The sequence below is a fragment of the Bombina bombina genome, chromosome 4, assembly GCF_027579735.1.
Source record: "Bombina bombina isolate aBomBom1 chromosome 4, aBomBom1.pri, whole genome shotgun sequence".
In the NCBI taxonomy this organism is placed as follows: Eukaryota; Metazoa; Chordata; class Amphibia; order Anura; family Bombinatoridae; genus Bombina; species Bombina bombina.
Window position 1 is genome coordinate 404,055,222 of NC_069502.1, and position 144,179 is coordinate 404,199,400.

General features: G+C 40.1%; 1 protein-coding gene across 2 annotated transcripts; it reads right to left on the reverse strand.

Moving 5' to 3' along the window:
• Positions 1 to 12,930: 12,930 nt before the first annotated feature.
• PIGZ (phosphatidylinositol glycan anchor biosynthesis class Z) lies at positions 12,931 to 70,805 on the reverse strand. Of its 2 annotated transcripts, none has more exons than XM_053709038.1 (2): positions 70,672 to 70,805; positions 12,931 to 17,000 (listed from the first exon to the last, which is right to left on the reverse strand). In XM_053709038.1, the coding sequence occupies exons 1-2, from the start codon at positions 70,787 to 70,789 to the stop codon at positions 15,430 to 15,432; spliced, it is 1,689 nt and encodes a 562-aa protein (XP_053565013.1). In that variant the 5' UTR covers positions 70,790 to 70,805; the 3' UTR covers positions 12,931 to 15,429. The 2 variants fall into 2 exon arrangements, 1 of the variants encoding a protein (XP_053565013.1); XR_008401781.1 differs by lacking the exon at positions 70,672 to 70,805 and adding an exon at positions 54,442 to 54,548 and having other exon boundaries at positions 16,862 to 17,000.
• Between the last annotated feature and the right edge of the window lie 73,374 nt (positions 70,806 to 144,179).

Below are 144,179 nucleotides of genomic sequence, written 5' to 3' on the forward strand. Positions count from 1 at the left end.
TAATTACAATATTGTCATTCTGTGTAAGCTCCCTGAGAGCTGATTTCTCTTTATATGTTAGATTGTTACATTTTCTATTACCTTTATCTGTCACTTGTTTGTCTAGTTCACGTAATTTGATCTCTACCGTTTTTTGAAAAATATCAATCACTTTTGAACGTGTCTTAAAAGGATAGAATGTGCTTTTGTTTTTAATGTGTTTTAAAGATATGTCCCTCTCTTGTAAATTATCATCTTTAGTGTCCTCTCCTTCTTGTAAGAGAAGATCTAAATCTCTCAAGGTGTTAATTTCAGAAAAGTTAAGATCAGATATAGAACCTACATTATAAATTGCTGCATCATATTCTTTAGTTAAATCAGGTTCACTTTCTGCATTCCCATCCTTCTTGTAAAAATGCTTTTGTAATGTGATTTTTCTGGCAAATCTATTAACGTCTAAGATGGTTTCAAAAACATTGAAGTGATTGGAAGGCACAAAGTTGAGACCTTTAGACAACAAATCTATTTGTGCAGTAGTTAAATTTACAGAGGATAAATTAACAACATTTTTGTCATTTATGCATATTTCTTTCTCTCCTTTTGAGACCTGGTTGTATATACAGATCTCATTTTTTTCTTCTTCTGTGTTTCCCTTGGCTCTTTTGCCACGACCTCGACAGCCTCTGTGTGTTGTTTTTTTCTTACTTCCTGTGTGGCCAATTCCTGTCCGTTTTTTGACTGAGTAGAATTCTCACTGTAGTATTGGACATCAATTTCTTGGAAGACTGCTGCTACCTCTTCTTCTACTTCATTAACATCACCGTCAGAAGAGTCACATTCATATTCAGTGTCTGAGAATGTGACACTTTTCCCCTTTTTATTTCCTTTACCATTCATTTGTTTGTTCTTATTTTTGTTATTTCTTTTATATCCCTTTCTTAGTGTATCTTCTTGTGTCCATCTATACACTTGATTAGAGTCATAGTCCCTTTTGTCACGTATCATCTTTCTAGATTTGAATTGCCAGAGTTCTCTTTTAAACGTATTCATTTTTAATTCAAATTGTTTGTCGTATTTCTTAAAATCTGGGTCATGTTGATATTTCTTTAGTAATATCTGTGTATCCTTAATCTCTGTTATTAAAGCTGATCTTTGTTTTTCTTTATATGTCACCAGTAGCTCAATTAGGGCAAAAGAACATGAATCCAAAATGGAATTCCATTTTTCTATGAAATCAGGATCAGTTACAATAAATGAAGGAAACTTTCTGATACGTAGACCCCTGGGTATGCGCTTGTCTAATTTATATAGTTTGAAGGACTTGATGTCAAGATCTAATTTAATATCTTTTTTTCTGAGAGCGTCCATATCAAAAAATAGACTGTCCAAAGTGTGAGTGATTTCATTATATGTATCAGGTGTATCATCCTTAAAGTCACTCAACACATATGCATTTTCCATTTTGTCTGATTAAGTTCCTCTGTTTTAGGTAATCCTTACTGGTGATATATTATTGAATAAAAAATATGTATACTTTTAATCTATGTGCTTAAAGGCAGCAGATAAAGTAAATCCAACATTGACAGCTTTAAATGTGAGCAGGCCTAAATGATCTTATTGTGATGTTGTTGGCCCAATTTCTACAGAAAGCAGCAATAATATATATATATGCAGTGTTATCTGCTTTATTGAAAAAAGATTTTGGTGGCTTTGTTGCAACACAGACCCAATATATTCGAAATTGTTCTAGATACCTTGTTGGCTATAGTACGCGATTCTTTTAAGTACTATGTAAGCCTCCAAATACGTTAAAGCAAAAAACGGCAATCCTAGCCGCTTACAGACTTGTGGAAAGTGGTGAAAAAAAGTTATATAGAGTATGCTGGCTCAAGATATATAGTCAACAAGAAATGCCCGGTAGTTGAATGAAACATACAATCTGTTAAACCCACCTCGTCTTCAGCCGGTTACAAAAACATAAGAAAGTGTAGGTGGTGATATATTTGATACTATCGCATCACAGCATAAGAAATCAATTCCAAAGATCACTCACCTACTGACGCCAGTGATGGCTGCACATGTCACAGTGAAGCAGTACGGTACACAGTTCCAGGATAATCACTGTTAGGTGCGCTCCTCCTGAGCGTTCGTTGAGAAAGGATAACCCGGCACACAGGAGAGTGGGCGGGGGACACACCCCCTAAACGAATCCAAGCGCTTGGCTGCAAACTTCAGGCGTGTCTGCCACACACGCCACAGGCAAAGCCGAATACACCAATCCAAGGAGAGAAGTTGCGCTCAATCTTGAAATTTTCTTGAAGAAAAAAGGCACTCCAGGCACGTAGTAAAAAGTAAAAACAACTTTTATTCCAAAATAATTAAAAGAAGGACAAAGTAGTGTAGTCCAGCAAAGAGCCAGCAGTGACTCCAACAATCAGGTTGATGAGCTGATCCTCACGCAGACATGTTTCGTGCGTTTGCGCACTTGATCACTGCTTACCTGAGGATCAGCTCACTCACCTATTTATGACTAAGTTGATTACCAGAAATTTGCATATTTAAAACCTGATTGTGTACCTATATCCACAAGTCGGGCTACTTTAATTATAATACCGGTAGCTAGGAAAAAACATAAAAAGAGTGTACAAAGGGATAATATTGGAAATACATGACATGAGATAATCTGACCATTAATTTGAAAAGTGCGCAAACGCACGAAACATGTCTGCGTGAGGATCAGCTCATCAACCTGATTGTTGGAGTCACTGCTGGCTCTTTGCTGGACTACACTACTTTGTCCTTCTTTTAATTATTTTGGAATAAAAGTTGTTTTTACTTTTTACTACGTGCCTGGAGTGCCTTTTTTCTTCAAGAAAATTTCAAGATTGAGCGCAACTTCTCTCCTTGGATTGGTGTATTCGGCTTTGCCTGTGGCGTGTGTGGCAGACACGCCTGAAGTTTGCAGCCAAGCGCTTGGATTCGTTTAGGGGGTGTGTCCCCCGCCCACTCTCCTGTGTGCCGGGTTATCCTTTCTCAACGAACGCTCAGGAGGAGCGCACCTAACAGTGATTATCCTGGAACTGTGTACCGTACTGCTTCACTGTGACATGTGCAGCCATCACTGGCGTCAGTAGGTGAGTGATCTTTGGAATTGATTTCTTATGCTGTGATGCGATAGTATCAAATATATCACCACCTACACTTTCTTATGTTTTTGTAACCGGCTGAAGACGAGGTGGGTTTAACAGATTGTATGTTTCATTCAACTACCGGGCATTTCTTGTTGACTATATATCTTGAGCCAGCATACTCTATATAACTTTTTTTCACCACTTTCCACAAGTCTGTAAGCGGCTAGGATTGCCGTTTTTTGCTTTAACGTATTTGGAGGCTTACATAGTACTTAAAAGAATCGCGTACTATAGCCAACAAGGTATCTAGAACAATTTCGAATATATTGGGTCTGTGTTGCAACAAAGCCACCAAAATCTTTTTTCAATAAAGCAGATAACACTGCATATATATATATTATTGCTGCTTTCTGTAGAAATTGGGCCAACAACATCACAATAAGATCATTTAGGCCTGCTCACATTTAAAGCTGTCAATGTTGGATTTACTTTATCTGCTGCCTTTAAGCACATAGATTAAAAGTATACATATTTTTTATTCAATAATATATCACCAGTAAGGATTACCTAAAACAGAGGAACTTAATCAGACAAAATGGAAAATGCATATGTGTTGAGTGACTTTAAGGATGATACACCTGATACATATAATGAAATCACTCACACTTTGGACAGTCTATTTTTTGATATGGACGCTCTCAGAAAAAAAGATATTAAATTAGATCTTGACATCAAGTCCTTCAAACTATATAAATTAGACAAGCGCATACCCAGGGGTCTACGTATCAGAAAGTTTCCTTCATTTATTGTAACTGATCCTGATTTCATAGAAAAATGGAATTCCATTTTGGATTCATGTTCTTTTGCCCTAATTGAGCTACTGGTGACATATAAAGAAAAACAAAGATCAGCTTTAATAACAGAGATTAAGGATACACAGATATTACTAAAGAAATATCAACATGACCCAGATTTTAAGAAATACGACAAACAATTTGAATTAAAAATGAATACGTTTAAAAGAGAACTCTGGCAATTCAAATCTAGAAAGATGATACGTGACAAAAGGGACTATGACTCTAATCAAGTGTATAGATGGACACAAGAAGATACACTAAGAAAGGGATATAAAAGAAATAACAAAAATAAGAACAAACAAATGAATGGTAAAGGAAATAAAAAGGGGAAAAGTGTCACATTCTCAGACACTGAATATGAATGTGACTCTTCTGACGGTGATGTTAATGAAGTAGAAGAAGAGGCAGCAGCAGTCTTCCAAGAAATTGATGTCCAATACTACAGTGAGAATTCTACTCAGTCAAAAAACGGACAGGAATTGGCCACACAGGAAGTAAGAAAAAAACAACACACAGAGGCTGTCGAGGTCGTGGCAAAAGAGCCAAGGGAAACACAGAAGAAGAAAAAAATGAGATCTGTATATACAACCAGGTCTCAAAAGGAGAGAAAGAAATATGCATAAATGACAAAAATGTTGTTAATTTATCCTCTGTAAATTTAACTACTGCACAAATAGATTTGTTGTCTAAAGGTCTCAACTTTGTGCCTTCCAATCACTTCAATGTTTTTGAAACCATCTTAGACGTTAATAGATTTGCCAGAAAAATCACATTACAAAAGCATTTTTACAAGAAGGATGGGAATGCAGAAAGTGAACCTGATTTAACTAAAGAATATGATGCAGCAATTTATAATGTAGGTTCTATATCTGATCTTAACTTTTCTGAAATTAACACCTTGAGAGATTTAGATCTTCTCTTACAAGAAGGAGAGGACACTAAAGATGATAATTTACAAGAGAGGGACATATCTTTAAAACACATTAAAAACACGTTCAAAAGTGATTGATATTTTTCAAAAAACGGTAGAGATCAAATTACGTGAACTAGACAAACAAGTGACAGATAAAGGTAATAGAAAATGTAACAATCTAACATATAAAGAGAAATCAGCTCTCAGGGAGCTTACACAGAATGACAATATTGTAATTAGGCCATCTGACAAGGGCGGCAATGTAGTCGTTCTTAACAGAACTGACTACATTGCAGAGGCCAAAAGGCAGCTAAGTCAAAAAGATGTTTACCTAAAATTGACACAAGATCCTACTAACAAGTTTCAGAGGGAGATTGGGAATATTATTAAATATGCCCGTAATAATAACATTATTACTCAATCTGTGGAAGAAAAATTATTAATATCCAATCCAGTAACTCCCATTTTTCATCATTTCCCCAAATTACACAAAAATTCTTTTTCCCCTCCAGGCAGACCCATTATTGCTGGCATAGGGTCCCTGAACGAAGCATTGTCTGAACTCGTTGACACTTTCCTACAACCTCTAGTATGTCAACTTCCTAGTTATATACAAGACACCACTTCATTTATCAAAAAAATTGCTAACATTGAATGGAAACCAAACTATAGGTTAATGGTTGTTGATGTGACATCTCTTTACACGTCTATTGAGCATTCAAAGGGCCTTATGGCTATCAATTTTTTTGTTAATTCATCATATAACTTTGAAGAAGCAACTAAGGTCTTCTTGCTGAATGCAATTGAATACTTGCTTACCCACAATTTTTTCATGTTTCAAACTGATTATTATCTCCAGAGACGTGGGACTGCTATGGGGGCTAAATTTGCCCCCTCCTATGCCAACCTATTCATGGGTTGGTGGGAGCTGTCCCACGTCTTTGGAGATAGCAATCCATTCAAGGGATCGATTATCCAGTATTGTCGCTACATAGACAATCTGTTTTTCATCTTAGAATGTGACATAACTGAGGCAGATAGCTTTTGTAATTACCTCAACTGTAATCAATTAGGTATAGAATTCACAGGCACTCACAGCAATGAAAGTGTGAACTTTTTGGATCTCACTGTTCAAGGCGGTGAGACTGGATCTACTATCCAGACTAAAATGTACAGAAAGGAAACTGCAGGCAACACACTTTTAAAATTTGAATCATGTCATCCCCGGCATGTGTTAAGAGGCATACCCAAAGGGGAATATATTCGCATTAAAAGGAACTGCACCAGTGAAACAGAATATCACAAGCAGGCCAGTGAAGCCACTCAAAGATTCAAACAGCGAGGTTATCATGAGGGCCTATTATTAAAAGCTAAAGCAAGCGTCGATCAAATCCCAAGAACTGAGTTGCTTCAATATAAACACAACAAGTCAAAGACTAAAAAGAATGAAAATAATAAGATTAAATTTATAACTACCTTTAGTGTAGAATATAACAAAATATGTACAATCATTAAAGATTCTCTTCCTATTCTGTATTCAGACCCTACCATCAGAGAGATTTTAAAGTCTGGATGTGACTTCATTCCCAAAAGAGCTAAAACTCTTTCTAATCATTTATCCCCCTCTGATATCAAACCCAAGATAAACAGATGCTGGCTTAAACAAAGACAGGGATGTTTTAAATGCAGACGACACATCTGCAAAACTTGTAACTTTATACATGAGGGCGATAAATTTGTTTCAAGCACAACTAACACAGAGTATGATATCAGATATTTCATTAATTGTGCAACTACACATGTAGTCTATCTTCTCACATGTGATATTTGTAATATCCAATATACAGGAAAAACCAAGAGATCCCTCAAAGACAGATTCCTGCAACATCTTAGGTCAGTTGAGGATGAAGATAGTGATACCCCCATATCAAGACACTTTAAACTAATTCACAACTCAGATGTATCATCATTAAGAATACAGGGTATTGACCATATTACCAAGTGGAGAAGAGGTGGAAATAGAGAGTCATTACTCAATAAAAAGGAAATTTATTGGATGTTTAAATTACAGACTAGTGAACCAGAAGGATTAAACATTAGACGTGACCTAGATGTATTTATCTAATATATGTCTATCTAAAGTCTTATTAAATAACTTATATGTCACAGTAATGGCATGACACCTTTATTTTTCTTTGGCAGTGTGATTTTCCTTTTTTGTTACATAACTAACATATATACTAAGTCTAGATCTACTTGAAAAAAATGTGTTTAAATATATACAATTGTAACAGTTGGTATCCTAATAGTTTATCAGTTTGGCAATTTCAGGAAATTTAGCTCACATTATATATAGCAATTTTTCAAATTAATGGTCAGATTATCTCATGTCATGTATTTCCAATATTATCCCTTTGTACACTCTTTTTATGTTTTTTCCTAGCTACCGGTATTATAATTAAAGTAGCCCGACTTGTGGATATAGGTACACAATCAGGTTTTAAATATGCAAATTTCTGGTAATCAACTTAGTCATAAATAGGTGAGTGAGCTGATCCTCAGGTAAGCAGTGATCAAGTGCGCAAACGCACGAAACATGTCTGCGTGAGGATCAGCTCATCAACCTGATTGTTGGAGTCACTGCTGGCTCTTTGCTGGACTACACTACTTTGTCCTTCTTTTAATTATTTTGGAATAAAAGTTGTTTTTACTTTTTACTACGTGCCTGGAGTGCCTTTTTTCTTCAAGAAAATTTCAAGATTGAGCGCAACTTCTCTCCTTGGATTGGTGTATTCGGCTTTGCCTGTGGCGTGTGTGGCAGACACGCCTGAAGTTTGCAGCCAAGCGCTTGGATTCGTTTAGGGGGTGTGTCCCCCGCCCACTCTCCTGTGTGCCGGGTTATCCTTTCTCAACGAACGCTCAGGAGGAGCGCACCTAACAGTGATTATCCTGGAACTGTATATATATATATATATGTGTATATATATTTGTATATATATATATATGTGTGTGTGTGTATATATATATTTATATATATGTGTGTGTATATATATATATGTGTGTGTGTGTGTGTATGTATATATATATATATATATATATATTTTTTTATTTATATATATATATCTATATATCTATATATCTATATATATATATATATATATACATATATATATATATATATATATATATATATATACAGTATATATATACATTTATATATACACACAGTATATAGGAATATATATTTAATAATAAAAAATACTTTATTTTCTATGTGAAGAACATAGGAATAAAAAATGTGTAATGCGCATCAGGGTTTGTGATTTAGGTCTAATGGGTTAGCACATATGAAGAATTACAAATCTTACATTGCGTTATTAAAATATTACACAAAATATTTTAAAAAAATATTATTAAAAATTATTATAAATACTGTAAAAAATGCTAAATAAATCCATAGAATATATATTTTTATTTTTTTACAGTATCTATAATAATTTTTAATAATGGTAAATTTGTTATTAAATGTTTTTTTCACTATTTCCATTTAGTCTAATCCATTCTTATACATTGATACCATTGTGGTAAATCCAACTGACCGACTAAAACTTCAGCAACCTACAATTGTGTTCAAATCTTTTATTTTTGCACAAAACAGTGAGACAGCTGATACATATTTAATGATATTTATATTTTAACAGACTTAATAAACACCAGCATAAGACTATGATCATGCTACCGTGTCTATACAATGTAACCAAAATTCGTATTATTGCAATTTATAAAAGTGCATATTATTGCATATTATGGTTTTATATCTCAGTACTTATATTAAATAATGAGATAGAGAGAAGAGAGATAGATGTGTGTGTGTGTATATATATATAGTGTACAGCATTCAGGATGCATAGCAATACATTTAATACACTGTATTGGTTAAAAGGACATTAAAGGGATATAAAAAGTTTGATTAATTGTAATAAAAAGCACTAAGCAGTGGCTTATACTTAAAGGGACAGTCAGCACTAGAATTTTTGTTGTTTAAAAAGAAAGATAATCCCTTTATTACCCAATCCCCAGTTTTGCATATCCAACACTGTTATAGAAATACACTTTTTTCCTCTGTGATTACTTTGTATCTAAGCCTCTGCAGACTGTCCCCTTATTTCAGTTCTTTTGACAGACTTGCTTTTTAGCCAATCAGTGCTCACTCCTAGGCCACTTCACGCGCATGAGCTCAATGTTATCTATATGAAACACACTAACTAATGCCCTCTAGTGATCAAAATGCATTCAGATTAGAGGCAGTCTTCAAGGTCTAAGAAATTAGCATATGAACCTCCTAGAATTAGAATTCAACTAAGAATACCAAGAGAACAAAGCACAATTGGTGATAAAAGTAAATAGGAAAGTTGTTTAAAATTACATTCCCTATTTAAATCATGAAAGTTTTTTTTTTACTTGACTGTCCCTTTAATAGAAAGTATTGCTATATGTATTATTCATAATTTTAAAAGTATTTTACCTTTTTTTTCTTTTTGTTAAGGATCACTAAATACAGTAGATTAAAATAACTGACAAATACACAACTTAAACACAATTCAATAGCACTTTCTTTGAATTTGAAATGAGCAGTAGAATATGTTCTACCAAATTTCAAAGTTAATACAATTTTCCCTCCCCCTGTATCATGTGACAGCCATCATCCAATCACAAAATCCATTTTTGCACATGCTCAGTAGGAACTGAAACTTCAGAAAGTGTGCATTTAAAAATGTGCTTTTTAAATTGCATGCTTTATCAGTGCAAAATAACGTTCTGCCATGGACGGCCTGAGACGTTCATCGTGGTGAATACTGCAAACAAATAAAGGGACTTTCAACATTAAGTTTTTATATTTCATGACTGAAAGTCCCCTTTATTTGTTGCACTGGTAAATCCTAGCATTTCACAAACACTAGGATTTACTATCACTTTAAGTACTGACATTTTTATTATAGGCAGGGATACAACTGGTAAAAACACATACATTCCAGCTGCTAAAATAAATAATTTGGAACACATTAAATTAGAGGGAAAAAAATTACAATACACTGTCCTTTAATGTCAGAACTGAGCAATTCTCTCTCTTCTGATTAGTTAGTAAAATACTTTAAAGGGACAGTATACACTTATTTTCATATAACTGCATGTAATGGACACTACTATAAACAATAAGATGCACAGATACTGATATAAAAATCCAGTATAAAACTGTTTAAAAACTTACTTAGAAGCTCACAGTTTAGTTCTGTTGAAAAGGTAGCTGGAAAGCCCACTGCAAGTGGGAAATAAGACACTCCCCCCTCCCCCTTCTTTTGCATATGAAAAGACCCTTTACACAAGCAGGAGCAAGCTGGAGAAGGTAGCTGACGGTATTCTCCTAAAACTTTGGGGCTTGGTTAGGAGTCTGAAAATCAGAGCAATGTTATTTAAAAATAAGCAAAACTATACAATTTATAAAAAAAAAACTTTATGGGCTATATAAATAGATCATCTACAAAACATTTATGCAAAGAAAAAATGAGTGTATAATGTCCCTTTAAGAGGCAGATAATAACTTTTTTGTTCTGATTTAATATCAGTCACCAAATTACTTTTTGATAAGAAAGTGCTTTCTTAATCTTCAGATTAAAAAGACTAATCATTAAGGTGCACCTATACAGTACATCATTCAGTTTTAGATTGTGACTCTCATTTTGGGCAGACAACAGCTTCAAGAGTGAATACATTTCTTATGGTTTTTTAGCAAAGATCATGGCTCTAGGGCAGTGTTTCCCAACTCCAGGCCAGATATTTATTATATCTTAAACCTTTCAGTGCTGACGGCTCTGAGCCGTCACAGAGTTTCTCACTCTGGTGCTAATGACGGCTCAGAGCCGTCATGAGCACTCTCCCACCTTGAGGGAGATGTGGGGGCTCCTTACTGCTCCTACCCCGGCGATCGTGCCTGTAGAGTGACAGGCATCGCCGGGGCTTCACGTGAGGCGCGGTGACGTGGCGCGCAATTACGTGATGACATCACCGCGCAACTTTATTTATACTTAACAATGTTAAGTATAGGAGGAGGGGGCATGCTGCTTATAAGCCTGTATCTCAGGCATCTAAGCAGCTACAGACCCCCAAGACCCACTATTGTAATCGCCTAACCTTTCCAACAGTGTAAGTCTTGGGAGTCTGTAAAAAAAAATAAAAAAGTTAAAACAATTTTTTTTCAAAAAGAAAAAAAAGAAAAGATAATATTAGCACCCAGGTGGGAAATGGCTTAGCAGTTAAAGGGACACTGAACCCAAATTTTTTCTTTCGTAATTTAGATAGAGCATGCAATTTTAAGCAACTTTCTAATTTACTCCTACTATCAAATTTTCTGCATTCTCTTGATATCTTTATTTGACTTTATTTGAAAAGCAAGAATGTAAGTTTAGATGCCGGCCCATTTTTGGTGAACAACCTGGGTTGTCCTTGCTGATTGGACAGCACCAATAAACAAGTGCTCTCCAGGGTTCTGAACCAACAATTGGCTGGCTCCCTAGCTTAGATGCCCTCTTTTTCATATAAAGATAGCAAGAGAACAAAGAAAAATTGATAATAGGAATAAATTAGAAAGTTGCTTAAAATTGCATGCTCTATATGAATCACAAAAGAAAAAAAATTGGGTTCAGTGTCCCTTTACCTAAAGCACAAGTGAAAAAAATTAGCTATGGGTGAGCTGATTATTTCACCTGACTCTAGTTAAGGTATAATGAATTTCTGGCCTGTTAAGGGTTATGAGGACTGGGTTTGTGAAACACTGCCCTAAGTTTTTCAGTTACTCCCTAGTTATATGAAATTCTAGTGTAGTCTATGTCTAAAGAGCATTTTCCAGTACTTTACTGAGGAGATGGCAGATGAATATTGCAGAAAGCTGTAAATGGAGTTATTTTCTGAGCAAGATTCTAGACAGTTTTTCTACCATGAAGACAATTCCTTAAGTAGATTGACTACTTCTATAGTTGTTTCTAACACAAATAAATGTTAATTTTATTTTCCATAGTTTGACCTAGCACAGGATGATTTTCATATCTGATACTTCTGGCAAGATAGAATTATCCAATATTTTGCCACAGGTCCCATTTCTTTACCAAGTCCCACACGTTTTGGCACTGGCAGCTTCATTGAGTACTTACTCCAGAGGTTTTGTGTCATTATTTGGAGTTTTGGCAAATTGTATGTATTTTATTATCTTTTTTTGGTCCCAGTACACTTTAACAAGATTCTTAAGACTCATTGAAAAGTTCAGAAATATTCTTAAACTTCTGCAGCAAGAAGGATTTATCATGTATAGTGCATGAGTTGATTTTTTCCCCCTTTTTAGATGCATTTTGTTGCAAATATGACTTCTTCCTTAGCTCAGTATCCTGTGTCTGGTTAGCTGACTAGCTGACTGTAAGAGTTTCCTGGGTTCCTATGATATAAATTTGATTTGACTTTCATACTGATTTTCCTGCATGGATTCCTTCTAACTTAATAAATCACCTTAAACATCTTTTATTCCAGTCTGTAATACCAATTGTAGTTTTTTTCTATTGATCGATGACATTGCATTAAAAGTTACATCAATCACAATGTAAGAATCATGGGTTAAAAAAAATACATCTTTTTTTTCTGGTATTTTTATTACTATTCTCCACTGATAATTAAAATAATTATTGACATTTCCCCTGTGCTTCACTGATTGCTTTAGGTTTGTATAAATGCTTTAAATATACGTTTTTTAATAATTATTCCTCAGCAATATATTTGTAAGGTACACCAAGCAGTCAGTAGGTAACTATTTATTCTAAGCTAACACCAGATAAAGCTTTGCCTTAAAGGGACAGTCAACCCAAAAATTACTGTAACTTATTTAGATTAGTTAAATAACAATCTTTACAGTAAACTGCAGCCAAATTTCCATCTAAATAAACTTTGGCAGAAAATAAACTTACTAGATCTCATCTTGCAGTTTTGAAATGGCTGCCTGACCCCTCCTTCTCTGACGTCTTCCAAAAGCTTGCACTACTAGTACAGGATCCTTTTCTCGAGTCTAGTCTCGTCCCTGCGCGCTCCTGCAATTACAGCTAACAGCTGTTCATACCCGGCACTCACTGCCTCTCATCCATGCTGTGCTCTGTGTGTTACAGAGAATGAGAGGCAGTGAGTGCCGGGCAGGCAGCGATATGATGGTCTGTGCTTTAGTTAATACTCAGAGATTAGAGAGAAATGTTTTATTTTTATTGTATTTCCCTAACTACACAGTCCTCTCTGATCAACTTGTTTTTTTATCTGGTGGATGCTAATTATTTTTTTATACTAAACTGGAACTGCCAATTAGTGCACCATACTAGAGGAATTTATACCCTCCCATGTTGAAATGTTTTAATGTTTATATTGGTGAGAACTCAGAATGTTTTTAACGTTTACTTAATGGTTTAATTAGATATACTTCCAATGCGCAAGACACTGTGTTCTTTGCTGGCAACAGCGTGATCACTCTCCTCCCAGCCGATTTCTATGGTAACTCTTTTTCACTGCTTACTGGAGACTGGTCCAGCACATATATAGAAGAGCACATATATGTTACTTTTGTGTCTCTTATGATATGTGCCTTCCACAGCTGTCAATTATGACTCAAGTAGGAGGGGTTTTCTTTCTCTCGATCCATGTATTGTCAGGTGTTTTTAACTTTCTAATCATATAGCCATAAAAGTGTGCTGGACCGGTCTCCAGGTAAGCAGTGAACAAGTGCGCATGGGCATGAAACGCGTCTGCGTGGAGACCGGCCCTTACACCTGACTGTTGTTTCTGCTGGCTCTTATGTGTGGATGCAGCTGGCATTCGCTTTTACTGAAATAAAATTTTGTTACGTTTTTACCTTATCCTGCATGGAGTTTGCCTGGAGTCTGTTATTGGATTTACCCATTCAGAGGAGTATCTGTGATAACGGCAATAGTGCGCTTATCTTTACTGTGTGTGATTCCTACGTTTGTTTGTGGGCGTATCTGGCAGTTCCGCCCGAAGAGGCAGCCTATTGCATCACAGCAATAAGGGGGTGTGTCCCCGCCCACGCTCCATTGTGTCGGTGTCTTATTCCGTATAGGACTGACGGTGAGCGCTGCTCACGGGATCTTTCTGTGATCATGTGTATATATATATATATATATATATATATACATATATTATAGCTTTTTGTGGTCAAATACATGGCCATATACTTTTGAACCCTTACAACATATTTTTATTAATATTTATGTGAATAATTTTTATCAGATATTGTTTGAGTGTAACTGTATATTTTAATGTATTTATATTGTGTTTGGTGCAACTTTTTTTTATATCTAACCCTTTAAACAAGGTCTTCAGTCGCCCCTAAGTTTACTTTCAACTTGTAATACGCGCGCAAATTAATGTGACTACGATATTCTTTTATTGCACGACACTTGTAATCTAGCTCTGCGTTTGCAGCGTGGTAAGAACATGTAAACATTTTAAACTTTTTAGGAAATCTAAATTCACTGCAGTAATATATTTAATACTTTTATGGTAACAATGTATCTTCAAATATTTAATTACTAATTTAAAATGTTATAAAAGTACACAATTTCCATATGGTGCCGTATTTGGGTATTTTTACAGACTAAGCTTATTTGATAAAAGTTTTGATCAGATAAATAAAACAGTGTGGCCTTGGTTACAAGTGGAGCACAGAAATATTAGCACTGTTGTGTGTTAACATTGCTTGAGCGCAATCAAAAACTTCTATTTTTGCACTCATATAAACAGACTTTTTAGTGCTTGAGCAGCAGTCTAAGACCCGTTATCATCCGCATGTTACATAACACAGAATGCGCTAAATCCCTCACATAATGCACCTCTATGGGCGCACACAGTAAAATTCATGTTGGTTATTGCTTGAGCACTAAGCCTAGGGTGAGCTAAGTCAGAAGTGCTGGTGTTGTGCATGTAGTTAAGTGCTATTAATAATTACGGCTTACTTCAGGTCTTAAAAAGTACTACATTTCGCAGCTGGATTTTGGATTGCACTTTAGCTAAACAATGAACTCACCACTAGTAATACGAGCACATTGTGCTCGCTAATATCACCCCCTGAGATATCCATCAAAATGATAGGCAATGCTAAAAATGTGAGGCCACCTTAAGATGCTTTGGTTAAAATATATAACCATCCACTTGTAATACCAGATTGTGCGTTATTCTTTCTGCAAGGTTGCGCAAAAGATAACACCATGCGCTACTCCACTTCTAATCTAGACCCATATGTTTTATATGTGAAATGATTAATATTGTTGCTTAAATGTAACTATTGCAAATGACAAACAAATTGCTTTAGCACAGGGAGTGTTAAATGGGTTAAGTGCCTAACAGTATTGCTCTTAGCCATAAAAACTAATGTACTTTTAAATGATTGATTTTATAAAAAAAAAATGTTATGTCCCTTTAGATCTGTGTAATTTGCCTAACTGCTTTACCTTCACCTGTGCACATTTACATCAATTATGTATAATCCTAACTGAGTTGTCAAATTGCCACTGAGTAAATCAGATACCTCTGGAGGATCTTCCATTGATAAATGTGGAAACAATACAGTCACATTTGTATAACTTAACCCACACTTATCAATAGTTGTTACAAGGGTTCCAGGAAATATAACTAAAAAATAATGTGTTTTCTCTTCTAATAATTGCTTACTTATGTTTGATACTTTGTCCTTTGTGTCTCTTAGTTTTTGGCACAGCTGATCTTTATTAAAGCCAGCAAGATCAATAACATCAACAGAGTTTTGCTCTTTCTTTAGGCAAAGCAAATACTTAGGAGGCATGTATGTGTGTGTAAAGAGGAGTGTGTGATGAGCTAACGAGGTCCCGGGGAGGAAATGAGATCCTAGAGTTTTCTGTATGTGAAATAAACTGGGCACTAATCCAGCTTGGTGTAGGCAGCCAAAGAAAAAGGCCCCTAACATATTATATAACACAATTGCATAAATCCTATTTATTACTATATTGTAATTGGCAGCAAACAAGACAAGAGGAATTATCAGTGGAATAAGGAAGCGTGGTTCTTGATGACTGAATAGTGATAAAAGCGCTAAAGGGACAAAATAAAATAGTAACAATGATGAACTGGTTTGTCGAGAAAAAAATGCCTTTTTGGTTTCGGAGCTCCTATAATAACCTTTGAATAATAGCTGGGAAATTCTTCTTATCAATAGCTTTATGCCGGATAATACAACAGAAATATGGAGCACCCCAAAAAGCATGATGCCATTTACTACCAAATGTGTAAAAGGAAGATGTGCTCCATGTTGGGCAAGATTTTGTGGATTAAGATTGTAACGCAGGAAGTTAAGAGGTGTTAATACTATGTTTTGTCTTAAATATTCTCTGAAGGTTTTTGTACTGTTAAAAGAAAATAGGTGGTGTCCTCTATAATATAATGTGTCTGCCAATATGAAGACTAATGCAGTGGGTACTGCACAGGGCAATAGTTTTAGCACCTTTATAAAAACTGATCTGAAGGAAAATTGAGATGTACTATCATGTTGTGTCCAGTAAAGAAACGGCATGAAAGAAAAGCCAAGAAAAGTGGGCCTGTTAAAAAATCCAGCTGCCAGAATAATGCCAAGTAGATGGTTAGTTCTGGCTGTCCACAGGGTTTTGTTACGGTTAGAGCTTCCAGTAGATGTGAGAAGAAGAAACAATGCAAATAAAATACCTTCCACTGCGTTGCTAAGTGTTCTTGTGTAAAAAACAAGGGTGACATAAGATCCAGCTAGGAGCACCATAGCTTTCCATCGGTCAGACCCCCAGTTAGGTGCTATATTATAAATACTTAAGTCCAGAAGGAATGAAAACAGTGTTATTAAAAGACGTGGAAGAACTAATAAAAGGTAGCTGCAATAAGTTGTGACAATGCCCATTTGTTGTAGTACTCCAAGAATCCAGAAGATGGTGCCAGATGTCAACAAAGGAATAACCACTGTCCTGCAGGGGGAGCCAGGAAGAAATTCCCATGGGCGAGTGATGTCCAGATCTAGGATATCCCCTTTTGGAACAAGAAAAAAAAAAAGAATAATTTTATCACTATATACACAAATCATCACCCACCCCCAGGTTTACTTTCCTATAAGATGTGTTTAACTTTTATAAAACTTTCAAGTTTATCTGTATAAAAGACATTTATAAAATTCAGCTTTCGGGGCTAAATGTTTATAAAATATATTTGTATTGCATAACAGCTTCATTGTTAATCTATTTTATATGCTTAAAGAGACACTGAACCCAATTTTTTTCTTTCATGATTCAGATAGAGCATGACATTTTAAGCAACTTTCTAATTTACACCTATTATCAAATTTTCTTCATTCTCTTGGCAAGAATGTAAGTTTAGATGCCGGCCCATTTTTGGTGAACAACCTGGGTTGTCTTTGCTGATTGGTGGTTAAATTCATCCACCAATAAAAAAGTGCTGTCCAGAGGCTGAACCAAAAAAAAAACTTAGATGCCTTCTTTTTCAAATAAATATAGCAAGAAAACGAAGAAAAATTGATAATAGGAGTAAATTAGAAAGTTGCTTAAAATTGTATGCTCTATCTGAATCACGAAATGAAAATGTTGGGTTCAGTGTCCCTTTAAATTCACCATTATTTATATAGAAATATATATACTTGATTTTAGGTATGTCATTTTTGGTGCTATTGCACTCTGAATAACTCACTTTTGGTATGTGATTGTAAATTGTTAAATAAGTCCTATATCTACTGTGGTGGTATTTTTAATGTCTGGTCATTTGCTATGTGATGTTAAAGCCTTGTCATTACTTGCTATAACTCCTAAATGTATTAGTTGACTAATGGAATAACTTCATCTCCAAATCCTATTGTTTAATTATTTTAAACTTAACTTACTCTGTCCTGACCTGAATCAGACTTCCACAATTGGCCTTTTTAACTGTCTGCGATCTTGTCATTAATTTAGTGGACCCAGCTGACTGCACTGCCCTATAAAATTAACACTTGGTTGGGGAATGCATTGCAAGGGGTTTAGCACTATGATAATAGTAAAGGCTCACATTATTAAAGGGCCATAATACCCAAATGTTTAAACACTTGAAAGTGATGCAGCATAGCTGTAAAAAGCTAATTAGAAAATATCACCTGAACATCTCTATGTAAAAAAGAAAGATATTTTACCTCAAAAGTTCCTCAGTAGCCACCTCCCATTGTAAAGGATTTCTAAGCAGCATTTTAGTGTGTTTGTCCTGGGACATCTGAAGGGACTAGCATCGTGCACTCTCATATTATTTCCCCAATCAGGTAAAGGAAGCTTACTATGAAATCTCATGAGAGTTAAGTCAAATCTCATGAGATCACAGTAAGAGTTCATGACCTCAGCACTGCTGATGCTGATTGGCTGCTGTTCATTTCTTAATTTTTTTAAATTTGTTTACCTGCAGCTGGGAGCAGCTGAGTATAACTTTTTACACAGAACTTACTCTGCTGAGCTGAGGAGATTGTGAGGTAAAATATCTTCCTTTTTTACAAAGAGATGCTCAGGTGATATTTTCCTGTCAGCTTTTTACTGTTATACTGCATCAGTTTCAAGTGATTTAGCATATGAGTATTATGTCCCTTTAAGTGAGCATTTTATATGTGAGGCATAAGAATTAGTCAAAAATAATTATAAAAGAACTAAACAAGGATTGAATAAAGGACAATGTTATATATCCTAGGTTACAATATTATTTATTTCTATCTCAACAGTAACCTCCAATGTGTTATATATTTACGTAGCAATATTTTTGATTAACAGAATTATGAATATTAATAATCAATCACAAAATTATCGTCCGCAATATCTCCAATTAATATAGTTGAATTTGTCAATACACTTCAGTGAGACGTTATATAATCTCTGTAGTGTATTCCAAAATGCTGTTGAGATATCTAGAGATTATGACAATAAAATTATTATAAACATTAATATTTAATCTCAAATTAAATGAATTCATGAGTTCTGACCAGTTAATCTGTATAAACACATTGATTATATTTATGCAGAAAATGGTGTATTGATTATGACCAAATATATATATATGTCTAGTTGTTACAATATCCTATATCAAGAAGGCTATAAAAATATCTACAGTATATTCATTTTCAATCAATCGCCAGGTACCTCAATATTATGGGCACAATGTTTCTATGAATGACCTTAACTCAAAATGGATTAATCATCAAATATTACCATTAGGCTTTACAAGAACAATTTATAAATTATCCAGAAATATTAACAAATTCAATATAAAGCTTATTTAACAACGTTATATCCAAATCTCACAATAAAATCTTAGTTTAACTCCCACCATCTAATGGAATTTCCAGGGAAATATAATTCACTATTTTCAACCTAATATAATCTAATATACGTCACTTCAACCCAGAGGTTGTTATACAATTATCAATTCAACACACTAGCCAATTTATGTGCAATTCTTGAGAGTTCACCGTAAATAATAAAAAGAGTTTATAAATATGGAATACAAAACTTTTCCTCTCAACAGTAAATTGCTTAATGCTAGATATGATTATTTATAGACTACACAGGCCTATGGAACACCAACCTGTAACTACAAATTACACTTACAAATCACAGCTACACTTAAACTACTGCGATAGAGACTACTATTTTAAATATATTTAACAATCGCCATACATTACCAGCCCCAATGAGAGTTCAATCTCCCAGATAACTCTATTGTCATATATTTAAGAAAGATATTGCACAATCTGAAGGTGAATAGTAGGTCCAATTTGTTTACTCTTTCCATATAAAGAGAGTCCCAAACGTTCATCTCACAAAGACTTGTATATCCAAGGCAGCAAGTTTAACCAGGCAACGGTCAGACTTAGTGTTAGGAATTGTTAGCTTTACCGACGCCATTTTGTTTCTAGTTGCCATTTTGTCTTAAGGCATCCATCTTGTCTAAGAAACTCTTATTATAGCAGTTATTATGTAGTGAGAAATATGCTGATGCTAGTAAGAATTGTATAAGTTTTATTGGCCTTGTGAATGTTCCTGGCAATGCGCCTAGAAGTCCGTTATCTAGGTAAGATGGCCAAACGGCCTTGCTTTGGGCTGAGCTATGCGCACAGATGTATTTTTGCTACTGTTATAAGAAATACTCCTTTATACTCCTCTTTCTCTCAATTATTTCAATAAGCTTCTTTTGTTCATGAAATATGGTATGATATGATGTAGTTATGAATACGTCACTTGTTAACCCTATATGCTGTAACTGTCGCCTATATGACGTGCCTTTCATCTTTTAATAAACAGAATAGTTTTTAGACTCATTGCTGCGTGGTCTGATTTCTGTTCTCTGGGATATCCTAATCAAATAACCCCTTCATTTCCAGCTGATACGGTGTGCTCCAGGCCAAGCTCTGACTGACACTCCCCCTCTGAAAACAACACCTAACAATTCTGGTGTCAGCTCGTGGGATTCGCACTGGGTAAGTAGATGAGTGTTTTTTTTACTCTACTTTTCCCTCTGTGAATCTGAACCTAATTTTTTTTATAATAGGTGTTGGTTATATATGATAAGGGTAAAGGGGTTCCTGCAGTAAAGGAGCAGGTTTTTTTTTGCGGAGGTTCTAGACCTGCCGGCATTTGTATTAACCCCTCTAGACAGGTTAAAGTCCTGTGCTAGTTTAGACAGGTGTGCAGTCCTGTCTGGTGAAGCGCACAAGAGATAAAAAGTTAGCGTGCATTTGACGGGAGGTTTAAGTCCCCCAGGCAAGTTGGCATCGCTGTGTTATGGCGAGTTTGAGTCTCATCTGTGTTGAAGTTGTCCCTATGCATTCCTATAGTAGAGTTTTTGTTACCTATCACTGGATTTGAACTGGTATTTGGTGCTTTTTGCTTGCTTGCTTGCTTTTATTGCTATATAATTGTGCTGTGCTGTGCTTGGAAGATATTAAGTGACTGCATTTTATCATTGCTGCTCTTATTGTGTTGTTAAAATATGGGGTCTGCTCATAGCAAAATATTGATAATAATGCATAGAGAAAAGGAGAATGTTATTGCATTTTTAATCAAAGGGGTTAACAGTTTCATTTCAAGGCAGGGAGCTGTGCATGCTGAAGTTTTCTCCTGCATTCAGAAAAGTTATGAGTAGAGAAAGGGGGGGGGGGGCAGTGCTGTGTAATGAGTGTTGGTCTGTCGGTTCTCACTGTGTCTTGTATGGCGTGTAAAAGATTTACTCTAAACCAAAAGAGAATGTATTATCCTGTTTGAAATTTGTTTGTCTCAATCTGTTGGGAAAATGGCCATTCCGTGCAAATTTGGACACTTTCAGATACATTTTAAATTTGGTGGAAAGTTAATCTTATTGTAGTCTTAAATGTCTTTGGTATGTTATGAAATATATGTTTTTCTGAAAAGAAAGAGACTGTTAATGTGTTTTGTGTGTGCACTAAAAGTTTGATGTATGTTGAAATTGCTTTAGAATAAATGTTGGGAGTGAATTTATGGTATGCAAGTTGATATGAGCTTGTGTGTGTATCGCTGTAAAAATGACCTTGGTGCATTTTTCTTTCGGAATGGTAATTATTCAGGCTAGTTTCTTAGCTAAGAAATCAGACGTTGTAATGAGGTATTTTGAAGTTTTATTGTTGTAATGTTATTTTAAAGTCATATGTATGTTCTTAATTATGTGTTTTATTAATAGCAGTTTTTAGTTTTAAGTGATATTTGTTGTATGCAAATTTAAGTGATATTTGTTGTATGCAAATAAAGACTGTCCACCTGTTGCGGCATATAAATATATTGTTTTTGCAAGTGAACTAATTAAGGGATTTGTGAATGTGCGGATGATTGTGTGACTTTCGGTCACGTTCTGGTAAATGAAAAAAGATTAACAGGTTGATTCAAGTATGTTGTGGGAGTAATGTAAGATTCATGCAAGGAGTTAAAACAGGAGAATAGAAAAGACTATACGCTGTATGTTATCTAAAAGTATTTGGGTCTGTTTCTGTTTTCCTAATCATGGCTAGGGTATACATATGTAATATACATGATAAATGGTTAGTCCTTAAAGAGACAGTACACTGTAACATAGTTTTTATATTAATGTATTTTCAATGACTTGTGATACAAGCTGAATAGTATAAAATATAGGAGAAATGGCATTTGCGAGTTTATTTGTATATATTAAATTTGTATATATTAAGTAGCAGGTTTTGTGCTTTCAAAACACAGTTTATTGCAATGGGTTGAATTTCGGATAATAAGCATATCTCATTGTGTTCCTTATCTTATATTTGTCTGTAAAATCGGAGCTCAGGGCTTAGACAGAGCAATGGAAAATTGTCATTTTATTACTTAAAGGATCACTTCACACATGTGAAAGGAGTTTGTGAGCAGCAATAACACTTTATTAACAAGTAAAGGAGATAAAACATGAATGTAGTAGTTTGCAAAATATATTTTTTGAGACCTTTCCTTGTATATATTATATAAAATCTGCTGTTTAGATAGCAGACATTTACGCAGTGTAACTCAATTCTCTCTGTAGGCAAACTGAACTGATAACGGCTGCCTGCAACCTTTGTGTTGCGATCTGTGAGACTAGCCAGAGAGAAGAAAAAAAAAAAGAAGAGAAAATATTTAAAGGGGTACAGGCAAACTGATATAAAATCTGAGATTTTAAAGAAATATTTACAGAGAAAGAAGATGAGGTTTATTGTCAGCAGTTTCAATTAAAGATATTTTTAATTTGGGTAAAATGTCCCTTTAACTATCCTGCACCCCACTGTGAGTGTGTGTTTTTTTATGCTGGCTGTGTTTGCTTAGGCTATTCAATGGACGTCAGTATACATTTTTATTATAAGTGAGGACAGTGGATCATTGAGAACAAGTCAAAGGGGAAATTTGTGGACAAACTGTCTTTTTAATCTATTAGTGTACATTCTTATTATTCTTTTGTAGAAAGCTCATTATTTGTTATATACAATTGTTATATCTAGCTAGAGAGCTGCAAAATGGTGAATATCACATTATATAAAAAAAAAGTTAAATCAAATAATTGTGTATTTATTAAAATTTTGGTTATGTAAAAATATAGACTGGATTCCAGAGCTTTTCACAAATTATTTGTGCCACACATGATTTATTTAACAGTGGATTCGCACTGTGCATGCGAGCAGGGGCAATATAGAACAGTTGCTACACCATTATTATCTGATCTTTCCCAAAATATGGTACTTAGGTGTTTGTGTGTTCCTTTGTAAATTTATGGTTAGGGGTTTTATTTGTAAATATGCAACTGGAGTTTATTGATCTTCTGAAGTGATTGCATTATTAGTGTGATCTCATAGTATTGTGCATGGTAGAATTTGCCAATCTAGGGTATAGACGGTTATTATAGGATTCTAATTATTTGTAGTGTTTTGCAAGTGCTGTGTTTCAGTGAATGTGTAAGTATAGGTGTTGAATTTCAGGTTGATTCTGGTTGTTAAAAGTTTGTGTCGGCTGTTAATTGATTTTAAGTGTTTTCTAAGAGAATGTTATGTTTTTATTTTTAGTGAATGCGTGTGGAAGGGTGCGGTACGGATGGAATATTGAATATTGAGGTGTATTTGATTTTGCCTGATGTTAAGAATAGTATACTACATGCATGAGTGGAGTGCATGAATTGTCTTTTAGTTTGCTGTTATATTATGTTTGCGTGACACATGGGGTGTTACACGCAAACAAAGGGGTAAGTATTGATAAGTATCTTTATGTGATTTGGGTGATTATTTTAAGTAAGTAAATGAACCTAAAATGTTTTTATTTGTCTATTTTGTTCTTAACACAATATTTGTATTTGCAGGATGAGATCATGAAGCTGAATCCAGAGAGTAAAAACACTAACTGAATTATTTTTGAGTTTTTCATATGTAGGTAAAATCTGTACAGATAAAATTCCATAGTGCACTCTCCAAAAGATTGAAGATTGAATGCAAGTAAACCTTTTAAACAAAAGAAATGCCTGGTGCCTAGGTGAAGAAAAGAAAAATGATGATAAAAGACCTTTTGTCAAGTCTGTTTTAACCACCATACTGCAGTAAAAGTTTCTGAACTATCTTTGGATCCATTATTTGCTTTGCATGCTGGTACCAGCCCCAGAACTGGACTCTGGGCAATCTATGACTGTTTCCTATGATATGTGTCTTCAGAACATAAAGACTATCCTTCTCTGGACTGTGCCTTGCTTGTTGGAATTGAGGACCTGTTATGCTGTTACAGAGTCATCCACAGTTAAATTAGGGGAGTATTGTTTTAACTTGTTTACTTATATTGCTTGTTTTGTATTCTCTTGTATTGGTGTTATTTTTTGTTGATCATATTAGTTATAAGAAGTCATATAGCTTTGTCTGCAGAAAAGTATTAGTGCACATTGTAGTTTATGTACTTAACAAAGTAACCCTCTAGATAAGTGTAACTCTAAACCTTGCAGTATTGTAACCTACTGAATGGCCCACTGAGTATAGAAAATATGTTTGCACCTTTATAGTTTAAAGAAAATGCTGCAATATATCAGAATATGTTAGACCCTTCACCCTTGTGGAACATAGTGAGGACACATCTCAGCTAGCAATTTATATTAATTATACAGATAAATATTTATTTAGGGAGTAGCATAATTATAGTTATATTGATGGTATATTTTCTACCTACCATGGCTCTTATTGGAGCTGTGTTATGAAAGCAAATTTATTTTTCCATTTTATTAATGGTATGGTATCTGCAATTTGAATTTTGTAATTCCAGATGTTTGTCAATGAAAGGAATTATCTTACCATAAAGATGTGTTTACCTTTAAAAGATTTTGTAGTTTTAAATAATGTTATGATTGTATTCTTTCCTCATACAGGAGTGTGAGATAATTTAGGTTGCATAAAATAATTAGTAAACTAGTAGTGTTTATATCAGATGAGACTGCTGATCATAGTTGGAGAATTATAAACATTACAGATAGTAGCTTTGCAGAATAAAGCAACATTAGGTTCTTTTATTTCTTAGTAGTTCCAAGAGAAAGTGTGAAGAAATTAATTTTAAACAAAATATTGTTATTGACTGTTTTATTTTTCATTTTTGTTGCAGTGCAGGCCTTAGCATAAGTTACTTAGCATAGTCATTCAGCCTCTTGATGAAGTCTAGCAGTTTTCACTTGCTTAGTATTCATGAAGTATCCTTTAAATTGTATAGAGAAGCTGTGAGTTATTCTCTGTAAAAGTTTCAATGTATTTAGTTTGTATTATATATCCACAATGCTTTTCTGGTTTTAAATGACGTAGGATAAGTTAAGCTAAAGGAATGGTGATGCTTACAAAAAAAGGTGAAAGAAGTTTTATTTGGACATAATTGTGACTGTATCGGGGTGTGTGCTCATCTTGTGCTGTTTTGTTTCCCTCTTAGACTCCTTCTGACTCGAGTGTCTGCTTACTATGAGGATCCACTGGCTTTCCTTGTCTACCCCATGAACAAACCATCGGACTTCCAGCATCTACCTGCAGAAGAACACTGGATAAGCATCCCTATTGCAAATGGACTATGGTATTGAAGCAGAGTGTCTGAGGAAGGTGGAGCGCTCCAAGAGGACAAAGACTGTTCTTAAAGTGATCAGAGGCCACCTAGAGACACTTGTGCTGTTCCCATGTCATGCTTCAATGTGGAGAATGTACAGAGCAAGAAACTGTTGGAAATATTGGGGGGGTGCTAGCAATGCAGGTGGAGAAATAAAGATGTAGTGTTGTTTGGGGGTAGATAGGGGGCTGGTTGGGTCTTTGTGCAGATAGACCAGTAGTTTGAGGATGCTGGGAGGTGGACGGACAGTATTGGAGAGGCCGCACTTATGTGCAGTGACAAATTGTGCCCTATTGGCCTATAAAATCATAGCACTACATGTGAATACATTTCTCTACAGTATTCTAACATAGATTCATATTACCGAAGTATTAGGCTTATTGTTGTTAAAGGATTTACTAATTTTCTGTGCTTTTCTATTTTATTCAAAAAAAGTTGTTTTCCAGCCTCTAGTTAAATTTAAAAGACCTTTATTAATTTCTTACAGGGTCCATTATATCAACCAACAACGTTTCAAACCTATTCCAGGTTCTTAATCATGAGACATGATTAAGAACCTGGAATAGGTTTGAAACGTTGTTGGTTGATATAATGGACCCTGTAAGAAATTAATAAAGGTCTTTTAAATTTAACTGGAGGCTGGAAAACAACTTTTTTTGAATACTTATTGGGGTTTGGCTAACCCTTTCCTGTGCCCCAGAAAGGAAAAGAGAGGTGCTGTCTTTCACTATTTGCATATAATACTTTTCTATTTTATGTTATTCTGTTAGAACAAAAGGGTGGTATGTTAGGAATTGTTAGCTTTACCGACGCCATTTTGTTTCTAGTTGCCATTTTGTTTTAAGGCATCCAAACTCTTATTATAGCAGTTATTATGTAGTGAGAAATATGCTGATGTTAGTAAGAATTGTATACGTTTTATTGGCCTTGTGAATGTTCCTGGCAATGCGCCTGGAAGTCCGTTATCTAGGTAAGATGGCCTAACAGCCTTGCTTTGGGCTGAGCTGTGCGCACAGATGTATTTTTGCTACTGTTATAAGAAATACTCCTTCATACTCCTCTTTCTCTCAATTATTTCAATAAGCTTCTTTTGTTCATGAAATATGGTATGATATGATGTAGTTATGAATACGTCACTTGTTAACCTTATATGCTGTAGCTGTCGCCTATAAGACGTGCCTTTCATCTTTCAATAAACAGAATAGTTTTTAGACTCATTGCTGCGTGGTCTGATTTCTGTTCTCTGGGATATCCTAATCAAATAACCCCTTCATTTCCAGCTCATACGGTGTGCTCCAGGCCAAGCTCTGACTGACACTCCCCCTCTGAAAACAACACCTAACACTTCAGTCACAAGTCAAAGTAAGCAGCATTAGCCCCTGTCACCTTCTGTTCTAAAAGTTTTATCTCTGATAAACTCCTCCCCATTTCTTGAATCATTCAATAGAACTCTCATTGGCTACTGGGAAATTTAGCTCTCCTAACAGCCAAACCTTTTGGCTGTAGTACTGGATTTCACCCATTGGGGGGAGGGGGACACACAACAGGAATGGGAATGAGACATTTAATTTTTAAAATATTTTGTTTCTCAATTACAGGGATATATATATTTTTATAAAATGTATATTTAATGCACTCATAATTTCCTAGCCTTAATAAACTATTGGTTCAGCATATGTTCCATCCCCAGAGGCAGAACTTTTTTTCACTTTCTGCGATGAGATTTTTTTAGTGAAAATTTTCTGCAGGTTATTTTTAAATATAATTTAACTTTAAATTAGGCATTTACACTAAAGCTCCAGTTCAATTGCAGTGTGTTGGTCAACTGGAGAATAACGCAATTTTAAAAGTTTTATAATATATTACAGCAGTTGAATATTGGATTGCAAATTAGCTGCAGACAAACATATCAATTGTAAAATATCTCTTGAATAAATTTTGTTTCCTTTTCTCTTAGTCTAACATAGAAATGCAGTAATAAAAAAAGATGTATTGCTCATAAGAATGTCTTACATTCAGAAAAAACAGCTTTGCAAACTGGGAAAGGCTAGGGGCAGGTTTGAAAATAAATATCTGAGAACCATTCAACAATCTACTGCTATGCAGCACTACTGCATATTTGACTGTTCACTTCAAACAGCACTTTGCTGTGGATGCTTTGTGTTAAGGAAAACTTACACAGTGCAGCCAGAGCAAAGCTCTGTTTGAAGAGAACAGCCTGATGTGAAGCAGCGATGCAAAGTTAAAGCAGTAAAATTTCCTGCATGTGTCCTGTTCTTTCTGCAGAAATGCTGCATTTTCTGCGATTACATCTCCGATCACTGCATGTTCTGCCTTGGGGGTTCCATCTAATATAACTGAGGGCGTATTTTCAATACCAGATATGGGGGTATTCGGATATCTCTCAAATATATGTATATGTATAATACACGTAATAATGAATATACCTATCTCATTTATGCTTCCATACAATTCCATTCATAATATCTCAAAAGATGTGCATGTGCACTTCCACTAGGAGATTGAGGGGTCCTAATAATCAGCTAGATTATGAGTTTGGTGTTATGAGTGAAAAAGCAGCGTTATGCTTCATAACGCTGCTTTTTCCCTAACGCCGCTATTACAAATCTTATAGGTATAGGTGTACTGCACACCTTTATGGCCCTCACGCAACGTCAGTACCGCACTTTAAAAAAAGTCATTTTTTATTGGGACTTCCATAGCGCCAGTATTACAAGTTTGCCTGGGAGGCCAAAAAGTGAGCGGTACACTCTATAATCACAAGATTCGTACCACCATCTAAAGTCAGCAGTTATGAGTTTTACGTTACAAAGCTGTACCATAAAACTCATAACTAAAGTGTTAAAAAGTACACTAACACCAATAAACTACTTATTAACCCCTAAACTGAGGTCCTCCCACATCGCAAATACTAAAATAAAATTATTAACCCCTAATCTGCCGCTCCGGACATCACTGTCACTATTAAAATGTATTAACTCCTCTTCCGTCGCTCCCCGACATCGTCGCACTATACTAAACCTATCAACCCCTAAACCGCTGCCCTCCCGCATCTCAAACATGACTTAAATATTAACCCCTAATCTGCCATCCGCCCACACCGCCGCTATAATAAACCTATTAACAACTAAACCGCAAGCCCCCCCCCATAATGAAATATACTAAATTAAACTATTAACCCCTAAACCTCTGGCCTCCCACAACACTACTTAAATATATTAACCCCTAAACCTAACCCTAACCCAACCCTAAGCATAAGTCTAACCCTAGCCCTAACACCCCCTAACTTAAATATAATTAAAATAAAGCTAAATAAACCCTATTTAAAGCTAAATACAAACTTACCTGTAAAAAAACCTAAACGAGCTACAATATAACTAATAGTTATATTGTAGCTATCTTAGGTTTTATTTTTATTTCACAGGTAAGTTTGTATTTATTTTAACTAGGTAGACTAGTTAGTAAATAGTTATTAACTATTTACTAACTACCTAGTTAAAATAAATACAAATTTACCTGTAAAATAAAACCTAACCTGTCTTACAATAAAACCTAACATTTTAATCAAATCAAATAAATTAAATTAATCAAATACAATTATCTAAATTACAAAAAAACACTAAATTACACAAAATAAAAAACGAAATTATTACAAAAAAAGAAATTACTCCTAATCTAATAACCCTATCTAAATAAAAAGCCCCCCCAAATAATAAAATCCCTAGCCTACACTAAACTGCCAATAGCCCTTAAAACTGCCTTTTGCAGGGCATTGCCACAAAGATAACAGCTCTTTTACCTGGCAATAAAAATTACAAACACCCCCCCCAACAGTAAAACCCACCACCCACCCAACCAAACCCCCAAATAAAACTCTAACTAAATAAACCTAAGCTAACCATTGCCATGAAAAGGGCATTTGGATGGGCATTGCCCTTAAAAGGGCATTTAGCTCTTTTACGGTGCCCAAACCCTAAGCTAAAAATAAAACCCACCCAATAAACCCTTAAAAAAACCTCACACTATATTATATATGATTAATATCTTTACTATAGTGGCAGCGATGTTGGGGTGCAGGAGAATAGGGGTTAATAACTTTATTATAATGGCGGCGATGTCAGGAGCAGCAGATTAGGGGTTAATAAGTTTATTTCAGCATCGTCGATGTCGGGGTGGCAGATTAGGGGTTAATAACTTTATGTAGGTGTCGGCGATGTCGGGGGCAGCAGATTAGGGGTGTTAAGACTTGGCATTTATGTTAGGGTGTTAGGTTTAAACATAACTTTTTTCCCCCCATAGACATCAATGGGGTTGCGTTACGGCGATCGCCATTCCGCACTTCAGGTGTTAGTTTTTTTCTAACACTCTCTCTCCATTGATGTCTATGGAGAAAGCGTACATGAGCACGTCAAAGCAGCCCTTGGATTTTGTGCGGTATGGAGCTCATCGCCACCATATTGCCCGCACAAGGCGGCTTTTCAAAAACTTGTAATGGCAGCGCTATGGAGGGTGAAATAACGCAACTTTTGCCCTCTATAGCCCAAAACTTGTAATCTAGGTGTTTATATTTAAAGGTATTGTGCAACATGGTTGAGACATGAGAGATCCCTCAGAATCCATATATACATATTTATATATTATTGAGGTACAAATGAAATATTTGAAAATGTATCCAACAATTTATTTCAACTTTAAGATTTAAATTCTTATATGGATTCTATCTTAAACAGGGTTAAATAAACTTTCTTAAGTTTCTCCTGCTATTTTCCATACAGACGAAAGTCTGGGGGTTTGTATGTTTAACCCAGCATGCACCAATTAACTCTTACGTGCTAGATGTTCAATTTGTTGTCCATCCTTAGATCTCTCCCACACTGCAGACTTTTAGTCTGCGGTCCACATTACAAGGGGTAGCCATTTAGCTAATTTTATTACACATCTCTTTTGAATTTATACCTTCTAGTTGGGGAACAAATGTTCACTTTTGAACTCTGATATGCTAATCAGTATGGGGGGGTTGTGTCAATTTCTGACATCAGAAATGCCATACAAATGAATGTATCTTGCAATATTATCTAATGTCACTCAGCAATACCCTGTCAACAAGACACAAGGCAAGAACTGTTGTAATATATTTGTTTCATGTGTTTCACTGATTCCCTTTTTATTAAAATGCGTATTATCTTGGTGTTCTTTTTTGCCACCTCCTGTCTCCATTACAAACTATATTATTAATTTACTCTTCACCCTCAACACCTGCTACATTCATTGGCTTATTGCTTTTATCTTCAACTCACTTTTGTTCTCATGAGTTTCACAAATTCCTAAACTCTCTCTCTCCTTAACCCCATCCCAAAGACACTCAATACCTTAAATCAGTATCTCATCTTGTTATACTAGCTACTGGTGATATCTCTCCCAATCCTAGTCCCCCACAACTTCCTAATCTCAACCACCTATCTAAGCCTTTCCATAGACCAAGAAACTCAGGTAACCTTACTCCAATTTCTTGTGTATCTAAAGCCAACACCCCATACACTTGTGCACTCTGTAACTCTTGCTCTGTTTAGCTCACTTCTATCCATGACCTCTTCATTACCCATTCCCTTCTGGCTCTCACAGAAACCTGTCTCTCTCCCTCAGACACCTCCTCACCTGCTAGATAGTCACATAGGGGTCTCCACGTCAGCCACACTCCTAGGCCTGGAAATAGACAAGAATGTGGTGTATATATTTTATTTTCCTCTCATTGCACCTTTAAACAAATACAACCAATCTCTTCCCTCAAATTTCCCCTCTTTGAAATCCACAAGTCACTTATTCGCTCCCCTCTCTCTATGGGCCTGATAAAAAACTTGCCAGCAATCACAACAAATCTTTGGGGGCTTTTTTTGAGCATTATTTTGCAATGTAGGTGTCTTTCCTTCCCATCCAGATTTCTGCATAGAGTGATAAACTCTCAAGAAAAAAATTACCTTTTTTAAAAGTCTTTGATGGACCCCACCGTACAGGCGAGACATATTAGTTTATATTGCAAGAGTGGAGAGGTTTAGATCATTAGGTCCTATGCGTTGCAGATATATCCCCGCCGCCTTTGCAGATTATCCCACACTGCTTAGTGACATTGGAGAAAGTCTCAGTGTTCAACTGACTTTCTTCACTCTCTAACCCTTTACCTCTCTAAGAAGAATTACTTCTCTACTCTTATGTTTCTTCAAATCTATAGGTCTGTTTTCTACTTTCAATAACCTTCTCTACCCACCCTTACCTCTTATTATAACTTCTCTCTCAGCTCAAGATTTTGCCAGCTATTTCAACAGCAAAATTGAGTCCATTGAAACTAGGTCTTTCCCTGGATAATGTGTTTCAGGAGTTCTGCTGTCTCACACCTGATCGTCCAGGTGTGAGGAATTTGCAGCTAGCACACTATATAAGGCAACTCAGCCCAGTCTCCCGTGCTGTGACTTTGAAGTCTTTCTCTGCTACAGCCCCTGTTCCAGTTGCATTCTTATCTCTGACTTCCTGTTGCTGATTTTTGTCTATGAGTTTGGATTGAGATTTTGTGCTTCTGCAGCCCGTCTACTGCTATATTCTGCTTAAATTCGGACTACGTTTTGTGTATCCTGTTTATGCCTTTGCTTTCTCTTTTGTGGATATTGATTCCGGCCTGCCTGACCACTCTACCAGCCTGCCAGCTACAGAGGTATCTGCCTCCAGCCTGACAGCTACAGAGGTACCTGCCTCCTGCCCCTGTCCCTTTAAGCTTTAAAAAAGTAAAGAATGCAAGAAATATTTTTTAAATGTTTTAATAAATAATTAGTTACAGCAAGCAAAGGCATTATTAGCATGTATATTACAGCTGGATGGTTAATCGTTGCACAAGAGCAGTATAGGATTCAAGGCAATTTGTACTGGGTGGTTTGAAAACTCAAACCAAGTAATAGAAGCAAGGGTTATTCTGACTAGCTGATTTTGAAAAATCTGCAAATCTTTAAGGTACAGTATACTGTAAAATTGTTATCCTCTTAAAGTGAATGTAAATTTTGATGCTAAAGTGTCCGGTTTTTAAAAGTTCAATTAAAAACAGGGGCACTTTAATTCATCAAAATTTACATTTCATTCCTGTTTCTTAAAAAATGTCTCTTTGGAGAATCACAGAGTTCCAAAAAAATATATATCAGAGTGTTCCACAAAAATTGCAAAAGTGTTCCACAAAAATTGTAAAAAATTAATCCACAAATAAATATCAAAGTGTTCAAAAAATATGGTGGGTAAATGCGTTCAAAGAAATCCTAGATGATTAACTTCCAAAATAAACTCCAATAGCTGTGGTAGACGTGAAGGAGATTATAAGAATGCAGAATATAAAAAATATATAAAAAATGTAGAATATAAAAATGCAGAAGAAAAAAAAGTACAATAATGTGGCGGGTAGGTCCAAAGTCGTCCTCCTAATCTGTGGGTGAAATAAAGTGCAATAGTGTAATAACGTCTAGATGTGGTATAATAAAATCAGAAATTTGCTCACCAGTATGTCGACGCGTTTCGGCCCTCCTAGGCCTTTCTCAAGACAATTTCTGATTTTATTATACCACAACAAAGGTGAAAGAGAGAGACTGAATTTTTTTCTTTCATGATTAAGATAGAGCATGCAATTCTAAGCAACTTTCTAATTTACTTCTATTATCAATTTTTCTGCGTTCGCTTGCTATCTTTATTTAAAAAAGCAAGAATGTAAGCTTAGGAGCCGGACCAATTTTGGTTCAGAACCTGGGTAGCGCTTGCTGATTGGTGGTTAAATGTACAAATAAGTTGAATCAGCAGACACATTAGCAATAGAAATAGCTGGCCTGAGCAAATACCCTGCTTGTAAAAAGGTCCTTCTATGAAAAGACTCTAATTTTCTATCTAAAGGGTCTTTAAAAGAAGTACTGTCTTCCAAAGGAACAGTAGTACACTTAGCCAGAGTGTAATATCCATCTCTAACTCCTAAGCAATTAACCCGGGAACTGCAATAGTCCCCAGCTGCATTTACCCCTATACTGCAAGTACCTCCTTCGTCATTAACCCATAAACCCCAAAAGCATTAGCCCAAATTCTGACACAACCAATTTTGCTATTAAAGAGACAGTCTAGTCAAAATTAAACGTTGATGATTCAAATAGAGCGTGGAATTTTAAACAGCTTTTCAATTTACTTTTATTATCAAATTTTCTTTGTCCTCTTGGTATTCTTGTTGAAAGCTAAACCTAGGTAGGCTCAAACTGATTTCTAAGTTGTTGAAGGCCACCTCTTATAGTGCATTTTGACAGTTTTTTACAGTTAGACAGTTCTAGGTCATGTTTGCCATAGATAGTGCTATCCACCAATATTGGCAACCTTTGTAAATATAAGCAAAGAAGGTTGTGAACATTTTTCTTTATTGTTTCACCTTTTGATCTTTTTTCAAAAGATACACAAAACTCTGCTCTCATGTATATCAAACAATTGCAAACGCAACGCATGTTTATAAAAAAAATAAAAATCTTTGTTAAATATATGTGTGGCACAATTATTGGCACCCCTATGAACTCATATGAGAAAAATATATTTGAAGTATATTCACATTGATATTTTACATGTTTCAGTACACCTGGGTGACTAGGAACAGGAAATTGTTTAACCATGACTTCCTGTTTCACAGGGGTATAAATATGAAGTAACACATAGGCCAAATCCCATTAGTCATTCATCACAATGGGTAAGACCAAGGAATATGTGCAGCAAAAGGTTGTTGAGCTTCACAATATGGGAAGTGTCTATAAGAAAATAGCAAAAGCATTGAAAACTGAAAATGTTATAAATCAACCTGGAAGAGTAAATGAGGCCTATTTATCAAATGTCTGTCGGACCTGATCTGACAGTGCGGATCAGGTCCGAAAGACATCGCTGAATGCGGAGAGCAATACGCTCTCCGTAATCAGCATTGCACCAGCAGCTCACAAGAGCCGCCCCCTGCAGATTTGCGGCCAATCGGCCGCCAGCAGGGGGTGTCAATCAACCCGATCGTACTTGATCGGGTTAAATTGTGGCAATCTCTGTCCGCCTCATCAGAGCAGGAGGACAGGTTATGGAGCAGCGGTCTATAGACCGCTGCCCCATAACTTGTGTTTTTGACGAGTCTGAAGACTCGCCAGAAACACGGGCCCCTTAAGCTCCATTCGGAGCTTGATAAATGGGCCTCCATATGTCTTTATTGTCTCATCACACTGTGAAGAGGCTGGTTCAAGTGGTCAAAATATCTCCAAGGATCAAAGCTAGAGAATTGCAGAAGTTCGCTGCGTTTGGGGTCAGAAAGTCTCCAAAACTACAATCCAACGTCACCTACATCACCAGTTGTTTGGAAAGGTTTCAAGAAAAAAGCCACTACTACATATTCAGTTTATCAGACACTACTGTAACTTCAAATGGGATTGGGTTCTATGGTCTAGCTTGCTTAGCTAGAACAGGCTAACTGACAAACTGTTTGAGTTTGAAACCAGCTGCAGCTACTTGCATCTTATGTTGTAGGCAGAGGGAAACACACGCCTTTTACATGCTGCGTAGTTTCCTCTCTCTGCCGGTCATGTGCTTTGCTGTCGGATATTCACAGAGCAGCGTCATTGAATTTCAGTCTCAATCTACTATACAATCGTTTTAGAGACTTCTGGCAGCCAAATTGTGTTATTAAAAATTCTTAAAATGACAGTATATTTAAAAAAATTCTACAATTTGGGGAATTTTTTATTTACTATTATGGACATGGACCAATACTTTTTTTTGACAAATGCTTGTTATGCCTAGAGGCACAAATTGTTTTGCCTATGCAATTCTGTGCTGCATGCTTAGCTAGAACACTTCAATTTAAAGATAAATTGTTGCCCTCTGAGTCCAATGTCTCTCAGGGTGATGCTGTTCAGGCAATGCCACAGCTTTCTCTTCAAACGTCCCAAGCCTCTATGGCGTCACATACAGTGCCCTGCAGTTCCTCTCAGCCTTCTGGAGGAGTTTATTTGCCTGCAGATTTTGCTGCACATGTATCTTCTGCGGTATCTGTGGCATTATCTGCTTTTCCAATGCTGGGAAAACTAGACATTCAGATACTAAGGTTTCTGTTCCACCTACTGCTACACAGGTTGCCCTCCCTCATGAGTATGATGAGGAGTATAGGCCGGTAGCCTCTGAGGTTGAAATCTCAGATTCGGACAGTATTAATTTATTCCTTCATCTGATACTAAAGATGTAAACGTCAGATTAAAGCTTGAACACCTTCATGTACTGTTAAAGGAGGTATTGGCTTATTTGGATGACTCTGATACTTCTGTCGTTGTCAACCCTAAGAAGTCTAGTAAACTTAATAAATACTATGATGTACTTTCCTCTGTGGAAGTTTTTCCTGTCCCAGACCGTGTGACAGAGATTATTTCACAGGAATGGGAGAAGCCAGGGATTCCTTTCTGCCCATCTCCCATATTTAAAAAGATGTTTCCTGTTGCTGACTCCATTCTTGGTGCACGGTGCCTAAAGTAGAAGGGGCTATTTCTATGGTGGCTAAGAGAACTACGATCAATATAGAGGATATCTGCTCCTTTAAGGATCCCATGGACAAAAAGCTGGAAGCTTATTTGAAGAAGATGTATGTTCATCAAGGTCTTCAATGGCAACCTGCAGTTTGAATTGCCACAGTAGCAAGTGCGGCATCTTATTGGTGCAACGCCTTGTCTGAGATCTTGTTGTCTTTTCTACGTTCCCACGGTTGGAAAGTGAATCTGGAAAAGAGTTCCCTTGTTCCAGCTACAAGGGTGGTTTTCTCAGGGACCATAATAGATTCCCTATCTATGAAAATTTTTCTGACGGAGGTCAGAAAATCCAAAATTCTCTCCTCTTGCCTCTCTCTTCAGTCTACTGTTCAGCCATCAGTGGCTCAATATATGGAGGTAATTGAGAATTGCAGAAGTTCGCTGCGTTTGGGGTCAGAAAGTCTCCAAAACTACAATCCAACGTCACCTACATCACCAGTTGTTTGTCAGGGTTTCAAGAAAAAAGCCTCTACTACATATTCAGTTTATCAGACACTACTGTAACTTCAAATGGGATTGGGTTCTATGGTCTAGCTTGCTTAGCTAGAACAGGCTAACTGACAAACTGTTTGAGTTTGAAACCAGCTGCAGCTACTTGCATCTTATGTTGTAGGCAGAGGGAAACACACGCCTTTTACATGCTGCATAGTTTCCTCTCTCTGCCGGTCATGTGACTTTGCTGTCGGATATTCACAGAGCAGCGTCATTGAATTTCAGTCTCAATCTACTATACAATCGTTTTAGAGACTTCTGGCAGCCAAATTGTGGTATTAAAAATTCTTAAAATGACAGTATATTTAAAAAAATTCTACAATTTGGGGCATTTTTTATTTACTATTATGGACATTGACCAATACTTTTTTTTGACAAATGCTTGTTATGCCTAGAGGCACAAATTGTTTTGCTTATGCAATTCTGTGCTGCATGCTTAGCTAGAACACTTCAATTTAAAGATAAATTGTTGCCCTCTGAGTCCAATGTCTCTCAGGGTGATGCTGTTCAGGCAATGCCACAGCTTTCTCTTCAAACGTCCCAAGCCTCTATGGCGTCACATACAGTGCCCTGCAGTTCCTCTCAGCCTTCTGGAAGAGTTTATTTGCCTGCAGATTTTGCTGCACATGTATCTTCTGCGGTATCTGTGGCATTATCTGCTTTTCCAATGCTGGGAACACTAGACATTCAGATACTAAGGTTTCTGTTCCACCTACTGCTACACAGGTTGCCCTCCCTCATGAGTATGATGAGGAGTATAGGCCGGTAGCCTCTGAGGTTGAAATCTCAGATTCGGACAGTATTAATTTATTCCTTCATCTGATACTAAAGATGTAAACATCAGATTAAAGCTTGAACACCTTCGTGTACTGTTAAAGGAGGTATTGGCTTATTTGGATGACTCTGATACTTCTGTCGTTGTCAACCCTAAGAAGTCTAGTAAACTTAATAAATACTATGATGTACTTTCCTCTGTGGAAGTTTTTCCTGTCCCAGACCGTGTGACAGAGATTATTTCACAGGAATGGGAGAAGCCAGGGATTCCTTTCTGCCCATCTCCCATATTTAAAAAGATGTTTCCTGTTGCTGACTCCATTCTTGGTGCACGGTGCCTAAAGTAGAAGGGGCTATTTCTATGGTGGCTAAGAGAACTACGATCAATATAGAGGATATCTGCTCCTTTAAGGATCCCATGGACAAAAAGCTGGAAGCTTATTTGAAGAAGATGTATGTTCATCAAGGTCTTCAATGGCAACCTGCAGTTTGAATTGCCACAGTAGCAAGTGCGGCATCTTATTGGTGCAACGCCTTGTCTGAATCAATTTTAGTAGAGACTCCGTTGGAGGAGATACAAGATAGGATTAAGGCTCTCCAACTAGCAAATTCCTTTATTTCTGATGCTAACATGCAAGTTATTAGACTGGCAGCCAAGATGGCTGGCTTCACTGTCCTAGCCCGCAAGGCATTGTGGCTTAAATCTTGGTCAGCTGATGTTACCTCTAAGTCCAAGCTTCTGGCACTTCCTTACAAGGGGAAGACCTTGTTCGGACCTGGTCTGGCAGAAATAATTTCTGATATTAAGGGTGGAAAAGGGTCTTCTCTACCGCAAGACAAGAAGAACAGACTCAAAGGACGTAAAAGTCATTTTCGTTCCTTTCGTAACTTCAAAGGTCAAAAGTCTTCCTCTTCTTCTTCCAAGCAGGAGCAGTCCAAGTCTTCTTGAAAGCCCAATCAGTCTTGGAATAAGGGGAAGCAATCAAAAAACCCTCAGCTGAGTCTAAGTCAGCATGAAGCATCGACCCCCAGTCCGGGATCGGGTCAAGTGGGGGGCAGACTTTCCCTGTTTTGTCAAGCGTGGAGACGAGATGTCCCAGATCCTTGGGCTGTGGACATAGTATCTCAGGATTACAAAATAGAATTCAAAACTTTCCCTCCCTGGGATAGATTCCACCTCTCAAGATTATCTGCAGACCAGGTAAAAAGAGAGGCATTGTTGAACTGCGTTCAGGACCTTTCCTCCCAGGGAGTGATTGTTCCAGTTCCAGTAAGGGAACAGCGTCTAGGATTTTATTCAAATCTGTTTGTGGTTCCCAAAAAAGAGAGAACTTTTCAACCCATTTTAGACCTAAAGTGCCTAAACAAGTTTCTCAGGGTACCGTCCTTCATAATGGAAACCATTCGTTCCAGACAGACATTTCACCCGTGGAATGGGATCTCTATCCGGAGGTGTTCTCCAGGTTAATCCTCAAATAGGGGGTGCCAGAGTTGGATCTGATGGCGTCTCGGCAGAACGTCAAGCTTCCAAGGTACGGTTCAAGGTCAAGGGATCCTCAGGCCGCTCTGATAAATGTTCTGGCGATTCCTTGGGAATTTCGGTCTAGCATACCTGTTTTCTCTGTTTGCGCTCCTTCCACGAGTTATTGCTCGTATCAAACAAGAGAGAGCATCAGTAATTCTAATAGCTCCTGCATGATCTCTCAGGATCTGGTATGCAGACCTAGTGAAGATGTCATCTCGGCCGCCTTGGAGGTTGCCTCTGAGGAAGGACCTTCTAACTCAGGGTCCATTCCTCCATCCAAATCTTGTTTCTCTGAAGCTGACTGCTTGGAGATTGAACGCTTAGTTCTGTCTAAGCGTGGATAAGCGTTGGTTATTGAGACCATGATCCAGGCTCACAAGCCTGTTACTCAAAATATGTACCATAAGATATGGAGTAAATAGCTTTATTGGTGTGAATCTAAGGGCTACTCGTGGAGTAGGGTCAGGATTCCTATCATTTTGTCTTTTTTCCAAGAAGGTCTGGAGAAAGGGTTGTCAGTCAGTTCTCTGAAAGGTCAGACTTCTGCATTATCTATTTTGTTACACAAGCATTTGGCAGATGTGCCAGATGTTCAATCTTTGTGTCAGGCCTTGGTCAGAATCAGGCCTGTGTTTAAACCTGTTGTTCCTCCTTGGAGCCTTAATCTTGTTCTTAAAGTTTTGCAGCAGGCTCTGTTTGAGCCAATGCATTCCATAGATATTAAGTTGCTATCTTGGAAGGTTTTGTTTCTTATTGCTATCTCTTCTGCTCGGAGAGTTTCGGAACTCTCGGCTTTGCAGTGTGATTCGCCTTATCTTATCTTTCATGCGGATAAGGCGGTCCTTCATACTAATACTTAAATTATGCTTAACTGATCATTTTCTTTTCTTCTGACAGGGAGAGTCCACAGCTGCATTCATTACTTTTGGGAAATACAGAACCTGGCCACCAGGAGGAGGCAAAGACACCCCAGCCAAAGGCTTAAATACCTCCCCCCCTTCCCTCATCCCCCAGTCATTCTGCCAAGGGAACAAGGAACAGTAGGAGAAATACCAGTGTGAAAAAGGTGCCAGAAGAATGAAAAATACTGTCGCCCCATAGATAAAAACACCGGCGGGGAGCTGTGGACTCTCCACGTCAGAAGTAAAAAAAAAGGTAATCATAATTGAAGTTTTTCTTCTTAAACCGGGAGAGTCCACAGCTGCATTCATTACTTTTGGGAAAACAATACCCAAGCTATAGACGACACTGAATGCAAAACTGGTACAAGAGGCAGCCCCTTCTGAGGGTACCACAGCATGAATCACCCAAAGCCCAACAAAAAAGCTGCTTCACCAGAAGCAGAGGGACCCAACAAAAATGGAAAGGACCAAGTAACTGCCCATCAGTTAAGACCAACAAGGCCCTTGCTAGAGACCATCCAGAATCACTAGACTCCACCGCGCACAAAGGCCTCCGAGTAGACAAAGTTCTGCACTCTCCGAGCCCACACAGAAATGCACCCCCCGACCCGAGGGAAGGGGGACCTCCATTTTTCCAAAGGGAAGAAGAAGAACCCAGATACTATAGCCCAAAAGGACCACCGGACAACAACTAGGGCAATAAAGAACCCCAAACACAGGCTTCCCTCTGCAAAAGAGGTCTCAGCGGATGCGAGCCGTCAACACTAGCTAAACAAAGATAGGAATCTGCACCTGGACTCTCCCAGAGGAAAAACTCTGAAGAAGAAAATGCAGAGCAACTCCTTCCTAAGAATACAGGGAGGAAAGGATACCCAAAAACCAGCAGAGAAAGAGCTACCTGCTGAGGGAAAGAAGCACTGCGAAACCTCCCACCTAGGGAAGGCCCAAACAATCTAACGATAATACGCAATCAAGGATCACCAGGGCCATCAGATCCCTTACCCCAACTCCGAGGTAACAGACCCAGCACCAAAGCGACTGGCAAAGTCAGAAAGAACAAGGGAATGAAAAGTTCCCTGAACCACCAAGACCCTCAGGAATGAGGAGAGGATCCAGACCCCCCAAGGACGAGCTTGGGTTCCAGAACCCAGACACAGCTCCCTTCCCAATAGAGGGGACACTCCCAAAAAAAAGGAGACCCCCTACTGAAAATGGCATCCAACCCGTTACACAACATCCTGCACACAAGGCAGGGAGGACCCCCTGAACAGAGGGAAAAAAGGACCTCCGGAGCACCAGGCGGATACTGTGGTATGCTCAGTCTTCCCCCAAAAGGAGAGGAAATGCCAACATAACCGCTCACCCGCCCACAGGCATGGAGCGTAATGCTGTAGACGGATGTCAAAAGCACAATACCAATTGACAGGAACCATCCGGCCACTACAGCCGGCCCAAAAGAATTCCAATTCTCAGTTAAAAGAGGAAAACCCAGCCGAAGAGACAAGAGGACGTCCTGGAACCGGAAAACTGGGCCGTCCAGATCCATCTAAGAGATCAGGACACAGAAAAACCCAAACATGTCCAGTCAAAGACAAGGATAAGGGCCATAGAACTGGACACCTGGAACCCGGAGCCGGCATGAAACTAATAACCCCTGAGGAACCCAAGTGTTACCCCATCCGGAGAAGACCTTGCACCATAGGCGAAGCAATCACAGTCGCATCCAAGGGATTGAACAATCAAGTAAGTATCCTAGAGACAGGGAGCTTGACCCCTAAATGCTCGAGGGACAATAAGTCTAAAGACTAAGGAAAACTTACAAGAGAACAGCGCTCAGAACCTAGAAATCTAGATCGAGAAGATTAATAGTCTCCAAAAATCCTCCCAGGATCAATATCCCGGAAACCCCTACAGCTCAAGAAATTATGAATGAACGAGCATTCCAAGTACTAACCATGCCCAACCCTGCGTATCTCCCGAGATCAGTCGAGATTGGGCACATTCAGGGTGGAGAGGCCGTAGGCAACCTAAACGCCTAAAATAGTACAAAGGATCTATCTGAGAGTATAGGGGAGAGTGGTCAGCAGATTCTAAAAGGATAGTTCTCTGCAACCAATCCAAAGTAAAAGTCTAAAAAAGAGAAAGAAAATGCGCTAAAAAGCTAGACCACTACAATATGGAAATAGTATGGATATAGTTAAAGTAGTATTAATATTGAATAATAAAATGAATGCATAGCAGTAGTAATTGCAACAAATGTTACAAATTTTTATATAAAATCATGACACAGAATAGCAATTTAACTATATCCATCCATACTATTTCCATATTGTAGTGGACTAGCTTTTTAGCGCATTTTCTTTCTCTTTTTTAGATTTCAACCTAAACACCTAGCAGGGGCAACCGCAGGAAAAAGAGACAACACAATCTCCAGAGCTCCAAACATATGGAAGCAGCCGAGATATCATAGGGGGAAACAAAGGGCTAAAACCCGAGCTTACAGAAAACAGATGATCAGAAACCCAGTCCCAATGAAGGGGAAAAAGCGGCACAACAACCTCGACCCCATAAGGAATAGGTATAGTCACCTAGGATTCACAACAGACAATCTAAGAAAAAGAATACCAAAAGAGGAGACGAGAATCCCCCCCTAATCTGGTACCATGGATATCCAAAGAGTCATCTGAACTTGCAACCCCATCGGAAAGAGAATTCTAACTCCGAGGCCAAAGGAACTCAGGAACCCCCAGAGTAAGCCTCGGCAGGATCCCACCACGGTAACCTCGCCAACAATCAGGAACAGAACATTGAGGACTGAGCCCAATCCCCTCTGATGCCCCACCCAAAGGAAAAACAAGGACCAGTCTAACATCTAGGAACGAAAGGCCTCCTATAACATATAAAATAAAGAACAAAAACAACTCCTCACCAGAGTCGGCACCCCAAACGGACCAGCCAGGTATAATGGGCACCACGTGGTTGATATAGACATCCAGGAACAGAAAAACTAGTGCCCGACCAGGACCAGCCTGACATATAGGGTACCATGGAACTGTCCAAGTCCACAGAAAAGTCAAATCGCTAGTAGGGATAGACAAACGATAGACATAACAATGCACCTCACTCATAGGCCCAAATGTTGTTGCCATTTCTCTTGTTCAGGTGAGAATTGCCTGGTATTTTGGGGCTGGATTGACCTTGTTAGGCGGATCAGACTGATATACTTTAGGAAAGTTCTCTTCTGTGAAAAGTACAATTAGGCTAAAAGATGTTACTCCCAGGTGATAACAGGGCCATAGAACAAGCCGTTGTTCATTCCTGGCAGATTGCTTCTCTTTCTACATATATTTGTATTATGACCCTGGGGAAAGTCTTTCTAAGTGTGATGGGGGAAACCAGACGTGGATTCCTTGCCCAATATGCCTAGAGGGTTATGGCTGCACCTCACTGACAAGGCCCAAAGGAGGCCGGAACGATTGTCTGGGGTTGCCATTTCCCCTTGTTCAGAGGAGAATTGCCTGGTATTTCGGGGCTGGACTGACCTAGTTAGGCGGGCTCAGGTCTGTAAAAAGCACAATTGGGTAACCGGGCCATAGAACCTGCCACTGAGCTGAGCTATCAATATCTCTTTGGTGGCAGGAATGCACCGCATGCAGGTAACATAGCTGGCAATGTTGTGCCAAGCCTGGATTGTCCGGTGAGAAACCAAATGTAGCTTTTGAATTTTTTCAAGCTCAGGACCTCAAGCAGCACGGGAAATGTAGTTTCCAAACATTCTGCTTAAAGGGGCATAAAACCCCAGCTTTTTTATTTCATAATTCATAAAGAGAATGCTATTTTAAACAACTTTCTAATTTACTTCTACACTCGAAATTCCTTTGTTCTGTTAGTATCCTTTGTTGAAAAACATACCTAGGTAAGCTTAGAGGTAGCAAAGCACTACTGGGAAATAGCTGCTGATTGGTGGTTAAACATATTTTTATATATATATTTTTTATCGTTGGCCTTGTGTGCACAGTTAGCTCCTAGTAGGGCAATGCTTCTCCTCCAACAAAGGATACCAAAAGAATAAAGCAAATTTAATGACAGAAGTAAATTGGAATGTTGTTTAAAACTTTAATAAGACTGAAGTACACGGTTACAGGGCAGCAGAAAAATACTGGGGATGGCGCTAAGCTGTGCTGTACGGTTCTGTCATATGCTTGAACAGTAGGAATGTGGGGAGATGAGTTTGTGCATGTGCGTTAGGACAAGGGGCTGGTGATCTTCCCTAGGAAAACTAAAAACACAGGGGGGGTGAGATAGCATTTAAAAAAATTATTCAGATGACAAAGCTGAGAAAAGCAACTTTTACATTCATAAGCAGCATAGGTGCTCACTTGTCGATTATCTATTATAGCTCAATCTCAAGGCTACTCCATCTACGAACAGTTAAAACGTAACATCTAATAATAATTTGCTAAAAAACAAACAAATAGTAAAACACGGACAGATAAAGGGACATGAAACCCAAAAATTTTCTTTCATGATTCATATTGAGAATACAATTTGAAACAACTTTCTAATTTAATCATATAATAATCATTTGTTGAAGGAGCAGCAATGCACTACTGGTTTCTAACTGAAAACATGGGTGAGCCAATGACAATCATTTTATATATGCAGCCACCAATCAACAGCTAGAACCTAGGTTCTCTGTTGCACATGAACTTGCCTAGATAAACATTTCAGCAAAGGATAACAAGAGAAAGAAGCAAATTAAATAATAGAAGTAAATTGGAAAGTTGTTTGAAATTGTATTCTCTATCTGAATCATGAAAGAAATTTTTTGGGTTTCATGTCCCTTTAAAAACAAAGTATCAGATTCCATGAACCTCTTCCATTACACCAAGTAACACAAGTAAAACCTATACAACCATGTGTTATGCTATATCACTGTGAGTATATTAAAGGGGAGATGATCCCTACAAAATGAGGGCTGATTTAACAAATAAGGATAGACATGATCCGCTGTAGCAGATCATGTCCGCCCGTCATCGCTAAATGCTGACCGCATACGCTGTCTGCATTTAACATTGCACATGCATTTCTAGTGAAATGCTTGTGCAATGCCGCCCCCTGCATTTTTGCGGCTGCTAGTAGCGAGAATCAATTATCCCTATCTTATCTGATTGAGATAATTGCTGTCCGCCACCTCAGAGGTGGCAGATGAGTTAAGGAGCAGTGGTCTTATGACTGCTGCTTCTTAACTTATGGACACTACTTCCACAGCATGAGACACTATGGGGGGAGCCAGCCTGTCTAGAGGGGCGGTAATGGCAGGAGAGCTGAAGGTCTGATAAGACTCCTTATCAAGATGTTTTTGTGTATATAAGCAGTGTGTTTCCACAATAAAGTTGTTCTTTTTGTTTCCCTGAATTCTAGTCTGTCTAGTTATTTGGGTGGGCTCCGCTATAATTACTTTCTCTGCTACATAGCAGCATGTTCCAGGTATAGGAAGGACCCTTCGGCAGAGCTACCCTGTAGGGGTAGCCGGTATCCGTCACAATTGGTTGCATCAGTGTGATGCTTCCATCGACCTGGAACATCCAAACTACCAACTGAAGCCCTCTTTGGATGGAGCATCAGTACGCTGGGCTGAGGAAGAGTATACTAAAAGCCCGGGAGAAAGTTGCCGGCAACAAGTTCAAGGCGGCAATCATAGCTGAACTCATGGAAGGCAATCAGGCTAGCGAGCCAGCTAGTGAGGTCGGTTGCAGCCAGGACAGCGAACGGCCCAGCGAGGCATCAACCAGGGAGACCACAATGTCCGAACTCCAGAGAGAGATCCAGTGGCGGCTGGACCTCTATGGGGCTGCCCCACCAGAGGAGGTTATCACTCGGATAATCGCAGATGCCACCCGGTTCCGGATGTTGGAGAGCCAAAAGTCTATGGGGGGAGCCGTGGCGGATCCCCTGGATCCACCTCCCCAGCCAAAGAAGCTACCCCATGAGGCTTTTTGAGTCTTCAAAGACAATGAAGAGGAGACAGTGTTTGAGACCCAGTGCGAGTAGCAGGGTGTTGCCAATTCCAACCGAGACACCCACCTGCTAGAAAAGCTGTGTGGACGGGTCCTGGAGGCTTTCAACACTGTGCCCCAAGGAGACTGAAAGAACTATGATCGGGTGAAGGAGCGTATCCTTGCCCGCAATGGTCTCATGCCGGAGGCTCACCAGCTGTAGTTCCGGAAACTAAAGAGGCAAGAGGGGCAGCCGTTCACGGAGTGGACCCACCGGTTGACTCGGTCCTTGGACTCTTGGTTCACAGGCCGCCACGTAAATACCCTGGATGAAGCTACCCAGCTCATTTTGTTGGAGCACCTCTACAACCACTCCCCGGCAGAGGTACGGGACTGGGTCAAAGATAAGGGGCCCAAAACAGCCGACCAAACGGCCATCTTGGCTGATCAGTACTTGGATGCCCGGCATCAGACCATCCCTGAGCCCCGACCAATGACCCGCTCTGCTCCAACCTCTGCCTGCCCTCCGGCACCTACCCGGTACCCCCAGACCTGACCGGCACCTATCTGCCCCCCTGGGCCCAGTTCATGGGTGCGGACAGGTGGGCCACATCAGACGGGACTGTCCGTCATGAAAGCCACCGGGGTCCCCCTCCGGGTCAGTGGACAAGGGCTCCTGCTGGAGGTTACTGAGCCGCCACTGTTTGGACGCAGAGGGCCCTGCAGACTATGCCGGCTGGGCAGAAGAGGAGGTCGGGGTCCTGCACCCCCGCCAGGTCATCTGAATCAATGATTTCGAGACAGTGGAGCCACAGTTAGCCTTGTCCAGCCACACCTGGTCCCCAACTCGGACCAAAAAGGAAAATCTCTTACAGTTCGTGTGGCTGGGGGTACAGTACTTCGGATCCCTACTGCACAGGTGCATCTGGATTGGGGTGCCGGTTCCCAAGCTGTGGAAGTAGGGATCACCTCGGCCACCTTGCTTCAGCCTTTGTGTGGAATAATGCCACGTATACTTTTCCACCACCCGCCTGCAAGCCAGATGACAGGCCACGGCACACAATATGGGGACCCAGGTAAGCCACTCTGCCCCTACCCACCGACCAGATCTCATGGGCGTTCCCCATTGACTTTGCCCAGAAGACACTGAGCGACCCAACCCTAGCTCCTTACCGTGACTGGGTAAGGACCGACCCCAAGGGCCCAGGGTGGCACCGTTTTGAGTAGGAGGGCTCCTGTACAGGATTGCTGAGAGGAAGAAAGGGCCATTGCCCAAGCATCAGCTGGTGGTACTGCAGAAGTATCCGTATGACCTGCTGCGTATAGGGTATGATGTTTTCCTAGCAGGACACCTAGGGATCTCTAGGACCCATCATCGACTGACCCAGACCTTCTTTTGGCCAGGGTTACAGGAGATATTAGGCAGTATTGCAGGACCTGTGACATGTGCCAGAGAGTAGGAAAGACCAGGGACCACTCCAAAGCCTCCTTACACCCCCTCCCCATCATTGATGAACCCTTCAGCAGGGTAGCTGTAGATATTATTATTCCATTGTCCCATCCCAGCCCCTCCGGGAAAAAGTATATACTGACAGTGGTAGATTATGCCACCCGGTACATGGAGGCAATCTCTCCTAATCTCTAATATCCAGGCGGAGACAGAGGCAGATGCGCTGCTCCGGATATTTGCCAGGGTAGGTTTTCCCTGGGAAGTGATCTCCGACCAAGGAACCCAGTTCACTGCCGAGCTCACCGAGCAGCTATGGAGACTTTGCAGGATAAAACCCCTGTACAGCGCTCCATACCAACTGCAGACTAATGGGACCCTGAAACAATTGCTTAGGACGTTCTCGGCCTCTCATAATGACTGGGAGAGGTAACTGCCACACCTCCTGTTCGCCTACCAAAAGGTGCCCCAGGAATCCACTGGGTTCTCCCCCATTGAATTGGTGTATGGCCGGAGAGTGAGGGGACCCCTAGACCTATTGAGAGCCCACTGGGAAGGGTTAGCGGGGGAGCAAGGACACTCCATTAAGGGGTATGTTCTAGAATTCAGGGACCGACTGAAGGACCTCACCGAGAGGGTGTGAGAGAACCTTCAGGTCGCTCAAGGTAGGAAGAAAGGAATGCCCGTAACCGGACCCTGGCAGTAGGGCAGAAGGTTCTGGCCTTGAAGCCTGTCAAAACAGACAAGCTACAGGCCTCTTGGCATGGACCCTACTGAGTGGTAGAGCAGCTGAATGACACAACCTATCTGGTAGCCAAATGCTCAGATGACCGGGTCCACTGGACCTTTCATGTGAACATGCTGAAGGCATACCAGGAAAGGGCCAGGCACATAGTTTCCATCTGTGCTCTGGCTATGAAGGACACCAAGAGTCTTCCCATGCCAGAGCTCTCAGGGCAAGATGTAGAGGACACACAGCTAGACGAGAGACTAGGAGGAGCAAATCTGACAGGTGCTAGGGAACCGACGAGACATGTTCTCCACTACCCCTGGGTACACCACAGCGGCAGTACACCAAGTGGAGACCCCAGGGCAGGTGCCTCTGCAACAGCCGGCGTACTCGGTTCCTGGGGCAGTTAGAGAAAGTATGCAAAGCGAGCTCAGGGAAATGCTGGACCTAGGTGTCATTGAACCGTACAACAGTCCCTGGGCCTCCCCGGTGGTACTGGTACCCAAGCGGGACAGGACCACCAGATTCTGCATAGACTACCGTAGGCTCAATGACCGAACCACGACCGTTGCCTACCCCATGCCCCGGGTCGATGACCTGCTAGACCGGATGGCCCATGGCAACTTCCTGACCACCCTAGACCTTTGCAAGGGATACTGGCAGATTCCCTTGGACCCAGAGTCCATCCCAAATTCGGCATTCATCACCCCCTTCGGCCTATACCAGTTTAGGGTCATGCCATTTGGGATGAAGAATGCTCCGTCGACCTTCCAGAGGATGGTAGATCACCTCCTGGATGGCCTCCAGGATTATGCCTGTGCCTACCTGGATGATATCGCGATCTACAGCGACACCTGGGAAGACCATCTGGTCCACCTAGGCGTCGTTCTAGACTGCATCAGGGCCGCCGGTTTGACCCTGAAGCCCGAGAAATGTACGATAGAGCACTCAGAGGTCCAGTACCTTGGACACTGAGTGGGCTGCGGGAAGCAGTGGCCGGAGACGGCGAAGCTTGAGGCATTTGCGAACTGGCCAACCCCAAAGACCAAGACACAAGTCTTAGCTTTTTTAGGTACTGCAGGAAACTACCGCAGGTTTGCCCCCAACTACAGTGCTCTGGCCAGACCCCTGACCAACCTAACCCGAAGACTGTTGCCCTGACAGGTCCTGTGGTCTCCGGAGTGTGAGTGCGCCTTCCAAAGCCTTAAGGCAGCTTTGATTTCTGTCCCTGTCCTGGCCGCTCCTAATCCAGCCAAACGTGTTTGTGTAAACACAGATGCCTCCATGTTCGGGTTGGGAGCAGTACTGAGCCAGGTGGACGACGAAAGGCAGGACCACCCCGTAGCCTATATCAGCAGGAAGCTGTTGCCCAGAGAAGTAGGCTATGTGGTGGTGGAGAAAGAGTGCCTGGCCCTGGTGTGGGCCCTGAAAAAATGTCAGCCCTACCTGTACGGATGGCCCTTCACCATCCTCACGGACCACGACCCCCTGGTTTGGCTAAACCGAGTTGCTGGGGACGATGGACGCCTGTTGCGGTGGAGTTTAGCCTTGCAGCCCTTTAACTTTACCATCCAATACAGGCCAGGAAAAAGCAATGGAAATGCCAACGGACTTTCCTGGCAAACTGAATTAGAATAGCTCTCCCTGACATCCCCAGGCCTGGAAGGGGGGAGCTGTCATGAATACCAGGTTGTCAAGGGTAAACCTCCACCCCCTACTACCTAGCCCCCTCCATTCTCTCACCGGATTTGAGAGCTTTTGAGAGCATTCACGATCTCCCAGATGCTTGGTTTTGTTTATTTTTATGTTTTGTACATCCTCACAGAAGAGCTGATCTCTGACCGCTCTTTTGGGGATTGGTACCCCCTGGGGAGGGCAAGAGGTGGGGTGATTGCCGGAAGTGACCTCCCTTGGGAACCGGGGGTTTCGGACCCCCCTAAAACTCCTACTTCCCCTTGGCCTTCCCTGTGTATGTTTGATCACCCGTAGCTCCGGACCCCAGCCAAGGATCACGTTGCTTTTTGGACTGTGGCATCTGGGGACCGAGGGCTTTCCAACAACACCCTGGAAGTGCTGCCGCTCCCTCAGGTTAACCCCAGACTAGCCACCACTGTACCACTGGGACTCTATAAGACAATGGACACTATCGGGGGCGCCAGCCTGTCTAGAGGGGCGGGAATGGCAGGAGATCTGAGGGTCTGATAAGACTCCTTATCAAGATGTGTTTTGTGTATACAAGCAGTATGTTTACACAATAAAGTTGTTCTTTTTGTTTCACCCGAATTCTAGTCTGTTTAATTATTTGGGTGAGCTCCGCTATAGTCCCTTTTTCTGCTACATAGCGGCATGTTCCTGGTATAGGAAGGACCCTTTAGTGGAGCTACCCAGTCGGGGTAGCCGGTATCCATCACAATCTAGGCCACTGGTTTTCAAACTAGACCTCAGGCCACATTTTGAGGATATCTGAACAAGAGCACAGGTAAAACAATCAACTAATTAGTAAACCTGGTTATTTTACCTGCTCTCATCCAAGGTTATCCAGAAAACCTGGATTGTTGGGGAGACCTGAGGACAGGTTTAAAAAACAGTGATCTCTGCCCATTTTTGTATATTTCATTCCACCATTTCACTGCCAAATGTGATCAAACTTTCCGTAACTTTTTAATAAAGTTTGGGTTTCTCGCTGAAATTATTTACATACTGCTTGTGACATCATAACAATGATGACACAAATTGCTGTAATAGCTTCTCTGGGATCCCCTTTGTTCAGAATTAGCAGACATACATGGCTTTGCCATTGCTTTTTGGTAATTAGAATGCAGCTAATTGCAGCTGCGCACAACAATTCTATTATTCCCAGCAGTGAAGGCGTTAATCAGGTAGCTTGTAAGGTTAATTTTAGCTTTAGAGTAGAGGTTACCCTCCCACCTGACACCTCCCAACCCCTGATCCCTCCAAACAGCTCTGTTCCCTCCCTCACCCCCCACTGGTCAACACCATCTTAGGTACTGACAAAGTCTGCCAGTATGCAGTTCAGTTTTTTTTTTTTTTTTTTAAATAATGATCCTCCTCAACCCTCCCACCTCCCTGATCCCCCCAAATAGCTCTCCTTATGTATTTTGCAGATCGATGACAAATCCAGCTTCCTCTAATCATTGCATGCCCCCATTGGCATCCAGCTCGTGGGGCATGCAACGATTGGAGGAAGCCGGATTCGTCATCAATATGCAAAATACAGAAGGAAATGCCGGTGGAGAATCTGCGGTCTGTTTACCGTAACTAAATGGTAAGTATTTAATAAAAAAGCGTGTTTGTAAATTTAATGAATTAAAGAGCCCCTGTTTTTTAAGAGTATTTTTAGATACTGGCCACTAATTCCTTAAACTTTACAATCACTTTGAAGCTGTTTATTTGGATTTTGAAACACGAATTGCAAGTCTGTACATAGCTGGTTTGTAAAACATTAGCTGACTACCTGACAAAGAAGATAGATCTATTGGAAAACAGCGACAGATCCCCATAAACAGAACAAAAATATTTATAATTCATCATAGGAACATCCATTTTTCAAATTACCAAAAGCTGTAATACACATTAAAATCTCCACTTTTAGACGCAACAAAGAAAAATATAGTAATGTCATATTTGTAACTGACAGCCATCTGCTGTGCATTGACACTACATCCTCTATCATTAGTGCAAATGAGAAAAAAATGGTAATAATAAAACAACTATATCCAACATCTAAAATGTGCTGTATAGGGAATTATAGTATAAATCCTGGTTAGTTAATTGGGAATTCATTGAAATATGGGAAGAGGCCTCTAAACAAACTCTAAAGAACTGGACTTTTTGCAGAGGACAATGAGCTGTAATATGGTGCTCCTGTGTTGACGTGAACAATAGGAACCATTGATACTGGATTAGCTCATTCTAGAAAATTAGCACTCTGTCTTCACAATGAGGCCTATTTATCAAGCCATCAACCGCAAATACGCTGGATGCCATAGGAATCAATGGGAGTCTGAAAGCAGCGAAAGCTCATGTTCGCTGCTGCCCGATATCCCATTGATTCCTATGGGAGAATAAAAGTTATGTTTACACCTAACTCCCTAACATATACCCCGAGTCTAAACACCCCTAATCTGCCGCCCGACACCGCCGCCACCTACATTATACTTATTAACCCCTAATCTGCCGCACCGACACCGCCGCCACCTATATAAAGTTATTAACCCCTATCCCACCGCTCCCGGAGCCTACCGCAAATAAATAAAGTTATTAACCCTTAAACCGCCAACCCCCACATCGCCATAAACTAAATTAACCTATTAACCCCTAAACCTAACAACCCGCTAACTTTATATTAAATATTAACTCATCCCTATCTTATAATAAATTTAAACTTACCTTTAAAATTAAATTAAACTATATTACACTATTTATTAACCTACCCTATTATACTAAAATTACATTAAACTATATTAAAATATTAATCTACCCTAACTATTATACTAAAATTATTTTAAACTATATTAAAATATTCATTAACCTACCCTAACTTTTATAATAAAATTACATTAAACTATATTAAAATAGGGTTAGGTGTTTAAATATATAATATAGTTAATTTAATTTGTAGTTTAATGTAATTTTAGTATAAAAGTTAGGTTAGATTAATTATTAATTTAATATAGTTTAATGTAATTTTAATATAATAGTTAGGGTAGGTTAATGAATATTTTAATATAGCTTAATGTAATTTTAGTATAATAGTTAGGGTAGATTAATAAATATTTTAATATAGTTTAATGTAATTTTAGTATAATAGGGTAGGTTAATAGTTTAATTTAATATTACAGGTAAGTTTAAATTTAGTATAAGATAGGGATGAGTTAATATTTAATATAAAGTTAGCGGGTTGTTAGGTTTAGGGGTTAATAGGTTAATTTAGTTTATGGCGATGTGGGGGGCTGGCGGTTTAGGGGTTAATAACTTTATTTAGTTGCGGTGGGCTCCAGGAGCGGCGGGATAGGGGTTAATAACATAATTTAGGTGGTGGTGGTGTAGGGGGCAGCAGATTAGGGGTTAATAACATAATGTAGGTGGCGGTGGGCTCCGGGAGCGTAGGAATAGGGGTTAATAACTTTATTAGAGTGGCGGGCTCCGGGAGAGGCGGTTAAGGGGTTAATAACTTTATTTAGTTGCGGCGGGTCAGGGAGCGGCAGGATAGGGGTTAAACAGTTTAGTATAGTGTGGGTGTTTAGTGACAGTATACAAATAAAGCTTGGAAAAAGACGAAGAGCAGCGAGATCAATGACTGTTAGTTAACAACAGTTCGCTGCTCATCGCCCCGTACTTGGTGCACGGCTTTTTGACAGCTTTTTTGTTAACTATGGAGAGCGTATTCAGGTCCGCGGCAGCGATGTTAGGCGATGTCAGGCGAGCGTATTGGTGCCGGCGAATGCAGCACAGTTGACAGATTGATAAATAGGCCCCAATGTATGAGAATAATGACTTGTAAAGAATAAAATCTTAAAAGGGATTGAGCCACTCCATAAAAAGCTGTAACAATCATCTGCCTGCAGTGTTGTTCGATATAGATTTGTCACTTTTATTTATTTAGTTTTTCTAACCATAGAAAGAAATATACACACTTGCGTGCTAGTTATCATATATGTGTGTATATATATATATATATATATATATATATATATATATATGTGTGTGTGTGTGTGTATGTATATATTGAGGGCTATATTGTTTTCCTTTTCTCCCTGCTGTAGCCAATCAGAGGCACTACTCTAAAGTGAGACTCTGTAAGGTTTGTGGAAGCTGTTTTTGAGATTTCATATAATTATTCCCCAAAATCTCAATCAACTCCTGTTAGGACCACCCAGTCTCACACCAGACCACAGACTCTTAGATTGTATCAGGAGTCCTGCTATGCTCATTGACTGAGGGATGACAATATAGTCATTCACTGGAGGGAGTATATAGATTATTAGAACAGTCTTTATTTATGTATAGCTGTGGTAGGTTTCCCAATGACAGGATTAGACCAAGATTGGTAAACAGGCTTAATGGTATGCGTTCAGTTTGTCACTGGTATATTGCAAAAGGAGGTAGTATTAAGACATAGTCCAGAGTTTGCATGTGTAGGCAGAGTCAAGTGTACACTCGTAGTATTAGGTAAGTAAACAGATAGCAGCTTGTTAGTTAGCACACAGTGTGTGCGCAACACATAAAGCACAGATCAAGGTTGTATAATATTAAAGCAAATGACAGGCAGTCTTATGGCATGCATAATTTATGAGTTGCAATGCAGTACACACAATGTAAGGTGACATTTTAGGAGACAATACCGTACTTCAGCTGCAGGAAAAGGTAACCGGATAGTACAGCAGAAGAGAGTGTCTCAGCTGTGTGATGTCAGCGGTGCTGCTTGTGAACAGCGTGCAGAGGAGAAGTGCTGGATCCGAATGGAGAGACCGAAGGTAAGTAGCCTGATGATCCTGCAGCTATAGGCAGTGATGAAGATCAGTATGAGAGAGCCTGTAGTCAGGATACAGAAATTTAAATTACAAATGATATAGCAACGGTCAGAAGAACCAGCAATACCAGGCTAGTTTCAATGCACTGAAGGGAGACCGTAGTCCACTGAGTCAAATTACCTAGCAAAGAGGTAGAAGAGGAGGGGCCTTAAATAGGGAGTCAAAGGAGACTTAAAGGTATACACACGTATATGTGTGACAGGCTCATAGTAGCATTGCCCTATACCAGGGGTGGTGGACCTTGGCACTTCAGACGTTTCAGAACTTCATTTCCCATGATGCTCGATTAGACTGCAGAGTGCCTAAGCATCATGGGAAATCTAGTTCTGAAACATCTGGAGTGCCAAGGTTCGCCATAACTGCCATATACACAGAAAATCTCAGGCTATAGCATGCATTATTTACTTGGTACTACAGGAAATGATAAAAGTTAAGCACAAAGGAGACAATATTTTAGAATTAATGTCAATAGCACTAACATCTGAAACCCTGCGGAAGGAAAGGAGACAAGGAAGGGTAGCCAATTTAGCTGAGAGTTGTTTGAGGGAAATATTAGGATTAGAAGGCCAATTTAGCAGGAAGGAAATTACAAGATCTACTTCCCAGAAAAAAAGAGTATTTTGAAGAAGGAGGATTCTTGATTCTAATGGCTTTGAGAAGGTGGCAAATATGGGGGTGACAACAAATAGGAAGATCATTAATGAAATTGTGACTAGCGGAAATAGCTGAACAGGCAAGATTAATGGAAAGATAAGCGAAACCATCATCAAAAAGAGAAGATAAATAATTAATTATTTCGGTAAGAGGGGCAGAAATTGGATCCACAATCCTTCGTGAGCACCAGACAGACCATTTGGACCAGGCTGAAACGTATGCTTTTTTGGTGCCAGGAGCCCATGATTCCTGAAGAAGGGATTTAGACCTTTCCAAAAGTCCTTCGAGGGTCCAGGGGACCCTGAAATTGTCCAGGCTATGAGGTTAAGGGACCCGTCTAGAAAGAATGGATGAGGACGATCTAGAGGGTCTAATAAAGGATGGGAAGTTGAGGGATGAGAAGAGGGTGAAGGAAGGAAAGCTCCAGCAGAGAGGGGTACAAGGATTGGATTGGCCAAAGAGGAGTTATCAGGAGAAGGGAGATCTGGGATCTGTGAAGATGAACGAGGGTTCTCGGAATCATAGAAAAAAGAATAGGTTCCTTGAATTGGACAGATTTGGAGAAACGCGTCTATTGCAGAGGCCTCTGGGTCCAGATGTCAACTGAAATAGGGTCTCATTTGGAAGTTGGATCTGAAAGCAAAAAGATCTATTACAAAGGGACCTCTCAGAGAGGAAAGAGAGTGGAAAATTTCTGAAAGTAATTTCCAAAAGCTGGAGACTTGAAGATAACAAGATTTCCAGACTGTGGCAAAATTGGAGAGGCCAGGAAAGTATTCGGCCTGGATTAGGGCTGGGCAATATGGGCACAACAAAAAAAAATTGTGATTGCTATTTATTGCGATTTTCTTATAAATGACTATAACACCTTAATTTTTCAATAAAAAAATGTATTTAAGACTACAGAATCATAATGTACATGTTTCTCATTGTCCAATACACCCAGGGAGAATAAAAATACAAACCACATATGTGTGTGTATATATATATATATATATATATATATATATATATACTCAAAAAAGAAAAAACAAGAAGGATAGAACAAGAACAGATAAGATAAAAGTATGTCCTAGCCGGCACTTCCACTTAGAGAAAATCAAAAGATATAAGCCTCATGGTAATGTGTGTGATAATAGCCAATCCCAAGGTGACAGGCTCCCTTCCCAGAGATATACGTTAATACATATGAAATATGCAAATAAAATTAATTTAATAAGTAAATAGAAAATAGAGACACATATACACACAATTATACATTATACAATTCTAAGAAATTGGCAAGTTATTAATAACAATGTCTACTAGAAACATACAATTACACCAATGACCATTGGATACTAGAGGAATATAACCAAAGGAACTCAGAGTCACTAAGGTCATATAGGATCCATATAAGAAAGCTTAGATAGAACTATCTGCATGAGTCCTTAAGGTAACTAGTATTGCAGCCTCCAAAAATTATCAGTTGTAATCCTTGAGCTTACAGTGCTGAAAAAGCGCTAGTTCATGTGCAAACAAAAGCAATTCAGGTTAGTAATGCAACAACTTTCTCCCTGCACGTATGTAGAGATGAGCAAGGTCAGTTCATACATATGAAGCCACAGTAAGCAGGGTCTATTAGCGTGTTAGTGAATGCAAACTAATCGGTTCAAGCTTATTAGGTCATACAACAGTAATAGAAGCAATCTATCAGTTTAATTGTTCAGTCAATGGTTAGTATCTTGTCAAATGAAAATTAAGAATCTCACCAATCTTCACAGCGGATCAAGGCCGCTGCAATATCATATCCTTTATATCCGATCTGTTGCAGAAATTACTTTTGTAGCATACCCCGCTCCAACTATATCCTGCAGGTATCTCACCTCATATGGGCTTCATATGGAGAATGGTAGGCTGATATTCTTAAAGGTCCATGGAGTGCTGAAACGGCTCGGTCGGCCTAACCGAGCATGTAAGACAAAGTACAATTATTATATATACTAGTGGGAAAGCCTGCCCAGAGAGCAGTCTATTGTGGTGACAACCACCGAACCACCCTGCCATTTTCGGAAGGGCAGTCTAGTGTGGTGACAGAACCACCCTGCCATTTTCGGAATCCACCTGAATGCAGCATACGCTGCATCCAGGTGGATTCCGAAAATGGCACAGTGGTGAAAGAATCCACCTGGATGCAGCTTATGCTTACGCTGCATCCAGGTGGATTTTTTCACCCCCCTGCCATTTTTGGAATCCACCTGGATGCAGCTTACGCTGCTATTTTTGGAATCCACCTGGATGCAGCTCCCCCCTCTCTTTTGCTCTCTCTCTCCCCTCTCTTTTGCTCTCTCTCTCCCATCTATTTTGCTCTCTCTCTCCCCTCTCTTTTGCTCTCTTGCTCTCCCCTCTCTTTCGCTCTCTCTCTCCCCCTCTCTTTTGCACTCTCTCTCTCCCCCCTCTGTATTGCGCTCTCTCTCCACCCTCTCTTTTGCGCTCTCCCCCCGTCTCTTTTCTCTCTCTCCCCTTCTCTTTTGCTCTCTCTCCCCCCTCTTTTGCTCTCTCTCCCCCTCTTTTGCTCTCTCTCCCCATCTCTTTGGCGCTCTCTCTCCCCTCTCTATTGCTCTCTCTCCCCCCTCTCTTTTGCTCTCTACCCCCTCTCTTTTGATATCCCCCCCCTCTCTTTTGCTCTGTCTCTCTCCCCCTCTCTATTGCTCTCTCTCCCCCTCTCTTTTGCGCTCTCTCTCTGACCCTCTCTTTTGCTCTCTCCCCCCTCTCTTTTGCTCTCTCTCCCCCTCTCTTTTGCTCTCTCTCCCCCTCTCTTTTGCTCTCTCTCCCCCTCTATTTTGCTCTCTCTCTCCCCCTCTATTTTGCACTCTCTCTCCCCCTCTATTTTGCACGCTCTCTCCCCCTCTATTTTGCACTCTCTCTCTCCCTCTATTTTGCTCTCTCTCTCTCCTCCATCTCTTTTGTGCTCTCTCTCTCACCTTCTCTTTTGCTCTCTCTCTCACCGTCTCTTTTGCTCTCTCTCTCCCACCTCTCTTTTGCTCTCTCTCTCCCCCCTCTCTTTTGCGCTCTCTCTCTCACCCTCTCTTTTGCGCTCTCTCTCCACCCTCTCTTTTGCGCTCTCTCTCCCCCCCTCTCTTTTGCTCTCTCTCTCTCCCCTCTCTTTTGCGCTCTCTCCCCCTCTCTTTTTCTCTCTCTCCCCCTCTTTTTTGCGCTCTCTCTTCCCTCTTTTGCGCTCTCTCTCCCCCCTCTCTTTTGCGCTCTCTTTTTCCCCCCTCTCTTTTGCTCTCTCTCTCCCCTCTTTTTTGCTCTCTCTCCTCCCTCTCTTTTGCTCTCTCTCCCCCTCTCTTTTGCGCTCTCTCTCTCCTCCCTCTCTTTTGCTCTCTCTCTCTCCCCCCTCTTTTTTGCTCTCTCTCCCCCCTCTCTTTTGCTTTCTCTCCCCCTCTCTTTTGCCCTCTCTCTCCCCATCTCTTTTGCTCTCTCTCTCTCCCCCATCTCTTTTGCTCTCTCTCTCCCCTCCCTCTCTTTAGCTCTCTCCCCCCTCTCTTTTGCTCTCTCTCCCCCTCTCTTTGCTCTCTCTATCTTCCCCTCTCTTTTGCTCTCTCTCCACCCTCTTTTGCTCTCTCCCCCTCTTTTTTGCTCTCTCTGCCCCCTCCTCTTTTGCCCTTTCTCACCCCTCTCTTTTGCTCTCTCTTCCCCTGTTTTTTGCTCCCTCTCACCCTTCTCTATTTCTCCCCTCTTTTACTCTCTCTCACCCCTGTTGTGTGCTCACGCCCGGCTCTGGCCCTCTACCACATCACACCCCGGCTCCGCCCGTCACATCCGGCCCCACCCCCTTCACGCCCGGTAGTCCATGCCCCCTTAATGGATCAGGTGCCAGGTCAGTTTGCCCACACCTCCATTAGCAGAAGATCGTAACGATCAGGCATCTGGCCTCATATGGAGGCGGAGTACCGATCGCACTCTGGCTCCATATGTAGCAGATGCCTGAAGCTTCAGGAGCTCCAGCTCTCAGCTGTTATGTTACAGCTGAGAGTTGGAGCTCCTGAAGCTGTCTCTCGCTGAGGTGGCTGCGGGCGCATCCAACATTCCTTTGAGGATGCGTGCGCAACTGCCGATGGTGACGGACATTACAAACACAATTATAGTATAGATATTTATAACCTACAGTATTATTTTATTACAATGTGAGCACTAATGTTCTATTAAAAAATAAGCAAGCTTCATAATATACAGTAATATTCTTAGTTCCAGAGTGAAAAATCTCTGTGCCTGCAGAAATATTGCAAGTAATCATGCTCCATAGTATGCAGTAATATTCTATTTTGTGCAATTCAGTATATCATATAAGAGAATGGACAAACAAAAATGGCACTGCCTTGAGAGAATATAGAGAATATGTGGGGTAAAATGATTAGAGGGACCTAGCACTGCATCCACAAATCAGCAACAGTACGAATCAGTTATATAAAATGCAAGTAAGCTTTATACTCTGCAGTAATGTCTCTATAGCAAACAATAATAGTGAAAAGTAAGCCAGCTGAGCTCTATAGTTTGCAGTATGATTCTAATGCAAAGGAGTCAAAATAATTCAGCACCAGTATTCTAGGTGATGTTCTAGCTGCAGGGTCCACACTCCAGACCCATAAAGTACAAACAAAAGTCCAGAAGGCAGCTGCACTATACAAAAATATATGAATTTATTTAGTACATAAAACAAATGCAACGTTTCGGACCTATCCAGTCCTTAGTCATGCAGACTAAGGACTGGATAGGTCCGAAACGTTGCATTTGTCTTATATACTAAATAAATATATTTTTGTATAGTGCAGCTGCCTTCTGCACTTTTCTAATGCAGAGGAGACAAGCTCTTTATCTTAAAGGGCCAGTAAACATAGAAAATAAAGTTATATAATTCTGCACATAGTGCAGAATTATATAACATTATATTAGTGCTAGCTTTATAGAACCTAATATTGCAGGTGAACTTTTATTAAAAAGGACCAGACCCGCTCTCTGTGCTCTACTGAGCGGGTCTGTTTTTTACACTGAGCGCATCTGGCCAGCTGTCTAGTCACAGCCCGGCCCAATCGCGCTTTTACACTCAGTGCAGCTCGCTCCTGCTCTGTCTGACAGCGGAAGCGAGCTGCACTGAGTGTAATGGCACGATCGGGCCGGGCTGTGACTAGACAGCTGGCCAGATGCACTCAGTGTAAAAAACAGACCCGCTCAGTAGAGCACAGAGAGCGGGTCTGGAAAACACTTTTTTAATAAAAGTTCACCGGCAATATTAGGTTCTATAAAGCTAGCACTAATATAATGTTATATAATTCTGCATCCATCCTCAATGAAGCGGCAAAAGTCCACATCGAAGCCGGCAGAAGTCTTCATCCAAGCGGGCCGAAGTCTTCATCCTAGCCGACAGAAGTCTTCATCCAGACGGCATCTTCTATCTTCATCCATCCGGCGCGGAGCGGCTCCATCTTCAAGACATCCGCGCGGAGCATCCTCTTTAATCGACGGCTCTTCCAGAATGAAGGTTCCTTTAATGGACATCATCCAAGATGGCGTCCCTTGAATTCCGATTGGCTGATAGAATTCTATCAGCCAATCGGAATTAAAGGGTAAAAAAACCTATTGGCTGATTGGAACAGCCAATAGAATGCAAGCTCAATCCTATTGGCTGACTGCATCAGCCAATAGGATTTTTACCCTTTAATTCCAATTGGCTGATAGAATTCTATCAGACAATCGGAATTCAAGGGACGCCATCTTGGATGACGTCCCTTAAAGGAACCTTCATTCTGGAAGAGCCGTTGATTGAAGACGATGCTCCGCGCCGTATGTCTTGAAGATACTTTGGGGGCTGAAATAGGTTGTCTTCAAGAGCCTTTGACCCCACATATTAGCTTCCACAGAGGCCTCTGCACAGGCTGCCTCTAACTGCTCATCTGCACTGAAATGGTTTTCTTTTCATTGTTACAGCATCTGAAGCAGTAAGAGTCATAAACCGCTGGCATATTAAATGCTGCTATCACATACCTTGACTCTTTACCTGGGACCTCTATTCTACTCAACTGAGCTAATCCCCAGCGGATAAAGCCCCACACAACAGACCTAAGACAAGCAGTAGGCAGGACAGGAGCCCTAGCACATGTCCTACCACATGTCAGTGCAGCTATGTTCAGAGACAGCTGCCATGCCTGCGAGGGATTGCATTCCTTTGTTTGTTGAACAGCATGCTCATCCGGTTGTTCCCTGACCCTGGTGCAAAGCAAGATGGGGCATACTGCAGAGCAGTACATATGGCTACACTACTCCCTCACTCAGCCAGACCCTGGTGCATTTGAGTTCCAAGACTCCCTCTGGACACACCCACTTTGGTTGTTTTTCATGATCTGATTTGCTGACCCTAAACAAAGCCTCTCCTGCCCCTGTGTAATACCGGCTGTGTGTAAATATCTGACTTAAATTCCCCTGCTGCGTGGCCTAAAAAAAAGATCCAGTTGCACCGGGCACAATTTTCGATGCATCTGGTAGTGGGGGTTGGACTTCAGCCCACTTGGATGAAGACTTCTGCCGGCTTGGATGAGGACTTCGGCCCGCTTGGATAAAGACTTCGGCCCGCTTCAATGAGGACTTCGGCCCGCTTGGATGAAGACTTCTGCCTGCTTCGATGAGGACTTCGGTCCGCTTGGATGAAGACTTCTGCCGGCTTCGATGAGGACTTCGGCCCGCTTGGATGAAGACTTCTGCCGGCTTCGATGAGGACTTCTGCCGCTTTGTTGAGGATGGATGTAAGGTCTTCAAAAACAGTAAGTGGATCTTCAGGGGTGAGTGTTAGGATTTTTTAAGGGTTTATTGGGTGGGTTTTATTTTTAGCTTAGGGTTTGGGCGGAAAAAGAGCTAAATGCCCATACAAATGCCCTTTTCAGGAGAATGGGGAGTTTAGGTTTTTTAGATAGGATTTTATTTGGGGGGTTTGGTTGTGTGGGTGGTGGGTTTTACTGTTGGCGGGTTGTTTGTATATTTTTTTACAGGTAAAACAGCTGATTTCTTTGGGGCAATATCCCGCAAAAAGGCCCTTTTAAGGGCTATTGGCAGTTTAGTTTAAGCTAGGGTTTTTTTTATTTTGGAGGGGCTTTTTAATTTTGATAGGGCTATTAGATTAGGTGTAATTAGTTTAAATATTTGATCATTTATTTTTTATTTTGTGCAATTTAGTGTTTTGTTTTTTTGTAATTTAGTTAATTGTATTTAATTAATGTAATTTATTTAATTGTAGTGTAAGGTTAGGTGTTAGTGTAACTCAGGTTAGGTTTTATTTTACAGGTAAATTTGTATGTATTTTAACTAGGTAGTTAGTAAATAGTTAATAACTATTTAGTAACTAGTCTACCTAGTTAAAATAAATACAAACTTGCCTGTGAAATAAAAATAAAACCTAAGCTAGCTACAATGTAACTTTAAGTTATAGTTATATTGTAGCTAGGTTAGGGTTTATTTTACAGGTAAGTATTTAGTTTTAAAAAGGAATTATTTAATTAATGATAGTAATTTTTATATTTATATTTATTTTAATTATATTAAAGTTAGTGGGTGTTAGGGTTAGACTTAGGGTTAGGTTTAGGGGTTTATAACTTTAGTATAGTGGCGGCGACGTTGGGGGCAGCAGATTAGGGGTTAATAAGCATAATGTAGGTGGCGGCGATGTTAGGGGCGGTAGATTAGGGGTTAATAATATGTAACTAGTGTTTACGATGCAGGAGTGCGGCGGGTTTAGGGGTTAATATGTTTATTACAGTGGCAGCGATGTCCAGAGTGGCAGATTAGGGGTTAATAATTTTATTTTAGTGTTTGCAATGCGGGAGGGCCTCGGTTTAGGGGTTAAAAGGTAGTGTATGGGTGTTAGTGTACTTTTTAGCACTTTAGTTATGCGTTTTATGTTACGGCGTTATAGCATAAAACCCATAACTACTGACTTTCAGTTTACGGTACGGATCTTGTATTTATAGGCTGTACCGCTCACTTTTTGGCTTCCCAGGCAAACTCGTAATACCGGCGCAAAGGAAGTCCGATTGAAAAAGGACTTTTGGAAGGCTGCTGTAGTTACGTTGCGTTACGGAAAAAAAAGTGTGCGGTGCAGCTAGACCTACAAGACTCGTAATACCAGCGGTAGTGAAAAAGAGCCATAACGATGCTTTTTCACTCATACCGCAAAAATCCTAATCTAGCCGTAAGTGTGTTATGGGAAATTTAAGTTTGTGTTTAACAATTCTCTAAACCATTACTGTGTGATAACAATATCATAGTAGTAAATAGTAGCAAACTGCTCAATATTTAAAGACACATCTCAATCAATTAAATCAACCTAAGGAGACAATAGATTGCACAAGAGTCTGAAACAACAACACCCTTCTGGCCTTGTTAAGACATAACTAAGAGGAAAAAAGGAAATTAATCAATGAAGACATTTTAGATCAAACATAATTACACATCTTAAAATGGGGGATCTATAAATACAATACTTAAAATTGAGGATATAGATATCAACTTAAGATCAATGCTGTAATGTAGTAGAATCTACTCAATTGAAAACCAAGCAGTAAATTTCCTTTTAGAGATAGTAATGGATACTCAATACATTATAAATTATAAATTATTTGTTGCTATAGATAGTGCTTTGCAGTAATTTAATATTTGATGGTAAATAGTATTTGAAGTACAGTTATTAGGTTTATATGTGCCTAATCCTAAAAGGTGGTTTTAATATGTGGATAATATTACATGCACGCTAACTTTAGCATATGGTTTCACTATGATAAAATATTTTTTATTTGATTATAACTATTACCAATGAAAGCAACCAAGCCAGTGATCCACAGAAAAACTAGTGTAAAATTTTCCTTTACTGGTAGACCAATTAGAGTGAATGATTTTTGGGGACTCCTCAGACACTGATTTGGTGACAGGACACAATATATACTGAGATGTGGTGTTAATCAGCCTATTTAACAGTAGTTCAAATATGCCTATGTCATAATCAGTCAGTAACTGGGCATCAGATCTGCCAGGTACTCCAATAAGCAGCTGATAGTGCATTCATTAGTTTAAAGTGATTGTAAACTTAAACAATCACTCAAATTATAGGCACTTTCATTCATCAAAGTCGGGGGCGTTATTAATAACTTGCTGAATGCCAATGGGAGAGCGATACGATTGGCTACAGCATGATTTGACATTTTACACAGAAATAGACTGTTCGTTGCGGGCGGAGGAACGGCGAAATGTTTAGCAAAAAAATAAAAGGGTAATTAGTTATATAATTTAGAGTTTACAATGATTTTGATGAATGAAAGTGCCCATCATTTACTTTTTATTACAAATATTGTTGAGATAATCGTTTAAGTTTATAATCACTTTAATGACTTGTGCAGCAGCAAATAATTCATTTCAGAAATTAGTTATTCAGAATATTTGTTTGCTGCACTATTAGATATTTGTTTCATTTAAAACAAAATGAATACTAAATATTCATTAACATTTAATACCTCAAAAAGAATGTGTGATTGTGTGTATTTGTATGTGTTTGTGTGTTTGTATATTTGAGGAGTGTGTGTGTAATTGTGGTGTATTTTCTCTTTAGTTAATAGGTGCCGCTTTGAAGCCTGTCTACCCTGTATTGTTAGAGGAGTTATAGGTAGAAACTCTGTTATTGCACCTGCATATAAAAATCCCTGGTGCATAGTATTCATCTGCACTATGCCCCTCTTTATACTTTGGGGGCTGAAATAGGTTGTCTTCAAGAGCCTTTGACCCCACATATTAGCTTCCACAGAGGCCTCTGCACTGATACAGTAAAGAGCAGGCTGCCTCTAACTGCTCATCTGCACTGAAATGGTTTTCTTTTCATTGTTACAGCATCTGAAGCAGTAAGAGTCATAAACCGCTGACATATTAAATGCTGCTATCACATACCTTGACTCTTTACCTGGGACCTCTATTCTACTCAACTGAGCTAATCCCCAGCGGATAAAGCCCCACACAACAGACCTAAGACAAGCAGTAGGCAGGACAGGAGCCCTAGCACATTTCCTACCACATGTCAGTGCAGCTATGTTCAGAGACAGCTGCCATGCCTGCGAGGGATTGCATTCCTTTGTTTGTTGAACAGCATGCTCATCCGGTTGTTCCCTGACCCTGGTGCAAAGCAAGATGGGGCATACTGCAGAGCAGTACATATGGCTACACTACTCCCTCACTCAGCCAGACCCTGGTGCATTTGAGTTCCAAGACTCCCTCTGGACACACCCACTTTGGTTGTTTTTCATGATCTGATTTGCTGACCCTAAACAAAGCCTCTCCTGCCCCTGTGTAATACCGGCTGTGTGTAAATATCTGACTTAAATTCCCCTGCTGCGTGGCCTAAAAAAAAGATCCAGTTGCACCGGGCACAATTTTCGATGCATCTGGTAGTGGGGCTTGGCAGGGATAAATGGGGGGATCCATTGGCAGTTTAAGGGCTCCAAACCAGGGTGCCAGGGCCCAATTTTAAGACCCCATTAGAGTCCGGGTTTGTGCTAATGGATAGTGATGGTGTGGTAACAGTCTAGGTAGTGCGGAACGGCTATGGTTTATCAGCCAGTGGTAATGGGACTTGGATATGCCCAGCCTGTAAAAATAATGTATTTACTGCCTAAGCTGTTACCACACCATCAAGGACACTTTATTAGGACATTCATATCAGGATATTCCTATGGACACTAATCAGGATCATTTAACTTATATGTTTTAAGGACAGACTGTCCATGTGATTAACAGAGACTTTTTTTTGTACACGTGTACACATTTTTATTATTTTTTATAATTTTTTTGCCCCAAGAGGGGCGATCATTCACTTGGGTACCCACTTGATTGTATTATTGTACATTTTATATGTGTCAATATCTCTTATTACATTTGTCACTTACCACATCTGGCACCAATTATTTGCACCTTTAGGCGGCACACACTTAGGTCATTATACATACTAATAATACAAGTCATATAACATCTGTTTATGCTTTGCCAAATTGAGTAAACTGTTTAATAAACTTCCCTTTCTATAGTTGCATTTGCTATTATTAGTTATATGTTAGATAGGCCACCATTTTTGTAATTTTATTTTTATTATTTTTAATTTTGTAAGTGGCTTACTGCACCAATATCTCTTGCAGGTCTCTTTTATAGCCCTAATAGATTACTTCAGCCTTTGGTGCTCCTATTCTATCACTTTTTCCTTTAAAGGGACATTATACACTCATTTTTTCTTTGCATAAATGTTTTGTAGATGATCTATTTATATAGCCCATAAAGGTTTTTTTTTTAAAAAAAAATGTATAGTTTTGCTTATTTTTAAATAACATTGCTCTGATTTTCAGACTCCTAACCAAGCCCCAAAGTTTTATTTGAATACCGTCAGCTACCTTCTCCAGCTTGCTCCTGTTTGTGTAAAGGGTCTTTTCATATGCAAAAGAAGGGGGAGGGGGGGAGTGTCTTATTTCCCTCTTGCAGTGGGCTTTCCAACTGCCTTTTCAACAGAGCTAAACTGACAGCTTCTAAGTAAGTTTTTAAACAGTTTTATACTGGATTTTTATATCAGTATCTGTGCATCTTATTCTTTATAGTAGTGTCTATTACATGCAGTTATATGAAAATGAGTGTATACTATCCCTTTAAGTGTATGCTCATAAATGTTTCACTCTGTTCCTATTCTTCACATTATTATTAATTAATTTCTTTTGAGAAATTGGGCAACCCACACTTTTGTACAGGAATGATGGTTAAAAATGACGTTAGTTACTAAGTGGGAACATGTTTGCTATTGATTGGTAAGTTTGTGTCACTATTGTGTGTGACTAAAAGGAAACAAAAATAAAGGGGCAGTCAAAGTTGCATCAATAAAATCCATAGTGGCAATAATTTAAAATACCTTTCAAAATAGTAATGGAATCCACCATATTTTAAAGGGACAGACAACTTGTTTTTTCTTATTGTTTAAAAAGATAGATAACATCTTTACTACCCATTCCCCAGCTTTGCACAACCAGCATTTTCATACTAATATACCTTATATCATTTTCAAGTAGACTGTCCCTTTAACTTCAGATTCGCAGAACCACTCGCTGCTAATTAAAATAAAAAAGTTGCGGCTAAAGACACAAGCAAAGCACTTTTTGAGGCTAATATTGCTGTCTGCTTAACTTATAATATATTTAATGAAATAGCTGCCAAAATGTGGGATTAACTTTGTGACAGCTACTACACCAACTATATAGTAAGTTACCATTCAAATAAGGAACCCAGGAATAGGCAGATTAGAATATAACTTTTAGCTGGGGTAAATGGTGACTTCAAAGCATGAAACAAATAAAAAGCACTAAGTGTAGCAAAACCAGATTTGATAATTTAGTGAATTTGTGTGTGCAAGAAAAATCATACAAGGTGATCCGGGCAACTATTAGAATATTACTTCATTTTAGGATATTCTGCATTATAGCAGAATGCTAACCCACAACAAGAGAAACAGAGAAACCACAGCACTTAAGTCATCACTGAATATTTTATTACACCTAAGGCATCACAACTCACCATCATAATGTCTTAGGGATAATACATTATTCAACAGACATAAGTGCCAATAGACTTGTTTCCTGGCTAATGCAATAATGGGAAGAGTAAAGTTTATTCATTCTCGCTGCCAGCTGTCTTATTGCCTCGCAAAACACTTACAAAATTTGAGCTTGACTTCATCAGATGTTGGTGATGTAGTAAACTGAAAACAATATTAAATGGTAATAAGCAATTAATGTTATAATGCGTTTCCTCCATTCTGGAGATGCTACATTTAAATAAAACTAGAAAAACTCTGCATCTGCTGAAAGCAGGTACTTCCGGCTTTTCTTAAGTTTCAGTGAGCATTTAATTGGCATTACATTTTCATTAAATTGCCCTAACTCTTTTCAAATTATATAACAAAAATATGCTATATATTGTATCAAGGGGTTAAAGGGGCACTAAAGTCAAAATTAAAGAGACATTAAACACAAAATAGACTTAATTAACCTCTATCTAATTATGGGTGTCTCCATGTTGGAACTTAGGTTACACTGCTGTTATCTAGAAGAGTTACTGCAAACTTGCAAACACATGCAATGCAATAAAAGGTCATTTTCAACATGGTGGCATCCATGACTACCAGAAGCTGGGAATAACCTCAATACCATACTTAGGGATATATTTAATAAAGTGCGGACGGACATCATACGATGTAGCGTATCATGTCCACCGTGCATCGATAAAACTAGCAGTTCTTGTGAACCAATTGGCCGCTAGCAGGGGGTGTCTATCAACCCGATCGTATTCGATCAGGTTGATTTCTGTCCGCCGCCTCAGAGCAGGCGGACAGATTATGGAGCAACAGTCTTTAGACCGATGCTTCATAACTTCTGTTTCTGTATTTAGTGTTTAATGTCCCTTTAAACTTTCAGGAATCAAATAGATCATGTCCTTTTAAACAACTTAATGCTGATATCTAATTTGCACCAATCTCTTGGTATCCTTTGTTGAAAAGCATACATAGGTAGGCTCAGGAGCAATAATGCACTACTGGGAACTAGCTACTTATTGGTGGCTGCACACATACAGTATACCATTTGTCACTGGTTTACCCGATGTGTTAAACTTCGTCCCAGTAGTGCATAGCTGCTCCTTCTACAAAGGAAGCCAAAAATGTAGCAAATCCAATAATGTAAGTAAATTTAATTTGTTTAAAATTGTATTCTCTATCTGAATCATGAAAGAAAAAATATAGGTTTCAGGTAAGGTTTACTAGAACCAAGAACCTTCTTTATATAAGCCATGAACATAAATAATTTAAATAAAATATTTAATGCAAAAATCCTTCAGGAGCCTCAGAAAACAGCTGGTCCTGTGAAAATGGCCGGTGAGCCAATAACCAATTGGCAACCATGTGTGCTCAGGACAAGCAGCTCTCTGCAGTACCCAAGCATTGGATAAATAAATACACTTGCAGTCCAGTAGTACTAAAATGATATGCAAAGAGTTAGAGCTTGTACATTCTACACTACAATGTAGTGTAAAGGGACACTCAATCAAAATTAAACTTTCATGATTCAGATAGAGCATGCCATTTTAAACAACTTTCCAATTTACTTCCATTAACAAAATGTGCACATTCTATTTATATTTACACTTTTTGAGTCACCAGCTCCTACAGAGCATGTGCAAGAATAAGTGTGTATGCATTTTTGAATGGCTGATGGCTGTCACATGGTACGTGTATGCATTTGTGAATGGCTGATGGCTGTCACATGGTACAGGGGGAATGGAAAAAGACATAACTTTTAAAATTGTCAGAAAAAAAATCTACTACTCATTTGAAGTTCAGACTAAGTGCTATTGCATTGTCTTGTTATCTTGCATTTGTTGATTATGCAAATCTACTGTGTTGACTGGTCCTTTAAGATACATAAACTGTGAATTTCCGCTCTGGACCAGCAGTCCTCTGCACAATTTTATCAATGTAATTGCCCTTTAACAGGTGTAAATCAGCCATTGCACATGTCAGTTTTGATTGGATTTCTAATTTCAGTCTTGATAACAACTACGAAAACACGAGAAAAACCCTTTGTGGCTGTGATGTTTTTAGCGGCCAAATACATTTTAGATTGTGATCACACACACAAAAAAACTACTTTCTATATCATTTAAAACTGAAAATCTAGTTATCGGGAGCTGATCTCAGAAAGATTGTGATTGAGGCTTTACTTTGTTCTATTGGTATCCATTGTTGAAAAGCATACCTAGACAGATTCAGGAGCAGCACTGCACTACTGGTAACTAACTCGTGATTGGTGGCTTCCCACATATACCTCTTGTCAATTGCTTACCAGCTGTGCTTACCTAGCTCCCAAAGATGCTTTGCTGCTCTGGAGCTGACTTTAACTATGTGTTTAATTAATTGTAGGAATTTAACTCATACTTCTATCTAATAGTGCAAAATTAAGCTGTTTTAAGCACACACAAAAAACTCACATGAACATCCTTGCATTAAGGAAATGTGCTGTTTTTTATAGCATTTTATAGCATGACCTTGAAGCTTTATTTGAAACTTATGGACAAACTCTGCTCTATCAGATATATCTCCTTGCCATATATCATGAAGATTAGTTCTGAATCTATTCATGCATTTAGAAGTTGTAGGCATATAATAAAATGTGCAACTTCATATTGAATACAGTGCAGCTATAATAAAGAAATAACTTATGCAGAGTATATTTGTAACTGGGATTTGAAACAAGCTGTTAATATTTAGGCTGTGCAATATTTCAAGCAAATCCTTACCAGCCATGACTTCTGGTGATTGGAAGAACTCATCTGGATGCAGGTACCCAAACTGTGGAACAAGGCACCAAGCTATCCGCAGGATGCTGAGTCCGCCCCACAGTACCTTTATCTTCATTTTTCAGACTTGGTGCAGAATCTGTGTTTTTAAAGCACAACAATCAAAATCATTATTTTTAAGCCTAAAAAACAAAAACACAAATGATCCACACAATCAAATCATTAGCATATTGTCTATGTGAACGTGGTAGTTGCTTAACCCATTTGAAATCAGATTAACTATGTATAATATATGTGGGAGGCTTCTATAATATTATGCCTCTCTTGATAAAAAATAATCCTCATGACCATTATAAACATTTTAATTAAAGCTACATATCGAGGATGAGGACACTATTGGTCGTATTTTTTTATTTTATTTTTAATTACGTCTCATTTGCTTATTTCAAATGTATTTAAAATATGCTACTGTGGTGTCTTTATGATAGATGTGAAAGGATTTATTGTGTAAACCAGGCTGCAAATCCAGCGTTAATCTCAGCTACTCAATTACCACAAAATCCATCGGACGGCGCTCTGACAGTAAACGGCTAATCCCGTAACCCAGTGTATGCCAGAGGTTTGCAGACTTCTCTAGCAGCCAAGGAGTTAATTTCTATAAGCTTCTGCAGATGTATCGTTTTCTGCCGCAGTACTAGTTAAATCAGTAGCATCTTCCAACTACGGAACGGCTATTCACAGTGGCATCGTTAGGAGGGGCTGACTGTGGCTGGAGCCCTGAATGGTCCTTGGAAAGCCCCGAGCCTATCAACCATAATTTGTATTTTTTTAGTACAATTGCCAGCTCCAGGTTTGAAACAGTGTGCCTGATTTTTCTGCTTAGGGTTTACACTGTCCTGCTCTTCTCTCCCGTCTCGTATATATGAGAAAGAACTGACACAATATCAGCTAGTTCCCAACCAGTCGATAGACCCAAAGAAACAGGTAATTTAGCTGTATGGGAACTAGTTTGTAACCAATGGGTTGATGTCAAAGTCTCAGTGTAAGGATTTCTGCAAAGGGGGTCAGAATGGGCTTCTATTTACTTATCTTATTATCAGGTTAGCAGATATAAGCAGAGCACAGAGCCTCCTTGGTTTTTGATACCACAACTCCTTGACTGGATGAGATCTAGCTGGTGTATCTCAGAACCAACAGTATTTTTTTATCACCCCCCCCCCCCCCCATTGAGGTAAAGGACTCCATATATTATGTTGGCAAACTTTTTAACCACCTTTGTTAGCTGCCCAATTATTAATTTCTAGAACTGCCTTCTCCCCTCTCACAATGAGCCCACCATCCCTGAGAATAATAGTATCTCCCTAGCTGCTCTGCAATTAAAGGGTTCTGAAACCCAAACTTTTTCTTTTCTGATTCAGATAGAGCATGACATTTTATTTTATTTTTTTCCAATTTACTTCTATTATTAAATGTGCTTGATTCACATGGTGTGTCATTGACACTGTGGCCCCTCCTACCATAGCTCAGAAACCACACTCTCAGCCTTGACATACTCCTCTGACACGGTATCTATGCAGATGTTCCCGTAATCCTGAGCGACACTGGAGGAAATCTCGGAGTTCAGCTGACTTTCTTCACTACAAGTTCATTCTGAACTCGTACTATTCTGCCCTTAATCTTTATAAGCAACACTACTTCTCTAATCTCATCTCTACTTCCTCTAACCCAAAACGTCTGTTTTCCACATTCAATACTCTTCTGCACCCACCTCCTAATACAACTTCTCTCTCAGCTCAAGATTTTGCCAGCCACTTCAATAAAAAAATTTACTCTATCAGAAATTAAATCACCTCTCAACTTACTACCAATCTCCCACCCCCTCAAAAGCTCACAATCATTCAAAACCCAATTACCCTTAAATTTAGCTCTTTTGCCCCTGTTACCGAGGAAGAAGTTTCTGCCCTTATACTGTCCTCCCACCTCACTACCTGTCCCCTCGACCCTATCCCCTCACAGTTACTCCCCTCCCTCTCTTCTACCCTCACCCCCCATACTCACAAACATTTTCAACCTCTCCCTCAACACTGGTATATTTCCCTCATCTCTAAAACATGCACTGGTCACACATATCCTCAAAAAAACCTTCCCTCTATCCAACCTTCCCATCCAACTACCATCCTATTTCCCTACTCCCTCTTGCCTCAAAGCTCCTTCAAAAGCTAGTATATGCACGTGGTTCTCTTCCTATCTATCTAACCATACCTTTAGTCTAGCCTTCTCCGGAGCATCCTCTGCCCCGTTACCACTTTCTGTTGGGGTACCTCAAGGCTCTGTCCTCCGTCCCCTTCTCTTTTCAATCTATACATCATCATTAGGTTCCTTAATGAAGTCCCACGGGTTTCAATATCATTTGTATGCCGACGACACCCAAATCTTCCTCTCGGCACCAGACCCACCTCCTTCCCTACTAACCCATGTCACTAACTGTCTCATATCTCATCTTGGATGTCCTCTCACTACCTGAAACTAAATCTCTCCAAAACTGAACTCCTTATTTTTCCCCCTTCCAAAATCTCCACCCCCCAATTTTCTATAACTGTTGATAATTCCATCATTATCCCCACCCTGCATGCCCGATGTCTTGAGGTCACACTTGACTCAGACTTTTCCTTCACGTCTCACATTCAGTCCTTGGCTAAAGCCTGCCGCTTCCACCTTAAAAACATCTCTAAAATTAGACATTTCCTTACACAAGACACAACTAAGATTTTAATCCACTCTCTCATCCTTTCCCGTCTCGACTACTGCAACTCCATCCTCTCTGGTCTACCTAGCTGCCGCCTAGCTCTTTTACAATCCATAATGAATGCCTCTGCCAGGCTCATCTTCCTTACACGTCGCTCTTCATCTGCTGCTCTGCCAATCCCTTCACTGGCTTCCTCTTGCCTCCAGGATTAAACACAAAATCCTCATGCTGACATATAAAGCCCTCAACTGCACTGCTCCCCACTACATTTCAGACCTTGTCTTCGTATACTCATATCCCTCCTGTCCCCTTCGCTCTGCTCATGATCTCCTCCTCTCTTGTTACTTCCTGCCATTCCCGTTTACAGGACTTCTCCAGACTGGCCCCCATCCTGTGGAACTCCCTGCCGCACTCCACAAGACTCTCCCCTAGTTTTAACAGCTTCAAGCTCACCCTAAAGACTCTACTATTCAGGGATGCATACAACCTACACTAACCTTTCCTAACTCCATTGCTTTCCCCTTGAACCCTTTAACATGTAAGTCTATGAGCCCAGCTGTTTGTAGATCACCTTCATAAGAGCCGACTACAAAAGTGCAACTCTCGGCAGGGCACTCTACCCAATTGATCCCTATAAATGTTATCCTGTATACCAACTATTTTTATAGCGCTGCGGAATCTGTTGGCGCTCTACAAATACCTGCTAATAATAAATAATAATGGTATTCTTTGTTGAAGAGATATAGTACTGTCATCTAGTGCTCTTGCAAATGGATAGCATGTTTAAAAAATTGCTGCCATATAATGCTCAACACACATGCACACTCCAAGCTAACATTCCTGCTTTTCAACAAAAGATAACAAAAGGAAAATTTGATAATAGAAGTTGATTTAAAGATGTTTAAAATTGCATGCTCTATAGTATAGTTCTGGGGAGTTAAATATTTATCATGCTTGAGGTTTTTTTTACAGGTGCTACAAGGTTAATGTTAAATAATTCAGAATTATGTAACATTAATATTATTGTTCACTGTCCCTTTAAGAAATAGAATCTTATTCTGAAGACTCTGCAGAAATCCTTATACTATGAGACTTCCACATCAACCCATTTCTTTTGCAGCACAAGCTAGTTCCTATCTAGCTAAATGACCTGTATCTGGGTCTTTTGCCTGGTGGGGAACTAGCTGATATTGTGACAAGAGAGAAGAGCAGGACATGGTAAAGCCTGTCCTGTGAAAGCAGTAAAATTAGACTGAAAGGTTCAGGGCTTTTCAAGGACCTGGGCACTACTGCCACAGTCAGCCCCCCTATCAATGCCATTGTATAGAGCATCTTGGATTTGAGGGGTGAAAAATCCTAACCTACTAAGGGCTGAATTGTAAATCCATCATATCAGTAATGCTGTCCATGGGACCATTACATAACGTTATAATCTTCACTAACACATTTATAGAGGAAGTGTATCACACACAACTGAGAGGTAACCAAAATTATGGGAGCATACCAAATATTTACTTAGTAGGGTGATCATATTGCCGTTTTAAAAAGGTACACATATGAAAAATACATATGTCAGGGCTGTTTATGTGTTGTACAGGAACCCTGACATATGCTTTTTTTCATATGTGTCCCTTTTTTAAGCGGCAATGTGGTCACACTACTTATTAGCAAATCCACCATTAGCTTAAATGGAGGTTGTGACTGTGATGTTGCAATGTTTATAATAAGAAAAAGAAATTTAAAAGTTATACAATATTAAAGGGACATCGAACTGCTGGATACAACTACAACATCATAATTACTAATCACCATTTTCCTCCTGTACCTGTAGCACTCTTTAAAGCCATTCTCTTACAGAAGCCAGTTGGTATATCTATGTATCTTTATACAAGGTGCTGCCATTTTGTATTGCACGTATACAATGACGGAAGCAGCTTTCACAAGTCTGTGATGTTATCGGTTTTTTTGACAGCCGTACTTTGCACTTTAGGTTAGCTAGCACAATAGAAAGCAGAATCTTTCATTTTTTGCAGTTAATATTAGACATGGGCATTTAGATATTTTGTTAGCATCCAAATGCGGAAGAAGGAGGCCACTTATTCCATTTGGCTCTTTTCAGAGCCACATTTATTCTTGTGAAGTTGCAACTCACTATGCTCTGGATCCTAGCATGCTATTGGCTAAGAGGTGGAAACATCATCTCATTGAAAAAATAGCGTTTTGCCGTGGGCATCTGGAGGCGCTCAGCTTGGCATAACTTGAAGCAGCATGAAGTTTTTTTTTATACTTTATGACTAAAAATCATTATTTTTCCAAGCAAATAATTCTTCTGTCCTCTTTTTTGTATTTTGTCATGTTCCCTCTTCTAATAATGTTTTACACTTTTTTTTTTACATACAGTAATATTAATTAGTACCTGTATTAATGGCACCTGTTTGAACTTGTTATCAGTATAAAAGACACCTGTCGACAACCTCAAACAGTCACACTCCGAACTCCACTATGGTGAAGACCAAAGAGCTGTCGAAGGACACCAGAAACAAAATTGTAGACCTGCACCAGGCTGGGAAGACTGAATCTGCAATAGGCAAGCAGCTTGTTGTGAAGAAATCAACTGTGGAAGCAATAATTAGAAAATGGAAGACATACAAGACCACTGATAATCTCCCTCGATCTGGGGCTACATGCAAGATCTCACCCCATGGGGACAAAATGATCACAAGAACGGTGAGCAAACATCCCAGAACCACAACGGGGGGACCTAGTGAATGACCTGCAGAGAGCTGGGACCAATGTAACAAAGGCTACCATCAGTAACACACTACGCTGCCAGGGACTCAGATCCTGCAGTGCCAGACGTGTCCCCTGCTTAAGCCAGTACATGTCCGGGCCTGTCTGAAGTATGCTAGAGAGCATTTGGATGATCCAGAAGCGGATTGGGAGAATGTCATATGGTCAGATGAAACCAAAGTAGAACTGTTTGGTAGAAACACAACTTGTCGTGTTTAGAGGAGAGAGAACACCATACCTACTGTGAAGCATGGGGTGGCAACATCATGCTTTGGGGCTGTTTCTCTGCAAAGTGAACAGGACGATTGATCCGTGTACATGAAAGAATGAATGGGGCCATGTATCGTGAGCTTTTGAGTGCAAACCTCCTTCCATCAGCAAGGGCATTGAAGATGAAATGTGGCTGGGTCTTTCAGCATGAGAATGATCCCAAATACACCGCCCGGGCAACGAAGGAGTGGCTTCGTAAGAAGCATTTCAAGGTCCTGGAGTGGCCTAGCCAGTCTCCAGATCTCAACCCCATAGAAAACCTTTGGAGGGACTTGAAAGTCTCTGTGTTGCCCAGCGACAGCCCCAAAACATCACTGCTCTAGAGGAGATCTGCATGCAGTAATGGGCCAACATACCAGCAACAGTGTGTGACAACCTTGTGAAGACTTACATAAAACATTTGACCTTTGTCATTGCCAACAAAGGATATATAACAAAGTATTGAGTTGAACTTTTGATATTTACCAAATACTTATTTTCCACCATAATTTGCAAATAAATTCTTTCTGAATCAGACAATGTGATTGTTTGTATTTGTTTCCACATTTTGTCTCTCATAGTTGAGGTATACCTATGATGAAAATTACAGGCCTCTCTCATCTTCTTAAGTGGTAGAACTTGCACAATTGGTGACTGACTAAATACTTTTTTGCCCCATTGTATATATATATATATATATATATATATATATATTTATATGTATGTGTATATATATATATATATATATATATATATATATATATATATATATATTAGGGTTGCAACAATACCATTTTTTTAAGACAGAGTACAAGTACCGATACTTTAAAAAAAATACCGATACCAATTACCAATACTTTTATGTCATGTGACAGTGTCCCAAGCACAATACAGACTAATGATTTAAGATAGCTTCTTTATAATTATGAAGAACTGTAACTCAAAATAAATTATTTCACAGAACATCTTTATAAATAAAAATATTACAATAAAATATATTCATAATAACAACACTAAATAACAAATTTAATTTCACAACCAACCAAAAGTGCAATAGAGTAAAAAATATAACAGTGCACTGTTTAAACATGGGGAACAACACTATTGGCTAGATTACATTTGACTGGTAAGCTTTACCAATGTTCTCATTGCATGTCCAACTCCTATAAAATCTATGGAGTTGGAAATGTGAACAGATCATTGGTAAAGCTTACATATCAAATTTATTCTAAATCTAGTCCTATTATTGTAAGATCTGTGTTCATAGGAATTAACTAAATTGTTCCTATGAACACTCTTCCTGCAATTATATAAACTAAGGCTGTTCCTCAGATTACAGTATGTTTTGAGCATAATTGTGCAAGATAAGAACTAGCAGTATAAAAGGCAATCTAGCAATTATAAAATTTTTCTAAGTTAGTGGCAAGTTCTTTTTAAGGAACAGAAGCATCTATTTATTTTCAGCTGTAAGTCTGTTTCTGCTATCAGTAAGGACGTTTGACGCTAAGCTGAACAGTCTTTCACTTTCAGCACTACTGCATGGGGTAGAAAGATAATTTTGGGCCATTTTAGCCAGAGATGGAAATCTCAGTTTATTAACTGCCCAGTACTTCAAGGGGTTTGTCTGAACGAAGTACAGTGATCTCTCCTACAATAATACAGCAATTTGTATGTCAGGATAGGTTAAGTCCAGAGTTAGACCCAAATGCTAGAATGAAGTTTGTAACACCCTAGCACTGTGAGTATATACCAGGACCTGACCCTGCGACAGCTACAGTATAATATACTCACTGAAATGAACTGGAAGTTGGTACAGCAGGGTCAGGAGAAGAAGCTTTGTGTAGATAGGGTTAACCAAAAGAGTAATCAAGCAAGCAATGTCCAGCAACGTGTAATCAGGCAGGTAGGGATTAACCAGAAGAATAATCAAGAAAGCAATGTCCAGCAACGTGTAATCAGGCAGGTAGGGGTTAACCAGTAGAATAGTCTAACAAGCAATGTCCAGCAACGTGTAATCAGGCAGGTAGGGGTTAACCAGTAGAATAATCAAGCAAGCAATGTCCAGCAACGTGTAATCAGGCAGATAGGGGTTAACCAGTAGAATAATCAAGCAAGCAATGTCCAGCAACATGTAATCAGGCAGGTAGGGGTTAAACAGTAGAATAATCAAGAAAGCAATGTCCAGCAACGTGTAATCAGGCAGATAGGGGTTAACCCATAGAATAGTCTAGCAAGCAATGTCCAGATATCAGGTTTCAGGTAGGTAGGGGTTAAGCAGGGTCGAGTTAAGAAGCCAGAAGTTCAAATATAAAGTATTTCAGATTAATACTCACAAGCCTGGAAAAGTCAACAAACAGGCACCGAGGAGAGGAGACGCCGGAATAAGAAGCCCTTCTGACGTCAGCAGAAGGGGCCGGTGGAATACAGGGTTGCTAGGCAACCAAGGAAGCACAACAGCGCTGGGAAAAACAAAAGGAGGAAAGAGCGATCAGCTGAGCGATCGCGACAGTGCCCCCTCCTCAAGGACCCCTCCGGGGGACACGAACAGGTTTTGAAGGATTCTGGGCGTGGAATGTTTGATCAAAGCAGAGGCGCGGACATGAGAAGCAGGTTCCCAGGAACGTTCAGTAATGGGATATCCCTTCCAATGACACAAATAATATAAACGGTTACCCCGTAATTTGGAATCAAGAATTTGACTGATCTCGAATTCTGAAGTACCATCCACAAGAAACGGAGAAGACAGTTTACATTTGGTGGAAAACCGGTTAGAGACTGCCGGTTTAAGAAGAGATACGTGAAATACAGGATGAATCTTCAGGTTGTCCTGTAAAGCCACCCTGTAAGCAGTACAACAGACCTTGGAAACAATCCTAAATGGTCCAATGTATTTAGGACCCAATTTAGCACAAGGTTGTTTGAGACGAATGAATCTGGTGGATATCCAAACTTTGTCTCCAGTGCGAAATGAAGGTGCCTTACGGCGTTTGCGATCAGCAAAACGTTTATACTTTTGAGAAGAGAGAAGAATTTCCCGAATCTTCTTCCAGTGTTTACAGAGATTCTTCACAGTTCGATCTGCTCCAGGAACTCCAGAACCCCCAGAAGACATAGGAAAAGTTATGGGTAAAAATCCATAGGCTGCCTTGAAAGGAGAAGTCTGTAAAGAAGAATTGAAACAGGAATTGTAAGCAAGTTCTGCTAAAGGAAGAAGTTGAGACCAATTGGAATGCTGATGATTAACATAGTGCCTGAGATAGGATTCAAGAGATTGATTTACCCGCTCAGTTTGACCGTTGGATTGAGGATGATGGGCAGTAGATAGAGATATGGTAACTCCAAACTGTTTGCATAAAGATTTCCAGAATCTTGAGACAAATTGAACTCCTCAATCAGAAACAATGTCCAAAGGAAAACCATGTAATCTGGTGATGTGGAGTATAAACAGTTCAGCGAGTTTCTGGGCAGATGGTAATCCAGGTAAAGGAACAAAATGAGCTGCTTTGGAAAATCTGTCTACCACAACCCATATGGTCTTGTTTCCGGCAGAATTAGGAAGGTCAGTAATAAAGTCCATGGAAACATGAGACCAGGGATAATATGGAACAGGTAGAGGTTGTAAAAGTCCAAAAGATAAACAAGAAGACTGTTTATTAGAGGTACAGGAATTACAAGCTGCAACATATTCCTTGACATCTTTGACCATAGAAGGCCACCAGACATGTTGTTTGAGTTTCCACAATGTATTACGTACTCCTGGATGTCCAGACAAAATATTATCATGAGCCCAACGAAGAAGTTTGAGGCGGAATTCTGTAGGTACAAACAAGATTCCAGGAGGTATGTTATAGGAGGAAGGAATAGAGGCTTGAGCAGACTGTAATGCTTGGAAAGGAAAGGTAGACAACTGAGCTAGAACTTTAGCAGGACAGAGAATGGGTTCAGAATCCAATAACGTAGAATCAGAGGCCAGAAATTGTTTGGATAAAGCATCCGCTTTAGTGTTCTTAGAACCAGGAATATAAGAGAGGACAAAATTAAATCTGGAAAAGAACAGAGCCCATCGGGCTTGACGTGAATTGAGGCGTTTAGCAGTATGAAGATACAGAAGATTTTTATGATCCGTAAGGATAAGAAATGGTTTAACAGTGCCTTCAAGCAGATGTCTCCATTCTTCCAAAGCCATCTTAATAGCTAACAATTCTTTGTTACCGACGTCATAATTCAGTTCTGAAGAATTAAACTTCTTGGAGAAGAACCCCACAGGGAGAATTTTGCTAGTGACAGGATTTCCCTGAGACAGCACAGCCCCAGCAGCGATCAGAGAAGCATCCACTTCAAGGATAAATTGGAGACTCGGAACTGGATGGCAAAGAATTGGAGCCAAAGTAAATGCAGATTTCAAAGATTCAAAGGCCTGTAAGGCTTTATCAGACCAATGCTTGCAATCCTGACCCTTCTTAGTAAGAGCGTTAAGAGGTGCCGAGATGTTAGCAAAGTCCTTTATGAATTTACGGTAGTAATTGGCAAACCCCAGAAACCTCTGAAGAGATTTTAAGGAAGTTGGTCTAGGCCAGTCTATAATGGCCGACAGTTTGTCAGAATCCATCTCAAATCCAGACGGTGAAATGATGTAGTCTAAAAAATGAATAGATTCTTGATGAAAAGAGCACTTTTCAAGCTTGGCAAAGAGAGAATTTTCACGTAATCTCCGGAGTACTAGTTTAACGTGATGAACATGATCCTGTAAAGTCCGAGAATAAATCAAAATATCATCAAGATAGATAATGACGAATTGATTAAGAAAATCTCTGAATATTTCATTTACAAAATGTTGAAAAACTGGAGGGGCATTGCATAACCCAAAAGGCATAACTAAATATTCATAGTGTCCAAACCTAGTGTTGAAGGCTGTCTTCCACTCGTCCCCTTTACGAATCCTGACCAAATTATATGCCCCACGAAGATCCAATTTGGTAAAGATGGAAGCACCCTGGAGACGATCAAACAATTAAGGACTGAGAGGAAGGGGATAACCATTCTTGATTGTAATCTGATTAAGAGCACGATAGTCAATGAAAGGACGAAGACCTCCATCTTTTTTTTCAACAAAGAAAAAACCTGCTCCTACCAGAGAGGAAGAAGGGCGAATAAAACGTCGGGCCAAATTATCCTTGATGTATTCTTCGAGTGAAATGTTTTCTTGACGAGAAAGTGGGTATGTTTTACCCTTAGGAAGAGGTGCTCCAGGTAGTAGGTCAATGGGACAATCAAAGGTCCGATGTGGAGGTAATATTTCAGCATCTTTCTTAGAAAAGACATCACAAAAAGAATGATATTGTACAGGCAAAGAATCAGGAATGTCCAAAACTGCCGCAACTGAACTAGAAGGTTTGGGAGTATTCTGAAGACACTGTTTGAAACAAGAAGATCCCCAAGTAACAAGTTCCCCTTTAGATCAGGAAAAAACCGGATCATGAAGTTGTAGCCAAGGAAGTCCCAAAATTAAAGGAAACTGAGGAGAAGAAATTATGTCAAAACAGATGGTTTCCGAATGAAGTACTCCTACAGACATAAGAAGTGGTATCGTAGAATATTGAATGATTCCTGAACCTAAGGGTTGACCACTGACAGTAGTAACCTTAATTACTTGGCTCTTGGAAAGCAAAGGAATCCAAAAGGAATTGACAAAATCCGAATCCATAAACATTCCTGCAGCTCCAGAATCGATGAGTGCTTGAGCCTGGAACTTGGTGTTGCCAAAACGGAAGGTGACTGGAACAAACAGTTTGGGATTGAGGGTTTGAAAAGATCTTTGGCTTAACTCAGTCCCTCTTTCTGGAGTTAAGCCCTGGCTTTTACTGGACGGGTAGGACAATCTTTTAACATATGCCCCTTAACACCACAGTAAAGACATAGTCCAAGATTACGCCTTCTGAGACGTTCAGCTTCAGATAACTTAATTGCACCAACCTCCATGGGTTCACTTGATTCAGAGATAGAAGAATTCGGAGCAGAAAGGTTTGGTGAACGAGACATAGGACGGAAAGAGGATTTGATAAAGGATCTTCTGTTACGATCACATTCATGGTACTACAGAAAGAAAACCCTGCCTTAAATCTAAAAGTCCTGCTTCAGCAGCCGCTGACCTTCCAGGTTTATCAAACACGGAAGAAAATATGGATACAAAAGTGTCAATATCGTGGAGCAAAGGATCATCCTTTTCCAACAGTGGAGAAACCCAAGCCAAGGCTTTACCTTTCATAAGAGAAATCAAAAAGGTGATCTTGGAGGAAGAGGAAACAAACATCAGAGGATTATTCCTGAAGTGAAGGCGGCACTGATTAAGAAATCCTCGACAGTCTTCAGGGTTGCCGTCATATTTATCAGGTAGCGGAATTCTGGGAACTAAGTGTTCTGCATGTTGTGGCGGGTTAAATGCAGAGTTAGAACTGGATGCAGGAACAACAGGAGTTGCTGAGACTTGTGAAGGTGGAGAGAGATTATGCAAAAGAGCAGTAATTTGATCCAATTTAGAATCCAGGGATTGCAGGTATAAAGAGTGGGTTCCAAGAAGCTGTCCCTGTAGAGCCACAGCTCTGGATAACTCACCAGGGTCCATTATATGGCCTGTTTGTAATGTCAGGATAGGTTAAGTCCAGAGTTAGACCCAAATGCTAGAATGAAGTTTGTAACACCCTAGCACTGTGAGTATATACCAGGACCTGACCCTGCGACAGCTACAGTATAATATACTCACTGAAATTAACTGGAAGTTGGTACAGCAGGGTCAGGAGAAGAAGCTTTGTGTAGATAGGGTTAACCAAAAGAGTAATCAAGCAAGCAATGTCCAGCAACGTGTAATCAGGTAGGTAGGGATTAACCAGAAGAATAATCAAGCAAGCAATGTCCAGCAACGTGTAATCAGGCAGGTAGGGGTTAACCAGTAGAATAGTCTAACAAGCAATGTCCAGCAACGTGTAATCAGGCAGGTAGGGGTTAACCAGTAGAATAATCAAGCAACCCCAAGGATATATCTACAAATGGGATTCCTGAAAGGAATATCCTTTTAGGTCTGGGTGACTATTTCTACTTTATTTTTTCACCATTAATTTTTGTCACGAAAACATTTTTTCACCATTTTTCTATTTTTTACTATTTTTCACTATTTTCACCTGAAGTTTGGATCTGAATTGCAATTCACATTATTTTTCAACTGACATTTATTTTTCAATTGACATTTATTGACACTAATTTTCATTGAGGTTTTACATTGAGACTTATTCGTTCCGTTGATCTTTTATTTTTTATTTTTTACACCTGTTATTTTTCATATTTGTAATTTTTGCAATTTTTTATATATTTTTTGTATTCACCACATTGGTACCCTCACACTTTGTACCCAGGTCTGCGCAGGAGCTAGGCCACTTACCTGCGACCATCTATTGTTTTTATCTGTATGTGATTTTATTACCATTTTGAGCGTATTACCATTTGTTTTATTTTTCATGGATCCATGAGTTGTAATTTATGTTTTTAGATTATGTATTAAATATCTAACATTTTATCTACCTCTATATACCTGATTATACCTTACTATCCCTATCTGCCTCCAGTTCGGTAGGCGCTTGGGGGATCCCTATTATACATTTGATTCTATTGGTGGTCACTAGGTATCACCTCCCCTCTAAGCTCCAAGGGTATTGAGTAGGCGCTAGTCCATATCCCCATCACTTGTAATCAGGCAGGTAGGGGTTAACCAGTAGAATAATCAAGCAAGCAATGTCCAGCAACGTGTAATCAGGCAGATAGGGGTTAACCAGTAGAATAATCAAGCAAGCAATGTCCAGCAACGTGTAATCAGGCAGGTAGGGGTTAAACAGTAGAATAATCAAGCAAGCAATGTCCAGCAATGTGTAATCAGGCAGATAGGGGTTAACCCGTAGAATAGTCTAGCAAGCAATGTCCAGATATCAGGTTTCAGGTAGGTAGGGGTTAAGCAGGGTCGAGTAAAGAAGCCAGAAGTTCAAATATAAAGTATTTCATATTAATACTCACAAGCCGGGAAAAGTGAACAAACAGGCACAGAGGAGAGGAGACGCCGGAATAAGAAGCCCTTCTGACGTCAGCAGAAGGGGCCGGTGGAATACAGGGTTGCTAGGCAACCAAGGAAGCGCAACAGCGCCGGGAAAAACAAAAGGAGGAAAGAGCGATCAGCTGAGCGATCGCGACATTGTATTGGCAGAACAGAAGTGAACAATTTTTAATTAAGCCTACACTACAACTTAAATGGACACTGAACCCATTTTTTTTCTTTTAGTGATTCAGATAGAGCATGCAATTTTAAGCAACTTTCTAATTTACTCCTAATATCAAATTTTCTTAATTTTTTTGTATTTTTATTTGAAAAGCAAGAATGTAAGTTTAGATGCCGGCCCATTTTTGGTGAACAACCTGGGTTGTTCTTGCTGATTGGTGGATAAATTCACCCGCCAATAAACAAGTGCTGGCCATTGTTCTGAACCAAAAATTGTCTGGTTCTTTAGCTTAGATGCCTTATTTTTCAAATAAAAATACCAAGAGAACGAAGAAAATTTGATAATATGAGTAAATTAAAATTTGGGTTCAGTGTCCTTTTAAAATGAAATGGGAACATGCAGTTTGTAAAAACTCCACAAGATGGCGTATGGGTAGGAAGTGGAGGTATCGGTTGAAGTATCAGTACAATTGCATGAGTACAAATACTTGGTATCTGCACCGATACCTATACTATTATCGGTATCGGTGCAACCCTAATATAAATACATACATACATTTATATATATATATATATATAAACACATATCACATATACATATACACCCCATTGTGCCCTTCCCAGTCCAGCACCTGTTCATAGAACTTATCCCTTTAAATTACATCATGTCTCCAAAAGTGCTACATTTTCCTGCACTAGTTTACATTGCCCTCAAGAGCAACACTTAACTCGCCACTTGTAATATAAGCTATAATAATGCACCCTGCTCTATCCATTCAAAGTATAGGACACGCTAAATAAATGCCAGATGTGTTAAAATTATGTGGTAAACTCCTCAATGACATTATACATACCGTGAGGCCAGGGACAACACCCTCAAAACTTTGACCCTTACTGAATATGCTAAATTCCATAACATTGAGTCGGTGCTTATGGCCATAGATGCTGAAAAAGCATTTGTCCAGACTAATTGGCAGTTCTTAACATTAACGTTAAAAAACATAGGATTTAGTCCCAAAACAATAAATAGAATTTTTACCTTATATACCCAACCGAGCGCGACAGTAAAGGCCAACGGAATATTGTCAGCCCCACTCCCAATTCAAAATGGCACACGACAGGGATGTCCCTTGTCTCCAATCCTATTTATACTGACAATGGAAGTCCTAGCGTCCCATGTACGTAGGAACCAAAATATTAAAGGAATCCCATTTGGCCATCATGACTATAAAATAGCTATGTATGCGGACGATGTCCTTTTTCTCAGTGTCCTCCCCTTTTACAACTATCCCAGAGATACTCACTGAACTAGACAACTTCGGACGGTTTTCTAATTTTCTTTATCAACAAACAAAAATCTATCTATCTAAATATATAAATATGAATATGGTGCCTAGGCGACTGAGGAGCAATACATTTCCCACATATGATATTAAAGATTTGGATTTTATAGAACGTTGGAATCAAACTGACTGTTCTTTAAAACTTATTGCACTATTGATTGAATATAAAGATATGCTTCTTAAGGATGTTAAAAATAAGATCACACTGTTACAAGTAGATATGAATATGTTTAAGCAATGTGAAATACATCCTCAATATGATGATACACTCAAGAAAGTAATAGAGGAATCTAGGAAATTGATCATTCAAGTAAAACGTTCAAAATTCCTAAGAGACCAAAAATACTACACCAAGGGTGTGGTGTATATATATATATATATATATATATATATATATATATATATATATATATATATGGAGACGCAAACAGAGGGGCAAAACCTGGTCACATTCACACCATAATAAATCAGGCAGTCAGGCTCCTGGACAGGGTGGATCACCTATATAATAAAACACAACACCACAAGGCTAGTATTGTACCTCAAAGAAAGTTGCCTTCTCTGACTCAAAGCCCGCATTAATGGATGAGGAGAGATTTACCTCCAGTTTTGATTCAGATGGATTTTCTGGCTCTGAGGGGGAGGAGGCAACATCTACCCAAATTTGCGCAGTAACAAATCTGGAGGGTGATATACCACCAAAAGGTATTCTTAAAGATTATAAGAATACTGGAGCCATCCCCAAGTGGGGTAGGCGCCAAAGACGTGGTAGTTCCCATTACCCCGCGAGCCTTAAATCACAAGAGGGAACTAATAGTGTGGAAGTAAGTCATCAGGTTTTTCAGTGGGCCCCGAGACGACCCAGGGGAGGGGGACGGGGCAACACACAGAAACACAATACATTAGACCCCCAACAACAGAGATATCCGGTGAGGGAGAACAGGGGCACTTTGAAACACAGGTACCAATAATGGATAACAGTGTTATCAATCTTTCATCCTATAATCTCACTAAACTTGAGAGGAAGGTCCTGAGTTATGGTCTTGGGTTTGTCCCCTCACGGACTTTTGACTTATTCCAGACCATTCTGGATGTCAATAGACTCGTGAGAGACCTAACACTTTTTTCCAGAATCTGCATCCAATACTAGTTCTAAAGCCGCTTGCGACACAACTGTCACTAACTATGACAGAATGATATTTGCCTATATATGTGCCCTTACAAGTTTGGAGGATATATCTGGCTTAGAAGCAGGTTATCAAATGTTAGATCATACCAAAACACATAAACTGAAGTCTACATCTAACTTCTATCCCCTACAAGTTAGAGGTAAATGCCTGGAAGTTTTCCACAAAAGGGTTATGGAGTACCTTACATCACTTACCCACTTGTATAATAAATATACTTCGAATTTAACCAGAAGAGAAAGAGAGGATATTACCCATCTCCAGCAAAACATAAATAATGTCATTAGACAATCGGATAAGAGTGGGAGTATAGTGGTGATGGACAAGGGCACATACACTACAGAGGCTCTTAGACAGCTAGGAGATTCTGAAGCTTACTCCTGGACGCTACCATCACTTTTGGTAACACCTTGAGGGACCTGTTGGACGATGGGTTGGAGATGGGCATCATAGATAAACACACTTTTGATTGCTTACTAGTTGACAATCCTGTGATGCCCATCTTTCACCATTTTCCCAAAGTCCATAAAAGTCTCAATAATGTACAGGGCAGACCCATAGTTGTGGGAATTGGCTCATTACTTGAGCCTTTATCTAAATGGGTCAATAACGTTTTACAACCGTTAGTACAAAGTGTGCCCAGCTATGTACGTGATACAGCACATACCCTATCCAAATTAGAACAAATAAGATGGGAGTCAAATTATAGTTGGATTACTGTTGACGTAGTGGCACTATACTAGTGTATTGATCTTGACTCTTAGCATAGAAATTTTGTGTTGAGAGCCATTAAATTTCTGTTTCAACATAACTTTTTTAAATTTTCAGACACATTCTATCTCCAGAGCCCTGGAACCGCGATGGGGGCTAAATTTGCCCCCTTCCTACGCCAACCTCTTTATGGGGTGGTGGGAGCAGTTCCACATCTATGGAGATGAGAATGTGTTTTCTGGTCATATCATCAAATATTTAAGATTCATTGACAATCTTCTGATCATTTGGTCTTCAGGACAGAAACAAGCACATGAACTAGTCGACTACCTGAATAATAATAAAGTGGGTTTGAAGTTCACCTATCAGTGGCATAACAAAACAATTAATTACTTGGATGTAACCTTGACTGGTGACACTGAGTCGAATAGAATAATCTCATCCCTCTATTGTAAGCCTATCTCCGGGAACACCCTGTTGCACACTAACAGCAGCCACCCCCAGCACGTGTTTAGAGGAATAGCGAAAGGTCAATTTAGGCGCATTAAACGCAACTGTTCCCGGAGACAGGATTACCTTAGGGAGAGTGAGGATCTCAGCAGACGAATGCTGGAAAGAAACTTCCCAGAGAAGGTAATTAATAGAGCACGTTTTGAGATTGACCAGATGGACAGGTCTAAATTGTTTTTTCAGACTAATAAAGTTGCTAAAGGAACACCAAAGGTTTGTAATAATCCGACCTTAGTGACAGCTTTCTCTAAACAGTACCACCAGGTATGCAACATCATCAGAAAAAACATTCCTATCCTGCGTGGAGATAAGATCCTACGTAAGGTTATTAATGATGGTTGCAACTTTGTATACAAAAGAAATTTGACCCTTGGAAATTTATTGTCTCCAAGTTTACTTAAAGGTGAGAAAAGGAGGAGTTTATGGTTACACTTCAAAGGTACCTTTAAATGTGGTAAGCGATCTTGTGGCTCATGCGACCATATTAGAATAGCTACCACATTTTCCTCAGCCACTAGTACAGAAACTTTTGAGACCAAAGGATGTGTTAAATGTGGCAGTAAATATGGGGTGTACCTCATTGAGTGCACGTCATGTTGCCGACAATATGTAGGAAGGACAACCAGAGAGGTAGGGACACGTATTAAAGAACACCTGTCCCATATCTCTCACGAGAGAGCTGTGTCAGCATTATCCAAGCATTTTTTGTTCATAATGGGGATGTTGGGTCCTTCAGGTGGCAGGCAATCGAGCAGGTTGTCAAACCCCCAAGAGGTGGTGACAAATTCCGTATACTGTCCAGACAGGAGATATACTGGATCCATAAGCTCGGTTGCCTGCTACCTGTGGAATTCAACTCCGACTTTGACATTATTAACTATTGGCAACACTGATTGGGATACTTAATTTTCAGCTATATCTTTGTCTATAACCCCCCCCCCCCAAGTTCATGAAACATTAAGTCATCTACAATTTAATTTGTATCCATATATCATGATATATTATCATTATATATTAATAACATATCCATCAGGTATCTATGGTTTAATTATCTAATAGTATCATTATTATGATGTATATATATATATATATATATATATATATATATGCTCAATTCTGATATTTAAATTTCCCTTGTACAAATGATCAATTCATGTATCAATTTCATATCATATACCTCTATATATATATAATACTATAGTAATATATACATACTGAAAAGTCAATATTAACTATAGTTTATGTTTGATTTATATATATATATATATATATATATATATATATATATATATATATTGAGCATTGTCACAAAGGGTTAACTAATGAGAGCACTTGATTAGTGATGTCGCAATCCTAAAAATGTTGGTTCGCGAAAGGCGGGCTCGAACTTCCACAACTGTTCGCGACCCGGGCGAACCGCCATTGACTTTAATAGGCAGGCGAACTTTAAAACCAACAGGGACTCTTTCTGGCCACAATAGTGATTGAAAAGTTGTTTCAAGGGGACTAACACCTGGATTGTGGCATGCCGGAGGGGGATCCATGGCAAAACTCCCACGGAAAATTACATAGTTGATGCAGAGTCTGTTTTTAAGCCATAAAGGGCATAAATCACCTAACATTCCTAAATTGTTTGGAATAACGTGCTTTAAAACATCAGGTATGATGTTGTATCGATCAGGTAGTGTAAGGGTTACGCCCGCTTCACAATGACAGACCAAACTCCCCGTGTAACGCACCGCAAACAACCGCAAACAGTCCATCTGCACAACCAAGAGATAGATAGATTCGATAGATAGATACATAGATTACATAGATCAATAGATGCAATATACATTTGATAGATACGATTGATAGTTAGATAGATTTGATAGATAAATAGATAGATTTGATAAATATATAATTTCCCAGACAGAGAATTACAAGACGTGCGGTCTGGGACCCATGGTAAGGTTCCCAGAGGCAGTTGTGGCGCCAGGGGAGGTGTATATCAGGCCCCACTAAAACAGCAAAGACCCAATATAGAAAAGTTCAATTTTAGACCTGTACCCTTCAATGTCATTAAGAAACACCTCGATAATCTAAAAATGAAAAACCAGTCAGGACCTGATCAAATCCCAGCAATGCTGTTGAAGCTCAGTGCGCCGGCAATTGCTAAGCCTGTTGCAACCCTAATTAACGAATCCTTGGTGTCTGGATACATACCCAAACTCTGGAAAACTGCAAGAGTAGTGCCTATTCATAAAAGTGGGGAGTTAACCTTGGTTTCTAACTATCGTCCTATATCACTGCTCCCTGTATTGTCAAAAATCCTAGAAAAATGCGTCCATACGCAATTATGCGAGTATTACCAACTTTCTAACTATCTGACCCCTGATCAATCAGGTTTCAGACCGAATCACTCCACTACAACTGCCCTCCTAAAAGTTTGCAACGACATCCAAACTGCCATGGAACAAGGAGACCTAACTGGAGCTATTTTCCTTGATTTTGCAAAGGCTTTTGACACAGTGGACCATGACCTACTACTTCTCAAACTAAAAAACTCTGGTATTGCTGATCACCCGTTAACCTGGTTTAAATCATATGTATCGGATCGATCACAATATGTCTCTGTCTCTAACATTGACTCCCTCCCTCTCCCAGTCACGTGTGGTGTTCCCCAAGGTTCCATTCTCGGCCCCCTACTATTCACATTATTTATAAATGATTTGCCTAATGTCTGCAAATCCTCAACTGTACACATGTACGCAGACGACACGGTAATCTATGCAAACAAATCTGATCTGCTGCAGCTTGAAACAGTGCTCCAAGACCAGTTCACAGAGGTAGAAAAGTGGATCTCGAAAAACAAACTCTTCCTAAACACTGACAAAACGGTCACAATGATCTTTGGAATGGGACCTAAAATACATAAATTACAAAATTCCCATCTTCGCATCAAAACAAAATCCAATTGCACGCTGACCGCAGTCCACTCTTTTAAATACTTAGGTATGTTGTTAGACCCCAATCTATCTTTTGGACTCCACATAGAAAAAATTGCCTCTAAACTTTATCCAAAACTAGGTGCCCTGTACAGAAACAAATCTTGCCTCAGCCCTACAGTAAAGGAAAAGATTGTACAGCAAATGCTGATGCCTATCTTGGATTATGGGGACATAGTATATGCACCTGCTCCGCAAACTCACCTTAATAAACTAAATACGTTATATAACTCGCTCTGCCGCTTTGTGCTACAATGTAACTACAGGACCCACCATTGTGACATGCTAAAAGAACTAAACTGGCTGTCGCTAGAATCCAGACGCACCCTCCATCTTTCCTGCCTTGTCTTTAAGAGCCTTTCTGGGAAGCTCCCACCCTACCTGAGCAGAATGCTCTCCCCTGCTATTCCCACCTCCTATAACCTCCGATCCAATAACAGCACATTATTTAGCTTGCCTCAATACAAAAAAAAAGCAGCTCGATCCTCCTTTTCCTACAGAGCGCCACAATTATGGAATGACCTCCCTCACACTTTAAAAACTTCCCCAAGCCTAAAATCCTTTAAGAGATCCCTCTATACATATCTCAAAACAGAATGCTCCTGTCATGGATAAATATTTCATACCTGCTCTATGTTAAATGTTTGCATATAATGTGTATTTTTATTATTGTTTTTGTATTTTATTGTACCCTATTGTATCAATGCAATGTTTTGTGATCCCAGGACATACTTGAAAACGAGAGAAATCTCAATGTATCCTTCCTGGTAAAATATTTTATAAATAAATAAATAAATAAATAAATATGGCATGGATTTTAGGAACCGGGAGATGGAAAAAGATGCTTGGTCGGTCCTCCTATTTCAAATTTGGGGCACTGCGCCTGCAATCTACTGTGCCACCAGATATGAGTGGTGTGTTAAGTAGTACTATTCTTAGCAGTTTAATCCCTGTTATGTACCTTTTTTTGGTTTTGGTTTTGAAGCCACAGTGCAGCACCAGAGGCCAGAAAAATTAGGCATGTACACATGCCTGAAAAATTAGGTATTGTTGCAGCTGCTGCTGTAGCAGCGGCCAGAAAAATTTATGTTTGTTTGACAGTTAGAAAGTGCCCTAAAACATTGCGGCTTGAACCCTAGTTGTTGGCGCATAAGTCACGAAAGTCATCCGGCATTCGAAGATAAAATACAGCAGCGTGTGGACCATTTTTAGCCCAAGGCAGCTCATCTCATCTGTCATTTTTTACTTGAATGTTTCGCCCAATGTCAGTCCCTTCGGGATCCATCCCTAATTCATTTTAATAAAGGTGAGATAATCAAGACTTTTTTGACCTAGGCGACTTCTCTTCTCAGTGACAATACCTCCTTCTGCACTGAAGGTCCTTTCTGACAGGACACTTGAAGCGGGACAGGCCAGAAGTTCGATTGCAAATTGGGATAGCTCAGGCCACAGGTCAAGCCTGCACACCCAGTAGTCAAGGGGTTCATCACTCCTCAGAGTGTTGAGATCCGCAGTTAATGCGAGGTAGTCTGCTACCCGTCGGTTGAGTCGTTCTCTGAGGCTGGATCCCAAAGGGCTGTGGCGATGCATAGGAGTTAAAAAGTTCTGCATGTCCTCCATCAACAACACGTCTGGAAAGCGTCCTGTCCTTGCCGGCGTGGTCATGGGAGGAGGAGTATTACTTTCATCTCTTCCCCTGTTAGATTCCCGTTGTGCTGTGACATCCTCCTTATACGCTGTGTAAAGCATAGTTTTTAATTTATTTTTGAACTGCTCCATCCTTTCCGACTTGCGGGAATTCTGTAACATTTCAGTCACTTTATGCTTATACCGGGGGTCTAGTAGCGTGGACACCCAGTACAGTTCGTTCTCCTTCGTTGTCCCTCAACAGGCACGACAGCATGAAAGACCCCATTTGCACAAGGTTGGATGCCGAGCTACTCATGTCCCGTTCCTCATCCTCACTGATCTCACTGAAGGTATCTTCTTCCCCCCAGCCACGTACAACACCACGGGTACCAGATAGGTGACAACAACGAGCACCCTGGGATGCCTGTTGTGCTTGGTCTTCCTCCTCCTCCTCAAAGCTACATTCCTCCTCTGACTCCTCTTCCTCACAATCCTCTTCCTGCGTTGCCGCTGATCCAGCAAGCGATGCTGATAAGGCTGTTTCTGGTGGTGATGGAGACCACAACTCTTCCTCTTCACACTCATCTACGGCCTGATCCAGCACTCTTCGCAGGGCACGCTCCAGGAAGAAAACAAATGGTATGATGGCGCTGATGGTGCCTTCGGTGCGACTGACTAGGTTTGTCACCTCCTCAAAAGGACGCATGAGCCTACAGGCATTGCTCATGAGCGTCCAGTAACGTGGCAAAAAAATCCCCAGCTCCCCAGAGGCTGTCCTAGCACCCCGGTCATACAAATATTCGTTAACAGATTTTTCTTGTTGGAGCAGGCGGTCGAACATTAGGAGTGATGAATTCCGTGTCGGGCTGTCGCAAATCAAGCGCCTCACTGGCAGGTTGGATATCTGACAAGTGCGCCATGGCCAAACACCTTCCTGGCCTGCTTCAGGACATCCTGTAAGCCTGGGTACTTATGCACAAAGTGTTGTACAATCAGATTACACACATGTGCCATGCACGACACATGTGTCAACTTGCCTAATTTCAATGCCGCCACCAAATTACTTCTGTTGTCAGAAACCACTTTGCCGATCTCCAATTGGTGCAGAGTCAGCCACTGATCCACCTGTGCATTCAGGGCGGACAGGAGTGCTGCTGCGGTGTGACTCTCTGCTTTCAGGCAAGTCAACCCCAAGACGGCGTGACACTGCCGTATCCGGGATGTGGAATAGTACCTGGGGAGCTGGTGGGGTGCCGTTGATGTGGTGCAAGACGCAGCAGCAGAAGAGGACTCAGCCGAGGAGGTTATGGAAGAGGATGGAGTAGGAGGAGTAGAGGAGGTGGCAGCAGGCCTGCCTGCAAGTCGTGGCGGTGTCACCAACTCCTCTGCAGAGCCAGGCATTCCATGCTTGGCAGCCGTCAGCAGGTTTATCCAATGCGCAGTGTAGGTGATATACCTGCCCTGACCATGCTTTGTAGACCAGCTATCAGTGGTCAGATGGACCCTTGCCCCAACGCTGTGTGTCAGACATGCCATTACTTCCTTTCACACAATGAAGTACAGGTTGGAAATTTCACCTGGGTACCTTCCACTGCGGTGTCCCAATAGCTAAAAAAATTTTGAACGCCTCAGACTCCACCAGCTTGTATGGTAAAAGCTGGCGGGCTAACAGTTCAGACAAGCCAGCAGTCAGACACCGGGCAAGGGGGTGACTTGGTGACATTGGCTTCTTACGCTGAAACATGTCCTTGACAGACACCTGACTGTGGGCAGGTCAGCAAAAACTTCTCCGGAAGAGAGACGGATTGGCGGATGGTTGAGAGGGGGCAAGGAGCACAGCAGTGGTTGACGTGGCTGAAGATGCTGGACCAGGAGGAGGATGGCGGCTTTGAGTTTGTATGCTGCTTGTCCTCATGTGTTCATCCCATAGGCGTTTGTGATGTGAGATCATGTGCCTTCGCAAAGTAGTTGTACCTAGGTGGGTGTTGGACTTCCCACCACTCAGTTTCTTTTGGCACAGGTTGCAAATGGCATTGCTGTTGTCAGAGGCAAAAAAAAATGCCACACTGCTGAGCTGTGTGATGACGGCATTCTGATGGTGGCAACAGCATGCGTTGATTGGCGTGCTGTCTGGCTGACCCCGGGTGCCGATGCATGCTGTCTGACTGTGCCACTAGCTCCTTGCGACGACCTCCCCCTGCTTCCAACTCGTCTCCTCCTCCTGCTCCTCTCTGTCTCCCCATCTGAACTTTCCACCTGTCCTTCTTCTCTTCTACCGGGCGCCCACGTGACATCCACGGACGCATCGTCATCATCAACCCCTTCACTTGTATCTGACAACTCAACAACGGAGGCAACGGCGGGTACAACATCATCATCATCATCACACCGTGCGTTGTCCATGTCTGTAAGCTGCCTGACTGAGACATATCACAGTTATCTACATCCTCTGTCAATGATGGTTGCGCATCACTCATTTCTTCACACTGAGGTGTACATAACTCCTCTGACAGATCAAGTGAGGCGGCTGTGGTGCTAGTGTCGGTGGTGGTGGCAGGCGGGCGAGTGGTAAGTTGAGAGGTGCCCGAAGCTAAGCTAGAGGAGGAGGATGGTGCGTCAAGGTTACGAGCGGAAGCTGTAGAAGATTGGGTGTCCTGTGTTATAAAGTCAACTATTTCATCAGAACTTTTCGTGTTCATGGTACGTGGCCTAACACTGGGCATTATTCTATGGCCAAAGGGAATCACAGCACCACGACGGCCCCTGCGAGTTGGCCTGCCTCTGCCTGTCATTTTTTTTCAATTAATGCTACTATGCATGCAAGCTACTGGGAGTGGGCACAGTATACGCTGTGAGCCTGACACAAAAAACCAGACTGATGTTTTACAGTCAAAAATGATTATTATTATTTTTTAAATGTACACTGACACTACTATTAAACAAGATAATATGAGTGGTGGCACTGGGCAAGTGGGCACAGTATACGCTGTAAGCCTGACACAAAAAAAGCAGACTGATGTTTCACAGTCAAAATAGTTTTTTTATTTTTAAAATGTACACTTAAACTACTATTAAACAAGATAATGTGAGTTGTGGCACTGGAAAAGTGGGCACAGTATACGCTGTGAGCCTGACACAAAAAAGCAGACTGATGTTTCACAGTCAAAATAGTTTTTTTATTTTTAAAATGTACACTTACACTACTACAGGGAGTGCAGAATTATTAGGCAAGTTGTATTTTTGAGGATTAATTTTATTATTGAGCAACAACCATGTTCTCAATGAACCCAAAAAACTAATTAATATCAAAGCTGAAAAGTTTTGGAAGTAGTTTTTAGTTTGTTTTTAGTTATAGCTATTTTAGGGGGATATCTGTGTGTGCAGGTGACTATTACTGTGCATAATTATTAGGCAACTTAACAAAAAACAAATATATACCCATTTCAATTATTTATTTTTTACCAGTGAAACCAATATAACATCTCAACATTCACAAATATACATTTCTGACATTCAAAAACAAAACAAAAGAGAGACGGATTGGCGGATGGTTGAGAGGGGGCAAGGAGCACAGCAGTGGTTGACGTGGCTGAAGATGCTGGACCAGGAGGAGGATGGCGGCTTTGAGTTTGTATGCTGCTTGTCCTCATGTGTTCATCCCATAGGCGTTTGTGATGTAAGATCATGTGCCTTCGCAAAGTAGCTGTACCTAGGTGGGTGTTGGACTTCCCACCACTCAGTTTCTTTTGGCACAGGTTGCAAATGGCATTGCTGTTGTCAGAGGCAAAAAAAAATGCCTCACTGCTGAGCTGTGTGATGACGGCATTCTGATGGTGGCAACAGCATGCGTTGATTGGCGTGCTGTCTGGCTGACCCCGGGTGCCGATGCATGCTGTCTGACTGTGCCACTAGCTCCTTGCGACGACCTCCCCCTGCTTCCAACTCGTCTCCTCCTCCTGCTCCTCTCTGTCTCCCCATCTGAACTTTCCACCTGTCCTTCTTCTCTTCTACCGGGCGCCCACGTGACATCCACGGACGCATCGTCATCATCAACGCCTTCACTTGTATCTGACAACTCAACAACGGAGGCAACGGCGGGTACAACATCATCATCATCATCACACCGTGCGTTGTCCATGTCTGTAAGCTGCCTGACTGAGACATATCACAGTTATCTACATCCTCTGTCAATGATGGTTGCGCATCACTCATTTCTTCACACTGAGGTGTACATAACTCCTCTGACAGATCAAATGAGGCGGCTGTGGTGCTAGTGTCGGTGGTGGTGGCAGGCGGGTGAGTGGTAAGTTGAGAGGTGCCCGAAGCTAAGCTAGAGGAGGAGGATGGTGCGTCAAGGTTACGAGCGGAAGCTGTAGAAGATTGGGTGTCCTGTGTTATAAAGTCAACTATTTCATCAGAACTTTTCGTGTTCATGGTACGTGGCCTAACACTGGGCATTATTCTATGGCCAAAGGGAATCACAGCACCACGACGGCCCCTGCGAGTTGGCCTGCCTCTGCCTGTCATTTTTTTTTCAATTAATGCTACTATGCATGGAAGCTACTGGGAGTGGGCACAGTATACGCTGTGAGCCTGACACAAAAAAACAGACTGATGTTTTACAGTCAAAAATGATTATTATTATTTTTTAAATGTACACTGACACTACTATTAAACAAGATAATATGAGTGGTGGCACTGGGCAAGTGGGCACAGTATACGCTGTAAGCCTGACACAAAAAAAGCAGACTGATGTTTCACAGTCAAAATAGTTTTTTTATTTTTAAAATGTACACTTAAACTACTATTAAACAAGATAATGTGAGTTGTGGCACTGGAAAAGTGGGCACAGTATACGCTGTGAGCCTGACACAAAAAAGCAGACTGATGTTTCACAGTCAAAATAGTTTTTTTATTTTTAAAATGTACACTTACACTACTACAGGGAGTGCAGAATTATTAGGCAAGTTGTATTTTTGAGGATTAATTTTATTATTGAGCAACAACCATGTTCTCAATGAACCCAAAAAACTAATTAATATCAAAGCTGAAAAGTTTTGGAAGTAGTTTTTAGTTTGTTTTTAGTTATAGCTATTTTAGGGGGATATCTGTGTGTGCAGGTGACTATTACTGTGCATAATTATTAGGCAACTTAACAAAAAACAAATATATACCCATTTCAATTATTTATTTTTACCAGTGAAACCAATATAACATCTCAACATTCACAAATATACATTTCTGACATTCAAAAACAAAACAAAAACAAATCAGTGACCAATATAGCCACCTTTCTTTGCAAGGACACTCAAAAGCCTGCCATCCATGGATTCTGTCAGTGTTTTGATCTGTTCACCATCAACATTGCGTGCAGCAGCAACCACAGCCTCCCAGACACTGTTCAGAGAGGTGTACTGTTTTCCCTCCTTGTAAATCTCACATTTGATGATGGACCACAGGTTCTCAATGGGGTTCAGATCAGGTGAACAAGGAGGCCATGTCATTAGATTTTCTTCTTTTATACCCTCTCTTGCCAGCCACGCTGTGGAGTACTTGGACGCGTGTGATGGAGCATTGTCCAGCATGAAAATCATGTTTTTCTTGAAGGATGCAGACTTCTTCCTGTACCACTGCTTGAAGAAGGTGTCTTCCAGAAACTGGCAGTAGGACTGGGAGTTGAGCTTGACTCCATCCTCAACCCGAAAGGCCCCACAAGCTCATCTTTGATGATACCAGATCAAACCAGTACTCCACCTCCACTTTGCTGGCGTCTGAGTCGGACTGGAGCTCTCTGCCCTTTACCAATCCAGCCACAGGCCCATCCATCTGGCACATCAAGACTCACTCTCATTTCATCAGTCCATAAAACCTTAGAAAAATCAGTCTTGAGATATTTCTTGGCCCAGTCTTGACGTTTCAGCTTGTGTGTCTTGTTCAGTGGTGGTCGTCTTTCAGCCTTTCTTACCTTGGCCATGTCTCTGAGTATTGCACACCTTGTGCTTTTGGGCACTCCAGTGATGTTGCAGCTCTGAAATATGGCCAAACTGGTGGCAAGTGGCATCTTGGCAGCTGCACGCTTGACTTTTCTCAGTTCATGGGCAGTTATTTTGCGCCTTGGTTTTTCCACACGCTTCTTGCGACCCTGTTGACTATTTTGAATGAAATGCTTGATTGTTCGATGATCACGCTTCAGAAGCTTTGCAATTTTAAGAGTGCTGCATCCCTCTGCAAGATATCTCACTATTTTTGACTTTTCTGAGCCTGCCAAGTCCTTCTTTTGACCCATTTTGCCAAAGGAAAGGAAGTTGCCTAATAATTATGCACACTTGATATAGGGTGTTGATGTCATTAGACCACACCCCTTCTCATTACAGAGATGCACATCACCTAATATGCTTAATTGGTAGTAGGCTTTCGAGCCTATACAGCTTGGAGTAAGACAACATGTATAAAGAAGATGATGTGGTCAAAATACTCATTTGCCTAATAATTCTGCACTCCCTGTATAAAACAAGATAATATGAGTGGTGGCACTGGACCAGTGGGCACAGTATACGCTGTGAGCCTGATACAAAAAAGCAGACTGATGTTTCAGAGTCAAAATAGTTTTTTTATGTTTTAAATGTACACTTACACTACTATAAAACAAGATAATATGAGTGGTGGCACTGGACCAGTGGGCACAGTATACGCTGTGAGCCTGACACAAAAAAGCAGACTGATGTTTCACAGTCAAAATAGTTTTTTTTTATTTTTAAATGTACACTTACACTACTATTAAACAAGATAATATGAGTGGTGGTGGCACTGGGCAAGTAGGCACAGTATATGCTGTGAGCCTGACACACAGGCTGGCAGTGGCAGGCTGGCCTGGCAACTGAAATTAGATTACACTAGCAGACTGATGTAAAAGTTTTTTTTTTTAAATTTACACCAGATATGAGTGGTGTGGCACTGAGCAAGTAGGCACAGTATATGCTGTGAGCCTGACACACAGGCTGGCAGTGGCAGGCTGGCCTGGCAACTGAAATTAGATTACACTAGCAAACTGATATAAAAGGTTTTTTTTTTTAAATTTACACTAATGTTACACCAGATATGAGTGGTGGCACTGAGCAAGTAGGCACAGTATATGCTGTGAGCCTGACACACAGGCTGGCAGTGGCAGGCGGGCAACTGCTATTAGATTACACTAGCAGACTTATGTAAAAGTTTTTTTTTTTTTAAATTTACACTAATGTTACACCAGATATGAGTGGTGGCACTGAGCAAGTAGGCACAGTATATGCTATGATACTGACAGACAGGCTGGCAGTGGCCGGCTGGCCTGGCAACTGAAATTAAATTACACTAGCAGACTGATATAAAAGTGTTTTTTTTTTTAATTTACACTAATGTTACACCAGATATGACTGGTGGCACTGAGCAAGTAGGCACAGTGTATGCTGTGAGCCTGACACACAGGCTGGCAGCGGCAGGCTGGCCTGGCAACTGAAATTAGATTACACTAGCAGACTGATATAAAAGTTTTTTTTTTAATTTACACTAATGTTACACCAGATATGAGTGGTGGCACTGAGCAAGAAGGCACAGTATATGCTGTGAGCCTGACACACAGGCTGGCAGTGCCAGGCAGGCAACTGCTATTAGATTACAAATTTAAAAAAAAATGACTGATGTAGCCCTAAAAAGGGCTTTTTGGGGTGCTGTCCTTACAGCAGAGATCAGATGAGTCCTTCAGGACTGTAGTGGACACTGAATACACTAGCCTAGCTATCAATTTCCCTATAAAATCAGCAGCAGCTACACTATCCCTCCTCTCACTAAGAATGCAGGATCAGAATGAATCTAAAATGGCTGCTGCCCAGGAGCTGGGAGGGTCTGGGAGGGAGTGTCTGCTGCTGATTGGCTGTAATGTGTCTGCAGACTGTGAGATACAGGGTCAAAGTTTACTCAATGATGCATATGTTCGCCCGCCGCGGCAAACGCGAACTATTCGCGACATCACTACACTTGATTTTTACATACCTCCCAAGGAAGGGGTTAAGGGCTTTAAATAAGCTACACCTGCTAATGAGTTTTATGTCTATGACTACAGCCAGCATGGCTGAAACCGGTCAGACGTTTTTTGAAAGCTCTCATATTTATATGGAGTCTGCCTATTCTCGTATACATATTTTTAATGCTACCCAATAAAGATTTTTGATTATTTTATACTGCACTCCTTTCCTTATTTGCTGGGACACTTTGGGAACTTTTTTTGTCAAACCTTTAACTTGGTGGGGACGAATAAAGGCCATAAAGATGACCACTCTGCCTAGAATTATATACATTTTGCAAGCCTTGCCACTTCATATCCCCAGGTGGTACGTGACTCGACTACAAAGCAGCCTTAACACATTTGTCTGGGGGAAGTGTAGACCTAGAATCAAAAGAGATACAATGTACAGACCAATTTTATATGGAGGACTAGGGCTACCTAAGATTGAGGATTATTACCAAGCAGTGACATTACAGAGAGTGTTAGATTAGCATAGGAAAAGTGAACATAAGGCATGGGTAACACTAGATTCACACATACTTAAAACTTTCAGGGGTAGTCTATGCTCTGTGTTGGGTCCCAAACAACCTTAGGCCACCTCAGTGTCAACACCTCGATACACATAAACAGCTCTTCAAAAACTGGGACCACATAATTGCTACTAGGCCACACATCTCTACTAGTAGATCCCCTCTATTCCCATTCACACTAAACATAGAAATGGTGGGCGGACTATACAAAGGATTCAAGAGGCTTACTGAATGGGATTGCACAATTCCATTGTTTAACTTCACAGAAGCAGGAAAGCTCTTGGAAATAGAAGTGTAGCTGATGGGAGATTCACTAATTGGTTGAAATATGCCCAAATGCACCACTATATTCGCACATCTCCATTAAAAACAGAGCTCCTAAGAAAACTCACCCCCTTCGAACAATTGTGTTACAACAGAGTTACATTGAAAGGAACGCTGTCCATATCTCACAAACTCCTTATAATATCTCCATATCTCCAACCTTCATGATGTCCCCCCATCATACACCACAAAATGGAGCTTGGACTTAGCAGAACAAATAGAACATAAAACGTGGGACAAGATCTTTAGATCAGTCAAAAAGTCTTCGTCATCCCCAAAGATACTAGAATTAAATTATAAAATCCTTCTCTGGTGGTATTTGACCCAGTTGAGATTAAACAATATATATCCGAACACGTCCCGTATGTGTTGGCGGGGATGCGGAGAGTGTGGTAGCTTAATACACATGTGGTGGCACTGTGATAGAGTAAGCCCCCTGTGGATGAACATAGAGCAACCATTTAAACAGACTATATCATCCGATTTCACATTAACCACAAACACCGCCTTATTAAATGACTTGCCTAAACTGATGTGTAGCTTAAAATTAATAACCCTTCAAATAGGTCTCAATAGTGCGAGGGTACTGATAGCACGTCACTGGAAAAAACCTACAATACTCACTAAAAATATGTGGACAGATGATGTAGATGAACAATTCTCTCTGGAAAAGTATGGCTACCTTTGTCGTAATAAACTAGAAGCCTTCCTAAATGCAAGGTTTATATGGTAAGAGTAACTCTTGAGACCTGCTATTCCACCCATTCTACGCACCCCGCACACTTCCCAAATCTAAAATGCAAATAATGTCGGCCTACAGACATCATTTCCACTGATGTACAGACTAGATAACATATCTACATAGACGGAACCCTATGGTTTGGCAGACAGAGTGCATTAGAACCACTGCTAACAGCCATGGTTATCACCCTTGGTTAGCGAGATTCAACCTTTAAAGACCTATGTATGAAAGTGAGAATACCTTGCGAGATTTATTTATTTATTGATAGTATTGTTGCGAAAGTTTATTGTTTGTTTTAAAACACACCCTGTTTAGTTACATTTCTGAAATCCTGCATCAAAGAATTAGAACTGAAAAGAAGACGTTGCTCCCTCAACAATTGTAACCAACTGTAATGACAATAACCCAGTTCTTGTTACCAATGTACTCATATATTATTATACCTTTGTTCTTCAGAGAAGTCCATGATAATAATAATAAAAATAATAAAGTAAAAAAAAAAGCATGCACAAAAAAATGTGATTTAAAGAGAATATCCTTTTCGTACATAGTGATCCTTATATATCCTGAAATGCCTTTAAAAACAAAATTAAAAAAATAATGTGGTAAACCTTTATTTTACCATCTACTTATAATACCAGATAGTGTGCAATTCTTAGCGCTTTATGTACTATTGATTGTGCTCCAATTGAAATCTAGCCCAAAATGTCTTCCAGGACTTTCTCATATTAACCCTCCAGCTACTTTCTAGCAAATACAGGAGTTACATTATTTGTGGCCATTTTTTATTGGCTTCATATTTGGCTGCCAGTATATGACCAGGTTATAATACAATATATTTAATAATTATTCATTAAACAAACCCCCAATAAAATGGATATACAAACAATAAAATTAATGTAAATTCCTAAATTCTTTATATTGGTTAAAATTTATAGACACATTGAATTATATTTATAGAAAACTAGATATGAATCAAACTATACAATGTTTAAATTGTTACAATATTCATTACAAAGCAAACCAAATTGTAACTTTATAATTAACCTTATTCACAATTGAATTGCATTAAAATACCACAATGAGATACCAAGATATGAGCCACTAACATTCAGACAGTACAATCAGCTACTCAGCCACAATCTATCCCATATAACTCAAATTTAAAACATCAGGAATTGTATATATTATTTGTGCCACTTTATCTGAGCTTAAATGAATTCTTAATTATCTACAATTTAAACAAATTCTAAAATATATTTATATATTTGCAAAGATAAATTACTTAGCATTAATGACTAGTTTTAAACTATACAGGATTATGAATGCAAGCTGAAATACAAAGTGCTGTCTTAAATCTATTAACTGTAATTTGACTGTAGCAATAATGAATGTATTTGTTTTAAAATATCAAATTATATACTTAACAATCTCTTATACTTTATGTCATATTTCATATGTCTGCCTACTTCACCTAAACAGTTAAGTACCGCACTCTTCACTTTTGACTCTGACAACTCCTTTAGAAATTCTATAAAAGACCTCTACATCATGCAATCACTGCTTGGAAATTTCTTCTCACGCTGTATCTCTGACAGCCACTGTACGCTACAAGCTTACAACTCACGCTGTATCTCTGACAGCCACTCTACGCTACAAGCTTGCTACTCAGCTGCGCTCCAATTACAGCTCCTTGCTCTCCCGGACCTAGCGGTGACGTCACACGCCGACATTCGCGGCCGCGCCGACACAGTCTCCTCTCTGCTCAGTAACAAGAAGCAGCACCTTTCGCCTAAAGTTTTCTTTAGAACTGATTCCACCAGAATTAATTCCGGAGCGTCTCTGTACAAACTAACGTAAGTTAACTTACTCTTACCTACAAAATAGTAATTACATGATCATGTTCTATCGTTCCAAATGCAATCAAGACAATTACTATTCAATCTCTCATTAACAGACAGCAGTTAAACCGCTCAGCACTGCTACTATTTATTCAGACAAACCTAAAGTATTAAATCGTTAATTCACTTCTTAACTAAAGTCTATACCATACTATAGGTATTTAAGTACAAAGTCAGTACTCCAAAATTGTATACAGATTGGAACTGATATCATAACTAATCAGGTGAACATGACAAATACTGAGCTGGACATAAAGTTCAAATATCTCAGCAATTTGTACTGTAGAACCTAATATCAAACTTAAGTGCATTGGCTCACTGCAACCCTGTTGCGCCCATCACTAATTGTAGTTTGCCACATACACTTAAAACAAAACCACTAGGCTGCAGTTGTGGTCCTCATATTAATTATACCTTTTTCTGACTTACAGAAAAAATCTGACAGTAACCTGACAGTAATTTCCAAGCCTGTGTAAGATGGACCCAGCAGCCCTAGTATCACATGTAGATGCTCTGACACTAACAGTTGAAAACCTGTCTAAGGGATTAACTGCACTACAGGCAGAGAACACCTCATTAAGATTATATATTAATGAGCGACTAGATACTATAAAAATATCCCAAACTACACATGAACCACAACCAAACCCTCCACAACCATTCAGTGGAATTAGAAATGAGTTTAGAGAGTTTAAGAATTCATGCCTTCTTTACTTCCAATTGAAGCCTAAAACTTATACTACTGATCACTTAAAAGTTCTCACTACCATATCTTACCTACGAGGAGAACCCCGTATATGGGCCAATTTGTTCTTCGAATGCAACGACCCCATACTTTACTCCTTGGACCAATTCTTCAAGGCAATGGGACAATTATATGATGACCCATACAAGCAGTTATCAGCTGAGACTGCTATGCGTTCCCTGCGCCAAAACAAAAGGCCAGTGGAAGATTACATAGCAGAATTCAAGAAATGGTCTCCAGACACACAATGGAACGACCTCTCACTCCGAAATCAATTCAGATTGGGTCTCTCAGAATCACTAAAAGATGAGTTAGCAAGACAACCACTCCCAGACACCCTAGACAATCTAATTGACATCAGTATTATTCTAGATAGACGTATCAGGGAGAGACGCTCTGAAAGAAACCACCATGACACTAGCCCTAAACACCCCCCACAAAGCACTAGTAGTACTCACTCACATAGACCTCCATCTAGGGCTGCCGAGACTCCCATGGAACTGGGGTTCATTCGAGGACCCCTCACACCTCAGGAGAAACTAAGGAGAAAAACCTTGGACCTCTGCATGTATTGTGGGGGTTTAGACCATTCCGTAAAAGATTGCCTTCAGCTCCAAAGAAGGAAGGGTAAGCAACAACCCACTCAATTATGTTTATCTGCTAAACAAGCACACATTAATCATTGTACTCTTCCTGTTCTATTACAGTGGGAACATCACAGAATCCACTCTGAGGCAATCCTAGACTCTGGAGCAAGTCATAATTATATAGATCACCAGTTTGTTGTTAAAAATAAAATACCACTTGTCACTAAAAACACCCCCAGTGTCCTTCGTTTTGTTGATGGCAAGGAGATTACCTCAGGGCCCATTAAGTACCATACTATCCCATTACGGGTAACAACTCACAATTTACATACCGAATTTTTGTGTTTTGATGTCATACCTTCCCCTATGTTCCCCATTATTTTAGGTATCACCTGGTTCAAACAGCATGATCCAAATATAACCTGGTCCACCGCACAGGTAGTATTTAATTCCTCCTACTGTGCTGATACCTGTCTCCATCAGGAACAGATTCTTTTGGATACTGCTACTCCATACCCCCAAGAATATTCATCATTTTCTGATGTTTTCGATAAAAAAGAATCCTCCAATTTACCTCCCCATAGGGTATATGACTGTCCTATTGATCTACTACCCGGGGTTGATATCCCCTACGGTCATATATTCCCTTTATCAGAACCAGAACTTGAACATCTTAAAAACTATATCAATGAGAACTTACAGAAGGGTTTTATCCGCCCTTCCACCTCCCCTGCTGGGGCAGGCATTTTCTTCGTTAAAAATAAAGATCAGTCCCTAAGACCCATAATAGATTATAGGGAACTAAATAAACGTACTATAAAAAACCATTATCCTCTACCCCTAATACCACAGCTAATTGATAGACTCCGTGGGTCTCCATTTACACTAAACTCGATCTTAGAAGTGCCTACAACTTGGTACGTATTAAACAAGGACATGAGTGGCTAACCGCTTTTCGTACTAGATACGGGTTGTTCGAATACACAGTGATGCCTTTTGGTTTGTGTAATGCACCAGCTACATTCCAATATTTCATTAACGATATTTTCAAGGATTATTTAGACATATTTTTGGTCATATATCTGGATGACATCCTCATATACTCCACAAATCTCCACGAACACATCAAACATGTAACTTTAGTTTTAAAGAGATTAAGAGATAATTCCCTATATGTAAAGCTGGAAAAATGTACCTTTCATACACAACAGATAAAGTTCTTAGGATATTCTATATCACCTACCGGCATTCAGATGGAGGATGACAAGGTTTCAGCCATACTGAATTGGCCTGTACCGAAAAACAAGAGGGATATCCAGAGGCTTATGGGTTTCGCGAACTTCTATAGGAAGTTCATTAAGAACTTCGCTGAACTATCTAGACCACTGACTAACCTAACTAAATCGACTCAACGATTCCGCTGGAATGAAGATTCACAACGAATCTTCGACTTTCTAAAAAAAGCTTTCACAACAGCTCCCATCCTCCGTTATCCTGACCCTTCCCTACAATATGTATTGGAAGTAGACGCCTCAAACTTCGCACTTGGCGCAATCCTCTCCCAGAGAATTGAGCTAACTCAGCCCTTACACCCAGTAGCTTATTATTCTCGCATCCTCACTCCCGCTGAAATCAACTATCCGATTGGAGATAAGGAGTTATTAGCCATCAAAAGCTCCCTGGAACAATGGAGACACTTATTGGAAGGAACCTCACTCCCAATACTGATTTACACAGACCATAAAAATTTGGAATATTTAAAAACAAACCGGACACTAAGCTCACGTCAAGTACGGTGGAACTTATTTCTCTCCAGATTTAATTATCTTATTACATACAGACCTGCTCAAAAAAATAAGAAGGCTGATGCTCTATCCAGACAAATTATAGACCCCATGATACCTCTCATTGAAGCACCTCTAATACCAGCAGATAAGATTTTAGGCCTGACTACAGAACAGACTGCTCATTTCAAGTCCGAACAATTATCTGACATTCAAAAACCCCTTCATAATCTTACCTTACATGATGACGGACTCTACTATTACCAAGAACGAGTTTATGTACCCCCTTCACTCAGAACAACTGTACTCAACACCTTACATGATTCCCATTTGGTGGGACATCTGGGTATAAACAAGACCCAAGAACTGGTACAAAGGTTCTTCTGGTGGCCAAGTCTCCTCCCGGACACAGCTGAATATGTTCAAACTTGTAAAACTTGTACTACAACTAAGACTGGGAAATCCTCCCCGTTCGGACAATTGATACCATTACCAACTCCACACTGGCCATGGACCGATATAGCTATGGATTTCATTGTTGACCTCCCTGAATCACAGAAATGTAATACCATACTCGTTGTAGTGGATCTATTCAGCAAGATGGCTCATTTCCTTCCTTACCATAAATTACCTACCACTACAGACACCGTAACCCTAATGTTTAACCATATCTTCAAATTACATGGACTTCCAAATACTATAACATCTGACAGGGGTACACAGTTCACCAGTAAATTCTGGAAACAGCTTTGCCAGTCACTCAATATTACCAGACGTCTCAGCACCTCTTTCCATCCTCAAACTAATGGACAAACTGAGAGGACAAATCAATGGTTGGAACAATACTTAAGATGTTTTGTCTCTGCGAGACAGGATAATTGGGTTTCACTCCTGCCCTATGCCGAATTCGCTTTTAATAACTCAGTTCATACCTCCACAAAGTCAACCCCATTCTACATCAACTACGGTTTTCATCCTACCTTCGAATGGGATTCCTCATCCACTACTATGTCCCCCGTAGTGAATGATCTACTTAATACCATATCTGACACATTTACTTTGGTGAAACAGAACATCAACATAGCAAAATCTAGATATAAACTTCATTATGATAAAAGGAGGGTACCATCTCCGACCTATGCTATCGGGGATTATGTCTGGTTATCAACCCGTAACCTGCATCTACCAGTACCCTCTAGGAAATTGACTTCCAAGTTTGTTGGACCATTCCCTGTTGTTAAAGTTGTCAACGCCAATGCAGTCACTCTTGGATTGCCTCCATCTATGAAATCTCACCCCACATTCCATGTCTCCCTCTTGAAGCCTTATAGACAACTACGGCAACATTCTCCTTTGAAACCGATCATCCCTATTCTGCCGGATCCTTCCTTAGAATATGAGGTTCAAGATGTGCTGGATTCCCGACGAGTACTTGGTAGGCTACAATATCTAGTTCACTGGAAGGGATACCCATCCTCTGAGGACTCTTGGGAACCGGCTGCCAACCTCTCTGCCCAGAGATTGGTGACTCGGTTCCATAATAGGCATCCTGATCGTCCCTCACCTGATCCTCGGTGTTGATCCTTGAGGGGGGGATCCTGTCATATTTCATATGTCTGCCTACTTCACCTAAACAGTTAAGTACCGCACTCTTCACTTTTGACTCTGACAACTCCTTTAGAAATTCTATAAAAGACCTCTACATCATGCAATCACTGCTTGGAAATTTCTTCTCACGCTGTATCTCTGACAGCCACTGTACGCTACAAGCTTACAACTCACGCTGTATCTCTGACAGCCACTCTACGCTACAAGCTTGCTACTCAGCTGCACTCCAATTACAGCTCCTTGCTCTCCCGGACCTAGCGGTGACGTCACACGCCGACATTCGCGGCCGCGCCGACACAGTCTCCTCTCTGCTCAGTAACAAGAAGCAGCACCTTTCGCCTAAAGTTTTCTTTAGAACTGATTCCACCAGAATTAATTCCGGAGCGTCTCTGTACAAACTAACGTAAGTTAACTTACTCTTACCTACAAAATAGTAATTACATGATCATGTTCTATCGTTCCAAATGCAATCAAGACAATTACTATTCAATCTCTCATTAACAGACAGCAGTTAAACCGCTCAGCACTGCTACTATTTATTCAGACAAACCTAAAGTATTAAATCGTTAATTCACTTCTTAACTAAAGTCTATACCATACTATAGGTATTTAAGTACAAAGTCAGTACTCCAAAATTGTATACAGATTGGAACTGATATCATAACTAATCAGGTGAACATGACAAATACTGAGCTGGACATAAAGTTCAAATATCTCAGCAATTTGTACTGTAGAACCTAATATCAAACTTAAGTGCATTGGCTCACTGCAACCCTGTTGCGCCCATCACTAATTGTAGTTTGCCACATACACTTAAAACAAAACCACTAGGCTGCAGTTGTGGTCCTCATATTAATTATACCTTTTTCTGACTTACAGAAAAAATCTGACAGTAACCTGACACTTTATCAGGTCACCAGTTTGAGAATTCAGTTAATATCCAAATATGTCTATTGTCATATGTCTTAGAGGAATTATGCACATTTGTAAGAGAATTAATCTTGATAGTCTCTTATCCACAAAGATTGTCCCAACGTATTTGTCTTACAGAAAACTGTTCACACACTGGTCTTTTTTATAAGCAAAATGGTAGCAAGCATGATTGCAACAGTTACCAACCAAAATTTTTCCACCAAGATCTCCTCTCTCTCTGTGCAGGGAGCTTTTGTCTGAGACAAGACTCCTCCTTATTTCTTAATCATTCGATAGATTTGGGTACACACTTTTCTCTGATTGGCTACTGGGAAATTTCATTTTCAACAGCCAAATGCCTTTTGGCTGTAATACTGGATTTAGGCCATCAGGAGCAGCAGACAGAGACAAACAGTTTCATTCAATTATCCAATCTTATAAAATGTCTATTAAATACACTATTTCTTTATATTAATAAACCTGTTTGGTCATATTTTAATATACATGGATTATATTTTGTCATTTTTCCTGATTATTTTAATATCATCGGTATTATTTCTAACATCATATTATTATTATCTTAAAATCCATTTAAAATTGCTTTTGATTATTTCCTTATATTCATATAAAAACACAGCACATTACACATACAGTACACCTCTTTCTGATTGCGTAAAACATATTACACGATTTATGGGATGAGCACACGTGTATTTGTTAAATGCCTGAAAAAAATAAAAAGAATAGGTTACTAACATTGGATATTTTAAGTTGACTGTATTGCTATTCATTAACATATTAGCATATGTATTACAATTTGTCCTTTAGATGTCTGGAAGACAGAAAACAAAATATAAATGTGTTACATATTTTAAAATGGGATTATTACTCTCCCTATTCACATCAAAGGGACCTGCACAGTTCTAGAACCCTGTAGCTGGGTATGCTCCTAAATTTAAGAATTTAATAAGCAACACACAAGTCCTCTCTTTAGACTCATCAGAACTGAACTCTCTACCTGGGCTGTTACACCTATCAGTAGCGGCCTAGGAAAATTAGGAGAGACTCAATTGGGGTCTATTAGTCAATTGACGAGAGGGACATCACACCACATTCTTCGGCATCAGACCTCTGTCATTTGTTGCTTTAATGTAAGAGCAGAGAAGTGGAGCAAGGCAATAAACCTCCTATACATGTAATTCCAATTATTTATTGGACAAAAGCAGGCATGTGCATAATAAGTTAATTCCCAAACCAGATCCTGAGAAATAAAAGGGAACCACCATCTACACAATACACTGACGTGTTACCTACCCTCTTCCAAACAGTTTTATTGCGCCCTATGAAACAGGCCAGTATGAAAAATAAGTCCCAAACTGTTAAGGAGTGCCTATCTAGGTCGCAATTGAAACAGAAATGTGCAGATAAAAATAGCCCAGCAACAGCCAATACCCCGTCAGCGGGCAACTTAGGGGGCCCCGAAGTCATTAACCCAGAAGACCCCAACAGAGAACTACTGTCTCAGATCAAATCCTTGTTCCAGGAAGAACTTAAAACAGCTTTACAAGAGATTAGACAAGATATCAAAGAAATAGGTGGGAGGATGGCAGAAATTGAGGAAAGACTAGACAATATTGCTGAAGAAATCCCCGTTATTAAAAGCTCCATTCAGGACAACGCATCCTATATAGCTAAACTGGAGGACCAGCTTGAAGATCTTGAAAATAGATCACGTAGATCTAACTTGCGAATCCGGGATCTCCCAGAATCCTATAAAGATCTAGAAGCAACCATTACAGATCTGTTTCAACAGCTGGTGCCCGACCTTGACCTGAACTTACTACTAATGGACAGGGTACATAGAGCCCTTACAAGACCTCAGCAAAAGGCAAATAGGGACGTAGTTCTTAAGATGCATTATTATCATGTGAAAGAGCTCATCATAAAAGCTGCTAGAGAAAAAAAATGCATTGAATTTGAAGGCAACAACATACAGATTTTCGCAGACCTTGCCCCTATTACATTAAGGAAGAGAAAACATTTGAAACCTATAACCACAGCCCTCAATAAAGAGCACATCAAATACAGGTGGAATTTCCCCTTTAAGCTAACTTTTTCTTATCAAAACAGCAACTATGCATGCTCCACTCTGGAAGAAGGAAAAGCCTTACTGGACCGACTAAAAATCCAGACAGACCTCCTCATCTCACCTACCATTCCAGAACCCCAGAAGAAATCTATCCAAAGAGAATGGACCCCAGTGGGGAAAAATGGTAAAGCAAAGAGACAGAAAACGAAGCTAAGCAACACTACACAGGCAGCCCGCCTAACTGATGATGAGGACTCCTCAACTTGATTAAGAGGTTTAGTATATAGACTTTAAAGTTTCAGGATTGGTCCATGGACTGATTGGACTAAATTGAACCTTGGAAAATCTGCTCATACTCACCATCTCCCAGTTGCCAGTTTGAACTTTGTTCTTCTTATCTAAAGTTATAGAGTCTTAAAGTTCCCTAGTAATAACAGGAAGAGATTATCTCTCCCGATTTTTGATTGATAGCACCATTTTAGAACTTAGTCCTAGTCGCATTTTATATTATTGTTACCACTTTTACTGCAGGACTAAATGTTGCATATTAAAACCATGCTTAAATTCTCAGGATCTAACCCCTTCCCTAATCCCCTTGTCCTCCCTCCCTACCTTTCCCCACTCCTCACCCTCCTTAATCTTCCCTACCCTCGCCTGGTTACAAGGAACTGCACATGTTCATATTAATAAATACAGGTTTATATGTCAAATAATGTTTCCTCCTGTTCACCTGTTTGATATAATCTCCAACATTGCTCTACTTTTTGGTTTATATATTGTACTCTCTATTGAAATTTATGAAATCTGCTCTCTCATTACTAGGTATATCTCAGTGTCGTATATTGAAATTTGCCATCTTTCTACTCGTAATACAGATTTGGTATGTTCTCCGAATGAGGAGACAACAATGGGACGGTCCGCACTGCTCTACCCCAGGATGTCAGGACTTGGGTTCCTCATTTGCATGACCACAGGTACCGGTTGAGCTACACCCCCTACACAGACACATCATGTCAATAAACATAATTTCACATAATGTAAGAGGCTTAAACTCGGATGTCAAGAGGAAGAATGCAATCCTAGAATATAAAGCTCTAATGCACACATAGTAATGTTGCAGGAAACACATTTCACACCCCAATACACTCCCAAATACTGGGATAAAGCTTTTCCTACTCAATACCACGCCATAGGACCAAAAAAAAAATGTTGGGTCTCAGTACTAATCCACTCCACATTGAATTTTCACGAAGAATCTGTTGTGAGGGATAGGGAGGGAAGATTCTTAATAATAAAGGGAACATTACAAAACACCCCTGTCTTAATAGTCAACATATATGCCCCAAATGATCAACAGGCAAAATTCATTTCCAACTTGAGCAAACATCTCACACTGTGGAAAAGATATAAAACAATTGTAGGAGGTGACTTCAACAGCACTATGAATGATAAAGTAGACAGGACGAATCAAGCTTTTTCACAAACTGACACACCTAAAAAGAGGAGTAGAGTCCTTTTGGACTTTACCACAGATCACAATCTGATAGATAGTTGGCGATCATTGAACCAAAATGTCCGGGATTACACATACTACACTCCAGCACATACAACACACTCTAGAATAGACTACATCCTCATAAGTCAAATTTTAATGTCCCTGCTAACCAGAGCTTCAATTAAAAATTGCTCATGGTCTGACCACTCCATTGTGGCAGTTACCTTGGCAGGAATGATTAACCCACTCAGACTTAAAACATGGACCCTAGCGGGGCGCGTCCGAACAGCATCCTGGATAGGACGCATTTTCTGCTAGCTCTGGTGGAATCTTTGGTAATCCGCCGATTATCATTACTTAACAGCTAATGTAAGATCACTAACTACAACCTCTCCACAGTACAGGTGATTGTGGCCCTTTATATGATCATTGGCTGTTTTTGTGAAACTAAGGGCTCAGAACGGAGCACAAGGGCCTAGGGCGGCGGCCTGCTAAGGCATTCACCTCCCCCCCGGGAAGAGCCGGGTTACCGGTGCTGTCTGAATAATCAGACTTACCGGATCTCTTCAAACCATATTGCATAAATACCAAAATACAGGGCAAGGAACATATAGCAAAAAAAAACAAACAAACCTCAAAGCAGTTATATTCTATCAGATCTTCTCAGAATGGCGACCGCATGGGAGATACGTTTGGAGCAGGAGCTGGACCGGCGTTTTGCTAAACTAGAGAGCCTGCTTCTCAAAATATACCAAAGGGGGGGGCGGAGTTAGCCACCATTCAGGTCAGACGTGTGTGAGTGGAGCTCTGTGCATTAGCTCTGCTTTATTAACGTATTGAGATATTTATTGAGCATCCACCAACTCCAAATCGACATTTTTACTCTACTAAGACATGCCCCAACTATATTGCTAAGTTTGGGAAACTTTTCTCGCCTTTTGAGGAGTCTTGGGGCTGAGAGACTACAAGAGCTGCAGGACGTCTCACTACCAAGATTGCTGGCTGACACCTAAGGACTCGTAACACACTGCCTTCCCACAAAGGGGGTAAGGAGCCGTAACTACCGGAGAAGCAGCTAGTGGGGCTTATCGAGAGGCGGACAGACATCTGAGATCAGCCGAAGTTTGGAGGTCCGCCAGCCTTCTGCATGAAAATTTACTTGGCGCGAACGGCGGCCATCTTTGAGGTGAAGCGAAGCAGCGTCATCGTTATAGCCACAGACCCACTGAGGATACTTGCGGAGGACCCCTTCTAACGAGACTCACTTAGGCTAAGCCTGTACACCAGGACCCCAACCAGGTCTGTACCTATTACCCTGTGGCGTTACCTGTTTGGACTTGACCTTTCAGTGCCGCCTACCCTATCCTGCTGCTGACTAAACTGAAGATACGGACATCCGGAGGGTCGGGGCTCCGCTCCGGAGCCGTTCCTATCACCCCTGGCACTAAAGGAAGAGGCCTTACTTACTAAGGGGGCTCCGGTCTCCTTGTGACCCCTTGGGACTTCCACCTCCCGGACGCTCGCGGTATACAGCCGCTCCCAGAGACCTACCTCATTGCTGCAGGGGCCTGCCATCCTCGGTGAGTGTCTCACCCTCCAGACTGGGGTTGCGCCTGTCAACCGGAGGGCGCCCCCGGCATTAAGCAACACACCTACACAGTACCGGTGGAGGACTGCTTTTCGGCCGCCATCTTGACTGCGGCCTACCACTAGGGCCGGTGCTGTGGGGAAGAGCTGTCCCTTTGGGCGGATCAGACAAAGCCTCAGAAGGTAAAAAGTTATTTTTTAAGTATTGGCCACACAGCTGCTAAACTCCGGTGGGGCATATAATTAAACTCACTACCTGGCAGGTCACTCCCTGCACGGAGTACAAGTGGAGCTACAACCTTAAGCATTTCAAGCTTACACAGTGAGCCATAAACACTAAATTTTGAGCTCAGCGCTCATCTGATTTGCCACCCTTAGACCTACCCAACCGCTGATACCTTGCCAGGGCAGCCACTTATTGCCATCTTCACTGTGGGCCAGTACATATCTATCACTACAACCAATATCTTGTATGAAGTTATCCTGCATATTGTCCCTAATCAAGCTGCAACTGTGACTCTACAGGTCTCTCCCCTCCCTCTCCCGCCGGCCCAGATTGCCTGCGGGTCATACCCCTATACCTTCTCCCACATCGTCCTGAGGGGACAAGCCCCCAGGGGAGAGACCAGACCAGAATACACGTTCCAGTGAAAACCATTTCAGCTCTTAGGCCTTAGGGCCCAGCTCTCAGCCGGCTTAGCCTCAATTTATATGTGATACCAGGAACTGTATAAAAAATGTGCTAACCTCCTGCACTGATGCCTTAGCCCCAGTCGGCCTTGCAGCAGATTTCATTATAGTGCAAAACAGTCTTTCCCTTCTTCCACTATTTGCCTTCTATATCTCATGCCACTACAACTGCAAAAGTACAAGATGCCGCAATCCTTTAAAAGAAAACAAAACTCTCACAAAACCCCAAAGAGAACAGTGGCAGACCACTTCAGCCAACACGCATCCAGGCAACAATCTGGCTCGGAAGAGGATGCCTCAGACACAAGCAGTCTTAATGATGCTCGCATCAGAACAACTCTATCCCAGGCCACAGGCCGTTTACAGCACCAAGATGCCGACACTGATAACAACTTAATGGACTCTATTAGGTCGCTCCTGGCCTCGCACCACGATTCCCTCTCCAAGAAGTTTGATAAGGGACATGCAGATCTGAAAAGAGACATAGCCCTTATAGGAGAAAGAACTGACGCGTTGGAACGCAAACAGGAAGATCTCAGGGTAGATCACGGCAATCTCTTAGATTACTCACAGAGTCTGGCAGAGCAGATCACTGACCTCGAGCTCAAACTTGCAGATCTTGAGGACAGGACTCGCCGCAACAATATCAGGGTGAAAGGTATCCCAGAATCTGTCCCCCCACAGGAACTTGAAAAATTCCTCCACGACTTTTTTGTTGCAGTCCTTGGTCAGGAGAGCGAGAAAGAGATGCTACTTGATAGAGCCCACAGAGCCTTGAGGCCGAGGACGGCTGAGGGCGATAAACCAAGAGATGTTGTCGCCCGCCTGCATTATTACACGTTTCGAGAGAAACTTCTGAGGGCCCTGGCGGGAGACAAGTCACTCCCAGAGCAGTATGCTGACATTCAGGTATTCCAAGATCTCTCTCCCCACACTCTCCAGATCAGAAGACACTACCAACCCTACACTAAAATCTTGAGAGACAAGGGCATTAAATACAGATGGGGTTTCCCTGTTAAGCTCTACATCAATAAAGATGGACAGCAATATGCAGCATCCTCACCTCAACAGGCAAGGGAATTACTCCAAAGATGGGGCTTACTGCCACAAGATCCTCTGATACCACCCCAAGCAGTTGTACCTGGTAGAGGCCTGAGAGCATCAGCCCCTGAGTGGGGCTCCCTTCCACAGAGACCCAGCAGTGACCAGAGAAATACCTCAATATCTAAGACTAGAGACGCTCCCTTGTGAGATACTCCATCCTGGTCACTGCTCTGATGTGCATATGATTATCTCCCCAATTGGGGACTTACGATTGAGAGACTCTCTACTACTACAGAGACTGACTCGTGTGTACCGAGGGTACACGAAGATTGGTGAGACTGCTAAGACATAATGGATGTCCTCTCTTCTTACATTGTTGTTACATTGTTGTTCTCTGGTTGTCTCTCCTCCTCGTCTTCCCTCCTCTCCCTTCTTGTTTCTCCTTTCCCCTTCTTTACTACACCACTCTTCTCCTCTTCCTCCTTTTTCCTCCCCTCTCTTAATCTACCTCATTGTGCCTGTATTTATTCGTAAATTGTACTTAACTATTTTGTTCAGGTCAGTCAAGTTATGTGTACCCTGGGACTTACTATGTTCTAGCACCCTACTCAGATGATCATTGCTTAGTGAGGCACATGCCCTAACCACATTGTAGTGATATCCCTCGGTAGTAGAGCGCATTAACAACAGCTCTACACTCCCACTCTAGTCTGCCCACCCCCTCTAGATTAGTTAGTGCTGTGCAAGGGAGCTAACCCCCACCCCATTTTTACCCCAATGCTTTGATGTGCACCGTCCAGAGTTGCGCTTGCCTTAGTCTTTAGTTCAGAAGAATAACTAACCTGTAACATGTACAGTAAATAACCTTGCACCCCCGCCTGGGTAACATACCCCCTAGAATTAAAAAAGAATACACCTTTTTGAAGACCCCTGCCCCTCTAAACCATAATTGCTGAGGTAGCCGTCTTTCTTCTTAATAGGAAAGGCAGGAGTTGGATCAGGGGAACATTCATATGGTATTCACCTCCCGTTCAATAGCAGCCTAAGTCCCCAGACCTATTTAATCCCTAAATTGGCCCTTCTGGTTTGATGGTCATCATTATGTGATGTTATTTGTACCTAGGTTGTTAATGTTTACTCTGTTCTTGTTTTTATTGTTAGTTATGTATGTACCTCAAGTTATATCAGAAGTACAAAAACCAATATCTGCTTAGAGTCTTCAACCTGGCGACCACTAGGTCCCCACGTTGATGCTGTTACAACTGATATTTATGTATATACCTCTCAGGGGTTAGATGGCTATCGTCAGGAGTCGCACACTTCCCAATCCCCATCTATGACCAATATCTCTAAGGTTAAGTACATCATTTATAGATATTCATAAACATCCCCAATATATTCCCCATCGACTGTGTAGATCTCATACCATTTATACTAACAGCCCCCCACACTGGTACCTGATCCCCCAGGAATTAGGTTAGCTCTCAAATTGGGGATCGTCAGACTTACATGTGAAACTAGCTCTACGGTACAAGATCGACACCCCTCCCAAGCTAAGCCCCTGCGAACTGACGATGGCCATCTTATATCGACTGTTTACAAAGATGTTGATGTTGTTTATTGTTGCCTTTCCTCTTTTGCATTAAGCTCTTTATTCTACCTCCTTTGTACATAATAGTAGAAAATTTGGGGCCTGAGACACCTTCTCCTACACGGGTACCCCGTATGCACTCAACCTCTCCTGAGGAGACATTATAGATGGAGAACCATACATACAGCCTAACACACGAGTCTTCCATTCCACTCTCTCCTTCAAACTTCATTCTTACAGAACTGAGATTAGACTTCCCGTACCTCAATTTCTCTCTTAGCCTTATACCAGAGATAGTGATATGCACCTATTACAGTAACATAATACAAGACCCTCGCTTACAGCGAGAAAATTGCAATAGTGACTGGGGGCGTGGGCGAGGGGGGAGGAGGGCTTTTTTCTGGCTCCCTCTCTCCCTCTCTCTCGCTCTCCCTATTCTTGCACGTTTTAAACTGACCGACTGGGGCTCGGCTACCTTTGCTGGCCTCTCCCCCCCCACACACCTATAGTTGTGCTCTCCAACTGTTAGTTGCGAGATCACTCATTGTGATAGTGTTTATATACACATCAACATCTGCTAGTAGCGTTTGAGCATCAAGACGTCCTGTTCGTGGCCTGAAGTGCCCCAACCCCTGGCTCCCCCCTTTTCCCACCCACATCCCCTTGTTCCCACTTATCTGCTCTACCCGCACTAAAACCTTCCCCCGTACCCGCAACTGAGGTCCTCATTGACTACGCCGGTGGCGCCCGCCCATACAATGGCTCCCGTTTTGGCTGCCACCCTGAACGTCCAGGGACTTAACTCGCCTACCAAAAGGAGTCTTCTGTTTAATTACCTATCTGCCCACAAAATACATTTAATGTTTTTGCAGGAGACCCACTGGGAAAGGGGCTCTAAGCAGCCCAGGAGTTCCCCTTTATATCCGGTCTGTGAAATTGCCTCCTATACGGAAAAAAAGAGAGGAGTTGCCATATTGATCCACCGTGATGTTACTTGTACGATTGACCACATAGAACGAGACCCCGAGGGTAGGTTCCTTATCCTGGTCTGTGTCCTGAATGGAGCCCTTTACACGCTGGCATCCATTTATGTCCCGAATACGGGACAGATCCCCTTTCTCCGAAAATTTTTACACAAGCTAGACTCAATCAGGAGAGGACATCTCTTGATGGGGGGCGATCTGAACCTGGTCTGGAACCCGGTACTAGACAAGAAAAAAAATACAAACCACCCAACAGACCGTAACCTAATTTCTCTGTCAATGGCCTTCCGACGGCTCATGTATCAATTTGGACTGTTTGATGTATGGAGATGGCTAGCTCCGACTGAACTAGACTACACACACCACTCGGTGCCCCACAATTCATATTCTCGGTTGGATTATCTGCTTTGTGACTCATGGACACTTGACAACTTTGCCGTATCAAAGATCAGGCCTTGTCCGTGGTCAGATCACGATATGGTCAGTGCCCAACTCTTGGCCTTACAGTCCCCTGACTGTAGGCCGTCTTGGAAACTCCCAGACCAGTGTCTCGCAGAAACAGAGGTTCCACTCCTAAAAGAAATCATTCTAGATTTCTTAACACACAATGACACTGGAGATACGAGTCTTGAAATAGTCTGGGCCACCCTTAAGGCGTATCTGAGAGGCCATTTCATAAAGAAAAAGGCCCAATGGAAGGGGGTCCATAAGATTCCCTTATCAAAACTGTATACCGAACTAAGATCCCTGGAGATGGCCAACAAAAAAGCCCCGGACCCCGCTCTTGCCACCCAGGTGGGTGCAATAAGGGCTGAGATCAATAAACGAGAGCTTTTAAGAGTGCAAACCAACCTATTCAAATTAAAACAAATATACTACAGCAAAGGGAACAAAGCTGATAGGCTCTTAGCTCGCAAACTTCGTAACAGGGCGGTCGCCAGTAGGATCCCGGCCATCAATTCAGCTCGGGGCATGGTCTGCTCTCCTAGGGAGATTGGCCAGGCCTTCTCAGACTATTACGCTGCTCTTTACGACCTAGACAGCGGTGCCAATGACCCACCGATGAGCGGTGGAGAGTTGGGGCAATTTCTAACCAAGTTGCGACTACCACAGCTGAGTGAGGAGTCTGTTGCAGACCTCGATAGACCATTTACCTTAGAGGAAGTGAAGGCTGCCGTCCTGTCCCTTAAACCTCATAAGGCTCCTGGTCCGGACGGCTTCTCCACCCTCTTCTACAGAACCTTTGTGTCTCTTCTCTCTCCTCTTCTGCTCCGACTGTTCAATGATGTGGCTAAAAGAGGAAAGATGTTAGGGGAATTCCTGGAGGCTACTATTATGACCATCCCTAAAGAAGGGAAGGACCTCAGGGAATGCGGGAGCTATAGACCTATTTCCCTCATCAATGTGGACATCAAGATATACTCTAAAGTTCTCGCGACGAGACTAGGGAAACACCTCCCCTCTATAATCCATCTAGACCAAGTCGGATTTGTTCAAGGCAGACAGGGCTCTGACAATACCCGTAGACTGCTGAACATCTTAGCTGAATCGCATGACATGGGCTTGCCCCTTCTCACCCTGTCGTTAGATGCCGAAAAGGCCTTCGACAGGGTGAGATGGGAATATATGTTTGAGACTCTGAGAACGTTTGGGGTCCCGCTCTCGTTCTGTGGGGCAGTAGCGGCCCTCTATACCCTCCCCACAGCTGTGGTCAAGGGGTTGGGCTTTTGCTCCCCTAAGATACACATACGAAATGGGACGAGGCAGGGATGCCCCCTGTCGCCACTCCTTTTTGCGATGGTCATGGAGCCATTGGCGGAAGCCATCAGACAGGACACCCAAATTCAAGGTCTGTTGCTGCACGATTCAGTTCAAAAAGTGGCGCTATTCGCGGATGATCTTACACTTTTCATCACAGAGCCGACCTTATCGCTCCCACCGCTGATGGCACTTATTGAAAGATTCGGTATGCTCTCTAACTACAAAATAAATGTAGCCAAGACGGAGGCGTTCCCAATTCATCTGGACCACCTAGAACAGAGAACTTTGCGACAGCAATACTCTTTCAAATGGTCCACCAAAGGTATCCAGCACCTAGGTGTCTTCTTATCTTATGATAGGGAGACGGTCCTTCATGAGAACTACCACACCTTGTTGAAGACAGTAGACAAGCACCTGAGAGCAAAGAAATATGACGAACTCTCCTGGATGGGTAGAATTGCGGCCCTGAAAATGATGCTACTACCCAAGCTAACATACATTATGCGATGTATTCCCCTCCCAGTCCCAGATAAACTTCTGAAAAATTTTCAGACCCTATTTAACAGATACGTCTGGAACAACAAGAAACCCAGAGTAGCGGCCTCAATCTTACAGTCCCCCCTAGATCAGGGAGGGCTGGGATTACCAAGTGTGAAGATGTACTATGAGGCGGCTATGATCTCTCATGTCTCTGCTTGGGGACGAGACCTTCCCCCCACGAGATGGAGGGACCTGGAACAGGCTTCATTACCTGCCTATATAGATCTGGCTGATTTGTTGTGGTTTCCCCCGCATCTTGCCACCGCTCACACCATCTCTAACTCAATTGTTAGAGGATGCCAAATGCTATGGTATAAATTGCGACACCACGCTCAGATCGCCCCCCATCCTTCTCCTATCCAACCTGTACTCCCCATACTTCAGACCCTTCCCAATATGAGACTGAACTTATGGCGGCAGGCCGGAATTTTGACAGTAGGCGATTTTTACGTAGCAGATCGGCTTCTAACGCAAGAAGAGATGGTGGCAAACTTTGAGGTCCTGCGGCAACTGACATTTGAACTTCTAAGACTAAGATCTCTACTAAAAGCCTGGGGATTCCTGAGTGATGCCCCACGGCCTCTTACAGCTTGGGAAGCGCGATGGAAAACGGGCCTTCAGACCTATAAACCCCTCACGGCACACTATCGATGCCTACTGGTTCCCCCCGTAATTCCTAAGACGAGACATATGCTCTCCTGGGAGGCAGAGCTGCAGATGGTATACTCACCTAAGAAATGGACATTGGCTATTGCTAAAACCAAGGCCGCCTTACACTGCACCACGATGTACGAACTCTACTTTAAAATGCTCACTAGGTGGCATCTGGTCCCGACCAGATTGCAAACCCTCTACCCTAATCACCCTCCCTCCTGTTGGAGGAACTGTGGTGGCATTGGCACCCCACTACACACCTGGTGGACTTGTCCTAACCTAAAGTCACTCTGGGATAAGACCAGTAAGATCTGTGGTTTGATGGGTCTCCCAGAGATAAAAGACTCTGGAATGGCTCTTCTACATCTGGGTTTGGAGAAAGTGCCTCCGCACCAGAGAACCCTTCTTATATACATACTCACCTCAGTTAAAATGGCAATTGCCAGGAACTGGAAAAAAGTGCACCCCCCAAAGTGGCAGAGTGTCTTGGAATACCTGAATTATGTCAAGTCCATGGAAGACTATGTCTACAGAGTCCGGCGCAAGTCGGAAGCTTTCTGTCTTGTTTGGGAACCCTGGGAAGCCTACCTGCAGAGTCTCAGAACTAAATCCTAGGACTCCCTGCCCCTTAGTATCACAGGCCCTTGATTCGGGTCCGGGATGATCTGTCCACCCTCCTCCCCCCTCCTTCACCCCCCCCCCCCACTCAATGAGCCCCCCCCCCTCCCCCCCTCCCCTTACATACTATCCTCTCCCCCCTCATAGGGGGTACTTTAGCCCACGATACCGCAATGATTGAAGCTTGATTTCACTTCTTTGGAGCGGTGGCCCTCGTTGGCCCTAGCATCCGCTCCATTGCTTATACAGGCAATACCCGCATGATAACTAGCTACTAGCGTAATTCCGCTTTTAAAGAAAGCAGAACAAAAGGCGAAAAAAACGCCACAACCTTAACCTACCAACCGACAACGATTCTCCCAATCTGTGAACACTGCTATTCACTCCTCATTTCACCTTCCACTCAGTTATAGTTTGATCTTTAGGTCTATTAGGAATGGAGATGAACGCCTGGTTAAATTATGCAATATTTATGTCATTTTAATGCCATGTGAGATATCTTTTTTGTGATTGCTGTGTTTACCTCATATCTGTAATGTTTCAAAGAATTGTGATAACTTATGTTTATAATAAAAATAAATTAAAAAAAAAAATAAATAAAAAAAAAATAAAATATATACCAAAGGACACTTCCACTAGACTGAATAGAGTGCACCCTGCCCTCGAATGTGCACACCAATACTGAAGACCCAGCACAGATCCTTGTAATGCATCCAAATGAAGATGGCGACTGGAGGGATATAATAGTGGAGGAAAATCCCTCACCTGATGAAACACTCCCTATGCAGCTGAGGGAGCGGGAGCCAGCTAAAACCTTACGGGACAACAAGTGCACCTTCTACAGCAAAGAGGCAGACCTGGCTGACACTACCCTGCAGACAGTGAGGAAGGGCCTCGGCTTGGTTAAAGGGACAGCTCACGCGATTCGGCTGCCGGCTGGGACCGGCCCCGCTGCCCCTGATACCGGTGAGTCAGCTACATGCATCACCAACAAGCAGCTAATGTCTGAGGCCAGAACTAACATTACAGCTTCAGTGCGTAAACCCTCCGTTGCCAGAACATCACCAAAAGCAAACGCTAGCAAGCAGCATTATACACTGGATAACGCATCCCAGCATGACACCCGCAGCAACTCTCCACATGGGACTAATACTGCACAGATTACATACAAAAACAATTCAATCTCCTTATGGCACTTACAGGGAGAGAACTGCCTCACTAATCTCTTGCTTAGAGCAACTAGTGCCTACAATGAGTCGCTGCTTAACTTGCAAATAGACCCAGGGGGCTGACAATCTGTAAATGTAACATCGATCTTTGTTTTTCCCTGACTATTAGACCTTCTGTTAAAGTTCCTTTTTTTAATGTTATGATATGTTGAGTTCTGTTCTTATAAGCAGATAATTGTTTTCAATATGTTCATCTGACACTTCACTGCTGGCCCTATACAGGCTAATTTTTATAATATGTCCTGCAAACAGGTATTTGATGCAAGGTATCTGCCCACATTTCAATTGCTAACATAATATTAAGGAGTGTAGATCTGATATTTATATGTTTGATGGTGCCGAGGCTACTAACACTGTGTTCCAGTTATACACAAGCTCTTCATTCATAATGCACACTACAATATGAGTACCTGTTTTGCAGTCACTGACCATGTTACAGTCTCCAGCATCATTTGTCCTATTTCATATTAGCCCATATTTACAGCATGAACTGCTGGACAATTATTGCCACATATGTAATAGCCTGCATTGCAGCTACAGACAACACACTATGGCAGGATGCATCTCTTTAAAGCTATATGAGATAACAAGCTTTGCAGACATACACCTGCTCATTACACATCTCTTGGTGGTATAGGGTAGATCATCAAATAATCCTTGCCTCCTAACAATTAACTCAGTACTTGGAGGTTCAGATTGTGTTTAACCTTGTTTGTTTTACAATATTTTGTTATAATCTTACACAACCCTATAAAATCCCAATTTCTAATGGAAAAAAAAAACAAACAAAAAAAACATGGACCCTAGACCCCATTTTGCTCCAGGATAGTGTGATTTTGTATAGAGTACAACAGCAAGTTAAAGAATTTATTGAACTTAATAATGGCTCTACTAATAACCCAATCCTTGAGTGGGGAGCCTTGAAAGCATATATTAGAGGGCTTCTGATTGCAGAATCCGCCAAGCAACGCACACTCACGGAAGCTACAAAAACAAAGTTAAGACTAGAAGCAAATAAATTGAGATTACAATTCAGCACACGCCCTACAAGCGCTATATCTAAACAGTTAAAATCAATAAATGAGGAATTGGATAAACTCCTAAACAAAGAGGCGCTTAGATCAATTAGAGTAACTGGCACCCAATACTACATCTACGGAAACAAACCAGATAAAATGCTTGCTAATAAACTGAAGGAAATTACTAGAACCACTACAATCCCTCAGTTGCAAACGTCAGACAACAGAATCACTAATGACCCCCAAGATATAGCGAACATTTTCGCAGACTATTACAGTAGATTATATAACTTAAAGACTAGCAATAAAGGCAAGGACAAGACTGCAGAATTACTAAATTTCCTAGGAGACAGTCCCTTCCCAGCCATTATAGCAGATGAATGTGACTCCCTAAATAGACCTATAACCCATGAGGAAATAAAATTAAGTATTAAGAACCTTAAAGGCTCAAAAGCCCTGGCCCTGACGGTTACTCTGGACTTTTCTATAAAACACTGAAACCCTTATTAGTACCACAACTAGCCCAGGTATTTAATTCAATGCTACAGGGTAAGGAAATACCCAAGGAAATGCTAATGGCGAGAATCACAGTTATACCAAAACCAGGGAAAAATAAAAACCATTGTCAAAATTATAGGCCCATCTCACTAATTAATCAAGATATTAAACTATTCACCAAAATTCTAGCAAATCATCTCAACCCCCTCCTCATCAAACTAATCCACCCCAACCAAGTTGGGTTTATTATGCAAAGGGAAGCTCCAGACAACACAAGGAAAATAATAGACTTAATCAAGGTAGCCACAGTAAGGGGAACGCCTTCTCTGTTCCTGTCTCTGGACACAGAGAAGGCGTTCAATAGGATTGATTGGGACTTTATGTTTGCGGTGCTTAGTAGGGTGGGAATTAAAGTTTCTTTTGCTGATGCAATTAAATCATTGTATTCTTGTCTTTCTGCACATGTTAAACTCTCCGGGTACCAATCTCATACAATACACATTAACAATGGAACACGTCAGGGATGCCCGCTCTCCCCACTACTATTTGCGTTAAGTATAGAACCCTTAGCAATTAAAATTCGAGACAATCAAGACATTTCAGGAATTAAAGTAGGACAGACTGACCATAAAATGTCATTATTTGCTGACGACGTAATACTAACACTAACTAGACCACTGCTCTCTCTACCCCCAGTTTATGACCTAATACAACATTTTGGACGCATTTCAGGTTACAAAATAAACGAGAGTAAATGCGAAGCATTCGGTATTAAATTGCCACAGCACACCAAAAAATTTATGGAATTAAACTTTTCATTTAGTTGGCCAAAAAAATCCATCAAATATCTAGGAATTAATCTATCCAGCAACATACATTCCCTTTATCACTTGAACTATTTACCAATGTTCACACATGCCAAAGAGCTGTTGGCGAAGTGGATGAAACTGAAACTATCCTTATATGGGAGAATTATATCCATAAAGATGTCTTTACTCCCTAAGCTGCTTTATTTATTCCGATCTCTGCCAATAACGCTACCAATCACAGAACTGCACAAACTCCAAAAAGACATTCTTAACTTTATATGGCAGGGCAAAAGGGCGAGGATTAATAAAAAAATCATGTGCACCGATAGGAAGGGGGGTGGGCTTACCAAACCTAGTCCCATACTACTACTCGGCTCATATGGCACAAACCTTAAAGTGGTTCCAAACCAGTAACATATCACAATGGGTTCATATAGAATCTAAGGTTTTAAACATTTTTCCAGTATCTAATTTATTATGGACCCCAGATAACACTACGCTGCACAAAAAATATGACTATATCACTATGCAACATACTTTACACATTTGGAAAAAGCTAAATTTAAGATTTCCCCTTCTCAATAAGAAATCGAAAATTACCCCTTTGATAACTCAAAATTCTCTCATTGACACAACTATACAGCAGAAATTGATCAATAAGGGGCTATATAGGATAGAAGATGTATATAAAGAAGGGTCACTGATGACTTATGATCAATACCAAGCCCTAGACTTTGAAGATAAACACATTTGGTATCATTACTTACAATTAAAATCTAGGGTTCAACAGATAATGGGTAATGAAAGAACCCCACCCTGCACTACACTAGAAACACTTGGTTTATCGACTCATCATATAAGGGGAGATATCTCAGTCCTATACAAAATTTTCAACCAACCACTGAGAGCTGACAAATCTTATCTCATGTTAAAATGGGAACAAGACACGGGGAAAACGTGGTCTGTCGAAAAGTGGACAGAAAACCTTGTGGGTGGGTTATCTTTCTCACAAAATGCAACACTCAAGGAAAATTTTATAAAGGTGGCCTTTAGGTGGTACCTTTATCCGGCTAGACCGGGAGGGGGAAATAATCCACTTACCAAATTATGTTATAGAGGGTGTGGAGAAACAGGGACCTACACACACATGTGGTGGGGTTGTAGATACACTAAGGAAATTTGGGACCATACCTCCAACCTCATTAGCGAGATATTTCATAAGAGGGTGACTTTAACTATGGAACAGGCTTTACTCCACTTCCCGATTGGGGAATTCACCAAATATAATAACAAACTAGTCATGTGGATCTGTACTATAGTTAGGTTGAGTATTGCCCAATTTTGGAAGAGTACCCCACCCAGTTTTGAAAGGGTAAAACAAAAAATAACTTATCACTTTGAGAGAGCGAGTGCAGTAGCCGAAACCCTAAATAATAAGGAAGCATTCTTGTTGCAATGGGAAGCTTACATTCACTACTACGAGGCCTCCAGGAGGGGGGGGGGAGCAGGAAATGCGGAAAGGCGGATCATGCCATAGATAGATAGTAATAGCAGGTATAAATGCGACTCTAATTTAATTATTTCATAAGAGAGATTTATGTACAAGTAATGTTGGATTCATTGGATATTGTTTGTTTTTTGTTTTATGTATGTATGTACAAATACCTAAATAAAAATATTTAAAAATAAAATGGGATTATTACAATTGTTATTTAATCCTTTACAATCTGAATTGCATTTCCCCAAATCCATAGATAGGCATTTAATACAGTCTAAGGCATATATTTAATGTTTGAGATTTAAACATAAGTTGCAAGTTACAATGCAAAACATGCGTCTCTTGTCTAAATTTTCATCTAGACATATGTCTGAGCTTCGTGTATTCAAAACTCAGCAGGTATAATCAACCTTTGCATCTAATTAGGCATCAAAGGAAATCCAGTGACCCATGGTGTTAAATTATCACATGTCTGTTGGCATATGTTGGCATATGCTTCTCTCAGATCAGAAAGAAATGGTGATAAATCTTCAAAGGGTTTTTTGTGATTGAATAATTGTATAATTTAGCATATTGAGTGGGGAGGGGAGGAAAAGTTCCAGCTGAATCCTGATGCAATCAGCAAGGTCTCCCATGTCTGAACCTCAGACCTGCAACCCACAGAATCCATCCAGCAAATGGTATTAAGCATACTCAACCTTAATATTTTATCGATTGCATACTGATACATATCGTATTATTTAGACTGACATTATATCCACTGACATTTACAAGTACCCTTCCAATTTTCAATGGATGTAGGACACATGTATTGGAATTGGCTTAAAGTCAGCGGTACTTGGTGAGTGTATTGACAGTATGTATCATGGACAGTCTTTTATGAAGTAGGGTCCGTTGCCCTCATGCTCATTGGCTAGGTATCTTTAAACTACAACATTTCTTCAGTGCACTTGGCCATTTCTTTTCCAAGTTGGCAGGTATTAAACAAAACTGTCATGCACGTAATTTGAGTCAGTAATGATCACAAATTCATGAATACCATGTTCAATAGCCATCTCAATGGTTTTTAGAATAGCAGTTAGTTCTGCAACTTGACTGGATCTTGGTCCAATGTTGAAACCTATAGATATATTTGAAAATCCATTTGCCCAAGTTATACCAATGCCTGCGACTAGTCTGCGCTCAATATCAATAGGGGCATGGTAAGAACAACCATCAACATATACTCAAGGTAATGTTTGACAATGGTCCTCAATGTGCATTTTATATGGGGAAAGCAATTGTTCCTCCAGGAAATCATCTTCTGATAATTCTTCCCCATAATCCTTAGCAGTACAGTCGTGGAACTCAGCAAGCCCCTATGCGACTGAATTCTTTTTATTCTGCTTGTAGCGAATTTATAAAGGCCAGTCTTGTAAGGAAAGAGTCCAAGCTGTTATGTGGCTCTTAGAAAAGTTCCCATATCTTATTCTCTCACTTTGCAGATATAGCAAAGGCTGGTGGGCCGTTTCTACAATAATTTTCTCGCCCTGTATATAGCTGCAGAAATTTTGTAGTGCCGATACAGTAGATAAGAGGGCTTTTTTGCAATCGCTAAATTTTATTTCTACTGAGGATAAAGTTTTCCTCGCATAAGCAATGACTTTACTTAAATTATCATGCTTTTGGTATAAAACAGCACTCATGCTTATATCTGTGTAACTTATCTGTAAGTAGAAAGGTTTACCACCTTCAGGGTGCGCTAAGCAAGGTGCTTGAGTGAGTTTTCTCTTCAGCTCACTGATGGCTGTCTCTTGAACTTCACTCCAGTGCCATTTCACATCCTTCTTTAGAAGAAGTAGCAGTGGTTTAGCTAATTCTGCATAATTATCAATACATTTGCGAGAATAATTTGTCATACCCAGGAACGATCTCAATTCCTTTAAGTTAGTTGGATTCTTAGAATTTATTATAGCTTCCACCTTTTTCTTCTGAGGATTTAACCCTTCAGAAGTAACTTCATGTCCCAAGAAGTTTACACGAGAGCGGCACCATGGAGATTTTGTAGGGATAATTTACACCTGCCCTTTTAAGTTGGCTGAGGATGTGTTTAAGTTCTGTGAAGTGTTTTTCAAAGTATGTGCTTTTGATTAAAACATCATCAACATAAGATAAGGTTCCCCTTTCCAGTACATCAGGCATAGCCTTATGCATAAATACTGCAAATTCATGTCCTTAATTTATGTATCCAAATGGGAGTCTCTGGAATGCATACTGGACCTTTTGAAATGAGAATGCCAGCTTATGCTGGTCCTCCTCATGTACCTTTATGGTCCAATATCCCTGTACGCAATCAATCGCAGTGAATATTTTGGATCCCTGCATCTGCAATAGGCACTGGTCAATATATAGCACAGGTCAGCCAGACATGTACACTTGTTTGTTTAGCTGTCTTAAATCAGCACACAAATGCCATTGTCCATTGGGCTTTAGAACACCTAGAATAGGATTGTTATAAGAGCTATGCATCTGTCGGATAATACCCATTTCTTCCAGGTTCCTTATGATTTCTGCAAGAGAATCATATGATGCTAAAGGAAGTCTGTATTGTTTAACAAAGACAGGTGGTGCATTGGGATCTGTTTGGATTCTTGCAATGTGCAAGTCTGTAGTCCCACAGTCATAAGAATCCCTAGCAAAAATATCCTTGTACTCCATCAGGAGTTCTCGTAGCTGTCAGCGTTCATCATCACTGAAACAGCCATTAGCTAAAGATATTTGCTCTTCGACTATTTGCTGAAAACCTGGAAAGATTTCAGGCTGTCCTATTTCATAGGCTTCTTCTAACCTAGAGGAGAGGTCCCCTTGATTATAATTTAAATTGCCCCCATGACTCTGGGTATTGGGGTATTCTTGCTGTTTGATCTGCTGATTAAACACCAGGGAGGCTTCTTCAATTTTACAGATGCCTTCCTCTGAGCTGATGGGATAAATAGACTGAATTTTAAATAGTCCCTCTGGCATAGATTCAAAGGATTGTTCTATTAATTGTTCTTCAGTTAAATATTCTTCAGTTATTAGCCCAATTACATTATTCTGGAATCCAAAAGTGTAATAACTTGATTCCAGCGCATATCCTATGGTAGTTCCCTTGGATAAGGTTATATCCTGTGGGGTCATGTTATGCACGATAACATGTATTGGAAGAGTTCCAATATTTACTATAGGAGTATGGGTCATTGTTATACCCATATTTTGCATTCTATGGGAGAAGCAAATTAGGGTTTCAGAAGTTTTTAATTTCTGACCTCTTTTTACCTGTAAGGATAAGAGGAAATTATCAGCCACAGCAGGAATTATAATATAGTTAGACACCTGCATATTTACAGCATATGGCAATTGCTGGTTTGATTTCATGGCTGCATTTTCATCCTGAAATACTTCAGGGTCCCCCTTTAACCTGATCCAGAGGCAAGAGTTAATCAAATCTATTTGTATGGCATATCTATGTAAGAGATCATTGCCAATGTATATTTGATTATTGGGGGTATTTAAAACAGGTGCTTTGCTGATTTATTACCTATAGCGATAGATAATAAGCATTTAACTGTGACATTATAGCTTTCTGACCTGTCATCCTGGCCATGGACACAGTGGTCTTGGGGAGAAAGATATTTAAGCACTTTAGGTTCAGCTATTTGCGCTAATAAGCCTTCGCTTATATAGCTAGCTTCCTGTTTTAAGTTCAATTTAGCATATTTGGTTTTACCAAGGTCATGCACTTGCATAGGGATAAATAGATCATCCTTAACTCTCTCAATTCCTGCAAGGTATTGAGTGGGGCCTCTCCCTTTAGAGGATTTAGGGTCCTTCTTGTGGAGAGATATGGTTAATACATTGCTGTCTAAGGAGATATTTGCTATCTTTCCAGGCAAAATGTTAAAAGTATTACCATCAGAGCCACCTAAAGGAGTCTGATCATCTAGTTGTAAGATAGTGATTTCAGGGACAAAGTTATTCCTGAAATGAATCTCCACAGCATCTGGCTTCTCTTCCACCACGTGACAGTTATGTCGGGTGCGAGATATATCGGATTGCTCATAATTAATAGGCCTTTTTACTTGTGACCAAATTACATTATTTATGTAATCAATTATGGTGCTTAATCACTTCAGGAGATCACTACCAATTGGCAGATCCACTATAATGACAGGGTGTCTTATGACCCTGTTCCCCAGTTTAAATTTTAACCATGCCATACCGTAGACCTTTAGAGAGTCACCTCCAACACCTATTAGAGAACCATCAAATTATTTTATTTTAGGTTTGTGGGTGTTAGCTCATTTAACTGTGTGTAGTACCTGTGAGATAAAATAGTTGCCTGAGATCCAGTATCAGTTAGTCCCATGATAGGTTTGGAGACTGAATCCTGGAGCTCAGCTAATACATAATATCTCCCTGCAGTTTCTACCATTTCACACATAAAATGTGCATTATTATACATCTGTGGGCTTCGCCACGTGTTACCTGAATCTGCCATGTTACCTGATGCAGAAGAAACTTCATTCTTACCAGTTCATCCCTTTACAATAGGATCGATTGGGTTCCTGTGTACTGCATCTGTGAAAATAAGGTTAAGAGAATGCTGCAAAGGAAGAGATTGGTTAGAGCTTTTAGGCCGAGGTTGCTCGTCATCACAGCTAAATCTTCCGTTTCCGGTCTGTAGGGAGAGAATATGATCAGTACCATTATTGACATTTATAATTTCATTTTTTATATCTCTCCCCCCTCTCTCAGGTAATACTGCAGTATTTATGACTGTGCCTGTGGTCCACTGCTGGCCACTGGCTGTACCCCTAAAAAGGATTGTTAGGTTGCTAGGCCATAAAAACTTGACTCATATTAGTAAACAGTGTACATAATTGACTAACTTGTGTGCTGAGCTGGCCCACTTGAATGGACAAGCTATCTTTACCCATGGACCGATTTTTTGATGTCCCAGGGTATTAATTCCTGGATCCTTGGGATCCCTCAGAATCATAGCTATTTCTCCTATTTTGTCGTGGTTGTCTTTGGGGTTTAACTTGTTCAGCATTAGTATTTTGGGGAGTACTATTTACTTGGGGTGTCTGGTTACCCTGAGAGTATTTTCGCCACTTTTGGTATTTATTTTTACGAGGATACCAATTTTTTTGTGGGCGTTCACCCCTTTGGGAATAACTATTTACCTTGAGCATAATCTCTCTGCGCCTCAGCCCGTGTTGGGGGAGGGGCAGAGTTAAAACTTTGTGGGGATGGCCTGTTTTCTCGGGTCACCTCCGCATAGGTTTTCTTTTTAGACTCCAAATTAAGGGGGCTAGGTGACACCCTAGTTTCTGCCACAATTTTAGGACTGGGTTTTGGTTCCCTTTTAACCCCCTGTTCACCGGACTGCTGAATAGAGTATAACTTTGTACTCTCTTTGATCAGCCAGTCCAATGAGCAGTGCTCATCAAATTCTCTAGCTAAATTAAGTTTGATGGGTGCGGGCAGTGCTTCGAAAAATAAATTCACAAATTCTGAGCATTCATATATCGGATAATCTTTAGCCATACTGTATACACTTTGATTCGCACTACATTTTAAACCGTATACAGCTATTTTTGCTGCAGTTTTAGTGCGATATTGCCCAAATTATTTTCTGCACTGTCATTTAGTCTCATTCCAGGAATGAATATTCATATCCTTTAGTGAAGCAAAGAATTTGTGATATTTACCTTCAAATACCCAGGGCAGAAATTAAATTTTTGACTGCTCACTTGTAACATTCATAATGGATAAAGCATTTTCATAAGTCGCTAAGTGGACAATTATAGAATTGGTTCCCTTGTTGGAGAACCTAGGGGTGTCATATACCATATTAGATGTGCAAATAAATAGAGGTTGGGAGCCGCAGTAAAACAGTATTTGCTTTATTTCCATTCTTTAAAACAGGAACATAACATGTAGTAAGAGACAAACATGCCCTTAGTAACCAGAACAGCTCACGCGTTTCAGCTTCATAGCCTTTTATAGCTCTCTAGCTACCCTTCATACTAATGGGCTTTTTAAAGGGTTTAAAATCATGTGATTGGCTAAGGGTCAGTAACTTGTTTGGCTCATTACTTGCAGGTATAATTGTGAATCAAGTAATGATAATACTATTATATTTCTAATTGCATCTCTAATACAAATTCATGTTACTTATACATTCCTTATATAAACATTTAGTATCAAAATATGCGGTCTGCAAAAATAAAAATAAAAATAGGGTAAGCATTGGACATGTGATAACGTCTCAGGATTGGACTATCCTAAAGATTATACAATTTACACTCTGAAATTTCTCCTGAAAAGATTTATATGCTAAATAGTGGGCTTAATGTCTGAAACTGAACTGTAACTTCAATCCCCTAATCTCATAATATTTTTCACAAATGCCCTGTTCAGAATTATAACTCTGACTTACAATAACCTCTATGTTTTATTTCATGTATAATAACGATATGTATATGCAGTAGGTGTAAATGTGCCCAATCCTGTCTGTTGTATTCTCTATATGTGTAATAGATCTGAATTTATCCAGACTTATTTTGGATTAACTAAAATCTTGCTTGTTTGATCATTACCATAGGTCCTTCTAATACCAAAAATTAATTAAGTCATAGGCTGAATTCAAACCTGTTGGGGATCTAGTTTGTAACTGGAATATCCAGTACACCTCCCTCTTAGTAAGTACCCTTTCTCTGTCCCCCCCCCCCCCACCAACCAGCATCTAAAATTTCTATAATGGTCCATTTGTAGCTAGTGTTACTTTTGTTATGGACTCTATTGAAATGCTGGACTAGTGGGGTAGTCAGGGATCCTGCCTTAATATCAGAGAGGTGTTCCCTGATACGTACCCTTGTCTCCCTTGTCATCATCCCTACGTATTATAGGCAGCAGGTCGTACAGCCTGCTAGATACACAGTAAATCTGCTACTACAATTCATGCACCTCTTATGATTGTAACTTTTATCAGTGACATAGCTTCTAAAGCTTTCTCCCACCTGCAAGTGTTCACAGGCTTTGCATGTGAAATTGCTACATTTGTAAACACCCTTGAATCTAAGCCACAAACTTTGTACTACCCTTTGTGGTGTTTTAAGTAATGTGGGTGCTAGAATGTTAGCCATTGACATGCCCCTCCTAAAGGAACATCTGCACCCTTTGTCAACTGTCTCCACCAGAGCATCATCCGCTGCCAAAAGTCTAAAATGTTTCTTCACTATATGGCAGATTTTTATGATATTGTGTGCTGTAGTCAGTAGCAAAGAAAATGCCTCCACTCTTATTATTTGTTACTTCTGTTTTGTTCAACAGTCTCTTTCTATTAACTAATGCTACTTCATTCCTGGCCTTAGTGGTATCTTGGGGTTTATAATCTCTCATCCTCAAACAGTCAGACAATTGGTCTGCATGTGCCTCATATTGTTTTACATTACTGCAATTCCTTTTCAATCTTGTAAATTGTCCCTTGGCGACTGACCTAAAGACCTGCTTTGGGTGACTGTTCCTGGCGTGGAGAAGCGTGTTACCTGTAATTGGTTTTCTATAAACTTCTGTTTCAGACCCGGCATTGGGTATCCACTTCAGGGTTAGGTCTAGAAAATTAATTCTCGATCTATTTAGTTCAAAAGTGAACTCCAACCCAATGTCGTTATCGTTTAACCATTCTACGAAAATATTCGCATAATCTTCAGTACCTCTCCACACCAGGAGCAGATCCTCAATGTACCGCCTGTAGAATTGTATATTTCCCCTGAAGGGGTGAAATAGTTATGCGTTAAAAGGTACCCAGTGACCCTCAACACATATGCCACAAACTCGTCAGAATACCCAGTGTTCTTTCGAAGGAAAAATTCTATGGCCATTAGGCCCCTGTCATGTGGTATTGAAGTGTAAAGAGCCCTGACATCTATTGTGAGCCACATATCTGATTCCTCCCAATCTAGTTGTTCCATCAGGTTTTATACATGGGTTGTATCCTGCAAAAACTTGTAAGGCCCCCTGCCAAATGCTGTAGGATACTGTCCAGCCACTGTGATACCCTTTCCAAAATGACCCTATGCCACTTACAATGGGTCTACCTGTGACCCCTCCAGGGATTTATGAACCTTGGGAAGATGATTAAAAATAGGTATCACTGGGTTATCTACCAGGAGGAAGTCACAGGTAGATTTGTCCATTATGCCCAATTCTTTACCGTCATCCAGAATGTGGGCAAGTTCTCGTTTAAATTTCACAGTTGGATCTCCACTTAATGTCTGGTAATACCTAACATCGTGTAGCTGTGTCTCTGCTTCCGCTGTAAATTGTAATCTAGACATTACTACCACCGAACCCCCCCTTGTCCGCATTCCTAATGACTAACTGCTCATTAGTCTGAATCTTTTTTAATGCTTCCCTTTCTTATAAATTGAGATTGTGCTGATTCAAAGGGGTGGTCTGTTGAGTAACGTTAGATCTCTCTCAGTCCTTGCCTGAAAAAATTCTAGTGTGCTCCCTCTATACTGTATAGGGTAACACTTAGCGGTTTCCTTAAATTTTTGGTGTTTTACACATTTGTGTGCTCTTATATGTGAACCCTTCATGGATTAATGTTTCCATTGTCATTACATCACAGCCTTCACTAAAGGTGAGTTCATCTGGGGTATTCTGTCTAAGGCCTCCACTGTGCGAGGAGTGATCTATCTCTTCAGTTATTTTATTAGAAAAAAACTTTCGTACAGTTAAGCCTCTGCTTAATTTGTTGACATCTATCAAGGTGTTAAATACATTAAACTTTTGTGAGGGTACAAAGCCCAAACCCAAATTTAGTACTCTGGTTTCCATGTCCGACAAATTATAGTCAGACAGGTTAATAACATTATTATTGGTAGTTATTGGTACTTGCTGCCGGATCTCCCTCTTCTGGTTGACTGGCGATTCTGTCCCTGATAACCTGCTTGGCCTCCCCTTCCTCTTCCCCCCTTCTGGTTTTATGTAAGGGAGGGAAAAAACCTGTTCCAAGCTTTGTCTGTCCACATGATCAATTGTGACAACATTGCCTGTATTGGAATGACCTCCAATGAGTGTATCATCAGGGGTATATTTAGATCCCCCTGATGTTGTTTTTTAAGTATGGAGGGTACAACTGTACTAGAAGTTTTAGGTCTCACTACCAATTGGTCAACTACTGTATTTAAATTGGGGTTAGATGCATTAACATTTACATTCTCTTCCCCACCTGAAGCAGAGCTATCATTGTAAGAATCTGCTTCACTCTCTGAAAAATGAACTTTTTTGTTCTTGCCAGAATCTTTTTCTCTATAATCCAAATCCACATTATCCCTGTTGTTCCTATTGTTAAATCCTCTGCCCCTACCTCTTCCCCGTGACCTGTTATAGGCTCTACGGCCTTCCAACCTATCCTTCCTGTTCCAAACAAAAATCCTATTGTTGTCGTAGTCGGATTGATCCCTAAGATATTTACTATGTTTTGTTTCAATCAAGAGTGTTTTGGTTTCTGCTAGAGTTTTTTTGTAAGTTACAATCATATTTTGGATATTCAAGTGCACTTCTCCTTAAATTCAATTCTACTTGTAATGTCTCTATTTGTTGGTTTATCACATTCAGGGCTTTTGTTTTATAATTCACTAAAAGTAACATGAGTCGTAGTGAGCATTCGGATAGAATTATATTCCATTCATTGATGAAATCACGGTCATCAGTTTGAAAGGTGGGGAATTAATTGAGCCTAAGGCCCCTTGGTATAATCTTTAACTCATGGTATCTGTTTAGTGTCATTATATCCCATCTCAATTTATTTTCCTTTAAAAGTAAAAATTAAATCTCTTCAAACAACTTAGCTAATGCGAATTTGGATCTATATATCTATTAGATGTATCTTGGGCTTTCCTAGAAGTTTTTGTTGGGGGGTTGGAGCATTCCCTATCTTCCCTTTTACTATGGGGAGAACCCTTACGCATATTAGTATTATGGGGCTATTTGGATAGCTAGCTCCACCCTCTAACTCATTACAAGAGCTTCCCTCCTCCTCCTCCTCAGCTGAGTTATAGAAGTTCTGTGAATTTATATCATGAGGTGACTGTCTATTTGGGAAATTTACTTCTGACCCAATAGGGGTTCTTTGTCTAAATTCTTCCCTAAATTTCTGCAGTTCATCCCTGATGCATTCTTTAAGAGAGTTAGAATTATCTGCATTATTCTCATTGCTAATAGAGGGGTTTTCATTATGACAATACAACCTTTTTAAACCACTTAATTCTCTCTGGCTTTGTGCGAGTTCCTTATGCAAATCTTCTATCTGGGCAACTAAATTCTGAATATATATATAAGTGGCCATGTTTCTGGTAAACTCATCAATTTTATTTTCGACTATATTTAAATTCTCTTTGCATCTGCGTGAGGAGCAAATACTATCTTCGAGCCCCTGTATTTGATGAGGTATAGCGACCTTTCGTCAATAATGCATATAACCAGGGACCAAGATTTTAGTATTAGTTCATCCCCTTTTTTGAGATTTTTGCATTGATTAATTTTTAATAATTCTTGGAATAATTAACTTTTTTCATTCCACCTTCCATCATCAATAACAATATTCTTAGCCTTTATTGCAAGCATATCCATATAATCATTTAAATCACCCGCAATATTACACCTCTTTTTAATGTGGCCTATAATGTCCATCTTAAGAACATCGCCTTGAGTGAGGTGTAATCTTGGGGAACATATTTCAACACTATGTACAGATTCAATTGATTCACTTCTAATAACAGACATTATTATATTGGCTTAGTATTTAGTTAAATTAAAATGCTAATACAATTTTGGCCAATAAGAAGAAGAGAAGAAAAAATATATATTTAAAAAAAAAAATCAATATTAATTTTGATATATGAAAAATTAATCTTTTTTTATAATTTTTTCAAAAATTATTTTTTAATATTCAGTTTTTTTGTTTTTTTTCTTTTCAATAATAATTTCTATTTACTACAAATATATCATATCAATGTGATAAATATTAATAATAATATCTCAAGCAGTGTGCCTTCAAATAATGTCCGTATATGGCCAGGTTATAATACAATATATTTAATAATTATTCATTAAACAAACCCCCAATAAAATGCATATACAAAACAATAAAATTAATGTAATTTCCTAAATTCCTTATATTAGTTAAAATTATTATTTTATATATAAAATTATAGACACATTGAGATTTTTGAAAGGAGCAGCCGACCATGATGGCTGCATCTTGCTGAGGCTCCGTAAACAGACCGGGTGTTGTAGTATGTAACAGCCAGAAATCGACAGCTGGGCTGCAGTCTACATCTGATACCTACAACTAACATCTCAGAGGACATTATAAAGACCATTTAGATACCCGGGAAGAGTTGTTAACCTGAAACGAGCTCCTCGAGGCTTAAGGCCTATGCCGCGAACCCGACTTCATACGCACCACGCGGCTCACAACAACAGAAGAAGTCAGCCCGGACTAGCGCTTCAACTTCAGTCCTAAATAACAGGCGAATACAACCCGATTACTCACACAAGAGAGAAGGCTGTCGTACCACTTAGATCATCATTGGTGGCGCGCAATTCAACTAGCAGCCGGTGAGTAAACGGTTCATGTGCCGATATTATACGCACTAGATTAAAGCACAAGATAATAGAAGCTGATCGTATCAAGGAACTTATCAGTGTATAAAAGACTCTGTAATACCGAAAGACAGATTAAAGCAATTACCAGCACCTCCGGCAAATACTTTGCATAGTACTGCTATTTTCTGCAAGCTTACAAGCATTTAGCATGTGCCGATATTATACGCACTAGATTAAAGCACAAGATAAAAGAAGCTGATCATATCAAGGGGCTCATCAGTGTATAAAAGACTCTGTATTGCCGAAAAACAGATTAAAGCCATTAACAGCACCGCCGGCAAATACTTTGCATAATACTGCTATTTTCTGCAAGCTTACAAACATTTAACATGTGCCGATATCATACGCACTAGATTAAAACACAAGATAAAAGAAGCTGATCGTATCAAGGGGCTTTTCGGTGTTTGAAAGACTCTGTATTGCCGGAAAACAGATTAAAGCCATTAACAGCACCTCCGGCAAATACTTTACATAGTACTGCTATTTTCTGCAAGCCTACAAGCATTTAGCACACAAAGCCCTAACTTATCTAACAGCTACTAAAGACTAGCTTAAACGCACCAGCAGAGCTTAAAACCAGCATCTGCAAAAATAAAAGAACAGAAAGATAAAAAGCCTAAAAAGAACTCTCAGATAACAACACTGTGACGCACTGACAAATTGGGCATAAGATTAGTTGTTTGCTAATTGCTCTGTATAGCCAGAGATACCACTGACTCACTGGAATATCACAAAAGAAGCTCTTGAACTGCTGACAAGATTAATACTGCAGAAGTACAGTATAAACAAAACACACTACTATATAACTTATTCAATACCATCTGATCTACCTTTACTACCAAACCATTAGGCACTTACCTCTATCCCTTTTCCCGTTACACTAAGTGGTGACGGGTCATATCCCTATTACCTTTTCCCGAGATCGCCCTGTGAGGGTAAAGTCCCATTGGAGGTACAGAGTCAACCATTACTATAAAAACACTACCCAAAAATAAAAACCAGCAACGGTCACAATGTCACAGAGAAAAAATCTTCGACAGGACAAGCCGCAAAAGTTACCACAAAACAGCCAAAATACAGTACACACCTTCTTTAAACAAACAGACCTCAGCTCTAAATGCAAAGATGCTGAAGACCTACAAGCTACCACAATAGAAGAACTGGACCAAGACAGCATACAGACCAAAATGGACGACAGACCAGCCACCACTCAGACACACGAAGATAGCACTCCCATCACATATCAAGCTATGGCGGCCCTGATTGAACAGGTTAAATCCTGTATTAAAGATGAGTGTGCAGACCTTAAAAAAGAGATAACAGACCTTGGTCATAGGGTAGATACACTAGAGGAACACGAATTTGTGGTCTCACAAAGATTAGCGAAACTTACTACCAACCAAACACAACAAGCCCAGTTTCTAACTGACCTCGAGGATAAAATTGATGACTTGGAAAATCGTACAAGAAGAGGGAATCTTCGCTTCCGAGGAATCCCTGAAACAATTGCAAACCACGATATTAGAGACTATCTACAAGCTTTATTCAGGGAGATCCTTGGAAATGATATATCAAACAACGAAGAAATTCCCCTAGATAGAGCACATCGGGCGCTTCGCCCAAAACCTCCGGATGATATGCCTCCAAGAGACATTGTAGTACACTTCCAAAATTATAGGCAAAAAGAAGAAGTATATAATGTTGCAAGGAAACACCAAGTTATAAATTTCAAAGACCACAAAATTCAAATATTTCAAGACCTATCCCAAAGAACCCTTCAGAAGAGGAGAGATTTTCAGCCTTTAACATCACATCTGAGGTCATTACACATCCCATATCGATGGGGTTTCCCCACCTCAGTCATAGTTATGAGGAATGGAAAGAAAATCGAATGCTCCTCTCTAGCAGATATCAACAGGTTCTATAACCTACTAAACATCAACCCACCAGATAGCGGAAAATCCTCCTCTCCCCATGCTCGACTAGACAAGCTTGAAAATCCCAAGTCACAAAGAAGACCAGGACCTGATACTAACAATAAACAGTCCAAGAGAAGACAGATAACTCAGAACAACGCTGATATCGAGGACACAGACTCTCCAGGATGAGTAACTATAAATGTCCATTTATTTTATTCTATTTTTTTTCTTTGTAACTACTGTTCATCGAAATACCTAATAGTTCAATAATAGAGACTTGATAATTATGTCCCCCATTGGTTAGTCCAAGGGGAAATAGAGGACTATCTTTGCACCGAAAAACCCAAGGGACTGTCATATGAGAAAAATATGACCACCTCATTGATAATACAATGATCCTACTTGTTAAATGTAATCTTTTAAGTTCATTACTACTTAGCAATTTTTTGATGTAACTCAATTTACTATGTGTTGCTTAACAGGTTTAAAGGTTAATATGTTATCCGAATGTAACTTCTCAAGTTTATTAATACTTTGCTGTTTTTAACTGAGCACAATCTACTATGTATCGATTGATAGGCTTAAATAATAATGTGCTATAGGGAATACCTATTACTTCACTACAGTATCATGATACCCATATAGATACTCCCCCACACCTCATTAGCACATTCATGTTTATTAAATGCCACATATAGAACCAGCTATTCATACCCCTCCCTTGGCTTAACTACCTATAAATAGTGCCCTATTGGTTTGACCAGGAGGAGATAGAGGACTATCTGGACACCGAAAAATCCAAGGGACTCTCATATGAGGAAAATATGACCACCCTATTGATGATACAATGATACTACTTGCTTAGTGTAGTATTTTGAGTTCATTACTACTTAGCAATTTTTTGTTGTAACTTAATTTATTATATGTTGCTCAACAGGTTTAAAGGTTAATATGTTAACTGAATGTAATTTTTCAAGTTTATTAATACTTTGCTATCTTAACTGAACACAATCCACTACATGTTGACCGATAGGCTTAAACAATATTGTGCTGTAGGAGAACCCTATTACTTCACTACAGTATCATGCTACTCATATAGCTGTTCCCCCACACCTCATTAGCACATTCATGTTTATTACATGCCACATATAGAACCAGCTATTCATACCCTTCCCTTAGCCTAATTACCTGTAAATAGTGAACTGCCACCCATAGTCCAATAACCATACCCTTAAAATCCGATGATCATTACCTAATTCTATCACCCTTAAAGGAAACAGAATGATCACTTGGTTGTTCCAGCACTTACATACCTTGTACTAACTGCTAAATGGTCCCATAATTCCCTGGTATAAAAATACTGTTGTTCCTGTCCCTAGTACTAAAATACTAATGTTAGCCTATTGAGATTCGAATTCAAGAATCGACATGCCCAAGAAATACAATAAACGCAATACGAAGTAGATTTAGACCTACTTCGTATGGCTTAATTTTAATTTACAGCAAGATTTCAGAATGTAGACCAATTGTTGATTGAATAGAGAATTTCTATACAACCCCACAATGTGCAAACACCCGGTCTGTAAAATATAGCTCCCATACTAAATTTGAAGAAAAAGAAGCTATTGTCAGTTTTGCTATAGTGATACGTTCTAACACAGCTGATATTGTTATTGCTATATATATTCTTATTTACGCTAAACTTTTTCTTTAACACTATACCCTCCCCCTTCTTTTACCCATCCTATTCCCTCCCTTTCTCATATAATTCCTTCCAGACCCAATACACATCGAGATTATACACAGGAGTATAATTGATATCCCCCAGTGTCCTTGAAGGTTCACGCGAACCACCCGACTTCACTACACATAGTACCAAGTTCTACGATGACTCAGGCATCCCATTTTAAAACAGGTAATATACACATCGCTACACAAAATGTCAAAGGTTTCCTATCAGCTGAGAAGAGATCAATAGCATTTCATGACTTTTACAAAAGAAAAATAGATATTATAATGACTCAAGAAACCCATTTCAAGAAAAATCACGAACCTACGTTGTCTAAAAGATATTTTGATCAACACTATTGTAGCTCAGGTACACAAAAGAAAAATGGAGTCAGCATCTCATTTAAAAGAAATTTTCACTTTGAACTATTACAGAAACACTCTGATAAAGAAGGTAGAATTTTGAT

Coding starts and splice junctions, on each gene's coding strand:
- PIGZ (XM_053709038.1), bottom strand. CDS start 70,789: ATGAAGATAAAGGTACTGTGGGGCGGACTCAGCATCCTGCGGATAGCT. Junction 17,001..70,671: donor ATCACCAGAAGTCATGGCTG/GTAAGGATTTGC, acceptor TTGTTCCAAAAG/GGGATATCCTAGATCTGGAC.